The sequence below is a fragment of the Peromyscus californicus genome, unplaced genomic scaffold (assembly GCF_007827085.1).
Source record: "Peromyscus californicus insignis strain IS unplaced genomic scaffold, ASM782708v3 Scaffold_1__1_contigs__length_55948999, whole genome shotgun sequence".
NCBI lineage: Eukaryota > Metazoa > Chordata > Mammalia > Rodentia > Cricetidae > Peromyscus > Peromyscus californicus.
This window is the reverse complement of record NW_026294492.1, coordinates 5,425,698-5,560,627: the sequence shown is the minus strand read 5'-3', so window position 1 is coordinate 5,560,627 and position 134,930 is coordinate 5,425,698. Positions and strand designations below refer to the sequence as shown.

The 134,930-nt window shown below is 50.3% G+C and overlaps 1 protein-coding gene and 3 long non-coding RNA genes across 4 annotated transcripts in view; 2 read left to right on the top strand and 2 right to left on the bottom strand.

Moving 5' to 3' along the window:
* The window catches only part of LOC128115277 (uncharacterized), a 7,189-nt gene extending 2,949 nt beyond the window's left edge, over positions 1-4,240 (top strand). Inside the window, exon 2 of the long non-coding RNA XR_008220100.1 lies at positions 681-4,240. This is a non-coding gene — a long non-coding RNA (uncharacterized LOC128115277). The remainder of the gene's footprint in view (positions 1-680) is intronic.
* Id2 (inhibitor of DNA binding 2) lies at positions 3,435-5,672 on the bottom strand. Its single transcript, XM_052745783.1, is given in 4 exon segments — positions 3,435-4,104; positions 4,944-5,007; positions 5,309-5,623; positions 5,625-5,672. Coding segments are annotated over 3 exon segments (405 nt in total). The 5' UTR covers positions 5,658-5,672; the 3' UTR covers positions 3,435-4,104; positions 4,944-4,950.
* Positions 5,673-13,424: 7,752 nt separating this feature from the next.
* LOC128115134 (uncharacterized) lies at positions 13,425-72,828 on the top strand. Its single transcript, XR_008220016.1, has 4 exons — positions 13,425-13,583; positions 14,946-15,016; positions 16,012-16,435; positions 72,748-72,828. It is a non-coding gene; the product is annotated as an uncharacterized LOC128115134 (long non-coding RNA).
* A 50,965-nt stretch (positions 72,829-123,793) lies between these two features.
* LOC128115275 (uncharacterized) lies at positions 123,794-133,586 on the bottom strand. Its single transcript, XR_008220099.1, has 2 exons — positions 133,472-133,586; positions 123,794-128,131 (listed from the first exon to the last, which is right to left on the bottom strand). It is a non-coding gene; the product is annotated as an uncharacterized LOC128115275 (long non-coding RNA).
* Between the last annotated feature and the right edge of the window lie 1,344 nt (positions 133,587-134,930).

The following is a 134,930-nucleotide window of genomic DNA, read 5'->3' as shown; positions in this document are numbered from 1 at the left end:
TGAGGTAAGAGGTGGCTGTGGCTTGCTCCTTTGTCTCTCTGATCTTTCAGCATTTACCCTATAAAACTAATTAATTGGAGGCTTTTTTCTGTCCTGCCTGGTCCCACAGCTATTTTCAAATAATCACTCAGAGGCTTATATTATTTATAAATATTTGGCCGATGGCTCAGGCTTATTACCAACTAGCTCTTACAACTTAAATTAACCCATTTCTATTAATCTATATTTTGCCACGTGGCTGTGGCATTACCAATCTGCTGGCATCTTGCTTTTTTAGTGGCTGGATGGTATCTTCTATGATTCTGCCCTTCTTCATCTCTGTTTTCAGGTTGAATGTACAGCCTAACATTATTCAGCCTCACCATTGGCCAGACAGCTTTATTTATCAACTAATAAGAGCAACATATATTCACAGTGTACAGAAAGACCTCCCACAGTCTACCATGTGCTGTGGGACTCTTCCTGGGGAGATGTAAAAAAATGTCTATGCGTGTGGATAGAGAAGGCACTCCCAGCTTAGAGGAAGGATGAACCAATGGGCTTATTGCAATTATTTACTCACGGGATCAGGGGTAATTAACAGGCAGGAGTCGTACCACCCGGAAGCCCCTGGGTGGCAGGAGGGAAGGTTGACTGGACTCTCGGGTCAGGGGTTTCTGACTCCTCCCCCTTCCTTGTAGGACAGTTCCCAGGCTCACTATTATTACTATAGACCTAGCTATCGGCCGGATCGTTCTGCTTGTTACACTTCAGGTCAAGGTCCTCTATAGGTCATTACCCCTCATTCTTTTTCAAGACAGCGTGGCCTTCAGCTAGCTCCCAGGAAGAGCTGTCCTATGTTCTACCATAAACTAGAGAGACACCCGAAGCCTGGAGCCCCCCCTTCTAACAGCAAGCGATGAGAACTCCAAAAGGTGCAGAAGAAGTCAGGCTAAGGAGGACTTGTGTGTTTGGGGCAAGGGATCGTTGAGTTTAAGGATTCCTGTAACAGTTTTTGACTGACAACACCCCTAAGCTCATTGCTGTTGGGTCGGCTCTACCTGGAAGCCCCCTACCGACAGGAAGCAATGACAGACCCAATCGGCTTGTCCACCGACTGGCCGTGGTGGCACATCCAGGACCACTTTCTGTACCACGGAAGGACTACATTCACATCTGCCCGTCTCTTCAGGATTTAACCACGGCATCGGCGCCGAGAACAAACCCACCAATCTCATCCTTTGAACTTAGCGTGACTGTTGTTCTAAAACCGAGTGTAGGATAGTGTGAGAAAAAGGCCAGTCCTTTATTTCTCACAAGTACAAATAAAATACTGGGTCACCAGAGTCTGTGGTGGACACAGCCACGAAACAAAAGAACAGCAACAAATCCGACATCACGTTCGAGTTATTTTAGAAACCACAGCTTGTTGAAGGACAGACAGCCTCCTGAATAATAACATCATGGTCTGAGGAGGTGGCTTGGCGGTAGGGGACTTGCCTCGGATTACTAAGGCTCTGCGTTTGATTCCGGCACCACAAATAAATCAATGAAAGGAAATTTAAAACTTATATAATGGGAAAAAAATTAACAAATGAAGTATGAGAATGTTACTAAATTTGCCACCGTGTTATGATTCAAAATTCTCAAAATCCCCCAAATTTAGAAGCTGCAAGAATTTTTCAAAAAACTGATAAAATGTACATGAACCATCTGGACCTACATCTTACACAGTGGAGGGGAAAATGGCGTTAAGATCTGGAGTAAGAAAATGTTGCTCACTCTCATCCTATCCTGATAAGGTAACATTTGGGGTTCTGAGGAAAAGGCATTAGGCAATTCCAGAAAAAAAAAAAAAAGAACGTTAAAGGCAAAAGTTAGACAGGAGAAGCACGCTGCTAAAGACCTCTGAGGTGGAACGGCTTTGTATACACGGCGCTAGAGGCGGAGTCTTTAGCGATGATGACAGCAATCATTTCCCTAGAAGGTTACATGGCCAGAGAGCGTGGTCAGGATAATGCTGAGGACCAAGTCACCTGCACCCAGCACCCACGCCCGGGAGCCGCAGAACCATAGGCCAGCAGCGATGCTCATGTTTGCCAGCAGGTGGCGCTCGGCCTCCATGGCGCGACCGGCCGCAGTTCCAAGTCCCCCTCCAAAGGTTCCACTTTGCCAGGACTGCCGCGGGTTAGGAGTCATTCAAGGGTTGCAAGCCGGCGTTGGTTGTCCAGAGACCCCACAGGCGCTCCGAAGGGCCCTGTCGTTCAGATAGCACGATTGCACTTCAGGGTCCAGATCCGCACTGCCACCCGAGCAGAGGATGAGAAGCGGCCGTCACCAGGCTGGGGATAGGGGTGGGGCAGCAACTTGTTCTCGTACTTCCCTCCCGCTTTTGGGGAGGGTGGGGGGACGCACTGCATGCTGGGTTGGTTGGCCGGGTGTGCATACAGGGGCTATAGTAGGCAACAGGTGACTAGTGTTTTGGGCGGCTGCCTTGGCCCCTCGGGGCAGCCTCCAACCCAGGTGTAAGGGCCAAAGCAGGCATCCCCTGGTGTGATCATTAAGGACGAACCCCACCCCGCAGCAGGAAAGAGGCGGGGGCCACCGGAACCGAAGCTGCCCCCCCCTCCACTCACCATGATGGATTTGGTGTCAGGGGCCAGGAAACACCTCAGCCAAGGCAGACTAGCAGGCGCCACCCCAAACACCTGCTTGGCCCAGAAAGTGGCACCAGGTGAGAGGTGCCCCGTGTCCCATCCTTTCCGTGAACTGCGCCTGTACTCCCAGGACCAGCTTCCAGAACCACCCCACCCCATGTCACTTCCAATCTGGGAGCAGAATCTAAGCACCCATAGAATGCATATTTAAATTGGCGGCCCAGTGTCCTCAAGGCTCTGAGAGCTAGTGGAAATACTGGCGATACCCTTTTTTTGGTGCGGGGGAGGGACTTCTCTTGCGCCTTCCCTCTCAGAGCGCAGTCAAGGGTAAAGAGCACTTAATAGCCATGGGGCTGGGAAAGCAGCTGGCCCAGGCAGGCTTGGGTAAGCCACAGGTGGAGGAAGAGAGGGAGGGGCAGGGCTGGGTGTTCCTGGCCAGGTTTGACAGCTAAATTCCCAGAGGCAAACTGTGCCGGTCAAGGCCCTTTTATTCCCTTCTAAATCTGGATCTTGCTCCAAGCGTCTCTGCACACCCAGACACTAGGCTCTCTAGACTGTACACTTTCTAGACTGTCCGTGACCTAACTCAAGGGAATGGCCTCCCTGTCCCAATGCACAGGCACCGCTGCTAGGTGTGTGAGTTCTCAGTCCCCACCATCCCTACCAGCAGCAACAATGTTTTGGTTTGCTGAGCTGGCATGGAACACATACGTGATAAAGACGGGGAGAGAGAGAGGGAACAGAAGATGGGGCCCAGGCAAGCACAAGCCATCTCAAAAATCATTCAGAATCCTGGTATTGACGTCAGACACATTTTATTATAATCTTAATACAGTCTACATAAATTTGAACTGGTATTTATTTGGGTTCAGTTATAACATAGCATCATAAAAAAAATCAAAGCACTGGTTGTCTGAAATAAAGCAAGCGATTGACATTCAATAAACACACTTGATTTATTTTTGTATAAAAGGGTTAAGTTTACAACTAAACTTTTATAAAAAGTTTAGCATAAGTACGTCATTACATTTTTATGCAGAAATAGGTATTTCTGCCACTATACAAGAAAACTCTAATTAGAGAGTTCACAAGGCTTCACTCAATATATATATATATATTTATATATAAATATATACACAGCATTCAGTAGGCTCGCGTCAAAAAAGGCCATTTCTGACCAAAGACTTCATTTAAGTAACCGAATACTGGGTCCTTCGGGTAGTCACGCTCCACCTTTGGAAAAAGGCAAAGTCTGCTTAGATTGGGCAATTCCTTGTGATTTTTAACGTTTTTCGCTCCCCATGGTGGGAATAGTATATAAAGAAAACCTTCCAACTGTAGAAAGGGCATTGAAAGTCTCTCATAAATAACGGTATCACAGTCCAGGCTGGAGAGCTCCTGGGGAAGATGATCACTCTCAGTTTTCCTTCCGTCGCTCTTTTTAAAAAGGTCCATTCAACTTGTTCTCCTGGTGAAATGGTTGAAAATAAACAAAAAAAGTTCAGCGACTTAAAAAGATCCTGTAGACTTCTTGTTGTGCAAAAGAAAAAGAGAAAGTAAAAAAAAAAAAGTCCCCAGACGTCTGCAAAGACTGGGGGAGAAAAGCAGCTTGGAGAGTAACCTAAGGGCAGAGGCGGGCAGCCTGGCGCCGGGCAAGCCACAGTGTGAGCATTTAAACCAAACCCTGGCGTCCAGATGCGGCACACATACCCGGCCTCCCCAGCACAAATTAAACATGAAAATAGCAGAGACTCGAGGGGAAAACTTCCCAAACCCAGTCTCCTATTTGGACCTCTAACAGCCTGCTCACAGGCGCCAGGGTGCTTCTTGTAACAATTATTTGATTGAAAACAGCCCTTTAGTTAACAGATAGGGAAAATCTGGATCCCAGAGCACAGGGGGTAAAGGCTCAGGGTAGCAGCAATCCTCGGCTAGCTCAAGAAATCTCAGACGCTTGCCGTTTGGGGGGAATCACTATAGAATTTGTGGAGATAAGATTAATTACAGCCGAGGTTCGTACCTCACAGTACCACCTCTGGGCTCAGAAAGCCAGTATAACACTTTACCTGCCATAACTTCCTGGCATTTTTCTTTCTTTTCTTTTCTTTCTTTTTTTTTTAAAGGCAAATGTTCTGTAATCCCGGGTAACCACACAGCTACAAGCCCCTTCATGCCTATCTGGTAAGACAGGAGGCACCCATAACAGAGCGAGGGAAGCATGCATTTACCAAATCAAACACTGTACAGACACACACAAGCACATTACCAAAACGCGCACACAGGAGGTGGCTCCCCGCAAACACTCACCATGTATTCAGCCACAGAGTACTTTGCTATCATTCGACATAAGCTCAGAAGGGAATTCAGATGCCTGGAGAGAAAGAAGATAAAAGGCAGGGATATTAGACAATCTTAGAAGAGGCTAGCCTCCCTCCTCCTTTTACGAAAGTGCCAACAAGTCCCATTAAACAGGTTCACGCTACCATGCAGAGACGCAACCCACACAGAAGAACTTAAGTAGCGATTCCGCAGGAGGCTCAATGTACAGTTTTCTTAAAAAAATAAAGTTAATGAGCCCGTCTCCACAATGGGCTTTTAAAAAGAGTGACAGGTCGGGCGACCGGGAGTTTACGGGCAGGGAGGGGAGTACTGGGCGGGCGAGCGAGTCTCACCTGCAAGGACAGAATGCTGATGTCCGTGTTGAGGGTGGTCAGCGGCGTCCTGGACGCCTGGTTCTGCCCAGGTCTCTGGTGGTGCAGGCTGACAATCGTGGGGTGAGAGTCCAGGGCGATCTGCAGGTCCAGGATGTAATCGATGACGTGCTGCAGGATTTCCATCTTGGTCACCTTCTTGTTCTGCGGGATGCTGGGCACCAGTTCCTTGAGCTTGGAGTAGCAGTCGTTCATGTTGTAGAGCAGACTCATCGGGTCGTCTACCGGGGTCTTGCTCCGGGAGATGCCCAAGCCGTGGTCCGACAGGCTGTTTTTTCCTAACGGACCTCACCGGACTGAAGGCTTTCATGCTGCTCGGAGGAGGAGAGGCCGGGGAAAAGGGAGCCGCCGCAGGGGGTTGGGGGGGCTGAGCTGGCTGCGCGGCACCTGGCTCGGCTCAGAATGAAGCGGGAGCCGGGGCGGGGCGGCTTTTATGCGCGCTCGCCCGGGCCACTCGATCGGGCATCGCTCAGCCGCCATTGGTGGAAGCGGCCCCGTCCATCATGCCGAGGGAGTGCTCCCATTGGTGAGCGCGAGCGCTCGGTCCTTCCGCGTTTGCAGCCAATGCCCGTGGGGTGGGAGGAGCGGGCGCGAGCCCAGCTGGGGTGGTAAATCGAGTACAGTGTGCGCAGGGAGCCCCGGGGGGCCCGGGTGTGCAAGTGTGCCCGCTTGATTCCAATCCCCGGAGTGGTTAGGACCCTCCACCCCTGGAGGTGTCCCCGGTGCGAGCCATCCCCCGGCCCCGGGGCTGCCAGCAGCCCTAAGGTCTCCGCTCCGCCGAGGGGAACTCATAGGTCGCTAGCGTCAGGGAAGACGGCGACCTTTGCAGAGAGGAAAAGAAGCGCGCCGTTAGGGAGTCACGTTTGTAGAGTGAGTTCCTTCTTTTAAGATGAAGAAAGCTGTGTTTGGGGGGGGAACTACCCACGTCCACATTCAGGACAGGTTTAGCCTGGGGTTTTGCAACTTGGAGCAACGCGGGAGGCCTGCTCGGAAACTCCAGTGACAGAGGAGTTGGAGCGAACACCGTGCGGTCTCCCTCAGACCGCAGAGGAGCCCCCGGGGGACCCGGCACGTTCAGGATTCTCCCCCTCTCCGCCCCTCCAAGAATGAGGCCAGGGTTTAGTATAATGACTCCATTAGTCAGAGGTCATTAGTAGGGTTTGCACACTGGAACTACATTTACATACACTGCCCTTGGTCTGTGCCCTTCAGTGTAGGTGGCAAAGTGATGCGATTAATTATGCACAAATTGTGATTTCTGGTGTCACATTCCAGCACTTACAGCTCTTGGGAAGCTCTTTGTCAGGTAGGTGGTCCCAGCTATTGACTGACAGCTTATCGCTGTTTTTTAAAGGAAATTCTGTTACGTCTGAGGTTAGGAATCTGTCGGCACCCTTTTCTGGATGCAGCTACGTTTTAGAAAGTTTGGAGCCCTTGACTCAAGTACTTCAGTTCAGACTGAATTCTCGCTTTGCAGAAGACTACCGTGTATTAGAGGAAAAATATTTCTGTAAACAAAAAAATTAAAAAACCCAGAAAGGGTAAACTGGTAGTATCATGTTGACTTCTTTTTTTCTCTTTTTTGTCTCCATCCACCACATCCTCTGAATACGAGAAAGAGGAAGAAGGCAGAATCCGGGCAGAGCTCCGTAGTCGGGGGGGGGGGGGGACGGGACGGGACGGGACAGTATTTTCCCTTCAATTAATGATTAATTCCTCAGCTGGTGGGCCAGGCAATCTCTGACCTCCACGTGACAGCCATGTGCCCCCAGGGCTTCTCTCGAGGGAGGCAGAGTCCCGTGGTGGCTTGGAGGTGGTCAGATCCGGCCACCTCAGTGTGGAGGCTGCAGAGGGGACGCTGCCCTGCAGGGAAATCTGCGCAAGTCCTGCAGCAGTGCCTGCCCGCAGCTCCGCGACAGCGTTCGCTTGACGGGCGGCTCGCCTGCCTCGGTTATTAAGCCTGGAAGGGATTTGCTATCTGAGCCCCCCACCCCCCCCCACACACACAGTTCGAGCCTCTTGATGTACTCTGTGTGCATGTGTTTCAGTCACATACGTGCCACCGCGGAACAGATTTTGTTTTGACACTTTTGGTTCATGATGTTATACTCTGAGTATTTTACAATAATAGCCAATGTAAACAAACATCTCTGGGATTCTCAAATTATTACTTATGATTCTTGGACATTGCATCTCCTGCGGTACTGACGCATTCTTAGCTTTTTCCAAGGACACCGTATGTTAGCGCCCGTGCCAGCCTCATTATCCCCACAGAAAAGGCCCTGGGCTGGATGATAATGAGCGCTGTGCAGCTTCGCTCGACACACTGGCAGCTACAACGCATGAGCGCCTTCTCCCAAGACCATTCTTGTACCCTGATATAGTAAAATTGCTAAATATGGTGAAAGTTCTCTGGCGTTTCTTTCTCTGGCTGCCATGCCAGAGTCCAGTCTGCCGGGCTGCGCTGAATCCGATTCTGTTGGCACACTACCCAGTTTTTTTTTTGCATTCATTTAAAGATCATTTTTAAGGGGATTGTGAAACTGTATAAGTCAATGACTGAGAAAAGGCCGGAGTTACTAGTTTAAGTCTGTCACAGCAAGCCCGGGCTGACATTTCTTAAAATTATGTTTGGAGGCCAGGAATGGGATGGGAGCCTTTTTTTTTTTTTGCGGGGGGGGGGGGAGGGCGGCTTATAATGGCATATAAAAATGTGCCAATTGGTATGGATGTGGATTTTCATCTGAGAGCCCCGAAGTTCAAATGGTCCCAGCTGCAGGACGCGCCCAGCTGCAGCAAGGGCGGGATCCGTGGGTGGTGGGAAGGTGTGAAGGGCTTCCGCCGGCGGGGCGCTGGGGAGGGGGTGGAAATATTGGCCACCCCAGCTACCCACTGGGTCGCCCCCCACTTAAAGCGACAGACCCGCTCTGGAGTTCCCTGAGCCCTGCTACCAGGCACACCCCCCTTCCCGGATCCCCCACCGTGTCCAGGCCACGCGCGGTAATCAGAAGCAGGTCCCGGCGCAGCCCCCTTTGGCTACCATCCCCGCGTGATGCCACGGGGAGGCGAAGGTGGAGGGGGGGCGCGCGCGCGGGAGGAGCCGGCGCGGCGGGGGCGAGCCTCGAGGTCCCCTCTCTTGCACATCTGGCGCAATTGGGAGCTCTCGCCTTTCTTCCCCTCGGTTTTGTTCTCACAGCTGTGTCCATTCCGCCCGTGACCCCCCGAGTGATCCCTGACAGGTGATGAATTGGCAGCGGCGGCGGCGGCGGCGGCGGCGCGCGGGCCAGGCCGCGGCGGGGCCGGAGCCGCAGCCCCGGAGCAGACTCTCTGGCGCCAGGCGCGTGACGCCGCCCATTCACGCCGCCCTGCAGCCTTGTCCTCGCGGCGCCGCTCAGGCGGCTGCCATGGCAACCGCGCCGTCACTCAGCGCGCGCGCCCCAGCTGATCAATGCCTGCAAGGCCCGGCGGTCCCAGGCTCGCCCTGACCGGGCCGTCAGCCTGCGCGCACCTGCAGCCTCTGCACGTCTTAAGTTTCGAGTGATTTTTTTTTTTTTTTTGGGGGGGGGGGGAGGAGGAAGGAGGACCGAGAAGAAAAGAACAGGAGAAAGAGGGTGGGTGGATGTGTGTGTGTGTGTGTGTGGGGGGGGGTAGAAGATCGAGGGAAAAAAAAAATAAAGCCAGCAGAGGGAGAAGAAAGAAATCTTCCTTCGCAAGAGGGGGCGTTAATGTGGCTTAGACGTTGCCAAAGCAAAAAAGGTTTTGCTTTATTTCATTTGTTTTTGCAACAGAGGCGTGGGGCTCTGGCGGGAGGGTAGGAGTGGATGCGAAGGAGGTCGCTGTCTGATCTCGGGGCAAGATTTATTTATTCCTCTGAATCTCCTTGGTCCTTGCCTAGATAGATGGCTTTGACTGGGAAAAAAAAATTGAAGGACCCCTATCCGCGATCCCACACCCCCCCCCCCCCCCATCACACACACACATGCACCTCGTTCTACTGACATTCTCTTAGGAATCCTTAGTGGTTATGCAAAAGGCATCAGGCTTTTCCAGGACAGCCCCACCCCCACCCTGAGATGGTAGGATGCCCCGCGCTGCCTGCGGTCCTGGGCTCCTCGGAGCCTCAGCGTGCGGCTCCCGCATCTGCGTGCTCATTTCCGCTACAAAAGCCGGGGCGGGCGGGGGCGGGGGAGCCTCTTCCTAGTGCTGAGTTTTCGCCTGACACCACCAAGAGTCCAGAAACTTGTAAGTCAGCCTGGAGACTCAGACACCTCCCCCCGGGTTTATCTCCAGGGAAAGATCCCTTTTAGGAACCAGATGCCAACGTTTCCGGATAGTTTATGGCACCCGGATCCCTCAAGGGTGCTCATCCACGGCTGAGAGTGTTAGCGGCAGTTACTAATCCCCTGTCCTGCAGAAAAGATCCCAAATACAATCGTCCTCTGCTGGCCCTAAAACCCAAGGGTGAGGGCGGGAGTGCTGGGGATTTGGGGGAGGGGGTTGGGGCGCGCAACCCGCCGGGGCTGTTATCTGGCTTATCCGGGTTTGTAGTGGTTTTCGAGGAAACAGCATCTGGGTTGCATAAGGATTCGAGTTTTTGCTTTACGTGTTTATTTAATACCTTGGCAAGAGGGAGCCCTTATCCTGCAACCAGATAAACCTAATTTGGGTTTAAAAAGGCCTTAGATGAGGGGCGCTAGGACTGAAGGAAAATGAGCAAGACTACGAAAAGCAAACAAGAGGATGTTTATTTTTCTCTTTGAGTTTTTTTTTTTTTTTTTTTTTTTTTTTGAAAACTCGCCTAACCTCTTACACTTCGTGTCTCACACAGCTAATAAATGGCATTAGCGAAGCGCCACTGCTACTACAATGGCTTAGCCTTAAATCGGCCCGCCCTCGCCCGGCCACAATTCCGGCCATAACTCCTTCTAGGATTCCGGCACGGTCCTGTTTACCTGCCTATCTCGAGCCTCAGGTTTAAAAAATAAAATAAAATAAAAAGTAAAGTGCCAAATCCAATTGCTTGCCACCTTCTGATCCCCTTTTAGAGGATCACTTTCCAGCCAGGTTCAAAGAAAGCTTGGGAAGTTTGGTGGGGAGGGTCCGATTTAACTACGGAGCGCCACAAATATTTTGTTACCAATACTGTGAAGTGCTCCGATTTGCGGTCACATTTGGCATTCACAAAGGATTTTCCTGGGACTTTTTTATTCCGGTCACCAAATTAAAAAAAAAAAAAAAGAAAAAGAAAATTAACTGGACCGAGCGATACGGTCTTGGAAAACAATCTCTGGCCGCCTGCGAACTGGCGAGAGCTGGGGGCTGGCGTCGCCGAGTCTGCGCGCCACCGGGAGGCGCGAGCCGCGGGTCGGGCCACCACGGGAGCCGGGGTCACCGCGGGGACCCCAGGCCGCAGCCCGCTGGGCGCACCCCCCCCCCCCGCCCCCAGCCCGCCGCGCCAAGACGAGCGCAGCGCCCCGGCCACCCGCGTCTGCCCACTGGCGTCCGTGGGAACCCGCAAGCAGCCTGCAACAAGGGCGGGCTTGTCCGGAATCAAACTGCTTCTTAATATTATAATACCGCACCAAAAGCAAAACCTGGCCCGGCCTGGGAGTCCCTAACAAGAAACACATTGTGCGCGCTTCCCCCCCCGCCCCTCCCCCGCCCTCCCCTCCCCGCCTCGGTTGGCTCCAGCCTCGTTTGCACGCCGGCCAGCCTCAGTCAGCCAAGTCCACCACTGCAGTCTACCCGAGCCCGCAGCCCGCACCACGTGCGCCTGGGGCACCCCTGCCGCGCCCCCGGCGGGGTGGGGCCCCGAGAGCTCCGTGGGCGCGCCCGCAGCTCGGGTGCGCTTGCCTTTTGCGAGCTCTGCGGGCCACTGGGCTCATCATCCCTCTAGGCGGTCATTGGTGGGGCGAATCCAGGTGGGAAAACTTTGTTTTAAAAAAGAGTTTGACGCCCCCCTCCCGCCTCCCCTCAATTTTTAGGCATTCTTTCCAGAGACTCCCCCCTCCTCCCGTGGTCATTCACAGACTTCTCTACAGTTAAAGGGAAAACACCCTTGGAGGGTCTTGCGACCCCTCCCCTCACCACGTGCCAATCATTGCCCCCCCCCCGCTCCCCCCCCCCCCCCGCACGTGTCTCTGTGCCTTGCTCTGTGAGAAAAGGGCAGGACCTGGGGCCACATCCTCAGAAGGTGACTGCGGTGGACTAAGAAAGCCGGGACCTCTCAGGGCTTGTCAGCTGGACCCAGGGATTTGGGTGGGTCCGACTGCTGGAGTCCCTAAGTCAATCCTGTTGTCATCTTGGCACCGTGGCACTGGGCGTGGCCTGTTGATATGTGGACATTGCCCTTCAGCAGAAGCCTGGAGGAAAGGCGCCTGAATTAGGCCATACGTGCGTTTTTTATTTTTATTATTTGTATTTTATATTTTAATTTTCTTTTGAGAACTTCTTAAATGGAGCATGGTATCTGCGTTACTCTCACCCTTCCCTCCGTGGAGGAACACTGCTCAAACTCCAGTGTTCCTCTCCAAGTACATGGTCTCTTTGTTAATTAGTGCGCACGCGCACACACACACACACACACACACACACACACACACACACACACACACACACACACATACACGAACACACACACACAGCCCACTGAGTCCATGTAGCTTTGCTCATATGTACATGCATCCAGGGTTGACCGTTTGGGATTGGACACCCGATGGGCGAGCTTGTCCCTGGGGAAACCAACTCATTCTCACTCAGCAGCCATTGACCACCTGCAGCTTTTCATCTAGGGGTGGGATCATGTAGCATTTCCTCTGTCCATGCGACATGTGCTTGTGTCACCATGCCAGTCTTATTCCGGGAACCATATTGAAGAGCTTTCATGGGTGCGTTTTCCATGTCGCGCCTAGGGGACAGTGTTAAGCAACATCAGCCGAGGACGCCTGTTAAAACCTTCCCTCTTCCACGGTTTTCGGAGCATTGGGTATAGATAGGGTTGCCTTGCAGAGATGTATAGTGGGTTTCAGCATTCTGCAGTTGTTTATTCTCTGTGTTTGGACCGGCTGTGGATCTCAGTCACAGTGTCCATCTGTTGCAAAAAGAGGCTTTTTTGATGAGGTAAGAACTACACTCACCCGTGTAAGTACTTGTTAGAAAGCTTCTTGTCTTAGCAAAATGAGAGCGATAGGTTCTTCTCTAGAGTCTATGACTTCTCCGGCCATGGGTCCTTGGCTAGGTTTTCAGTACCAGATGTGAATTCCCTCCTATTAAATAGATGTTAAGTCTGATTAGATGGCTGTTGGTGACCTCCATGATAAAAGTGCCATTATTTCACTGTTGGGGATATATGGCTAGCTCAATCATGGTGTAGTTCATGGGCTGCTCTTCCTTGGTAACTTGCGTGGTACCTTCCAATACCCTAAGAGCCAATCCTCATGAAGGAGGCTTCCAGGTCAGTTCTGGCTCAAGTCCTTCAAGTCCTATGTCCAAACTGTGTGTTTTCTTCAGCCGTAGTCTTGCCTGGGAGGAAGCCAAGGGCAGTGGCAATAGCCCATTGCTTTAGGAGACGACCTCTTTATTCTTCTGACCGGCAACTCACGCCTGGCACTGGGGTTTTGTTAGATAGTGCTTGGCTCTTGGGGGACAACCTCACCCCCTGTGGTGTAACTCCATTAAAAGCACGCATTAAAATAGGCATATGCATATTATATATATATTATATATATTTAAGTGAGCTCGAGGGAGACCAGATGCCTGATGGCTGGCACTCAAGAGCCTTGAGTTCCCAGAGAGTGGGTGTGGGCACCCTTAGGTGGTAGCTGTTGGCAGCTGCCACAAGATGTCTTTGGTGATGCCGCCAGGCTGCTCCTGAGAAAACAAGCAGTATTGCGGGAGGGCAAACCCCTCACAGTGAAGCATGGCTGGCTGGTCCTTTTAGTTGATGCTGTCATTGATTGCACCCGCAGCCAGGGAAGAGCGACCTAGCTGAGGCTGCGGCCCACCCCTCCCTCCCCAGTTCACACTTCTCTCTTTCCTTTCCCTCCCTCTCTCCCTCTTCCCTTCCCTTGAGGTCTCAACAGGTTTCATGGCCTTGAGCGATCCCCCTGCCGCAGCCTCCTGAGCAGCTTGGACAGTGGGTATGGCCATCTCTCCGTTTGGCCCTGGGCTTCTCTACTCTGGTTTCACGTCCACATGTCTACCACCCAGCACGTACCCTGTGGCAGTGTATGCTCAGGTGAGTCGTGTTGGGTCCCAGGGTTCTCTCTTAGAGTGCCAGGCCTCTCCACGTGTTGCTCCATTGAACCTTCCTGCTCAGAGGCATGGCCAAGGGCCAGTGCCAGCTCTCCTGTCCCAGGCAGTATAGACTGGAGGGAAGTCCAGTTTCCCAGGAGTCCCAGGCCATGCCTTTCTGACTTCAAAGAATGGGAACTAAGCCTTTCTACTGAGTGGCCCAAACTTCCTGGAAATGCTCCACATCTACTTAATTCTTTGAGAGAAGTGCTAGCTTTAACAAAGGACGACGTATTTACCACAAATGCTTCACGATCCCTCAGAAATGCCACATGCTTAACCATCCTCACTGTGTCTTGAGGAGTTCTCCAATGCTGTGTCCTGGTGATTGCCCATGGGCAGTGGTTTTTAACTTTGGGAGTGGGGGGTGCCTTGAACAACCCTTTCACAGAATCGCCTATCAGATACCCTACATATGAGATATTTACATTATGATTCATAACAGAAGCAAAATTACTGTCATGGAATAGCAATGAAATAATTTTATGGTGGAGGGGGGTCAGTCACCACAACATGAGAAGCTATATTAAAGGGTCACAGCGTAAGGAAGCTTGAGAACCTCTGCCCTTGGGGAGGAAAGGCCAGACTCTCTGTGAGGTTTAGAGGAAAGATGGCCTGCTGTGCCCTGAATCCTGGCTACAGAGAGGGGAGCCCAGACTGTTAATGTCAGCAGTCTGGTCACCCAGTGCAGCACCATGGCAGGTGGATGTGACCCTGGGAAGGTACACTCTTCTGACTGCTTTACATTCTTTTGTCGTATTTGAGACGGAAGATTGTAGCAGTTTCCTGTGATTTTGAATGTTCTATGCACCTTGCATACAATGCCTGAGAGGGCGTATTACTCAGTTGCACGGGACTGCCACCGAGAGCTTTAAGTTTGAGATGGACATGGAATAATTGTTTTTAGAGTGAGTGTGCTTCCACACTTACCTGTAAAATCTAATGGACTCAGCGATTGAACATATGATTGAAAGCAGAGGTTCTTATAGGAGTTGGAGGGATGGCTCAGCCCTGAAGAGCACTTAAAAGTCTTTCCGCAACCCCTCCTGGCTTCTGTGGGCACCATATACACATATACACCCTCGCTCTCTTTTAAAAAGAAGTCCTTGGGAGAGATCTTGCCTTTATTTAAACTAAGCTCTGACCTGTGAATAGAAATTCTACTTTGGAGTTCTCTAAGACCAAAAAGGCCAGAAATGAACTCTGGGGAACTTAGTGTAAAAATCCTGAATTCTCAAGTCCTTCATAGACTTATTCACAGTGTTCTCATCCCTTTGCCTAAACTAGCTCACTCTATCTATTACAGGTTGGTTTCTGGATGCTCCCCGATGGAGGTCTCTATTTTGCTTGGAACAGGGGACTCCAGATGCCTCCCAGGTAACGTCTGCTGATGTGTGTGGCTGGCTCAGGCATTGCTGAACATGCAGGAGACTCTGTTGAAAGGGAGTAAAATAGCTGGGCTGTTGTGGGAGCCCATTTTTAGGTTTCCAAGTGGCTTTACCCAGCAGGTCTGCATAAAGAGGATGATTGGACCACGGGCCTGAGTGCAGGTGTCTGAGATGGTCTGCACTTGGCTGTGCTGGGGGAGGTCTTTTGCGCCACTTTGGCATTCCTTTAAATACCTTAGGGCAGAGACAATCAGGGCTGATGGATTAGGATCTAGGCCCTCTCGTATCCTGTATTTTTTATCTTTTTCTCTCCCTTCTATATCCTTCTAACTAGTATTTCCTGCTGCTTCTACTCAAGAGTACTCTGGGGAAATGTGGGGGTGAGGGATGGCCCCCCACAGGCTGTGGTGGTACACGACTTTAATCCCAGCACTCAGGAGGCAGAGGCAGGCAAAGCTCTATGAGTTCCAGGACAGCTGGGTCTACAAGGTGAGTTCCAGGACAGCCAGGGCTCCATAGAGAAACCCCGTCTCAAGAAACAGAGAGAGAGAGAGAGAGAGAGAGAGAGAGAGAGAGAGAGAGAGAGAGAGAGAGAACTTACCAGCATCCAAGTTAGCTAAGACAATGCCAGCTGCTGTACCGAGTCAGCCCAGAATTCCCCACATACCGGAGTTTCCCTAAGATGAATGCTACCGAATGGCATATAGCCATATTGGAGCCATGACTTAGGGGCTGCAGCATTGCTTTATAAGGTGTCTACCATATTCTCTATAGGGCTCCTGGGGTGTTTGCATCTGATTTCATAGACCTGAAGACAGAGCAGGGCTTGGGGACCCACACTGGGGAAGTGAGATGGAGAAGGCTCCTAATCCTGGGCACCGTTAATCCTGAGCAGTTAGTTCTTCACTGTGCCTCCCGGGTGGTCAGGTGGATGTCCCCCGGCCTCCCCTCACTAGGTTCCCAAAGAACTCTCCCTTCTTCCAGTGTGGCAACCAGAGATGTCTCCTCACGTGACCAGAAGCCATTGGTGCAGTTGAGAACCAGAACTCAGTCTTATGGCCACACTCGATTGCAGTGGAGGCTGAGAAACCTTGACTCCAGTCTCCTAGGAAAGAGAAAAAGTACCTGAGGGGCTGCTGGCCAGTCTCGTTCACAATGACCTGCTGCTGCTGCTGCTGCTGCTGCGATACCCATGCCTGTTACAGAGCCAGAGAGAGAGAGAGAGAGAGGAAGTGAGAATATGATTGATGGGATGTTAGATCTCGGTACAGTGACAAGGACAGAGAACCGCATTCCTGTTCTGTGGCATCTACTGTCCGTGAGTGGATAAATGGCGGAGACGATGTCACAGCAAAGGAGGAGACAGCCATGTTTAGAGTCTACTTTGGAGTCTACAACCCTTTTAAAGGTAAGGCTGTTCTTCTGCCAGCCTCAGTGGGAATGCATAAGGTCAGTGGCAGTGTCAAGGGAGGGGGGCTTTTATGTCTTTGTCTTCCCTGAGGACCCTTGCATCACGCTGCCAGCCTAATGGTGCTGGAGAGAACGGGAAAGGTAAACATGTGGTATGTGGGTGTGTTCCCAGAGAGGAGCTGTCACCTGGAAGCACAATGAAAGGATAACCCCGTTGGCATTGGCAGCCTGTTGGGTGATCATGTAATTAGTCCTGGGTGAAGGCAAGAGGAAACATGTCAGAAGCTGTTGTCATAGTCCTTTTATGAACGTTTACATGAGTTAATGAATACTCAAACATCTGTTGAGAACACATCAGTAGTAAAACAACAAAGTAGAGCACAAAGATGGAAGTCAGTGGGCTTAAGAGGCGTCAGTTCTCACCTCAGGGTGAGAAGAGGGCTTTTTGAACATAGAAATTGCAGCTAGTGTGACTGATGGCACTAGGGAAATGGAGCTCAGAGATGCTCACTCATCCACCCACTCATCTATCCATTCACTCATCCATCTACCCATCGGCCCCTACCCTTCTCTCATCCCCATCCATCCATTCATTCAGCCACCATCCGTTAATTTATCCATTTACCTACCCACCCACCTGTGGTGGTATTGTGTTCCCCGAAATATTGTGCAACCCTAATAAACTTATCTGGGCTCAGAGACAGAACAGCCACAATATGAAACATAGAGGATAGGCAGTGGTAGCACACGCCTTTAATCCTAGCATTCCAGAGGCAGAAATCCATGTGTTCAAGGATACAGCCAAGCATGGTGACTCACGCCTTTAATCCCAGAAAGCCTTTAATCCCAGGGAGTGGTGGTAGAAAGCAGAAAGGTATATAAGGCGTGAGGACCAGAAACTCGAAGTATTTTGGCTGGTTAAGCATTCAGGCTTTTGAGCAGCAGTTCAGCTGAGATCCATTCTGAATGAGGACTCAGAGGTTTCCAGTCTGAGGAAACAGGATCAGCTGAAGAACTGGCAAGGTGAGGTAGCTGTGGCTTGTTCTGCTTCTCTGATCTTCCAGCATTCACCCCAATAACTGGCCTCAGGTTTGATTTTATTAATAAGACCTTCTAAGATTCCTGCTACACCCACCCATTCACTCATCTATTCATTCACCCATCCATCTATCTATTCATTTGTTCCTCTCTCTCACGTTCTCTTCCTCCCTCTCTCAACCTCCCCATCCATCCATTCATCATCCATCCATTCTTCCCATCCATTCACTCATCCATCCATTCATCATCCATCCATCCATCATCCATCTACCTAACCATCTATTCATCCATCCATCTATCCATCCATCCAACCATTCATCATCTATCCATCTATCATCCATCCATCCACCATCCATCTATCCATCCAAAAATCTATCCATCCATCATCCATCTATCCAACCATCCATCCACCCACCCACCCACCCACCCACCCACCCATGTATTCAGTAAGCACTGAATACCTACTATATGCCAGGAAACTTTCCTAGCTTATGAAATATCAGTGAACAGAACTGACAAAAATCTGTCACCATCCAGGTCTTCCATTCCTGTGAGGTGGGAGAAAGTAAGCACACTGGAGAATAAATGAGCAGTTTACTGCGAGATAGATGGAGCTATGACAACCAGGCAGGGACTGGGAATGAAAAGCATTTTGGATAAAGTGGCCCTGGGAGACTCCATTGAGAAGGTGACACTTGAGCAGAGGTTTGAAGAAAGCAAGGTGTAAGTATGACAGGATCTGAGGAATAGCATTCTGGGAGAGAGAACAGCCAACATAGAAGGTCCAAGGTATTTGTGCACAGACACTCGTGGTATATGGAGGTGGCTACTGTGTCAGGGATACAGTGAGTCCTAGAGGGGTTTAAGTAAAATTTATTGTAAGCACTATTTATTTTAAATGTAATTCTCAAAGTACAGAGGGGTGGAAGTAGAATTTGTGGTCCTCCTGCCTCAGCTGCCTGTGTGTTGAGAATATAGTTGTGTACAACTATGCCCAGCTTCATTTTAGTTATTTTAAACCACGTATTTCAATGGCATCATGTGTAGTCACACCCCTCTACCACCATCGCCACAACCACCTCTCACAGCTTTCTGCCTTTTCCAAGTGAAACTCTGAACTCAGTAGGCAAACATCCTGTTTTCCCCCACACTGGCCTTGGTGGCTGCTGCCCTTCTTGGTCTCCATGGATCTGACCATTCTAGCTACTTAAGTAGAGTCCTACCATTTTTGCCCTTTTGTGGCAGACCTGGGGTTCCGCCTAAGCTGAGTGTGAGTGTGGGCAGGATCCAGATCTTGAGTCATGGCAGTAGGTCCTTAACTTCCTAGAGCCAGCAGGGCGGTGGTGGCGCACACCTTTAATCCCAGCACTCAGGAGGCAGAGGTAGGCAGATCTCTGTGAGTTCGAGGCCAGCCTGGTCTACAGAGCGAGATCCAGGAAAGGCGCAAAGCTACACAGAGAAACCCTGTCTCGAAAAACCAAAAAAACAAAACAAAACAAAAAAAACCAAAACAACAACAACAAAAAACTTCCTGGAGCCATGTGAGGATAGATGGGCTCACACCTCGAAACTCAGAAGTCTTGACATGGTGAGATGGCAAATACGTATTTCCTCAGAACCCTCTAAACACCGTGCTCAGGCAGCCAGGCCTGCTCCATTGGCTGTGAGGAAACCAGAACACTTGCTGCCCTCTGTGGAATGTACGTGTAATCTCCCAGTAACAAGGCTAAGAAATTTAGATGACTTCTCTTTATGCAATCAGCAGGTATGTGACATTAATGTTCAAAGTGCCTGGAGTTGCCCAGATGCCTCCCTAGACAAGTTTTGGGTTCTTTCCCTGCCTGCCTTTCAGGCATATCACCCCAGTCTCATTGGAGGGGGAGGCACGAGTCTATTTTTCTTGGCTGTTGGAGTCCATACCCGCCAAGGGCTGGTCTCAGTGATCTGGTTGCTTTTGGATGGTTAAAGCAGGGCTTACTCTGCACTTGGAGGGCATACCTGTTATCAGACATTCTCTCCTGTCTTCCTGTTCCCAAATACCTAGCAGCTGCTTCCCAAATAATTGACTCAAAGGCTTAATATTGCTTATAAATGCTCAGCCAATAGCTCAGGCTTATTACTAACCAGCTCTTACATATTAAGTTAACCCATATCCCTTATTTACAGTCTGCCATGTGGTAGTACTTTTATTAGAATGGCATGTTCATCTCTGGCTCCTTCTGTGTCTGGTTGGTGACCCTGACTCCACCCTTTTCTTTCCCAGCATTCTCAATTTGGCTTTCCCGCTGCCTAACTTTATCCTGTTCAGCTATTGGGCAGTCAGCTTGTTTATTAAACCAATCACAGTGACAGATCTTCACAGTGTACAAAAGGATTATTCCACAGCATTTCTTCCTTTTTGTCTAATTAAAAATGAAGGCTTTAACTTTAACGTAGTAAAATTGTATACAATAAAAAGAGTTATTAAGTAAGAATTACAGTGACAATATCTAGTCTATTTGTATCTGACAAAATTAGAGAAAGTATTTTATCTATCTTCTCTTGGTGAGTCTAAAGTCTCACATCTAATTTACCTTTTTCATTATAACTAAGAAAAACTGTAAGTTTATCTAGTCTTTAACTCTATCAAAGACTCCAGAAGGATGAAATATTACCTAACAACAGGGTCATCATGTTGCTTGGACAGTCACCCAAAGTTCTCTGCAACGTTGGGGCATCCATCTTTGGTCTACAGGCCTAGCACATCTGACAGACTTTCCTGTGAAGCAAGAAATTTTGAAGGACTGTCCTACCTTGTCTTGACAAAGTTCAGCAGTTGCCTTCTTCGTGTCCTGCTGGTCCAATTTAGACGGCATACTGTCAGCAATTGAGGCAAGGGCAGTTTCTCTGTCCACATGGCTAGCTTTTGCCATAAAGAAAACCAACTCCATATGGAGTTTCTTTGATGTCCATCATCTTCTCTGAAGTAGATTGGTGGTGCCAGAAGCAGACATGTCTCACTGTCAAGAAAAGTCTGAGTTATTAAAACATTTAAATGACATATTCTGTAGGTCTTTGAAGTGTTTGAAGATGACCCATCTATTTGAAATATATCTCTGTATACCTAGAAAACCTAACTAACATGACTATAAGTTTGACTATTATAGATGACTACTAATCTGCATTTCTTAAGTATACATTACATTTTTAAATGAGCTGCATAAACAAAATATCTTAAAAAGAGTAGAAATATACATATAACAAAATTAACTTTAAATTTGTATCAATAAACTAAAATCCATACTAATATAAAATGTGTAAGATTAATAGTTGTTTTCTGATTAAAGTAGATTTAATAATCTACCTTTTATCCTATCATTTCTATATCCCCCCCTTTATCTTTTCAGAACATGATTCATGACTCTAATCTGTTTTGTTTAGCTTTTTTCCTGACCATTATCCATAACAACTTGCCTTTTTTTTTTGAGACAGGGTTTCTCTGTGTAGTTTTGGTGCCTGTCCTGGATCTTGCTCTGTCAACCAGGATGGCCATGAACTCACAGCTATACCCCCTGAGTGCTGGGATTAAAGGCATGTGCCACCACTGCCCGGCCCATAACAACTTATAACCAGCCTCCCTAAAATGATAATAAATATCTATAACCCATTTTTTTTTTGGAATGTGGGTGTAGTTTTCTAGACTACTTCCTGCTGATTGGGGGTGCTGGTAATCTTTGAGGGACCCTGAGAAAGTTCAAGATTATGGTCAAGTTCTGACTGGAGTAGTCTCTGAGGCTGGATCATCTCAGCCAGCAGCCTTAAGACCGTTCTGGATGCAGAACTCAGAGGAATCTGCAACAGAGACATTCTGAAATACTGCACTAAAAAAATCTGTTCCCATTGGAGATTTTTCAGGAGGTCTTCCTTGATCAAATCTGATTTTTCTTAACCTAGAATAAAATATCATTTCCTCTGGAAATAAAAGCATAACCTCTCCCCCAAAGTAACATATCTTTTGACTTAAATTTTGAAGTCAAGATAATTTTAAAATATATAGGTTGGTTTAATATAGTAGTTTTCATAATTCTAGGTCTCTTAGCAGCCAAAAATTTGAAAGACAACACAATATTATACATAATCCAGACTCTATATTTTTCATCTTTATGTGGCTTATTACATGTTTTATTACTCTATTCCTTTTTTTAAGGACTTTCTCTACCCTTTTTCTTTTCTCTTCCAAGCCTACATATTTTTAAACACACTGTAACCTGTTTAGAGGTTTTTTGTTTGTTTGTTTTGTCTGAATTTGTCTTTATTGCATATCTCTATCTTTTGCTGACCACGAGTCTTTAAACTTCTAAGCAGCGTGACTAGGACTAAAGCAGCAGCTTTGGCGGCTGGCTCTTCCCTATTCCTTGGTTCCCTAGTCTTATGGCGGGGGGTACATTTACTGCCAGCTCTGGGAACCATGTTTACCACCCCAACTCTGGGAAGTTTCTGAATTTACACTTCCACCAAGTAGTATGCCACCCGCTGCTCATAAACTCCATTCAAGTGTTCGGTAGCAGGGCCTCTTAAAAGAGCAGCACAATTTTTGCAGTTAACAAGCCATTTCTTAAAGGAGCTGCACCTTGCTTGCCTCCAGCAAATAGAGCCTACCAGAGAAAAGACGGTTACCAAGAAGCTGTGCTTGACTCCATTCTTGTGTGTCTAGAATTCTTTTTAAAGCTTTGTCAGGTTTTATGTGGAAATTTCTGCCCCCACATTGGAACACCGTATGTAGTCAGGTATTTCTTTCCCATCTGCCTGGTCCCAAATACCTGATAGCCGCTTCCTAAATACTTGACTCGGAAGCGTAATATAAATACATGTTGGGCCAATAGCTCAGGCTTATTACTAACTAAGCTCTTACATTTTAAGTTAACCCATATTCTTTATTTATGCTCTGCCATGTGGCAGTACCTTTATTGGCATGGCACATTCATCTCCTGCTCCCTCTGCATCTGGCTGGTGACTCCAGACTCTGCCCTTCTTCTTCCCATCAATTTCAGTTGGCTTTCCCGCCTAACTTTATTCTGTTCAGCTGTTGGTCAGTCAGCTTCTTTATTAAGCCAATCACAGTGACAAGTCTTCACAGTGTACGAAAGGATTATTCCACAGCACATACCCACCCCTTCCTGAAATTCCACTGTTTGGAGGAGGAATGCTTATTTTCTCTGCTCACAGCACTTGAACTTGGCTGCAGTAGAGATAGGGTCAGACAACCAAGGGAAGCAGCCCAGCCTTGGGGGATCCATCCTAAGGGTTGAGTGAAGAACCAAGGCTCAGAGAGGCCAAGCAACAGTTCTGAGGTCACAGAGCTGCCAAGAGACCAGGGAGCAAAGTCCCTAATTAACCCATCCTGTCACCTTTCCTTTCTCCCCATCCTTTCTCTTCAGTCAAATATGGGTAACTAGTGAGGTTTGCTCTGGAGCGGAGCACAGCAGTGCCACCCACAGGTGACGGTCCCGTGTCTGCTCTGCTCAGGGTGACAAGTGGTCAGAAGGACCTTCAGACTTCAAGAAGCGGTGCACTGTGTAGTTCAGTCCTGCCCAGCCCTGGCAGGCCTGTGAGACTGGGGTCACCTGTGCAGCCGTGGAAGGAATTCACACTTCTAAGTGAGACTCCTGGCCACCTCTGGCTCATGCAGAAGTGAACTGTGACCTTGGAGCTAGGCTTCCAGGAGTCCCTAGCTGGCCCTGCACATGCCCTCCTTGAGAGCCTGGGTCCACTGGCTGGTGTGGGCAGCAGCTCAGCTTTGTCTAGAGTTTTATGCGTATTGCTGGTCATGGTCAGTGATGCTGGAAAGGGGCTTCTGGAGGACAACATGGAGGTTCTGTGGGAACTTCAAAGGAACTATAGCAATTAACCTTATAGCACTGAAATTATCACTATTCATCAATGGGATTAATCAATTCATTTTTTTTGTTGTTGTTGTTGTTTTGTGTGGTTATTTTCAGAGACAGGGTTTCTCTGTGTAACAGTCCTGGCTGTCCTGGAACTCGCTCTGTAGACCAGGCTGGCCTCGAACTCAGAGATCCATCTGCCTCTGCTTCTCCAGTGCTGGGATTTAAGATGTGTGCCACCACGCCTAGCTTTTTGTTTGCTTGTTTCATTTTGTGAAGATAATTTAATATCAGAAGGAATGATGCAGTTCTAAAATTTTCATTCATTTATTTGAGACGAAGTATCATTATGTTGCCCAGGCTGGGTTTATTCAGTCCTCTTGACTCAGCCCTCTGGGTAATCTTGCCCTATCTGCCCAGCCTACAGGTTAAAAAAAAATTCACATATATGGTTGTTGTTGTGTATATGTGTGTGTGTGCACATGTGTGAGTGTGTGTGTGTGGTGTGTGCATGCATGCACTCAAGCCAGTGTGCCTGTGGAGGTCAGAGGACAACTTGCAGGGAACCAGTTCTCTCCTTCCATCACGTGGCTACTGAACTCACATCGTCAGCCTTAACAGCCAGTCTATTTACTTACTGAGCCACTTCATTGCCCTCCCCACCCCCAGTGGACAGTTTGAAAAATACTGACCTGGGCCAGGTCTGCTGGTACTTTCCCATCATCCCAATAGCTGGGAGGTGGAGGACGGATGATCGAAGTTCAGGGCCGGCCTGGCCATAGGAGACCTCTTGCAAACAAGCAAGCACCAGCGAACACTCAGTCAAAGACATCTTTCTGTTTTGATGCTAACGGGCCCACTGTTTGTTATTGGAGGGAGCATTTCTCCCTGTGAGTCTCTGCGTCATGTTCACTGGCTCCACCTCTGTGCATTCTGTTGGCAACCAGTTCTTGGAGCTCAGACAGGGCCACCTCCAGTCCTGGGAGAGAGACCTGCCGTGCACCGGCCCATGGGCACCCTTTCTTGGACTTACTCCAAGCTCTGCCTTTGTGGGCATGGAGGGCAAGGAGGACACTGCCAGCCCCAGCCTGCCCCAACCTGCTGGTGACCTCCCCAGTCACTGGAAGCCCAGTGACTCAGCATGACTTAACAACCTAGCTTTCCATGGGAGCCAAGGTAATTTGCCACATACCCAGTACAGGATAGAAGTTGACACTGTTTGGAAGAACAATTCTCATTTAATCATGAGAGAAAGGAAGCAATCCAGCTGTCTTCCCACTCTAGGGATAGGTTCTAGGACAGACAGATACTGGGAGGTCCAGTCTGGGGCTTGCTGCTGTGGGCTTTTCTTTCTTTGCCAGAAGAGGTAGGTTTTATTCCAAACTCTAAGCTGATGTGATGTGTTGATCTCTTTTCTCTGTGAGCTGTGTAGATGGATGACCGCTTGACTAGGTTGTATAAACACTGGCACTTGGCTAGCTCTGAAGTTGGAGTTTTTATGCTGTGACTCTCAAGGTGATTGGGGCAAGGACCTTCTTGATGCTCTCCTCTTGAAGGCTGACTGGTTGGGACAGTCCCCTTCGGTTTTCAGGTCCTTCTGCTCAGCCTGTTTGAGCTGGCCTCCTGTCTCCCAAGGGATCTTGCTATTTGGAGCTCATGTGACCACCCAAGCCCATTCACTGGATTCCTTCTTTTCAGACCTGGGAGTTTTCTTCAGTGGGATTGGCTTGTTATGTTTTAAGAAGAATCTGCTGCTTAGGTCAGTCAAGGGGAAGGAGAGATTGGAAGGGTTTTCTTGTTATTTTGTTTTTTGTTTGTTTGTGATGCTAGGGACTGAACTAAGGGCCTTGCACATGGTAGGCAAGCACTCTCTACCCCTAAGTGACACCCTTAGCTTTTTATATTCCACTTTGAACTGTTCTGGAGCCTGTGTTTAATGTTTTAAGGGCAGGGAGTCAAGGGTGAGCAATCTAGATTTGGAGATGTGCTTGTCTGAGGATTCTAACTTTGGAATCAGAGTTTGACACCAAGGCAGGCGGCTTCATTTTGTCTTCCTCCAGCTTTAGATTTTCTAGAGTGTCTGGCATGGAGTTTATGGGGGAATGAAAAATGAACATGTACTTGGGAAACTCTCCCTCTACTGTATCACCCACTGGCTCCATGGACTATTGTTTTTTAAAATAAGATATGTAGTGCTGCAAATCAGCACACACGGTGCACTGTGTTGTGGGATATTTGTACACTGTGTGAGGCTGTATTGCTGTGATTGGTGTAATAAAAAGACGAGTGGCCAATAGCTAGGCAAGAAAGTATAGGCGGGACTTCCGGGCAGAGAGAAAACTCTGGGAGAAAGAAAGGTGGAGTTGCCAGCCAGATGTGGAGGAAGGAGGATGGGCAGTATGGAGATGAGGTAATAAGCCAGGTACCAGAATACAGATGTAGCTGGAGAGTTTTCTCTCTGGGTCCCGCCTAGCCCCGGTAGTCCGACAGTCCACTTATAAAATAAACACACAGTTGCTTATATTATTTACAAACTGTATGGCCTAATGGCTCAGGCTTCTAGCTAACTAGTTCTTACATCTTAAGTTAATCTATTTCTATAAATCTATACCTTGCCACATGGCTTATGGCTTACCGGCATCTTCACATGCTGCTTGTCATGGTGGCAGCTGACAGTGTCTCCTTCCACCTTCCTGTTCTCTCAATTCTCCTCTCTGTTAGTCCCGCCTATACTTCCTGCCTGGCCACTGGCCAATCAGTGTTTTATTTATTGACCAATCAGAGCAACACATTTGATATACAGACCATCCCACAGCACATAGATTAAAAAATATGGGTTAATTTAAGTTAGAAGAACTAGTTAAGAACAAGCCTAAGCTAAGGCCAAGTTTTAATAATTCATAGTAAGTCTCCATGTCATTATCTGTGAGCTGGCAGTCCTGAAAAGTACCATTACAGCACTGAGCATGTCTATGTGTTACAACATGGTCATGCAGGGAACCCCAAGTCTAAGAAACCAAAGGATGTGGTGGAATCCATGCAGAAGCAGTAGACGTGAGAGTCAGGTCCACACACCAGGTCCCACTAGATGATCTACAGCATCAGTAGGAAATTAGCCACTGAGGTGTCTTTGCTGTTTTTCAGCACTGGGCATCCTAGCCAGGTCCTTGTGTATGTTAGGCAAGTGATCTGCCACTGAGCTATGCCCCAACCCAGAAAGACCATTTAAACCCACACAGTCACAGTTTCTTTTAATTTAGTTTTTTTTTTCCTTGGCTTTGAGACTAAAGACATTCCCATCATCCCTGATCCTGACTTTACAACCTGTTTCCTGGGGCCATCACTTCTGTCAGCCCTGTCAGTTTCTACTGCTGACGGTGGACACCCAAGACTCTTGGCTCTGTCATGTGCATGATGTCCAGACTTGCTTGGTTCTCTCTGATTCTTCCTCTCTGTGACCAGAATGCTGTTGTTTTCTAAGGAACTGCGGTGATCGACTGAGAATGGCCCCCATAGGCTCATACATTTGAATGCTTAGTCCTCAGGGAGTGGCACTATTTGAGAAGGATTAAAAGGATTAAAAGGCGTGGCCTGGTTGGAGGAAGTGTGTCATTAGGGGTGGTCTTTGAGGTTTTAAAAGCCAACGCCAAGCCCAGAGTCTCTCTTTCTCTCTGGCTACAGATCAGGATCAGGATGTAGCTCTCAGCTGCTGCTCCAGTGTCTGTATGCATGCCTGCCATGCTCCCTGTCATGATGACAATGGACCAAATCTCTGAAACTGAAAGCCAGCCCCCAGTTAAATGCTTTCCTCTTATAATAGTTGCCTTGGTTATGGTGTCTCTTCACAGCAACAGGACACTGACTAAGACAGGAACCTGCAGTGAGTATCTATGAAGACCCATCCATTCTTCCCCCTTGATCACTCTCCAAGCTCTACCTCACTGCAAGCCTGACCCTTCCTTGCCTTTCAGGTCTCATTGGCCAGTTCCTTTGACCACCCCTCTGGTCCTCTGTAATGGATCTGCTTGTAGCTAGAGTTTTCCTGCCTGGCCCACAGTCAGGACAAATCTCTATCACCCGCCAGTCCCACAGCCACTCAGACCCGACCAAGTAAACACAGAAATTTATATTGGTTACAAACTGTATGGCCGTGGCAGGCTTCTTGCTAACTGTTCTTACAGCTTAAATTAATCCATTTCTATAAATCTGTACCTTTCCACGTGGCTCGTGGCTTACTGGCATCTTCACATGCTGTTTGTCATCGTGGCGGCTGGCAGAGTCTCTCTGACTCAGCCTTCCACTTCCCAGCTTTATTCTCCTCCTTGTCCCGCCTATACTTCCTGCCTAGCCAATGGCCAATCAGTGTTTTATTTATTGACCAATCAGAGCAACACATTTGCCATACAGAACATCCCACAGCATCTGTTCCCTGCCTACTTTTACAGAGCCAGCCTAGGTGGTGCTGGCTACTGTTTAGAGCATCCTTTGAGCTCCTTCTACAGGGGGACTTGTGGCCCAGGTCAGTGGGCTTCTGTCACATGTGTGGCAAAGGACCAGTTTTCTGTACTCTTCTGGATACAAGTGGACAGCAGTTCTCTGTGGCCTAGAACGCCAGCATCACCCAAGGGCTCCTCAGAAATGCCCATTCTCAGGCCCAGTCACTGAGTCACTGCCACTGGGATGGCCTAATGAGACCCGGTGACACCATCTGGCAGCTGCTGGGCCCTGTGGGGACAGAAATGGGAAAACAAAAACAAAACCCCCAAACAAAGCGTGTCTTTCTGCTCCTCTGACAGCTTCCTGCTTCACATTCGCCCTGTGTTCTGGTTATGACCTTGTGTCCGAAGGTACACTCAGAGGAGAAAAGGGATGTTAGTATAGCTTCAAGTCACGTCAACAAACCTACCGAGGACAAGGCTTCGTCCAGCCTGCAGGAGAGGGAGCCCTGAGCCTCAGGCCTGGAGTTGGTACAAGGTAGGATTAGGAGATACCAGGGGACCCTACTGGCACTAGCCATGGGCAGATAGAAGTCCAGAGCCCAAGTGGAGAAGTGCCTCACTGTTTGGAGGTGGCACTTGTTTTTATCAGACCAGACCCTAACATAAACATAAAATATCGCCAAAAAAGAACCCTAAGGTCATTTTACGTTCCTTCTAAAATCAGTTGAGAAACAAAGTTCTGGAGTGCTGAAAGGTTAGATTGAGGTCACATACTGCTGGTGATGGTGGCGCTCTGCCTGGAGGTGGTTCCGGTTGGCTTTCTCTGTCCTTCTCCTGTACCTTGGACACTCTGATTCCCAGGAGAGATGCCTGCCCCTAGGAGAAATGGAGGGAGAGAAGGACTCCCCCAGTACAGATGTGACATTTCAGGTGACAGTAAAAGAGTCACGGAAACTAAGTGATTCTCCAAAGCAGGACATTTGTGAAGGTAAAGAATACCATGGGGTCTGGAGAGGTTGCTCAGTGGTTAGGAGCACTGGCTGCTCTTCCAGAGGACCGACTTTCAGTTCCCAGCACCCACATGTCTGCTCACAACCATCTGTAACTCCAGTTCCAGGGGATCTGGTACCCTTTTTCTGGCTTCCTTGGGCACTGAGCAGACATGTGATACATATACATGCAAGCAGATGAAACACCCATACACATAAAATAAAAATAGGGACTAGAGAGAGATGGTTCAGTGGTTAAGAGCATGGGTTGCTCTTGCAGAGAACCCGGGCTTGATTCCCAGCGCCCACATGGTAGCTTGCAACCATTTATAACTCCAGTTCTAGGATATCCAATGCCCTCTTCTGGACTTGTTGGGCACCAAGCATGCATGCACGTGTTACCCGACATGTTTCTGAGGTTTGGGATCTACCCGAGGCCAGGTGCTTGCTGTTTTCTTGGTCTGTAGTTATTAGAATGTGAATGGCCCACAAGCTCGTGTGTTTGAATGCTTGGTCCCTAGTTAGTAGAACTGTTTGGGAAGGATTAGGAGGTGTGGCCTTGTTGGAGGAGGCATGTCACAAGGGGCAGACTTGGAGGTTTCAAAACACCAAGTTGCTCCCAGGTTCCCAGTTGCCTTTTTCTCTGCCTTCTGCTTATGGTTCAAGATAAGAACTCTCAGCGACTGCTCCAGCACCATGCCCACCTGCCCACTGCCATCTTCCCTGCCATAACAGTCTTGGACTCACCCCTTAGAACAGTTCTCCATAGACCTGGGCTGCTACCCCTGTGGCCTGGAAGTTTTTTCTCATTTTATAGGCCATAGTCATTAACTCATGGCATTTGCCCTGCCTTAGTCCATGGAGTGCTCAGATTACAGCCATGCACTGCCTTGCTGAGCTACACCCAGAGCCCTCTGTGGTCCGGCCCTGTGGTTAGGGCGGGCCAGTTTCTCCTTTGTGCCTAGGTGACCCTGCGCTGTGAGGATTTCCAGAAAGGTATCAGGGATGTTCCTGGTGAGTATCTGGTACTCATCTGCTGGTTATTTCTGTTTTCCTTCTACACACTGAACTCCTTAGGGTGTCTGCCAATGGTGTCTCTCATCCTCTGTCAGTTCCCAGCGTCTAGCGCAGGAAACCAGTGCAGAGAAATTCTAAGTGATATTCTGAGCAGACACAGAATCAGTCTGTAGGGAAGACACAAAGGATACGCGTGTAGATGCCTCTTTCTCTGGAGCGAGCGGTGTCATGTGTTGGTAGATTTATTTGACAGTTTTCCACCTCAGGAACGCCAGGGCCTGAGGAGGCCCAAGTTTTGCTGTCAGGTTTGCTGGTGAACTGTGCATGACTTTGGACAGTAAAGCTGCGTCAGGAGAGGCACACAGCCATCAGATTGGATCTGTGACAGAGCCTGGAGGAGCACAGAGAAATGAGCAGAGATGGAGGCTTGGGTCTTGCTGCCTGGGCTGGCTGACTTGAGCAGACTGAGGGATGGAGCCTTCAGCCTTGCATTCCAGCTCTCCCCTCCCTCATCTCCCCGAGGCCTGGCCAGGGCAGGGGGGCAGGGTGTGGGCTCTGGACCTGCTGGAGCTGGAGATCTGCTCAGTGGAGCTTTTACTGTTGTGTTGCCGAAAGGCGCAGCACCATGAGAAGCGCTACCTCTTCAAGAGAAGGGCCTTTCACAACTTTTTTCTTTGGGTTGTGTGTGTGTGTTTGTGTATGTGATGGGTAGAAGCCAGAGGACAATCTTAGGTCTCACTTCTCATTTCCACCTTGTTTGAGACAGTCTCTCTCATTCACGGTTGCTTAAACAGGCTAGCTGGTCCTTCCAACTTCTTGGGGTGGCGGGGAGGTTCTCCCATCTCCACCTCCTCTTTTCCGTTAGGGACATGCTTCAGTTACATACATGGTGTTTAGGATCCGAGCTCTGGTCTTCAGTCTGCTATAGCTAGTGCTTTCTCCACTGAGGTGGTCGCCAGCCCTATCCTTTTTTTTTTTTTTTTCCTTCGGTTTTTCAAGACAGGGTTTCTCTGTGTAGCTTTGGTGCCTGTCCTGGATCTCGCTCTGTAGCCCAGGCTGGCCTCGAACTCACAGAGCTCTGCCTGTGTCTGCCTCCCGAGTCTTGGGATTAAAGGCATGCGCCGCCGCCGCCGCCGCCGCCGCCGCTGCCACCACCACCACCACCACCACCACCACCACCACCACCCGGCAACCAGCCCCATCCTATTGCCTTGGTTTTACTGACATTTCTTGAGATGCCTTTCCCCAGAGAACACTGTATGATGATCGGAAGTTCCCAGCCTCTGGTTAGCAGAGACCTACATTTTCCAAGGCAGGTCGGGAAGTGGAGAGCTGGCCCTAGTGGGAGGTACTAACTGCAAGATCCAACAGTGTAGACATGTCCCAGGGTGACTCCTCTCTCTACCTGTAAGCAGCCACACCACAAAGCCTGCCGGCCCTCTCCTCTTGGCTTTGGAGGGAGATGTGACCCCTCCAGCCCTTGCTTTCTCCAGACTGCAGTCACTTCTTTCCACTGAGCTACCGATTCCTTTGAAGGAATTGAGGAAACAGAGGTTGTTTCACTGAGGAAAGGGTCAGAGTATGAGATGGACACCACATCACTGTTAAGTCTTAAGGGGGTTTAGGGCGGGGCTTAGCCTCTGCATGTCCCCTTGACGTAGGCTGCTCAGTGCTTCTTAAACTTGGGAATGAGGCGCCGGGCAGTGGTGACGCACACCTTTAATCCCAGCACTTGGGAGGCAGAGGCAGGGGGATCTCTGTAAGTTCAAGGCCAGGACATTATTTATGGAGAATATCAAGTCTCTCTGTTCTCTGTACTAGCTAGTTACTTTGGTCAAGACCAGACTGCAGAGAACCAGGTGGTGTTCTGGGTGGACAGAGAATCCTGGCATCTGTGTGCAATATCAGAGGGGATGACAATACCTTCAGCTTTATTTATTTTTGGTTGAAGGTAGAGAAAGCAGGAGCTGGAACAAGTGGACATCAGTGGTACTCGATGGCTAGGGCCCCTGAGCCTAGAGGACAGGCCATACGGATAGTGTTAATGTCACCGCTTGAAGAACTCTTTGTGAGATGGCTCCACCTCTAAGAGCCTGTACTTCTCTTGCAAAAGAATGGAGTTTGGGTCCAGCACCTGTGTCCAGTAATGACCGTCTGTGACTGCAGCTCCAGGGGACCCAGCGTTCTCTTCTGACCTCCACTGATATGCACATACCGCACCACAGACACACACATACACACAGACACACCCACACCTACACACAGACACACACACACATAGACACACCCACACACACCCCACATAGACACACATACAGAGACACACTCACCCCCCACCCCCACACACATACATAGACACACATCCCCACATACATGTGCACACACACAGATACACATAAACATGCACAGATACAGACACACATACACAGACACACACCCCCACACCCCACACAGACACACACATACACACAGACACACTCACATCCACACACAGACACCCCCCCAGACACACAGACACACAGATACATACACACACAGAGATACATACAAACATGCAGAGACACACACACCTCTCTCTCTTTCTCTTATACACACACACAGTCTCTCTCTTACACACCCACATACACAGTCTCTCTCTTTCTCTCTCACATACACATAGCCTCTCTCTCTCTCTCTCTCTCTCTCACACACACACACACACACACACACACACACACACCCTTCCATATAATTAATAATAAAATAAATCTTTAAAACAGACGAAGAGGCTTGGTAATAAACAGCCGAGCATGTACCACGGGATGGACGTACACATCCACTCACTCACTTCATTCATTGATATGATTTGAACATTAGTGCTGTGGCAACTGCCCAGATGGCAGCATAGGAACCTTTTTTTTATCAGTGAGGCAGATAACACAAAAATACATCGTAATACAGGGGGGTGAATTTCAAGAGACAGGAGGCCAGATCAGGGGCTCAGCCCAGCTTGGGAAGCATGAGACCAGGCACTAAGACTTCTGGGTCTCAGGAGCTGGTGTCAGGGGCAGTTACGGTCATGGTGGTTGAGTGTGTCGGGGACTATGCTGGTGCGTCCCCGTGCGTTCCTTCCTCACGATGGCCTTTGGAGGTTGGCACCGTTGACCATCTGAATGTCAAGTGGTAGTTCAAGGGGGCAGGGAGGTCGAGGGTGTGCATAGGAAGCTGTGGCAAGCCTCGCCTTCCTGGTCTAACTGTTGGTGTAGATATTAAGGTAGGGGCTTCAGACCAGGCCACGTCCTGAGGGGCTGGAGCTGTGCTCTCCTGCACCCTGGGGAGGGGTGTTTCCCGTGGGTGTTCAGTGGCTGACTTGGGACAGGTTAGTGACAACGTCAGATTCGCTGTGGCTCCCTGTTTGGAGGGCTCCCTAGAGCCTCTGGATGGAGCACCTGAGAGGGAGTGAAGAAAGGCCGTGGCGAGGGACCCCAGCATCACGGTATGTGGGAGATAGGAGGGTCAGGTCAGGGCACCCTATGAGCTCCAACCTGTGTTTCAGGGGAGACACTGGGGTTCGACGTGGACTTTGGGAAGGTGGCGAACTGGTCCCTGTCCACTGTTACTTTATGACCCCCGGGTTAGCTGGCTTTCTGCTGTACCGTAGAAACAGTAACCATCTGCTTCACACTTCTGTGGTTTTGTCTGAGTCTTGGACTGTAGCCTGCCGGGCTACAGTCGGGTCCATTTCAGGGTCAGGGAAGGGAGAAACCCTTCCGCCCAAGCCTCTCTGTTCTCTGCTGCTTGGGCGGGCATCTGTGAGCTTTGAATGGATGCCCCCCGGGGTTCCTGGCTTGCTTGGGTTAGTGGCTGACTCTGAGAGCAAATCAGCCTGTCTGTGTGGCCAGTCACAGTGGCTGCTGCAGGGTCCCCAGATAACACAGCAAATGACAGACCAGGGCCCTCTCTCACCTCGCAGAAATTCTCCCTCTTTCAAGTGGCTGCTGCTTCTTTTTTTTTTTTTTTTTTTTTTTTTTTTTTTTTTTTTTTGGATTTTTCGAGACAGGGTTTCTCTGTGTAGCTTTGCGCCTTTCCTGGAACTCACTTGGTAGTCCAGGCTGGCCTCGAACTCATAGAGATCCTCCTGGCTCTGCCTCCCGAGTGCTGGGATTAAAGGCGTGCGCCACCACCGCCCGGCTTCTTTTTTTTTTTTTTATGTTGTGGGATTGCCTGAGGCCTGCTAGACGGAGCTAGCTCACTTTTACAGAGCTTTGCAAATTGCTAGGAACATGTGGAAAGTCATGTTGGAGATCAGCGGATGTTTGGAAGCCTGCCTTCCACCCTGACAATAAGTTTGCAGCTTCTTTGATAAGACTGAAGAAACTTTATTTAAAATGGCTGAGAAGGCACCTTGATGCTGACCCAGGCCACTGTTGGGAGTTCAGTAAGGAGGACTGTGGAGAGTCTATAGCGGCCCTGCTGCTGGCACTGGCCCAGTGAGTAGCTACTCAGACCGTCCCTTTAATTAAATCCCTGGAGTATCCAAGTCACCGCCTCTCTTTCCTTAGAAATCCTCAATTGTGCCACTAACGACCAGATTGCTCTGCACACACCTTCCTTTCACAGCCCGGGTTACTCAGGCCAGTACTGTCCAGCCCCCCTAGCGCCTGACCCCTTCACAAGTGCCGCCTCCAGCCGAACACGGCAACTTCCTGCAGGATGCACAGGCATCCGCTCAGTCCAGACTGGCACTCAGTCAGGGGCCCAGGCTTTGGGCTGGACCCGAGGTCACAGAGGAAGCGGGGGTCATTGAGCAGGATTCCATGCAAGAGCGTTTCCAGCTCCTGAGTCGATGGGTTCAGCTGAGGTGTTTTCATTTTGCAGGAGGTGAAGGGAACAATTCCGTGGAGGAACACAGACAGGAACACGGGAGCTGGATCATGAATACTGTCTTTCATTTCTCCCAGAAACAAAATCGAGGAGATTACCATTAACAAAACAGCAAAGGGGGTAAAAAGCAAATTATCTCAAAATTCATACCTTGAAACACTCAAAGGTTGCATTTTTCAGGGGGAAAGTAAACCAGAAAGCAAAAATCTAGGAACATTGTTCCTATCTTTAAAAACTGTGTATAGAGGGTTGGAGAGATAGCCCTATGGTTAAGAGTGCTGGTTGCCCTTCCAGAGGACCTGGGTTCAATTCCCAGCACCCACTTGGAAGCTCATGACCATCTCTAATTCCAGTTCTAAGGGATCCAATGCCCTCTTCTGACTTCTGTGGGCACTGCGGGAATGTGGTGCACAGACATGCAGGTAGCCAAAACACCCATACACATACCAGTGAAAAGTATCGTTCAGCGTGGATTGGTTTCGATTTCTTACAATATTTCATTAAAATGTGGTTTATCGTAGTCACTCTGGGTGCCACCATAGCGTCTGCATTCAAGGCTTTGGCGCTCTCAAAGCTCACTCCGCTTCTGTGTGTAGCTGCCAGTGCGAACGTCAAAAAGGGCAGACTCCTTCGGAAAGTGCTCTCAATGGCTCAGCTGGCTTCCTGCGTGGCTTTGTTGGCTGTCTCCTGGGCTCACCCCCTCTCACTCTGCGTGGAAAATCTCCCCCTTCAAGGGCCTGCTCAAATGCTCTCCCTCACTGTAAAGCCTTTCTGACAGTTCCTCCCTGGGGCACCCCCATCTTCCTTCCCATTGTGCTTACTTTGACCCTGGCCCTGACCCCTGGCCTGGTACAGTCCTCACTTCAAACTCTTCAAAGTTGGCTGCTATACTTTGCCTAGTTCTCTTAGAATATGGTCCGAAGTCATCCATGTCGTGAGTGGAGTTATTAGTCTGGGGTAGAGTTGAGTATTAGAGCATTTGCCTAGCGTGTGTGAGACTCTTCATCGGATCCCCAGCACCGCAAACAGAACAAATGCAAAAAAACCAAAAACCAAACCAAAACAAAAGACAAAAAAAAAAAAAAACCCCAAACAACAAAACGCGGAAAATTGGAATTGGTTTTGATGGTATTCATGATTGTGAGTCTAGAAAAAGTCCCTGGCTGCAGGTGTGGCACGCCCTTGTCACGTGTGTCCTGGGGACTTCCATAGGTCCTTCTGTGGTTCTGAGGATTACGGGTCGGGTCTCTGTTGGCCTTGTGGGCCAGGGAAGAGTGTAAAGGTGACTACCCCAACAGGAAGTTTGGGAGACTGAGGAAGGGCCAGGCAGAGGAGCAGGGGCTGTAGGGAGGGGGAGAGAGGGTTCGGGGAAGACTGAAGACACCACACTGCCTGGTTCCTCCACCAAACACCTGTTAGCCAGCTGGGGCGTCTGGGTGAATAGGAGAGTAGTGGGTCTGCTGGGAAACACCTGTCCACAGGGAGGACCAGCAGGAAGGGCCAGAGGCCCTGAGGTGAGGATGCTGGGAGCATAAGGAGGTACTGGAGATCCTGAATGCCGGGGATGGAGTAGATACCAATGGAGAAAGAAAAGAAGACGCTGTGGAATGTTCTTCCGAAGTGACCTGTGTGTGTACATAATGTACACATACATACACACACAAACACACATATGTGTGCACAGACACACACAGACACAGACCCATGTGCAGTGCACACACAGGTATACGTACATATACAGACACACACACTCACTCTCTCTTACAGACAGATAGACACACGCGTGCGCGTGCGCACACACACACACACACACACACACACACACACACACACACACACACACATTTCAACATAAAGATAAAACATTTACAGGTCAAATGCTGTGAAGAGGTTAGTGGAAGCCACAGCCATGGTACCTGTGAACACTTTCAGTTCTTCTCGCCTCGGCCGTTAAGGAATAAATAGCTTTTTTGATGTGGCGATGGGCACGGACTGGCTATTGGAAACTGGGCTTCAGGAGAGGCATTCGTAAAAGAAGAGAACAATACCTTGATGGTTTCAGGAGAGAGTGCTTAGCCGAGGGCAGGCTGATGTGAGGAAAGACCATTTTAATGAAATAACAGGCCCGTGGAGACAGATTGTCAGGGAAACTGAGGAATGAAGGTACTGTTCTAGACACATTGCTTTCAACTCTCCTTGGGATGTGGGGTGTGATATTCATGAAGTTCCTGGGGACTCTGGTCCACATCCTTCCTCTTCCTACCTCTGGACCATTTGCCATCTCAAAGACTTTGTGAGCGGCCTGTGATACTCAGTCCTCAACTCGAAGTCATCTTCCCATGCCTCTGTAAAAGTGGCATCTTGGGTCCCAGATGTGCACAGCACTGAGGTCATGGCCTGCCAGTCTGCACCAAGGAGGAAGGCTGCTTAGGGCCTGGATGTGGAACCATGTCTTTGAATAGGGCTGTCTGGGTTACTATACAACTGGGATGGGGCCGAAAAGTTGGGGCCCAGGCCGGGTGGATAGACCCCTTTGCCCTACAGGCCTTGCATTTATATTACCTTTCTGGAGGTACTGCTGCAAAGTACCTCAAACTGTTGTAGGTTATATAACAGGAATGTATTGCCCTGTGGTTCTGGAGTCCTAAGTGGGAGGCCAAGTGTGTATATGGTTGCTGCTTTGAGGAACGTGAGGAAGGACTGGTCCTGGCCTCTCTCCTCAGCTGGTACATGGCTGTCTTCCCTCTCAGCTTTATACCTTTAGCCTATTTGTGTCAAAATTTCCCCCTTCTTACAAGGATATAGGTCAGGTGGATTGGGGCCACCCTGGGGAACCTCACTTTAACTCGACTGCCCCTGTGTAAACTCTATCTTCAAATCAGGTTATACTCTGAGGTACTGGGGGTTGGGACTTCAATTAAGAGAAGGAAATTACTCGCTTCATACCTGACCCGCAGCTCCATGGAGAAGTGCTCAGACAGATCGGGCTGGAGTGAGGCCACGGGACCTCAGAGTCTGTGATCCCAGGTCCTGTAGACAGGAGTGGACAGAGAGGAGCTGAGGCTGGTGGCCTGTCCATCCTGAGGGAGAAGGGCAGGCGAGCACAAGTGTGGCTGCAATCCAAGAAGTCTCTGAAATCACTCTGAGGACAGAAGAGGGAGTCTCCGGCAAAGCTGGCTTCTCTGTGGCCTTGTCTCTGTTCCCCTGCAGGGCACGTGTGACTTCTGTATTTTCTAGATGCTATATAAGAGACCTCGTAGAAACAGGTTCAGGGAGTAAGGGTATATTTGGCTCATGGTTGGAGGGATACATTAGGGGTGGGTGTGGTGGCCGGGGCTCAGTAGCAAGGACCGTGAGACAGCTTCTTGTCAAGAGAGGCTAACACGGAAGAGGAGAGAGACTGATCAGAACTGGGGCCAGGCTAGACCCAAGGTCTAGCCTCAGTGGCTAGCTTCCTTTGGGGAGGTTCTACTCCTCAAGGATCCTTTAAATTCCCCAAACAGTTTCATCAGCTAGGGACCAAGTGTGCAAACACAGGACCCTCCCTCTGGGAATGTCTCACATCGAACCATACCGGCTTCTTGGGCCCCTTTGGGCAGAACTGCCATATACATTCTATCGCCAGCTGAGAATGCCCAGGCAAGCACATTTTATACCCGCTTGCAAGCCTGCTAATCAGAGTTCAAGCCTTGAGTCTCATAGGGCAGGCGAGAACTTTCCTACTGCGTGTTGTCCTCTGACCTCCACACGTTTACCCTGGCATGTGCCACCCCCATACATGCACTCAAATAAAATAAGTAAATGCAATTCAAAAACACCAGCCAAACAAAATGCAGCTTGTCTCATTAATACACCCCAAAGTCCTGTCCTCAGGTATGCCCTGGGAATGCCCGGTGAAGGAGCCTGACTCATACCTCCCCACCCAAGCAGCGCTCTCCAGAGGAGGGCCAGCAGCTGTTTGCAACCAATGTGACATTTATTCTCCCCGCCCCCCTTCCCATGTGCAAAGTCAGGTGAAGTGATGGCAAATGGAACCCAGAAATCTCCATTTTCCCCTCCAACAAGAGTTTGTAAATGTCAAACTAAATTAAATGAAATCATTGTATCGGACGGAGCACATAGTCGACGCCAATAATGCTGGTCTAGAGACCCTGTCTGCCCTACTGCTTTCCCAAGAAGCATTTTTATTGACTTGGGCCATTTAAATTAAGTTCAAATACACTTACTTATTGGTTGAGCAAATGCTATTTGCTGGAGTCTGAAAAAAATTCATTAGCTACCCCCTACTTTTTTTTCCCCTTGGCTTGGCTTTCCCTGCTGGGGTAATTATAAGATTTTCTGTTAGCAAGTGTATAAGAAGTAAGTTAGCTCTGCCTTCCACCTTTAACATCTGAAAACGAGCAGGGAAAGGTCCCGAAGTAGCATCCAAGCATTGGGGTGCAGGGCAAGGATCCCACGGGAGGACACAAAGGATATGAGAAGGAACAGGAGGGAGGGGCCATGGGGCTAGTGGGCTACACCCCAGGAGTGCTGGGGCCTGGCCTCACTGTGTGAGCCGGTGTGGGAGGCACAGCCCAGGAATAGGCAAGCTCCGTTCCAGTGTCAGGGACCCTGCGCACAGATGTTGCCATGTTATGAGATAATTTCCAGGCCTCAATGGGGTGAAAGGGTGGATTTGTCAGAAAGGAGCATACCTCTGGGGGGCTTTTCAGGGAGCTGACCATGACTCCATTACCATGTCAATCCCCGAGTAGGCACTGATTTAACACAGCAGTGGGCTGAATGCATATGGAGTGGATGGGCCCCTCAATGAATAGTGAATGGGAAGCCGGCTGGAATCTGCCTTCAGCTTTGTTCAGGGATGACCAATGTAAGAGAGCCCTGAGCTTGGGCACAGATGGTGGGAGGCGCCCTGACATCCACGGGCCTACTCTTTTCTTTTACATTCTGCCGCTTGCCCGGCTCAGCAGTGTCGGTAGACATATTTCAGTGGCCTAACCGAATTGCTTTGATTTCCTTGTTCCTCGAAAGCAAAATTAGCTGGGGGTGCGGTGAAGTTGGGCTGGTGGGGCGGGGGGGGGGGGGGGGGGGGGGGGGGGGGGGGGGGGGGGGGGGGGGGGGGGGGGGGGAGGGTAGGAGGGAGAATTGGAGTGTAAGCGGTTAAAATTCTGTTGTTGAAGTTTAAAAGACCTGATTTTGTGAGGTCTAGACCTAATCAAAACCGTCGTTAAGAAATCATGAAAAAGACAATTAAAATTTAAACGACATGGTCAGAATCGTTTCTTGAGTTCTATGAAATTTTTGAATCCGCTCAGTGTTTGGAAAGGAGGAGACACTTACAGACTTACAGGTGTGGGCTGGGGGCCCTGTCCGAAGGGCCAGGAGTGTGTAAATCAAAGGGCACCCCGGCATTATTTAGACTTCTTTCTGTTTAGTTAGAACAGATGTCACGAGGGGGGCAAAGTAGATTTTTGCCCACTGAGAGGGGCTTTTCTGGCCACCCTTAAGAAGAGGCGCCTTGAATGTTAATAACACGGGGAGTGTTGCAGGGTTTGCATAGAGATGGTGGGAAACAGCCCTGATCCCAAGCAAACCTTTTGTTATGAATCGAGAAAATCTGGTCCACTGAAGCAGCAGCAAAGAGCTGGAACTGAGTGAGCCACCGGCTAGGAGGGCAGTGTACAGACATGCTGCGATGTTTCTCCAGGTCCCCTGCTTTCTGGGACCTCCCCAGCTCCCACGGTGAATGCAGCAAGGCCGTGTCTCCTGTATCTTAAGCTTTGAAAATACTGTTTTGTTTCCCTGTGATTTCGAGAACAGGTTTGGGGCTCATTGGTGGAGAGTCTGCCAGTGAGCTGGTTCTGAGGGAGAGAAGCTGATGGCTACTGCCTACGTGGGGCATTCTGCCTGGCTGACAGGCTCACGGAGGCATCACGACTGGAGGCATCACGGGTCCTTTAGACACTTGAGTTTTGTTTTGTGTCCAGGAAAAGGGAAACTCCCATTTGGTTTTAAACAGACATGCTCACACACCCACAAATTGTCCTAACTCAAAATCTGCAAGAACAGAAGGAGGTTTTTGTGTCCAATGGAGGAAGGAATGGAAACAGGCCCACTGAAACATGGACACGGATCAGTTCAGCCTTGAAGTCTGGTTTTGTTTCCGTTTATCTTTCTCATCTTTCCCCACGTGCGTATACGTGGTTTTGCATGTCTGTGAGTGCATGTGTGTGGAGATACATGTACAAGGGTCTGCACATACGTGTTTGCGCTTGCGGAGATCTGAGGCTGCTTTAGGGAGCTGGTCTCAACCATCCTTCAGTTTTATTCACGGAGCCAAGGACACTCCAGCAAACATTGAACTCACCAATTTGGATAATCTGGCTGGCCGGTTTGTTTTGGATCGCCCCTGTCCCTGCTTTCTGAGGCTGGAGTTACTGCCACTCCTGCCCAGCATTTACAGGGGTTCTAGGGCTCCGAACTCTGGTCACTATGCTTTGTGGCAAGGACTCTAACCATTGAGCCATCCCTCTAACTCCTATCCTCCTTATAAGGGGAAACAGAGGTCTAGAATTCAACCAAGTGCAGGTCTACAGCTGCCCTGGGTGTTTTCCCTGGTTCTCAGGATCGTCATTTGGTTGCACAGTACTACGTGGTACCCTGTGGGGATCGGGTGCTGAGATGTGGGCTTGGGAATTGGAGCTAAGGATCTGGTACCCCAGGAGACAGGGGCACAGAGATGTTGGGGGGAAGCGGGGACCCCTGTCTGACTCCCTCTTTCTCTTGGAACTGACCCCGGTTATTCGTGTGGGACGTGAGCAGCTCTTGGGACTGATCTTGTGGTCCAGCCTGGGGACCTATAGGGTGGTAGACATACTGCTTCAGAGAGACGGGAGGCTTTTGCACTGGATTCATTTAACTTGGCAGTTAACTTTCCGGAACACAGTGCTGGGGCAGGTAACAGAAGGCTATGGTACCCACCCTCCCCTCCGCCCCCCCACTTCTCAGTCTTGTCCTATGGGCTTGGGTAATGGCCTATCCAGTGCACAAAGGTGGCAGCTCTCTCCCCATTGATCTCTCTCCACCCCAAGTGCTACAAACAATCCTGTTTAAGGTAATGCGGTTCACTCCCAGGCCTTAGGAAAATAGTCCGGCAAAGTGTGGGACGCTGCAGCTCATTCTCCCAGGCGGAGAGCTCATCTGTTGAGACTGAACTTGGAACATAAAAAAAGACACTTTAAAAACAGACAACAGAGGAGACGTGGGGGCCCCAGGCTAGCTCAGGCGGTGGGGAGGGGGTTCTGTGTGGAGCTCACAGCCAACAGGAAAGCTTCGGGAGCCTTTGTGTTTGGACCAAAACTCAGGAACTTCCCAGGAGGAGCACAAAGCTCCTTTTGCCCTCTGCAGCTTTCATAGGCTCCTTTGGAGTCCTGCTGGGGGCCTCAGGAGTTGATTTCTGGGGTTCCCTTCTGGGGAGTTACCTGAGGTCATGTGGATGGCCCTTCTGAGATAGCATAGACAAGTCTACATCATCACAATGGATGGTTTCGGTATTGCCTAGAAGCATGTGTATCTTGGTTGGGGGGTGGGTCTGGGGTGGGGGTGGGAAGGTGTCGGAGAAGCTGGGATCCAGAAAAGTGTAGAGGAAACTGAGGGCTCACTGAGCCCTTTCCAGGTGGATCCAAGAGGACCCTATCCTACTGACCTTTGGAATCAGAAATACGGGGTTAAAAATCCACTCCTCTAATCACTATCTAATCATTATCTAGATGTGGCCCAGGGAGATGGCTCAGGGCTCAAAGCCCTAGATGTTCAAGCCTGAGTTCTACACCCAGAACCCACATAAAAAGCCAGATGTGGTGGTGTGCATCTGTAATCCAGCATCCCCAAAATGGAATGGGAGAGAGAGACGGGAGAACCATCAGGAAGCTCATGCATGGCCCGCGAGGCCGGAGGATGCTGTACAGCAGCAGAAACATGGAGAGAGCCCATGCAAAGAGCCCCTGCACACACAGGCTGTGGCATGTTTGTGCCCAAACACACATACGTAACTTACAAAATACTTTGTCCATATGTAATATTTTGCTGATAGGAACTCTTTCACATATACCCATAGAACACACACACACACACACACACACACACTGCTGTGGGATGGTCTGTATGTCAAATGTGTTGCTGATTAGTCAATAAATAAAATACTGATTGGCCATTGGCTAGGCAGGAAGTGTAGGCGGGACAAGGAGGAGAATAGAGCTGGGAAGTGGAAGGCTGGGTCAGAGGGGACACTGCCAGCCGCCATCAGGACAAGAAAGATGTAAAGTACTGGTAAGCCACAAGCCACGTGGCAAGGTATAGATTAATAAAAATGGATTAATTTAAGCTGTAAGAACAGTTAGCAAGAAGCCTGCCACGGCCATACAGTTTGAAACCAATATAAGTCTCTGTGTTTACTTGATCGGGTTTGAGCGGCTTGGGACTGGCGGTTGAGAGAGATTTGTCCTGACTGTGGGCCAGGCAGGAAAACTCTAGCAACACACACACACACATGGGCTAGGGAAATGACTTAGTGGTGAAGGGCACTTGTTGCTCTTTCAGAGGACCAGAGTTAGCTTTTCAGTATCCACATGCACCCCGCCTTCACAGTGGTCTATACCTCCAGCTCCGGGGGAGCTGAAGCCCTCTTCTGGCCTCTGTGACCGCCTGCACGCATGTGTGCATGCACTTGTGTATACACACGCATAGACATACATACTTAAATAAAAAATAAATCTTAAAGGTATACTATCTATAGTGTGTCATATCACATCATATTCGTATGCAAAGGGTATATTGTATAATGTATTATTAATACGTACACTGTGTAAAATGATGACATTTTCCCTGTTTTTGTCAGGGAGAATCAGGGGAGACTGGCTGAAGTGATGCTCTGGCCGTCATTGCTCATGGTATCCTAGTCTTCAGGAGATGTTCTCACAGGGCTGTGACCTCATGTGGTGAGGGTCACGTGTTCTGAGAGGCAAAGGCCCTTTCTGTGCATTGGGGTTGGGACAGATGGCCACTGAGGAATGTTCCCTGGTGGCTTCGAGGGAACGGACACACTGGCATCCTCCACGTGCTGTACCATGCCGGGAGGATGCCCGGGCTTCCACATCTCTGTCAGGTATCTCCCTAGCGGGCTCTAGGGCTAATCGGTCTCCTTTGATTTGGAGCTTTGACTTTTCTCCTTCTCCAGAATGAGAAGAACAGAGAGGAGGCTGGAAAACGCCATCATAACTTGCTTGCTTGGAAAAAAGGACCCGCTACTGTTAAAGTGACCTAGGGACAGGCAGGGAACGTCAAACCTTGAGGTACATTGAGTGAATTGTAGTGAACACCGTAGTGAAAAAAAATGGTGAAAAATTGAGGCTCTTTCCGGGGAGATCTGCTGAGCAGTGTGCTGTCTTTTCCCGTTAGCCAAGTGGCTACCGTCCTATGGAGATGCTGGGTCCTATTTCCGCAGAGTTTTCCCTTCTCATGGATTCTGACAAGATCCTCATTTGGGTCGTCGATGGGCCACAGGGCTGGGAGAGAGTGTATCTGTCAATGCAAGGGAGGAGGATGAAATGATCAATGAGGGGTTCATCGGCTGTGCTGCTCCTGTGCTTCAGGGTCAGGATGAGGTCAAGGCAAAGCTGTAGGCCTGGAGATACGCGGAGGGTGGGGTGGGAAGAGCGGCTGCAGACGCTGAGGGCAGGGGGGAGAGTCCACGAGCACAGAATGCACTGTCCATCTTCAAAGTTGCGGCCTCTGGTGGCGTTTTCACAGCTGTCCGACTTCACATTAGTGGGTCACGCGCTTGCTGTCAGCGGTCTGAGGAGGATTCATTGGGATTGAGTGTGGAGGGGTCTGGGGTCGGGGGACAGGATGGCAGGCACCGGCAGAGAGCCTGTTTTCTGTTTAACTCCGCCCTGCCTCTGTGAGCCCCTCTGTGTTCCAAGTAATTGATCCTCAAAGACCCTTGATCTCTGCCTTCTCAGGGTGGGGAGCTGAACTCTGGGCTTTATGGAGCCTCTGATAACACTCAGCAAATAGCCCCTTGTTGACGGAGCCAAACCCCCCAGCTCGGAAGAGAACGCTTCTGGCCTTGACGTCTCCCACCATGCCGACTCGAAAGGCCTTCAGTTTTGAACAATGCAAACAAGTTGGGCTCAGATTGCCTCTGTTACCTCTGTTTACACTGCAGGGAACAGGGGAAGTTAGGAGAGTTGATGGGCCCTGCACACAATAGCCCTGCATCTGCTGTGGCCTTTCTCTAGGGGCTTCCGCCCAGAACTGTGTGTCCTTACCTCACAGAGGAGACATTGAGGCACAGAGGGCGGCATGGCCCGCTCAGAGCTGTGTGTGATTGGGCTGGGCACTCTGTTGTCCTGGGCTCCACAAAAGGTTCCCATTGAGGCGCTTCATGGCTTTAGAACAATTGATAAGGTTCATGAGAATTGGTATATGTTATATATTCTATATATTGGTATATGTTATAAAGGAGCATGTTTGCAGTGATTCCCTTAGTGGCTGGGGAGATGTCTCCATGAGTAAAATGTTGGCTGGGCAAGCCTGAGGGCCTGAGTGTGGATCCCAGTCCCAGCACTGGGGAGGCAGAGACAGGGTTCTGGCCAGTCAACACTCAGTCAGTGCCTGGTTCCTGAACAGAGAGCCCCTGTCTCAAAATAGGTGGGAAGAGCTATAGGAAGACATCAAACGTTTGCCGCTGTCCCCCTCCTCCAAAGAAACACTAGAACTTAGCACAGTCCAGGGTTGGGCCCCATATCGTCACCTCAGTGTGGTAGGTTCTCAGGATTGGGGTGGGGAGGAAGTGGGGGGAAGGGAGGGAGAGAGGGAGAGAAAGGAAAAAAGGGAAAGAGGGAGAGAGGGAGACAGCAGCTACCAGGCTTCACGTACTGCCTTGCAAGAGTGCATCATGGGAAAGAACCTGTAGTGGGCGTTGTCCCAGTTCCAACCTGCTGATTGCATGGCCTCTTCAGAGCCTCTGGGTTGAGGTCAGAGAACCCAGACCCAGTGGGTGCAGCTGTGTGTCCAAGGCGCACAGCTGGTGACATGGGTACAATCGTGTTCCTGTGATGCCACATTTGAGTCTTAATCTCCTGCCTTTGAAAACATGGCTTTATTTGGATACAGTTTTTTTTTTTTCTTTTTCTGGATATAATCAAGATAGGATGAGATCTCATGTCTGGGCCCTAACCCGGTGACTAGTGTCCTTATAGGAAGGAGTGACACATACCACACAAAGATGGCAGTGGCGTTTGGAACGTTGCTTCTACAAGCCAGAGTATTGGCCCACTTCGAGCTGAGCAGGGGTAAGGAAGGGCCCTCTCCTAAGCTTTTGGAGCATAGCTCCAGGACATCCTGACCACACAGTTCTAGCACAGAACTATGAAGAGATAGATTCCTGTTGTTACAGCCACCATTACAGCAGCCCAGGGTCCAAAGAGGCCCAGGCTTGCCTTTCCTGTGTGTGGAAGGCTGCAGAGGAGACAGGAAGGTGCTGGGTCCATTCAGTCACAGGGCCACGTAGGGAGTGCAGCCTGTTCTCTGGACTTGAAAGGAGATCATGGGGCCAAGGGGATCTTCAGGAGGGAGGAGTGATTCTCACAGCCAAGGCAGAACCAGAGAAGCGGGTACCACAGATGGAGGGGGCATCCGCGATCAGGGGTAGGGGCAACGCCCCTTTTGCTCGTTGGGACCTTCAGAAGGACCAGAATGGGGCAGATACTGGAGCCAGAGGTCACCGGTGTTATAAACAAAGAGGGACTTGAACTTCGGTGTCCCTTGCGGGATAGGGAGCTTTGGAAATAAAACAGCGAAGGCCCAGGAGTGGTAAGATGTTCGCTCATCTTAAGATGTGAGGATGAAGGACATGGTTATTCCTGTGGCACCCTGGTACCCAAAGCAGGGAAGAGAACCATCAATTTCCTTAAGCACTCCAGGGAAGGGAGTAATTTAGGGATGGTCAAGGGGTTGGGAGCCCAACACTGCTGTTCAGGGTAGTGATACAGAGAAGGCCCCAGGGGTGCCGGAGGGAGGAGGCCGGAGAAGGAAGGGGGATCAAAGGGGAACCGGAGAGGTTGGAGACGCAGCCTCCAAAGGGAGCCATTGACATACAAAGCAAGTGTGATTCCCCTGAGGTGGTAAGGAAGCCTCGGAAGGATTGAAAATCCCCCCATGAAGTTGTGATTCAGAACCCAAGCATGCTGGCCCTCTCACCCTGTGGGCGGCTGAGTTATGCTGGATGAGATGAAGAGGTTAGGAACTCACGCGTGTGTGTGGGAGGCTGGCTGCAACCGGGGAAAGAATTAATAATTAAACTGTTTGTGCTACTGTGGCCGGCCCGGGCTGGTGCAGGGTCCCTGGAGTTGACCTGACTCTGTGCCCGGCCCATTGGTATGTGGCCCACAGGGAAAAGTGACAGGAAGTCCCAAACAGCCTGAGTTTCAGAAACTGCCAGGACCGGAAACTAGTGAGGCTGATTAGGAAAAGCCATTTGGCCTCACTTTAAATGAGGAGGGTGTGAGCTTAGGCGGGGCGGGGACCAGTCTCTGGTGAGGTGGGAAGGATTTGTTCTTCTCTAGTGGGGGAAACTGAGGCTCACAGAAATTGGACAGTGGGAAAAGGTGGCTCTGTCATGAAGTATGCCTGTGCCTCCCAGTCCCGTTTGCGCCCCCACAGCTGCTCTGGTTTCCTGGGCCCCCAGGAGCTGTAAGGAAGATACAGTCTTCTGGACAGGGAGTACGGGTTGGTTCCCATCTTGGCTCTGTCTCAGAGGATTCTCTGAATCCAGCTGGCCACCAGGACCTATTTGACAGCATGTGGGTTCTGTTAAAAATGTTAGCTAATAGTCCTTTCCCTATAGGTAGTGAGACCAGCTGAAGTTTTTTTTCTTTTGGGGGGGAGATGTCCTGTTTAAGGGTGGCACGAGTCTGTGCTGTCTGTGATTTGAAGTCCGTTCTTCAAAGCCTTTATGACGGGAGCAGCTGGGCTCTGGGGTGGGAAGTTTCTCCTTGTGAGATGCAGAGCTGCCGTATCTCCAGGGCCCAGTGGGCTCCATTCCTCTGGGCTGCAGGGAGTCAAAGGGCACCATTTCCCCATTCTATCCCTTCCCCACATATCCTGAGATGGCAGAGTCCCTGGCCTGGCCCCAGGCTCCAGCCACCATTTTGTAACTTTACCCAACGGCCCTGCCATCTTCCCTCTGTGTCTGTGCCTAAGTGATGCCACTTGATCAGAGGAAGGTGCTTGAGTTTTGGAGGTCCTTGGGTACCCCTCAGGACCCCCATCCACACTGTCTTTTTCCTGCTTCTGACTACCGCAGTGGAGTCCTCAGGATATCCTTGTGGCCTGGGTTGCAATGAAATTTAGTGCCCTTTCCCGTAGGGTCTAGGGGCTGTGGCCCCGCCCCTCTAGCTGCTTTCTGCCTGTGACATACACTGTGGAAGAAATGGTACCTTTCCAGGACTGCGGGGGCCTGGGAGAGCCCTTCCCTGTTGTGGAATGTTTCTTTACACTGTGTGAAGATGTGTCACTGTGATTGGTCTAGTAAAGAGCCGAATGGCCAATAGCTAGGCAGGAGAGGATAGGCGAGATTTCCAGGGGGAGAGAGAACTCTGGGAAGAAGAGAGATTGAGAGATGCCGGGGCCTCGGAACAAGTTGTGTGTACAGAAACAGAGAAGAGGTTAAAAAAAAAAAGCTTCTTGGTAGAATGTAGATTAATAGAAGCAGAGTAATTTAAGTTATAAGAGCAAGTTGGGGGCAAGCCTATGCTAAAGGCCAAGCTTTCATAATTAATAAGAAACCTCTGTGTCATTATTTGCGGGCTCGTGGTCCCGATGAGAAAGTACATGGTCTTCTGGACTATGAGCTGTGTTGAGGTGTGAGTCCTGTTCTCTTCTTCCATGACCATGAGGAGGGGGTCTACCATGCTGACACCATCATGTACTCAGTGTCCTGGTTGGCCTGTGCTTGCTGGGCCTGGAGACTCCAAGGAAGCTTGTCACCTCTGCACAATTGGCATGTGTAAAGGATTCACGGGGCTCAGGAAGGGTCCTGTGATATCGCGCCTCCCCCCCCACAACCCCCAAGGCGCCTTTGTGAGTCAGCACAGTGAGTTAATGAGTGTTCTGGGAAGTCTCAGGGAGACCACAGGGCACAAGGTCAGTGCCAGAGGCAGAGGACAAAGGCCACCTGGGAGACATCTTTACCTTCTTCCCACTTCCCAGCCAGAGGGTGCTAGTTCCAAGGCGCCTCCGAAGTCTCTCTCTGCTCCAGCTGGGAGTCCTTCAGTCTTTTTGGGGACCTTAGTCTGGACCTGCAAGCATTGAAAGTGCTAGAATATCTTACTCATGGGACGAAGGCAGCCATGTGTGGGCTAGCCAAGAGCAGGAGCTCTTAAATGTCAGGGTGTTCAGAAAAACAAAACTGGAGACTCAATTTTGAAATCAGTAGAACTGCACGCAAATCCCATTTATTTGAGTGGATTCTGTTATTTTATGTAAAAATTCTGTTTTCTGAGCCCCTAAAGTTATAAGTCTGAGCCACACACAGTGACGTACAGCTTTAATCCCGGTGCCCAGGAGGCAGAGGCAGGCGGATCTCTGTGGGTTTGAGGTCAGCCTGGTCTACATCATGGGTTCCAGGACAGTCAGAGCTACATAATAAGACCCTGACAACAACCAAAAAAACAAACAAACAACCTCCCCCACCGAAAAAATTAAATCTGTTATACTTAGTAACAGCAGCCCAAGCCCTTTAAAGTAGATTTTAAGTGAAGGTGAAGGTGTAGAGTATGGTATGTTCTTGAAGGCATTTGCTAATTATAAGCACATCACTCAGGGGATGAGTTCACCCACTGTTTTGGACTCCTGTAGTGGGTACAATAAGCAAAGTCTAAAAATTATATAGGTGTCATACTGGCTAGTATATCAACTGGACATAGGCTAGACCCACCTGAGAGGAGGGGACCTCCTCCCACCCCCTCACCCCCATCCTCACTGAGAAAGTGTCTCCATTAAGGTCGGTTTACAGGCAAGCCTGTAGGGTATTTTCTTAATTAGCGATTGATGAAGAAGGGTCCAGCCCATGGTGGGCAGTGTCATCCCTGGTGGTCCTGGGTTCTGCAAGAAAGCAGTTTGAACAAGCCATGGGGAGCAAGCCAGTAAGCAGCACCCCTCCATGGCTTCTGCATCATCTCCTGCCTCCAGGTCCCTGCTGTGTTTGAGTTCCTGTCCTGACTTCCTTCGGCGATGAAAAGTGATGTGGAAGCATAAGCCCATTAAACCCTTTTCTCTCCAAGTTGCTTTTTGGTCATAATGTTTCATCACAGCAGTAGAAACCCTGACAAGACAGGTGCCAGGACTCTTGTTAATAAAGTTTTCTGTAAGTAATCTGATCAATACCTGATCATCGATTGGAAATGTTTTTAGGATGTTTTAGATATGACCATAGTCACAGATCATGGAATGCTCCCTGGCAGATAGTAGGGTGTTCCTTGATAGATTGTGGAGTGCTCCCTGACAGATTGTGGAGTGCTCCCTGACAGATAGTAGAGTGCTTCCTGACAGATTGTGGAGTTCTCCCTGGGTTCTGGCCACCTGCCATGGTTCACAAGCATTCCTTTACTGACTTACCACAATCTATCACATATTATCACAAATGTTTGTTTTGATGGTTTCTATAATAACCCTTAATCCAGAGGCAGGAAGGCATGTAAGAATGGGTAGTTGGTTAGAATTCATACAGTGGATGATGAGACTCACAGCTAGAGCCAGACTGTCCACGGGGTTGGGTTCCTCTGCTGTCTGGGAGGTAGAGGGAGACAGTCTTCCCACTCGTGATGGGTGGCCAGGAGGCACTAGGCAGTGAAAGTGCCCCTGTGTAGTGAGGAGGGCCACACTAGCCACTAGCCAGATTCTCCCTGGGCAGCGGGGAGGCAGCCCTAGGAGGTAGGGAGGAGCCTGGGGGTTATTAGAACAGGTCTTCTAGGCATACTGATGGCTTGGCTCCCTGACCCAGGCAGGAGCTACAGGCACAGGGTCCTCTGGCTGAAACAGGGACCAGGGGCAGTACCTGCCAAGCTTTCACACCCCCAGACAGAGCAGACCTCCAGGGGCTTTTGTGCCAGTACTTAAGGCACTGGGGAGGGAGGGAGACCCGGAGTTGACACATTTCTCATTTTAAAATTCATTGTAGCAACCGCCAAGTAGAAATTAGAACCATGCTGACTTCTGGATGTTCACACACCTAAAAAAAAACCCAGAGGTGACAGGCAACACTTTGCAATCTCCTGATGCACATTCGCCAGCGGGGTGTCTTAAAGGTACCCGAGCCAGGGTTCTGAGTCCCGCTTCATGTAGGAGCCTCTGGGATAGCTTTTCCTTGTATGCCAAGAAAACAGTCCCGGACCCAGAGTTTTAAAAAGAAGCCCTGAAACCTTATTTTTACACCAAACATCCGTTCTCCAGGGATAACAGCTGGGGGATGGAGTGGGCCAACTCATCCCGCCTGTGTGGCTATGGGCATTGTCATCTTCAACCTGGGCTTTGTCCGTGGTCCAAAGGGACATGGAGCTGAGGTACACGCCTAAGTAGGGACATTATCCTGGTGCTTTGGAAGCCGGGAATACAAAGGGTGTTAGCCTCAGTGGGCCTCCCAGAGCTTTTACCTCCCAGCCACACCGGCCACAGGCTGAGGCTGAGCTGGCTCAGACATAGACGTGTTTGGCAAGACCTGTCACTAGGACACGGTCACAGCTCTGTGAAGATATGAATGTGGAGGTGTGACGGTCAGCTCTAATTATCAACTCCACACAGCCTAGAATCATGAGAGAAGGGGAGACTCGATGAGGGGTTGTCTACATCAGGTTGGCCTGTGGGTATCTCTGGGGTGATTATCTTGCTTGCTAATTGAGGTAGAAAGACCCACTGGAATTTGAGTGGCACCATTCCATGGTCTCGGCCCTGAATCAAGAGTCAAGAAAGCTACCTGGGCTTAAGTACCATGGAAGCAAGGACACCTTTATTCTCTCTTTGCTTTTGACTGTGGGTGTGACGTGGCAGCTGCTTGAGTGTCTGCCTTGATGTCCCTGAAATGATGACCATCAACCTGGAACCGTGGGCCAAACCGGCCCCTCCACCCCAGCTGCTCTTTCTTTGTTAGGGTGTTTGCCACAGCGACCCAAATGAAACCAGACCACAGGGTTAAGTCCACGAAGCCCCGTGTCCACCCGAAGGAACGGTGACTCCGTCATCTAGCTGTGGCTTGGGATCCTCTGTTGGAGGCTCTATGCAGCTCCCCAAAGTATTAAGCTCCTCTGTTCCGAGCGGCCAGGGCACCTGCCCCTCAGACATCCTGTCCCAGCATGGCAGTTCTCCTGTCCCGCTTGCCACTGATGACCAGTCATAGTTGGTGTCCTGGCTTTGGTTTTTGTACCTTTCTGAGATGTGCTTGAGTTAGTGGAATTGTGGGAAGTTCGTATCTCAGAGTAAGATTTAATTAGAGGTTCATGTTTACAAAATTAAAGCAGGAAAATCGGGTAACTCTGATCCTCCGATGGACAGAATGTTATCAAGGCAAAGTCGCCATGATGGCCGCGGGCTGGGCAGGGCCTGTGAAGCTGGGCAGGCGCCTCTGGGATAGCCGTTCTCAACCTGTGGGTCATGATGACCCCTTTTGGGGTCGAATGACTCTTTCACAGGGGTAGCATATCAGATATCCTGCATATCAGATATTTACATTATGATTCATAACAGTAGCAAAATTACAGTTATAAAGTAGCAACAAAAATAATTTTATGGTTGGGGGTCACCATGACTGTATAAAAGAGTCACAGCATTAGGAAGGATAAGAACCAGTGCTCTGGGAACTCCTGACCCCACATACCCTGTGATCTCAGACAGGCTTTGGATCAGACAGATCTCCCTCTGCTGTGTTCTCAGAGGGAGATGAATGGAGAAGCCCCCGGGAGAGCCTTACTCTACTATGCAGGGACACAGTACAGGATTTCTCTCCGGGATCTCCCTACCCACAGCTGGCCCCATGATTCCTGCCTCCCTCTCTCACCGTGGTTTCCGCCACCCCCTGGCTTCTGTCAGTCAGCTTCCGCCCCTGTGAAACAGGGAAGGCGATTGATCGTACACCGGAAGGTTCATGAGAAGGTGCCGGCCAGCACACACAGGCCTGGCATTTAATTAACAAATGCAGGCGCCTAAGAGCCTGTCACGGTTTACTCGGTTTACTCGCGCTCCTGCTGGCCCTCCTACCCTCTTTCCTGCTATTGACAAGCTAGACGTGGTGGCTCTCTGAGCTTCTCTGTTGCACCTGAGGGTTCTTCACAACTCTCCTCGATTGTGGCCACTCGTACACCACCCCCAGGCTAGGGTGGGGGCAGCTCTGGAGACTCACAGGGAGGGACCCAGAGGATTCTTCGGATGAAACTGTGGGATTCCCGATGACATGGCCACATTGCCTGACTTGGGTGTCCTCCAGACCTTTGGGTGGTGTCTGGGCTAGGGGGTGCCTGGTTGGGCCAGGATGAAGTCTTTGATTCTGGCTGTGCTAGGAGCACCTACATTCTGGCAGCAATAAGCATTCTCCGGAGTCTGAGGCTTCTTGTCAATAAAAATGTGAAGAAGAAAATGGTCTGTGTTTGGCTATTTGATGGCAACTGCTAGTTCAGTGGGACCCCAGGGGCTCACAGTCAGGAATGGGAGTTTCATGAGGTGGAAAAGATGCCAGGCTGTGACTTACCTGCCCAGCAGGGCACAGCAAACCTCTGAGTGGTCTTTGGAAAATGGGTATCATGGTGAGGGAACACACTCCTGTTTATCGCTTATACCCAGTGAAAAGCTGTCCCATGTCCTGGCTGACTGACCCTCGCCAGTGTGGCTCAGCCATCAGATGTGGCCACTGTAATGGCCACATGGCCAGGACTGGTCTTTTCTTTGCTGACAAGGCAATTGGGGGGGGGGTGTCAAGGGCATTTTTCTGGGCTTGATAATGAAATTGCCATGAGAGTAGCCTTTGGTGAATCTGGTGTCACAGAATCTCTTGGGGTGGGATAAGGCCAAGCAATCAAGGCCCTACAATGAGAGCTGGAATTCATTTTATGGTCTCCCCATCCCGTGCCGGGTCATCCAGGAAGTCATGCAAACTCTCTTTGCTTGTCTGTGAGGCAGATCCCCAAAGTCTGGAGTTTTCAGGGTAGCTGAAGCCTGGGCTTCACCTTTTCTAGTTACTGGGACTGAGGGTGAAATCCTTGTATGGTGGTGAGGTGTGAAACCCTCCATCATGAATTGAGGACCACTCCCGGCCATAGAGATCAATGCCAAGCATGGGGACCTGGCCCTGACCTGCGCCTTGGGGACCTGATTTTATGGGGCAGCTGAGGGGCATGGGGTCTGCTCTCTGTTTGCCCACCTGCCTGGGTTGCTGTGAGCCTGACTCAGGTCACCAGCCATCGCTCTTATCACCACTCCCTGCTCAGAAAAATCCTTGTCATCTGGGGCTATCCTTTTTATCTTCTTGTTTTATGGCCATTTGGTGAAATGACGATGGCCATGGCCTTGTAGAGTTAAATTACACCTGGACTGACATTTCTTTCTTACACATACACGCACCTTCTCATGCTCTTTCACAGACAGACGACAGACAGACAGACAGACAGACTCATAGTTCATCTACTCTGGTTCTAGCAGCTTCTTTCCAGGGCATCGTAGTCACCCTCCACGGTAGAGGCCCCAGACCCAGCAGAGCTGTACTCTCCTAGTACTATTTCTGGTGGGTCCTTCGGCCCTGGCTGAGGGACAGCCGTGGCCTGGGCTGGGCTGGGTGAAAGCTGGTGTATTCTAGTGGGTTCTGTATTTTCTCTTCAGTCTAGCTCCACTTCTCTGTTTTGTCTTCTGTAGCTCTTCAAGAGACTTTATGTATGTATGGAAATAATTTTATAATCGGCAAGGATTGAAAAGTACTAGCCCTACCCGGCACAGGGTTAAGGTCCCTGGGGAGTGTGCATTTGGCTCCCACAGTCCTCCTTGGGATGCAGGAGGCAGGTGAGGGACTGCGCATGAGCAGGGCTGGAGCCCTGAGGCTGGGGCTTGTGGGTAAGGAGGGTGAGAGACAGTGCTGGGGTAGAGTGTGGTCCTCTTTAGAGTAGGTTGTTTGTTTTGGTGGAAGGAATGCTATTTTCTATCCTGGCGTGTATGTCCACCAAGCTGTCCACTCCCAATTCCTGTCCATCCACCAGACAATGCCACTGCATTTTCCTGGGCTGTCTACAATCCCACTAACTGTTCCTGGTAGCATTAGAAAACACAGCAGCCTGAGGAACGGTGAGGAACGGTGAGGAACGATGGTTGTGAGAGGAGTGATGGTTGGGCTGAGGGGACTGTGTGTGTGATTAACTGCCAAGGAGAAGCTGGCCGTGGACTCGGACCACTGATGGTCTGGGAATGAGAAGGAGGGACCCTGTTTCGGGAGGAATTCGGGCCTGCAGGTTGAACAGGATGTGAGCCAAGCTGGGCAGTGGTATAAATAGAGCCCCCAGGGTAGAATTGGCTCTGAGGGCATCTCCCTATAGAGATCAAGTGCCCTTGAAGGATGGGGTTGCTCTCAGTGTCTGGGAAGCTTGGGGAGACAGACTCTCTGTTTCTAGCCTGGGCCAGACTGGACTCCCAGGGGGCAGACTTGGACCCATCTGCAATGCCGTTAGATGCCCAGGTCAGAATCTGCAACTAAGGCACAGGAATGAAGTCTGGGCTGCTGAGACATCTGCAGACATTCCAGCACACGCCCAGCCATCTCTTCCCCTGGGATGGGCTTGCCTCCAACATCCTCTTTAGCTACCATCCCTCAGTGAGGTCCATATTGACAATCCATTTAATGTTCAACCCGCCTCTGCCCTCTCCACCCATTTCAGCTTCCCTCAGGCCCCTTCTCCGTGTGATCTTTAACCCTACTGTGTAACTTATTTATGTACCAAGCCTGACACTGATGGTCTGTCTCCCCATCTGGAGTGTGGGTCCTCAAAAGTGCTTAGTGGATAAATGAGGAAACTTGTGAGCTCTAAGTCTGGCTCTTGAGGACAGAGATGTTCCCTTTCCTACCTCCTGTAAGGAAGGGGGGAAAAATGTGTGACTGTTGGAAATACGGTGAGTCTGCCAAGTCACATAGAATCAGCCCCATGAGCGGGAAATATTTCAGTCAAATTCTGGTGTTCCGGGGTGATGGGAAATGACTGATTTGCCAACGGAGGTGATGATGAAGGCAGGCGTCATGTGTGTCCCTACCTCTGTCTTGTTCCTGGTTTACCTGTGGGGTTGACACCCTCGCTCTCCACATGGCTTACCCACCAGGGATCAGTAGCTTTCAGGTGAGATGGCTGCTCATCCTGCTTTGACTCTAGAAGTTTCTGATTGTGCCCTTTGCCCTAGTCCAAGCTTCTTTCCCAACCCAGTCAGAGAGCCAAGTCTTCAGAAAACCGACATGGTCTCCCTGGATGCACCAAGGTGTTTTCTGTTGTTTAATGGCCTGGGGTGGGGGGAGGGAGAGAGAAAGAGAGAGACAGGGACAAAGAGATTGAGAGAGAGATAGATTTGAGTTATATATACATATAATGTCTGAGGCTGGTACACAACAAAGCCTGTTCCAGGCACTCAAGGCAAGCGCTCACACTTGGCCTCAGCCTGCAGGAAGCTCAGAAACTCACTTGCTCCCAGAGTTTTGCTGCTGCCCTCCTCACAGTCCCTTGAGGCTCTGTGCTGCCTTTACGCGGTAGGATTCTCTGTGATAGCAGAGTTACTCCGTCCACACACCAGCCCCCACTGGTAGCCAGTCAGACTGTGATCCAGAAACTGCGGTTTCAATAAAAAAGGTACATGGAGCCCCTTGGAGCTGGAGGCTGCCTTATCAGAGTGCATGGATCCACCTTGCAAAGCAAGAGAATGCTTTTGCCCTCCATGGACTTGGGCAGTGGAAGAATGTGGCTCATCTTTATTGCTGTCTCTAGCGTGCCTCAACTTTGATTTCAAAGGGATTATTCTAGAATTAAACTAGCAGTCACAGTTGGCTCAGTTTAAATGAGCCTGGCACTATGGGAGAAGCTTTTGTGATGGTCCCTCCTATCATAGGCGAGGGAACGGACTGCCAACGATCTCTAATGGGCCATTAAAGGGGCTTTGGAGTGCCAGCCTCATGGGCTCCGTGTCTCCCTCCAGGTACCTCACAATCTCCAAAGCTCAGCAGGTTCACCTGTGTGACTGTCTTGTCATCTAAGTTGGCTCCCAGACCCTGCAGCCACCAGCTGCCATAAAACAGATTGGGTTGGTAAAAATATGTGTGTTTGTTCTCACAGAACCTGAGAGAATCGCACCTCCACTTTGACAAAAAAAAAAAAAAAAAAAAATCTGTTTGCTCTGTTCCAATAATCACTTCCTAACTGGTGGGATAGCGAGCCATATGTCTGTGAAGTGGCTAGCTGGAGAGGTACACCACCTCCATCACACCTTAGAAAGGGCTCTCCTTAGTGGACAGTATCTATCATAAATCATTGTAGGAACACCAGGCTGTGTTCTGAGAAACACCCATGAGGTGAGTCGTTGCTGGAGCTATGGAGGAAAGGCCAGAGGGTTGACCTTGTAGACTTTGTAGGCCTGGTGTGTCCAAGAAGCAAGTAGCCGTCAAGATTAGGCTTAGGACTGGAGAGATGGCTCAGAGGTTAAGAGCACCGACTGCTCTTCCAGAGGTCCTGAGTTCAATTCCCAGCACCCACATGGTGACTCACAACCATCTGTAATGAGATCTGGCTCCCTCTTTTGTATATATAATAAACAAATCTTAAAAAAAAAAAAAGATTAGGCTTAGGGGTTGCTTTGCATCTCTACCTGAAGGTTTGAAGCAGGCTTCCACTGGAATGAGGAAGGTTCCATTTGCAGAAAGCAGAACTTGTTCAGGAGTTTTATTTCTTGGGGAGACACCAGGCTCCCCTGGAGACTGGTGTTTCAACTCTGCAAGCTGCCACCTTTGAGTCTCTTGATTGGCAAGATTTTGTGACATTCTACCGAGCTCACAGGACAAGGAGAGCCACTGTCTCCCCACCGTGGCAGGGAGCCCGTTTCCAGGGGACTGTTGGCTTGTTCTGAGCATGGCTTGGGAGTTCAACTTTGGAGCTGTTGTCCCATGGGAGCCAGTGCACACACAGAAAAATGACAGTCCCCTAGAAGAGTCTAAGGATGGTCCCTTCGCTCTGGATCCCTTCCCTGGAGTCAGCTTAGATGGTTTGAAGACACAGACCTTCCCATAGCTGTTTCCAGAACACATCTCTCTGACCATCTCCCACTCTGTAGTCTCACATGACCCAAATTCGGCCTGCCAGATCGGTGACTTTTCTCCGTACTGTGGAATACCTGGCTACATCAACTGAAGGAGTGAAGAGTTTTTTTTTAATCTGGAGCCCGGATGCAAGTCCAGAGCTTCACCAGCTACGTCTCCACTTTCCTTTCTTACCTTTTCCTTTTAGACAGGGCCTCATTAAGTCGCCCTGCCTGGCCAGGAGCTCAGGCTGGCACTGAACTTGGGATCTCTCTGCCTCAGCTTCCAGACGAGTTTGGACAACAGGCCTGCCTGCACACTGGACCAGGCTTGAGGGCTAAGGCCTCTTAGTATTTCTCAGAAAGCTTTATGATCCCCGTTGACTGGCCGGTGCAGCAGGATGCAGGCTCAGCTTGGACGCACAGGGAGGGAACAGAGCCCATCTATCCCAGCATTTCCTCCGGAGGCCACAGCTCTAGCACTCCAGGAAGGTGTCTGGAGTTTTTCGAGAGGCACAAAGGCATTTTCTGTTCTGGGTAATTCTATATCCAGATACTGTTAACGATCAAAGCCAAAATAAACCAGCTAGGGGAGAGGTGTGTCAGTGAGGACCGAAAACCCCTCCTGTGGCCTGTGAAAAGGAAGCTGGTCTGGCGACAGCATGACTTTGGCCTGTGTGCGACTTCAGGATCCCCAGGGTTACACAGCCAGCCAGCTCTAAAACAAAAACAAAAACAAAACCAGCCGCAGGGTGGTTGCTACACCCCTCACTTTATGAGCCATGAGGAGGAGAGGTTTGGAAAATGCCCTGGGCTTTATAATCTGTCCTTCCGAGTCAAGCTCTTCAATGGAAGAGCCAAGCTAAGCTGCCTCTGTTTGGTGCCCATTGGGAAGGGCTTCCTTCATCAGGGCAAGCACTGGCGTCTCAGCAGGACCCAAGCTCTTAGGGGGGTTGTTCATTTCCACTTCTGGAAGTGGGTCTTCAAACCTATCACCAATGCATTTATTCATGTAATTGAACTTTTCAGATCCTTGGTCTGTCTTCTTACCTAGAAAACAGTAAGAATGACACCCAAAGGGAGTCTGGGAACTAATGGGGTCTTAGCAGTTCCCGGGGTGCTCAGTGTAGGGCTCCTCCTGTACTGTTTACCTTGCTGGAGCATCCACTGATTTGGGTTGGATTGGCAATGCCTAGCTGCTCGAGGAGATTTTTCAGTTGTGAATATTATGTTTAACTCTTTCTGAGAGATGCATGATTATTTTTTCCAGGTTTTTTAAGAAACTTAAAAATTTATAATCAACGTATCATCATTATACACACTTAGAGGATACGGTGTGACAGTTCGACATACATACTGTCTGTAATGACCAAATCAGAAACATTAATATTCCTGAGTCCTTAAACAGCTATCATGTCCTTGTATTTGGAATCCCCCAACTCTCTAGTCTGGTTCTTTATAAAATCTGTAACAAGTCATTGTAAACCCCAGTTGCCGGTTGTGCTGGAGAACTGTGGAATCCGGTCCTACTTTCTCTCTGCATGTGGTCCTTTCTGATCAGCACACAGCTCTGCAGGCATGGGGACATTTGTTCTCACCTCTCTTGCTCTGCCTCGCATGGTGAGGTCTGCACCAAGTTTCTCTTTTATTCATACAGGAGAGATGGGGCTCCCAGGGATTCCCTGCCCAATGTCATTCAGGGTGTAAGAGGATAATAAAAAAAATCTAGGAACTCAAACAGACCTCCAGTTTGAGTTCCATCAGTGTTCTGTTTTCCCCAGACAGGTTCTCTCTTCATAACCGGGCTGTCCTGGATTCATTACACCAACTAAACTGGCCTGGAACTCACAGAGATCCACCTGCCTCTGCCTCCTGAGTTCTGAGATTAAAAGTGTGTGACACCACATCCAGCTAAGTGTTTTGTTTTTAGGTTAAGCTGGAAGCCAACAGATGTTCCTGTGGTGTGCTGGAACTTTTCACAGTCCCGTCCCCGCCCCCCCCCAGTAGCCCACTGAGTGCCCTTCAGTTTATCTGAGTGTGCGGGTTTATGGTCACTGTGCAAGCAGGTCTGGTTGGAGTGACTGCTTGTCTTTACCGAGGCGTCATCCACTCCTCCACATTGTAAAACCATTCACGTGTAATCTACTTAAACATGCATTCAAGGTTGAGATCGGCGATAGCCCAAGGAAGACAAATGACTTGATGTGTTTATTGTCAGTGTTTGCAAAGGATCAGTAATGGCTGGTCATGGGACACAGAGCCCTGACTGAGGCTGTCCAGGGCTGGAATTCCACAGGGCATGGAGTTTGGGTCTGTGTGGAGTTAACTCAGGGACATCCACAGAGGTGAACTCGTGCTTCTCACCTGGAATTCTCCTAATCTCAGGTCAGCACCTGTCATCTTTATGGCTTCTGCATGGGCCCGGCTGGGGAGGAGGCGTCTCCTTCTGCAACACTTTCCTCTCTGCAATTGCATACCAAAGCTGTCCTTTCAGGAGGGAATTCTGGGTGGTTTTGCCTCCAGGAGAGACTATCAAGGGGATGTTTTACCTTAGTCTTTCCTGCAGAGATGTCCATTTGCCTAGGTCAAAGGGCAGCTAAACAGAAACAATACAGACCCATGCAGCCTTGTGATAATCGGTTTCGACTGCGGCTTGAGAGGTACCCAAATTAGTAGGACAGTAACCTCATCAGTAGGCAGGGGCTGGGCCGGTGGTGTCTGCCGGGCCTGAAATGTTGGCATCATCCAAAGAGCTGGCGGTGGCATTTAGTTCATGGGGCGGGGGAGGGGGCTAAGAACGTCCCTTGGATTCTTTTGGAGCTGGTAAAGTGTCAGATTCTCTAACTTGCAGCTGGTAAAGTGTCGGAGGGCGCACAGAAGATCCGCTTTGGGTTCCGACATCCTCGTTCTGAAGCCAAAAACAGCAAGGGGCTGAAATGTATCTCTTCATTCATCTGTCCAAGTCCTGACCCTCATTAACATGTAGTTATTCAGAAATGGGGTTGTGGATGGTAACGGAGCATAAATGAGGTCATGAGGAAGAATTCCTATCTAATCTGATGGCATTGGTGGCATTATGAGATGAGGGGGGGAACACATACACACTACACACACATACACTACACACACATACACTATACACACACACACCACACACACATACACTACACACACACTACACACATTACACACACAATACACACACACTACACACACACACACACACACACACACACACACACACACACACACACACACACACAGTAGTAGGCAGCATGAGCATGTGTGAAAGCAAGTGCTTGGAATGTGAAGACGGTCCAGAGGTCAGGGATGGCTGTGCCCCTATGGAGACCAGCCCCAGCCTCACTAGACTCTCAAGAGCAAGCTTGCCCTAAATGCGATCAAGAACAGACCTATAAGGGTGCGTAGGTGTTGTATTTGTCCTGGGTGTTGTTTGAGGTGACTGGACCCACTTCTTCCCACCCACAGTGGACAAGGAAGAGGGGGAGGGGAGTGAGAGCCACTTTGGAAGCCCGTAGAGCTGGGAGCTTCTCTTTGGCCTCCAGCTCACTGGGTAGGCTGGACACATGTTGATCCACTTGCCTCAGCCTCAGTTTCTTCATCTGGAAGTGGGGGGTAACAATCCCGACCTTGCAGGGGTTCTCTGAGACTGATGGGCTATAGTGCTTGTGTGAAATATAAAAGGCCACGGAGGACTGGGGATATAGCTCACTTGGTAGAGCACCTACCTAGCTTGCACCAAACCTTAAATTCAATCCTCCCCAGAACTGCCTAAACAGGTCACGTGGGACATAGCTGTTTTCAAACGTGCAAAATAAAACACAATGGCCGCTGAGCCTGGAGGTTATTTCTGGGAGCTCTGAGGATAGGAGGAGCAGGGGGTAAGGATTTGGGAGACGTGCCTGCAGGACAATGAGAAAGACCAGGAGGAGAGCAATGGAAGCCATGAGGGAAAGGAGGCCTCGTGGCCTATGTGACCTGGAGCTGGCTCCTGCTCTGCAAATGCTGTGGCTCCCTCACTCACACACTCTGCTCTCTGTAGCAGGAACTTGCTCAGTGTGGTCCAGCCTTGGGTCATCTCTACATCTCCACTGGAGGCTGGCCTGTGGGTACATCCTGGGGTAGGAGATCACCCTGTATCTACTCCTGCAGTCTGTCCGTTATCTGGGCTGCTCACACACCCCTCCAACCCTTAGCCCCACCTTGGGAGCTTGTCTGTCCACTATTTTTGCCTTCTCTGCCTGCCTGCCTGCCTGCCTGCCTGCCTGCCCGGGGTCCCAGTGCCTCAAAGGCTGCCCCGAGGGCCTGCCCTATGGTTTTACTGCTCGCTGGCATGTTTTCTCCTATAACTCTGTCAGGCCCTCGGGTCCAGGATCATATCTCTATTGTTCCCAAAGACAGAACTCTGGACCAAGCTTGCAGGAAGACGCCTTTGGAGGGACATGATTAGTTTCAGTCGGTGCCAATTGGCTTCAGGTTTCTTTTGAAATAGGGTCAAGGCATGGTGGAGCTTTTGGGCTGGCGACCCCTGTGCTCCTGGAAGCAGTCCCCTATGCCTGGGTATGGCGCTCATCATGGAAGATTTGGCTTGGAGACTGGGTCTGTGTTGTGGCGGTAAGGTAATCCTAGATCCTGGGCCATCATGCCAGCCCCAGGCCCCAGCTCCACAGCCACACGACATCACATACGACAGGGACAGGTGGCTTCTCTGTCATCTACAGTGTTCTTCTCACCTCCAAAGTTCTATGAGTTTAGAGCAGCGGTTCTCAACCTCCCCAATGCTGCGACCCTTTAATACAGTTCCTCATGTTGTGGTGACCCCCCAACCATAAGATTATTTTCGTTGGTACTTCCTAACTGTAGTTTTGCTACTCTTATGAATCAGAATGTAAATATCTGATATGCAGGGTATCTGATAGGTGACCCCTGTGGGGGTTGGGACCCACAGTTTGGGAACCACTGCTTTAGACTATCAATGAGTAGTTAATTCCTCAAGGAGTGAGCTTTGGCCAGCACATCTAATTTACAATGACCCTTTTCTTTCTCTATGAAAAATAAAAGAATAGATCGTCTTGCTAAATTGGCAAACTCTTGAGCTCCCCATGTGTTGGGCTAGGCAACTCCTCATGATTGAGTGGGCTTTGGCTCTGCCAGATCCTTTTTCCAGAACATCAGGATCTCTTACGAGTTAATACCTTCAGCATTTCCCAGGCCTGGTGGAGGAACAGGCAAACAGTTGCTGAGGTGGGGGCAGAGAGAACCCAAGGGTCACAGGGCTGTGGCCCTTTCCTGTTGTACAAGGCTGAGGGATTTGTGTGTCATGACTGCCCATGGTGTCTGGGGTAGGGTCAGGACTCCTGTTCCATTTGTCTGTGATTTTGCAAACACCTCTGATGTAGGTGCAATGGCTGGTGGGTATGGGTTGGTCCTCTCTGAGAAAACATGTAGCTGAACCAATTAGGGAGGAACCTTGGCTTACATATCTTCCAGGATGGAGAAACCCAGAGACAAATTCCACTCTCCTTTGTCCCAACATAGGCAAAATCTCTACATAGACATGTAGGGGTTTCTCTGAAAGCAAGATGAGAGGCATTCTCTGTGTTCCCTGGGCATTTTTAAGGAAGTAGAATTTGGTGTTTGGTGGGTGGCCTCAGTGACACAGCTCTGAGTGCAGACTCAGGATAGTTGGATGCCATTTTGTCCCCACACCTTGGCTTCCTCATCCTCAGGTAATGGAACCAAAGCTTGGGTCTGGTGGTAATGTCCTTGTGTCTGGGCGGCCTGGCCATAGTGTGGATGAGCTTCTGGCTGGCTTCCCTGGTGCTTCAGGACAGAGAGCTCAGACCTGTGGCTGAAATCAGAGTCACAGATCCCAGCCCTGCCCAGCGGGAACAGGTGTCTCTGCTGCCCCTGAGCTGAGAGCTACCTGACCCAGTGGTAGTGTCCCAGGGCTAAGGGTCCCTCTACTAATACACTCCTCGGATGAAGTTTCTGACATCGTGGGGGTTGGACTTCTCCCCTTTTTCTTCCTCCTCCTCTTCATTCTCCTATCCTTCCTCTTATTTATGTCCCTCCTCCTCCCCCTCCTCTTTCTCTCTCCCATCTTCTTCCTCTCTCATTCTCTCCTCCTCTTTTTCCTCTTCTTCTTTTCCTCCTTTTAAAACAATATTCATTATATTAATAAATATATTTCTATATAGATACATAAACATACCTTTACATTAGCATATATTACACACAATTATATATGAATATATTTATAATATTATAAAATATGTATATATGAAATGTATTATTATATTAATTTATAACAATAATTTTTAAAAAATAAATTCTAGATCCTAAGCCCTTATCAGATAAATGATTTGAAATTTTTTTTCCATTTCCTAAGCCGCCTTCAGTTTCCTTAATTTTGGTGAAGTTCAGTTTGTTACGGTCCCTGCCCACTGGCTGTTGTGTGTTTGATGTCGTGTTTTAGGAATATCACCTAATGCCGGCTCTTGAACATTTATAGGCAGACTATGCAGTCTAGGGTCTTAAGGTTTACACACACATCCTTTTAAGAGGCATTTAGTTTTAGCATTTAACCCTCTGATTTTTTATCTTTAAATTATCAGGCTTTCCTCTAGGAACACTTTTTTGTGTTCAAAGAATTTTTTTATTATATGAAATAAAAAATTAAGGACTTATAATTAAAGGAAAATTAAACTTTAAAATGAATTTAGCGAATTGCTTTCTTCATTTAATATTTCAGACCATTCTTCTCTGCCATTGAGCAACATGTCATAGATTTGAGTCATGTAACATAATCTGCATTGTAACTTTGATCTGGCAGTACATCCATCGGGTGGCTGTTGGCTGTGTGACACATCCCTTGTTATTGGGCACCTATGTTGTTCCTGTGAAAAATGGGAAGAGCAGAGCAGCAAGTGTGTGACGCTTCCTTAGGATAAATTCTCAAAGCACAGCCCCTGCTCCCGGCATCCCAATTAAACAAGTGCACAATGTTTCCTCGAGACTAAAGAGGTTAGTTAGAGAGTCAGGTAAGTGAATGAGTTTAAGAACAGCCTTCATCTGGGAGAAATGCCTTCTTACCTGACCCAGTGTTCAGTTATTTTCTAGGGATTATCATGTCACATGACATCGTTTCCTTATGCTGTCCAGATGTTGAAGATTGATGTTGCATTCTCGTTTTAATTTATAAAGACCACCGCCACAGTGAAAGCGGATCATGCACACAGCATTCTTGTTCTTCTGCATAGTTTCCTTAGGGCAGGGTCCCAGCGAGGGGATTTCCGGGTCAAGCAGTTGGAATGTTCTGGAAAGTGTCTAAGCTGCAGCATTCCAATAGATAGTGCAGGAGGGTCCAGAGTCCAAGCACCGCCTCCTCTGTCAGACACTTGAACTGTTTCAGTGACGATTTCAGGGGGATGGTGGCTGAATTACGTAAGGGAGGGTAAAGTCAGCCCCGACCTTATTAGTGTTTTTAATGTAAAAGCCACACTAGTGGGGGATTCTCTGCTCTTCACAACATCTGTGGATTTCATAGTCATCCAATCTCTTTCACAGTGGCAGTCTGCAGACGATTTTTTAGAAAGCAAGGTGTGTGTGTCTGGGTTAGAAGTATCCATGTCCATGGATCTCTGAACTGTGAAATATTTGGTGTTCCCAGAGAGCTACAACATAGAGTTCAAGTTTAAAACTTGGGTTTCTCTATCCAGGACAGGGTCCTCCATCTTCATATGTACACACACACACACACACACACACACACACACACACACACACACATATTTATATGTGTATATATGTTTGAGATGGGGTCTTGCTGTGTAGCCTTCAGACCTGATAATGGCTGTGTAGCTCAAGCTGGTCTTGAATTTGCAGCCATCCTCCTGCCTCAGACTCTACTGGGATTACAGATGCCTGTCCCCATTCCTGGTTCTCTGTCTTATTTTTCTGACTTCAGTGTTGGCAACTTCCTCTAAAAGAAGACGGTGTAGCCATGTAGACTGTGCCCTTGGCTCAGGGGACTCGCCATCTAAAGCAATTGATGAGAATCCTCTGCTATGGTGAAAGCAGAGGTCTAGAATGTTCTGTCAGTAACTTCCAGTCATCCAGACCCGAGGTGGGTCTGTACTGAAAGAGTATTGATTACAGAGCCTCAGAAGAGAAGGAAACTACCCCTTCTGTTGACTGCCATGTGAGGCGAGAGCCCATAGAGGTATATATCAATTTATTAAGGGGTGTGATGGGGAAACACTCACTAGAGTAAAGCAAGGTAGATGTGCTGCAGATCCACTGCTGATCCAGCTGCCCTTCTCCTCGAGGCCAGTGGGGACCAACTGCAAGCCACTTTTCACCACCTGACCTGGTCTCCTTACCCCAAGAGAGAGAGCGCCACCCTCTCTCTCCTCTTAAGGGGCCACATATGCAGACAAGAGGCCACGCCCCATGGCTTGTACCCCAAAGCTATTGGAGGAAACAAATTCCCACAACACCTCCCCTTTTTGTTTAAATAAGAAGGTTCTGAGCCTAATATAAAACTATGTACAGTAAGAACAATGATCAAGTATTACCAAGGAGAAAGAAAGGGTAATAACATAAACAAAAAATGGAAAAAAAAAAAAAAAAAAAAAAAAGGGCTGGAGAGATGGCTCAGAGGTTAAGAGCACTGACTGCTCTTCCAGAGGTCCTGAGTTCAATTCCCAGCAACCACATGGTGGCTCACGGCCATCTGTAATGAGATCTGGTGCCCTCTTCTGGCCTGCAGGCACACATGCTGTATACCTAATAAATAAATAAATCTTTAAAAAAAAAAAAAAAAAAAAAAAAAAAAAAATGGAACTACAACTAACAAGAACCACATCAAGTAAGAAACACATACTAAATGTCCAGGCCAAGGGTAATTGGCAAGTTACTGGGGGGCTGGAGAGATGACTCAGAGGTTAAGAGCACTGGCTGTTCTTCCAGAGGTACTGAGTTCAATTCCCAGCACCCACATGATGGCTCACAACCATCTGTAATGAGAACCATGGGACCCCCAAAACTCAAGAGAATGGGAAACTGGTCTCTGAGAGGCTAGGGTCAGGGGGCACAGAGAACAATAAGGCAGAAAGAGTTCAGTCTGAGGGGGGCTTCCTCTCCGAAAACAAGGAGCTCCTTCCCACCCCAGTTGATCGAACACAGCCTGCCCCGTTTCCTGGGGAAGGCTGTGAAGGTGTAAACGGTGCTCTTGTGGTCACTGGTGCTGTCCCGTGGGCTGGTGACAGCCAGCTCTGGGTATGTGTGGTCCTTGAGAAGGCTGGACTGGAATTCGGGTTCTGATTGATACGCATTTCAAGTGGAATTCATGAGGCTGAGGGAGGAAACCCACTCTGTGTCTGGGAAGCCGGCAGCTAACCCTGGCTCTCGGCCCGGGTCTGAGTGTGGCATCACCTGAAAGGGGTCCCTTTTGGGGCAAGTGAACCCGACCCTCTGCTTTCTCCCTGATCCACCTGCTGGTCCTGTGCCTCCCTTCTGTGGCACTCCCTCTTTCTTCTGGCCTTGTGTCTCTGAGTCCTCACGGCTGCTGGTGGACATGAACTATGGCTTCTCCTCATGTAGGCTTGGGAGCGTCTGGGGCCAGTGCTGGACCCTGGGGGCCCAGCCCTCTTCCTTAACATATGATCATTGCTTGCTCTGTGTTGTGTGTTTCCTGTCTATCTGTAGCACTGTATATTGCATGTTGTGTATTGCACAATTATCACACACTCGCTCACATCAGGGCCCTGTTGTGGTACCCCTGTGCCTGTTCTCTCCAGTTCTGAGTGTCCTTCCATGCCCCGACCTCTACTTGGGGATCCACAGTGCAATGCTTTTCTCTGCAGCCTTTCTCCAATGCATAATTTGCACACATGCTTAGTTTTGCACATGCATGCTTGTAGATATGACATATGGATTTACACACAAAGAACGATGCGGGAGAGCATGCTCATGAAGTCACACTCTGCCAGCATGCACATGTGTACCCTCGAATCACACAACATACAGCGCACATATACATCCCACACATACCACATCTCATACACTATAGGCTCCACGACACCTATCAACTATATACCATATATACATATTACATCTTCAAGACATACACAAACACGTACATGCATGTGAACACAGTCCCCACTTGTGTCCTGGTCACAAACAGGCCTGGAAAGCGAGGGATCCTGCAACAGGCTACCAAGATAGCCTCAGTCACCCAGGTGTCCAGACAGTCTTTGACCCTTTGTCATGGTGCCCTATTAGTAGAGTCTGGCTGTGTCTGTGGACGATCCGGACAAGTTCTCTGTAGATTGATAAGTATGTCCTTTGTGAGAGAGGGCACTGGGACAGAAACACGTTTGGGTGGTGTTCGTGGCAGTGTAGGGCTGTGCCAGGCCCAGCAGGTTCAGTAGGAGCTGGAGTCCATTGTCCCAACAGTGGCCCCACACCCTCTGCTTCCTCTGCAAAGCCAAACGTTGAGTTTCTATAGATTTTCTGGGTGTCTCAACATCTGGACACACAGCCATGTGTCACTCAATGAAGGTGGGTGTGGAACAGCAAAGAAAAAAGGGGGAGCGGGGAGAAGAGCAGCCAATCTTGCCGTAGTGAGACTGTGTGTAAACTACACAGCTCATGTCAGCTTGCTTCCAGCAGATAGGTCAGCTGACGTGAAACTGCGGAGGGCATCCCTGCATAGGGCTGGCATGCTGAGTCTGCGTTTTGCAGGGTTAGCCAGGTACCACCATTATTCTGAATTAAAGGAAAGATTTTCAGAGCAATTAATGAGAAGTTACTGAATATTCTGGAACATGCAGAGGTTCACTGGATGACCGTCTAACTTTTCACATAGCTTGATGGAGTTGGCCATGGGTATACCCTTAGGGAACAGCCTTTTCTCCTCCTCCCTAGAGGAGCCCAGGCTGTAGCATCTCAGAGGTAACAAGTCAAGCCAGCTGGAGATTTGGTGGAGAGGAGAGCCACAGATGTGTGGCCACGAAACTTAGATGTGGGTTTGAGAGGATCTGACATTTGTGCAAAAGTCCTGGGCAGGAGTTTGGCTTGGGAGCCCATGGTGTGCTGGGGCTCTGTCTCATGCCAGAGTGGGCAGGAGGGTACAGTCTTCTCACTGTGTACTCAGAAGAGGGCCCAAGGGATCCCCAAAGGCTGTCAGACAGGGGGCTTAAAGGGGCAAGGGTTGGGCCTTGTGTTCTTGGGAGGGCTTCCCAGCCCCACTCTCGGATTGGTTGGAACAAAGAACATCTTGGAACGACTTGCTTGGGAAAGGACCTTTTGTGCTATTGAACTGGCTTGATGGCCCAGGGGTGGGAGGGAAGAGAATTCCCTTATAGGCAAGAAATTCTCCCCCCTGACAAGTTTAAAATGAGCATGTAACCGAGGGGTGCTGCTCCCCACTCTTGTTGGAGCATAGAGTGCATACCAAATCTCTGACAGGGCATTTGGATTTGGGGAGGGAGGAGAGAGAAGAGTATCATGTCTCGCCAGGGGCCAAATGGACAGGGTTGGACGCTTGCTTTCTCAGGCCCTGGGTGACCATCGATAGCCCACAATTCCCCTTCTCAGCTTTTGCTCATTTTATATTCTTACCCTCACATCTGTCCCAGAAAAGCACATGTCTCAGAAAGAGAAAGTCCAAAGCCCGTGGTATCTGTTTGATTTGAAGAGTCGTTCAGTGAAAAGGGCATTGGCCTACAGACAAGGATAATTTTTAAAAAATTGTGTGTGCATGCATGCGTGTGTGCTTGTGGGGTGTGTGTGTGTGCGTGCACACACACACATGCACTATGGCCTGGGTGTGGAGGCCAGAGGACAGCATCGTGTGTAATGGTGTTCTTTCACCTTTATGTGGGATCCAGAGATCAAAGTCATGGTGCCAGCTTGTGCAGCAAGTGTCTTTACCTGTTGAGACATTTGGCCAGCCTCAGGAGCAATTTTAATAAAGATGAACACGAAGTTTGATTAGGGGATGGGCTGGAGGGCTTCTACACAGAGAAATCCCATCTTAAACAAACAAACAACCCCCCACCCCTGAAAAAACTGGGGTTGTCATAATTTTTTTCATGGATTTTTCACTGAATGGAGAGGTAGTTTACCTTAGGTCGATCTTTCCAGAAAGGAAGAGAGACTTCACTATTGCTTGTGCACATTGGACTGAATATTAAGAGTTCAAGAAGCAGAAGCCACTGACACATGGATCATGGAATGTGTGTAGGGGGATACGTTTGTGGCTAAGCTCGGAGTCTGTTTCCAGAATAGCTGCACCCTGGGAAAAGACCATTGTGCAACCTTAAACACCAAGGACTTATGAATCCCCAGGGATACCAGAGCACTGAGAAGCTGTGCTGGCTAGTGTTATATCAACTTGACACAAACTAGAGTCATCAGAGAGGAGGGAGCCTTGGTTGAAAAAAAATCCCTCCACAAGACTGGGCTGTAGGCAAGCCTGTACGGCATTTTCTTAATTAGTGATTAATGGGGGAAAGGCAAGCCCATGGTGGGTGGTGCCACCCCTGGGCTGGTGGTCCTGGGTTCTATCAGAAAGCAGGCTGAGCAAGGCATGATGAGCAAGCCAGTAAGCAGCACCCCTCCATGGCCTTTGCATCAGCTCCTGCTTCCAGGTTCCTGCCCTGCTTGAGTTCCTGCCCTGCTTGAGTGAGTTCTTGCCCTCGCTGCTTCTGATGATGAGCTGTGATGTGGCACCGTGAGAGAAATCAACCCTCTCATCCCTACGTTGCTTTGGTCACGGTGTTTCTTCACATCAATAGTCACCCTCACTAAGGCAGAAGCTGAGTTGTCTGTTTCAGGAAGGACCTTCGGCCATCTTGGGACACTTCCCAGCCTGCTCAAGCCCTGCTGAGCTACCACAGAAGCCTCAGCGACTTGTCTGTTGCTGTGATAAAACACCATGACCAAGGCAACTTATAGAATGAAGAGTTTGTCTGAAGGTACAGTTCTAGAGGTAGAGTCCATGATGGCAGGGGACGGGGCAGCAGACAGCAGACTCAGTAGCAGGAGCAAGGAGAGCAAACTGCAAGTGGGACCAGAGGCTATGGACCCTCAAACCCCACTCAGAGAGATGTACCTCCCCAGGTGAGGCACCATCATCTCCCCAAATACCACCAACCGGGGTCAGGTGTTCAAATGTGTGAGCCTATGAGGGACATATCTCAAATGCTCACTCGTGGGTAGCAGGCATGTGCCCTTCAGGTAGCCTTTAGTGCTGCTCAAGGAACTATTCTGGTGAGGAGATAAATCTCTTTTTGAAATGTACCTGCACCGTTATTTATGGAAAGGGAAAGGAAGGTCTATTTTCTACTTTGGATACACAACTGGAAATTCTGGGCAGCGCTACAGTAGCCTGAGGAAATCTTACCCGTGAGACGACGAAGCAGCTATGTGCAGGGGGATGTGTGAGGCACAGGTGTGGAAGGCTAGAAGGCTCATTTGTTAGAGTGTTTGCTAGGCAATGACGGGGCCTCGGCCTGGGTATCTAGGACACAGGAAGGAGCCAGGAGCCTCAGCATGTGTCTGTAACCCCAGCACTGGAGCTTCGGTATCAGGAGGAAGAGAACAGCTAGTGTCGACCTTTGGCCTCTACACACACATTTCCATATGTGCATGTACGCGTGAACATGCCCACATAAACCACACACATAATGCCACATGCATAATACCCCCTCGTCTCTCTCTCTCTCTCCACACACACACACACACACACACAGACACACACACACACACACACACACACACACACACACACACACACTGATTTATTTTAATAGATTAAATAAAGGCTGAGGTCTGGGTAGTCCAACAGTGGCTGTCTCATGATTGAAAGGCTGGTCACTTATTGAGACTGGATGCCCCAGCAGTCCTAATGTGGTGCCGGAGTCCTGGAGGAGTTCTGGAGCGCTGCTCCTCTTCAGTCCATGTTGGAATCTCCAAGAAGTTGATTCTCATACGGACCAAGGAATGCCTCAGCAGCAGGGTACACAAACTTGTCAGAGAGTGAGGGCAAAAGGAGGGCATTCTTCCATCTGCTTTTATGGGGGCTGTCTGTCACCGGAAGGTATAGCCCAGATTTAGGATGGGACTTCCCACCTGAGATAATCTGATGAAGAAACTCAGAGACCTGCCCAGGAGCTTGAGTTTTAGATGGTTCCCGATGTAGTCAAGTTGACATCCAAGATCAGTCATCACACCGTGTGGATTCATGAGAAGGTGCTCAGCATCTTAGCTTCATGAGTGTCAAACAGAAGGAAGTGTCCTGTTTCTGTCATCCCTGGGTCACTTGCTGTGAAGACTGTGGCAGGAAGGAACAGTGTTCTCGAGCACCGAGGCAAACTTGCTCTGTGCTCCAGTCTAGATCCTATGTTACTTGCAACACAAGAGCATGCCTGTGCAGGCTGGCAATCCTTCTAGGAATTCGCCCTCGGGGTGTACTGTGGGGTACAGGCAACACTAAGGCGGTGATGAGCCTCCCTGCAGCGAGATTTGTTATAGCCGTGGACTAGAAGGGTGGCGGATGAACCCCAACATGAAATCTTACACTGCCCTTTAAAGGGATGAGGCGGGGTTTGTTTGGAAGTGCCAAGGTACGTTACCAAGTTAAAACAAAAAGGCAAAGACTCATTGCGATGATATATGGCAAGGTCTGCAGGAAGACATTTGTCTTTATCTGTGTAGACAGGAGATTTCCGGACAGGCAACGGAGAGCTGTGGATGGAGTCTCTTCTGGAAGGTCTGTGGAGGTGTGAAGGCACAGGTAAGGGATTTGAGATCTTATAAACACTTGTGGTTAAACTTGGTCATGAAGAGCGTGTCAAACTTTGGTGCTCAAAGGCAACCTCCCCCTGCCTACCCTCTACCCCTCAGCCTGAGTCAAAACCCAACCCCTTACAGGCTGTTGGGCTAAACAGGGTGGACACCTCAATTTGGTCCATTTTGTTCATTACTTACATTATATTCCAACCATCGGCTAAAGGATGTGAAAACGCTTCCACAAACTGTTAGCCACCATAAAAACAGAGCAGAAGGTGTTGATTCAGAAAGGACAGCTGATCAACCAAAAATATTTGTGAGAATTAGCCTCAGTCTGCAAGAAAGGACACTCCTGAACAGCAAGATGCATTGTAAGTAACAGCCATTATTACTTTATTGAGGTAAGGTCCTCCTAGGCTTGCCACCTTGGAGAGCACACACGGCAGCTCCCTCCGGAACTTTCCAAAAAGGGGGTGTGAAGACAGCTCGAGACTTAGGCTAGATTGTTGTAATTGTCACAAGACAGGGTGGGGAAGGAGGAGGGGGAGGGTTGTAAATGTTAAATGCTATCAGAGGGCCTCTGTAAGGGCACCTGCTCTTGCTCAGTGCTCGGTTACGTGACTTCAATCCCCTGGTTCCCCGTTGCTGGGACTTCTTGGCAATATTTGGATACTCCATTGCATGGAGTCTGCTCTTGGTGCCCAGCACCTTCCTGCTGTGCCCTTCCAGGCTGTTGATACGTCTGTGTCCTCTGAGGCCCACTGGCGTCAGTGGGCGGGAACACACCCGTGGAGATGTCTCTTCTGCTCACTTATCACCGGCTTCTTGTGGGGTCATGAGTCCTAGTGACCCAGGAGGCCATGAGAGGGCTGTATTTCAAAATCATCTCCCAGAGTCTATGAATCAGGAGGTGACGAGTTCATCTCTGCCTCAAGGATGTTCTTCCTGACTGTCTTTAAGGAAGAAAGAGGTCAGGCTGTTTTCATGCCACGCCTCTGTTGCTGATTTCTTTTGCCTGGGGCTCCCAGAGGCAGCATGGCCCAGCGCGGTGTGCAGTGTGGAGGGAAGAGGGTGAGTAGGGTCTGTGGGGATCCAGATGGTGACTGAGATCTGTTGCACCAGGTGACAAATGTCTTGGTGGAGTAGACCTTGGAGCTACATGCATGGCCTGGGCTCAGATCCCGACATCGCTTCTCAGTGCTGGATGACAGCTCGTGAGTTCTCTGTGCCTTCGTGTATCCTGTGGAGAGGGACCACCGAGAAGTGGCCCTGCAGGTCACCCTGGACAGCCGGAACACAGAGCCACAGGTTGTTCAGTTAAAGAACCAGGGACCTGGCTTTGAGAGAAAGGGATCCAGCCAGCCTGGCGGCAACTTCCAGTCCTATTCTGGAACAGTGCTTGCTTGTAAGAGTCTTTGCTGGGAGCCCTTCCTCAATCCTCCCGCAGTCCTCCCGCAGAAGCAGAAGTGTCTATTCTCAGCGGCGCTTGAGCAGAGAAGGGCTGTGTGGGCTGCTTTGGGTGGGCTCTGGGGCAAGGCACAGTCCAGCAGACTTGCTCCCTAATTGGACTCTGTTGCTTACTTAGTAGCTTTCCCCTGCTGTGACCCCTCTCACCCCCTACTCCTCCCAACCCCTCAGCCCCCTCCAACTCCCCAGGCCTAGCTTCCAGATCTGCAGGATCTGACTTGATGGTTTGCCAAACCATACTGGGCACTGCAGGGGGCGGGGGAGGGGGCAGGGCATTCAGGGCAGAGTACTTGGCCCATATTTATTTTTGGTTTTAATTCCTTTATAGTTCAGCAGACAAAATAATGGGTTTCACAGTGATATTTGCATACCTGCCGATATTGCACACAGCTTACTCCGCTCATCATTGAATTGGTATTTATTACTGGTGCTTTTAATGCAAGGACGGGGTCACTATTAGAGAAAGAGAAAGAAAAGAGAAACCATGGCTCAGGATGGACGCCCTGTCTAGATGGGAACAGAGGGTACAGGGGCTCCACCTGGCTGTACCTAGTCCCCGAGGGACTGGGCACAGAGCTATAGTCCTCATAGTCAAAGGCCTGTCCACTGCAGTCAGGAGGCCTCTTCAGGTGGCTTAAGGGAGACGTGTCGGAGAGGGAGTGGTATCACGGCCGGGTACTCACTTGGACGTCCAGGACTTGAGGTAGAATGCTGGCCCTGGTTGGGGCTGTAGTTTGCACTATGAGGTTCCCTGTGCACAGTCCTGCCCTCTTGGCTGGGGAGGTGACTGTTCTGTGGGGACATGAGTCCTAGGGAGGCCAAGGGCCTTCAAACTCCCACGCAAAGCCCTCCCTTAACCTCATGAAGTTCCCACAGCAGGTCCTAAACTCAAGACTTACTCTCAGATCTCATTTTTTTCCTGTGTAGACTTGGAAGGTTTCTGAGTCTCCGAACTCCAGCTTTTGGGCTCAGTAGCAAGCCTGTCCCACACAGGGTTGCCTCATAGTTTGAATTCACATGTTGCCTATACCCAGATTAATCTAAACTGTTCCGGCTTCTGGCATGGGAATGCACCAAGCTACCTCCCAGCTGGGCCCTCCCAGGACTCATCTTTCTGTTCAGAGGGCCACATACGCTCTTCCTCCCTCCTCATCCACTCAACCAGGGTCCTGCTGGACACTAGGCTCTTCAGTCCCTTCTCCACCATGGCCTCCACAGCCCTCAGCCCCTCAGGCAGCTGTGAGCATGCAAGGAGCCAACTGGAGGCCTCTGTGCTGCGTGCTCAGGCTCTGGCTTCCGGTTCCAGGTCTAGGGCCCATTCCTAGATATGTACTTGTGGTTCTTCGGCACCGTGGGCCCCAGGCTCCCTTTGCTCAAGGTCAAGTGTGAGTTTGTCCTTAGGAAGAGATAGTGGGACTCATCTGAGCAGGGCCTTCTCCTATGGTGAGCTGAAGGTGAGATTTGGTGCTGGTGATGCCTGGGACTGTGTCCAAGGAGGGGTGTGGCTACGTGACAGACATCTGTGAGTAGTAATTCAAGCTGGTGGGCATTGTTGTGAGTGTTATTCCACGCACACTCAGGAGCCGGGCCGTTAATGGCTCATAGGGCACCCTTCACACAGTGACCTTTTCTTCAGTGTCAGAACAGGATGACTCCTCAAATGTCAAGATCTCTTCATTCACTCATGGCTGCATCACCATGAGGTGACTTACAGGCAACTTTGAGGTGGGAAGTTCAGACGTTGTTAGTGGTTTGAATAATGATATTAAAAAAGGATCTTAAAGCAAAACGTAAAAGGCCCCAGAAAACCCAAGCTTTCACAGGTCTGCAACGCCACCACACTTCTCCTTCCTCCCAGCACGCTCCTGCTTCTGCTCCAGAGACCCGTTCAGTCTCTCAGGTCCCAAACAGATCAGGGGAGTTACAATTCCCAAGTCTACCTGGACACTCATCTACCTCCCACAGGGCGGTCCCCTGCCTGCAGGTGTGGCTGTAGGTGTCTCTCGCTGCCCCCTAACTATCACGGTGAAACACAGAGTTCTCAGTTTTGGTGTCCTTTTGCTTTTTTTTGTACAGCTTGTTGCCCCTCGATGAGTTCATGATCTGTCATACCATCGAGGGGTTGACTTCGGCCTTGGCAAAAGATTCCATGAGAAAGTGACTTTGCTTTTCTGGCCACCCTGCTTCTTACGAAGCGAACAAAGATATAGACGCGTGTATTAACCTGGCAGGGTTGTTGTAAAGGGCAGGTGCAGCCACGCGTCACCTCTGGGTGCGGTAAGCTCTTCACAGCCCTTCGGAGGACTCACGGCCTCCTCCTAGCCCAGCAATCAGGCCTTCCCATGGTCTCCATTTAGGAAATTCATGGGGCTGGGGATGGAGCTCGGTTGGTAGAGTGCTTGCCTAGCATGTATGAAGCTCTGGGCTCCATGTAGCAGCGCGTAAAACCAGGTGTGGTACAGAACAGACCTGTTACCTTAGCGCTTGGGAGGTGGAGCCAACAGGGTTAGAAACCCAAGACCCCTCAATGACATCAAATTAAAGACCAACATAGACTACATGAAACTGTACACAAAACAAAACAAAACAAAACCAAAACAAACCAAAACAAACCAAACCAAAACAAAACAAAACAAAACAAAACACAAAAGCAGTTTAGTGAGAACCATTCATTGTGGCTGGAGAGTTTCTCTCCAGCTCCCACCAAGCCCCGGCAGTCCAGCAGCCCACTTATAAAATAAACACACAGATACTTATATTATTTAAACTGTTTGGCCTGATGGTTCAGGCTTCTTGCTATCTAGTTCCTATATCTCAAATTAACCCATATCTATTAGTCTATAAGTTGCCACGTGGCTCGTGGCTTACTGGTACCTTACATCTCGCTTTTCATAGCGGGTGGCTGGCAGCGTCTCTCTGCCTCAGCCTTCCACCTCCCAGAATTTTCCTCCTCCTTGTCCCGCCTACATTATCTTTCCTGCCTGGCTACTGGCCAATCAGTGTTTTATTTATCCATTAATCATAGCAACATATATTTACAGCATACAGGACATCCCACAGCAATTCATTGTTTGTTCATGTAAAGTGTACAGCCCATCACCTCTTGGCGTGTTACGTTATTGGTATACCTGAAGGCTCTGGAGCTGTTGAAATCTCTCTTTGGTGGCTACAGAGGGAGGGTGGGGGCTGGGCTTCTGGAGGTTGGGTGGCGCTAGGAGAGAAAACTTGTATCAAGGCCCAAGAGTGATGAAAAGCCTTAAGCAAGGATGTAGACTTGAACAAAAAAGGAGGAATTTAGGCTTAGGGGTGTAGCCCATTGGTCAAGTATTTTCTCAGTGTGCCCCAGTCCCAGTGTTCCAGCCCTAGGACCAAAACAAAATGGAAGTGGTGTGGTTGCTCACTAGAGGACAGGTGCTTCTTCACACGTGGAAAGCTTGGGAGTGGAAGGGTGTGTCCGGAGAGTAGTGGTTTTTGGAGGAAGGGTAAGCCAGGGACACATGACAGGTGCTGAGGGGCTAGGGGAAATGGAGAAAGCCACAGAGGCATTAATGAGGGCCATGTGTGGGGTGCACCCTGAAATCCACCCTGTAAGGAGTCTCTGCACCCTCCCTGAGTCTTCGTGCAGAGGCCCAGAAGAGGAACCCTGTGTGCGGCCAACTAGGACAACCTGTTTCTGGAGCCCAGCCCGGAAGTGCTGGTGCAGGTGGCCCGTGAATAAGGGTTCCTCTTTGCCTACAGTGTCTGGAAGGGGAATTCAGCAAGAAGGACTTCCTTCTGGAGCTCTGACCCCAACTTCCTCATACAGACGCTTCAGGAGGGCTGCCTGTGTAAGCTGGGTGCCTGTTTCCACGAGGACACCCAGGGCAGGGTGACACATTCACACCTGGAACCCCCTGTGCCTGACTGTGGGGAGACCTGCAAATGGCCACCCCCTCCCCGTCTTCTCTTCCTCTAGACCTGTGCCAGTGCCTCAGGATGCTGCCAGGCCCCTGCTGTGCCTTCCCCGGACATGCAGGAACCATGGCTCTAGGTCCTAGCCATCACGGGGGACTACCTTCCTTGAGTCCTACCCTGACAAAGTCACTTGTCACTTGTGAGCGCCTGTGTCCCACACTCCTAGCAGGGCCCAGGGGCTTAGTTGGTGTTTAGGAAGTCGGATTGTAACTGTCTAAGATACTTGTCCCTTCCTCAGAGCGGGTGATTGGCAGAACCTGACCTCTCCTGGCTAGGCTGTCTTGTGGCTTCTCTCCTGTAGGAATGAGGGTACCAGCTCCCAACTGGGGAAGGTGGTGGGGGGGGGCAGTGGCTTCCTTTCTCTTAGACCTTGGGCTGCAAAATGCTCGTTCCCCAGGGATGGTGACCTTTGTGTGTTCTCAGGGCTGGATATGACCTCAAAGCCTGTTTATTTCTGTCATCTGCTGTCCCTCAAGAAACCCAGGGCACCCGCCTCTGAGCCTGAACATCTCTGGCCAAACTTCTCCGAGAATCTGTGCCCGTGTGTCTGCCCCTGTCCTCAGATCAAGGTCCCGGGGACTGTTGGGATCTGTGATGGCCACTGGCCTGTTCCCAAATCTCAGTGCTGTGAGGAGCAGCTGGCCCTTGCTCAGTCTCCCACATACTCAGTGTCCTGGGAAGTGGTCTCAGTTTGCTGGAAGGAGGAAGGAGGACCCAGCTCTTAGCATGCAGCTCTTAGAATTCAGTGTTACTCTGGAAGCCTGCAAGTCACTCCCTGTCTGAGCCCCTGTGGTCCTGGTTAGGGCCTGGACTGCACCAGAATTACCTGTTCCCAGCTGGATACCTGCAGCACTCACTGCTGGGAGGCCAGTCCCAGGGACAGGAAGGCACAGTGCCAGGAACCCTGCCCTGGCTTGAGTCTCTTAGCTGGAGCTTGCCAGTCCCTTCTCTGTGAGGCCATTATCACTTCTGTCTTCCCACCACTCGGGGTTGACCCTAAAGCAAGTCACAAAGGCCCCATGAGTGACTCTGGGAGGACTTCCTTAAGGAACTCTGGAGTGGAGCCTTTGTTGGGGCTAAAAGTGGAGTTGCCGGGTTGCCGTGACCTGGGCCAGCGTCTTGCAGCTGCCTGTGGTGTCTCTGACCTTGCCTGTTCCTCCTCCACCCATGCTGCCATGCCTTAGGCTTTGCCACCTCCCAGAAGTGGCCTTAGCTTAGTAGGGAGGCATCTGGATGTTGGGGGTGAGGGAAACAGGCCTTGGCATTTAGGGTAGCTGCCCGCTCACTGGGTTCTGCAATTCGTATGCCCAACGAGACCGAGCCAAGCAAATGAATGTGGAATCAGAAGAATAAGAGACTTTGGGACGCCTTTGCTGAAGGAGGTAGAATTTGAGAACCATGGGGGCCTTGATCTGGGCAGTTTGGTGTCCCTACTTAAAAGCAAGACGTGAAATGTTTAAAGAAACCATTGCAGAGTCACGGTGCATCAGATCTTCCATCTCGGTCCCCTCCATGGACTGGTGTGAGAGGCTTAATTTCTGTGAAACTCAAAGATTCCCTAGAGGGCCACCTCTCTGGGTCTGGAACCTTCTGTGGGGTTCTAGTCACGTGATGGCCGCAACGGGGAAAGGTCTTCAGCCTGATGCACAGTTGCTGCCAAGCACCCAAGGGGTTGAGGCCCTGGGGCCTGGGCCGGCTGTGAAAATGCAAGGACCCCCCCCTGCTGCCCCACACCACATACTTGTTAAGTCTTGAATCAGCCCCAGAGCCAAGTGCCCTGCCCCAGTTCTGTGGCTGCTCTCTGGCTGCCAAGGTACTCCAACCCTTTCCTCCCTCCGCCGTCCCTTCCCACGGTGCCCATGGCCTTGGTGTTATCCAGGCTTCCTGTCAGGCTGTCCTTACCACAGAGGGCAATCTGATAAAAACGGTTCTGTAGGACTGGATTGGAAGGTGCCTCAGGGACATTCCCTCTGAGGAGGCCACTGTTAAGGGGTCCAGGAAAAAGGATCAAGCTCTGTCTCCCACAAACTGGTTGGCCCGGGTTTCTGCGCAGTGTTCACTGAAGCCACTATTCATGGGTCTGTTCTCCCTGTAAGCCGCGTGATCCTCAAGGGTGAAGCCTGGGAAGTTTTAATTTGTTTTTGAGATGGGGTCTTAGTGCTTTGGATTTCTGGACTCAAGGGATTCTTGGGTCCTAGCCTCCCAAGTACCTGCGACTCTAATGTGTCCCTGCACTCAGCTTCCAACTTTTCCATGTCCACATCCAGCCCCTAGATGAGTGTTGGCTCTGCTGGACACCGGGGAGGCAGATGGCTGCTGCCAGACGACTACCTCATCAGCATGGGTGGTGAGGGCAATGGGCTTCTGGTGCTCTGCCAGGCTGTGTCCAGGAACTATGTCTGAGCGGCACCCTTTGCTTAGGAGCTACTGGATTCCCTGGATGCCTCTCAGTAGCCCCCCCCCCCCCCCCCGCCCCAGCCCTCTTGTCTTCCAGGTCACGGAGCATTGACTTGGCTGTAGGGTCATCCACCAGAGTTCTCAGAAGAATCCATTCATCTAGGCTGGGCCCTGTCTTCCTAGAAGCTGGCTTGGGCCTGGGAGCGGGGGTGGGTACTCTGCTCTTCCTCCAGAGGGGACCTTTGTGACCTGCAAGCTTGTCTTCCATGAAGGGATAGAAAGGTTCTCTTGTGTGACTAATTCTCAGACTTTAAGGGCAGAGAGGGTCACAGGACCTCTGCTCACGGTCAGGGTGAGATTTGGTATGGTCACTAAGGGCTTCGCTAGGGAGCGTTGTAGAATGTATCTGATTTTTCCCGGTGTCTCAGAATCAAATCAACCATAATTGTTTCATGACGCATGTCACCGGTCATCGTCTGTCTTGTGGAAAGTGTTTGACAAGGTCTCTAAGGGGAAAACTATGAGGCCATGGGCTGGGGGTGGTGCTGATAACGGTCTGATGTACGCAAAGGGCACGCCTGTTCCTCCCCGACCTACCTCCTTGCTTAGGAGCTACTGGATGCTGGTTTGTAGAGTTTGACCTCCCAAGCACGGATGATTGATTCGGGTGTTCGTTCATTCATTCACACACTAGTGCTGGTCATGATGCTCGGTGGCTCGTGAGTAAGTTTGCCACCCTGAGCAAACTTACCATCCTGGCACTTACGGACTTGGGGGAACAATTGGTTGGGAACCCGATTCTGACGTTTCCTGTGTCACAGTGGGCAAGTCATTTAAAGCTTTGGGCTCTCAACTTTTACTACAAAATGAAGATAAGAATTCCTGCTTCCCGGAGGAGGATGTGGCAGGCTCTGGACTAGGGCAGATGCCATCGTTGCTGCTTTCTCGACTATCTGCTGTCCTCCGTCCCTCTGAGTGGGAGAACTAGGAAGTTCTGAATCGCTGGCCTTCCAAACTCCTAATCTCTGGTTATCTTGAGTCTTAAAAGTCCCTGGAAGAGGCTCAAAGAACTGCTTCGCTGCCCCCTGGGATTCCAGGCTGCAGACAGTGTAGCCACCAGAATCCAAGCGGTAGCTGCACCCTGTTCTAAATTCTGTTTCCCCGTGTGCTCTGTAACTGGGCCGCTCCTGAATCGTTAATGACCTTGAGAAGCAGTCCCAGCTCTGAATGTGGGATTCTGCTCTTTGAAGTCACCCACTTTCTTTGTGGGTCTGTTTCTCCCCTCTCGGGCACGCCCCCTTCCAGCTTTGATGGTGCCATTGTAACAACTGGGTTTGCAGTTATTAATTTCTGTGCACAGCAAGGTGCAGTTTTAATATACAGAAAATATAATTGCTATCTTGTGTAATCATTTTCTGAGGGCTGAAAGTGTAACCTTTAATTAATATTTCATCTGCAGGCGGGGCGGGTTACTTGAATAGGGCCTAAAAATATTGCTGTCCCTGTGTGTAGAGAATGTGAGTCGTGAGATGCACAGCCAGTGTCTGCTCCGCCATTGTTTGAGGTTGCTTCTAAAATTAAAGCGGTTAACCCGTTCACCTGGAATCATACGGGCTGCGGCTCCTGGAGGTGCAGGGCTTGGAGCAGTGGGACAGGGGCATGCGTCTAGGCTGCAGTTCTCAGCTGCCACCTGCCTGCCACAGCAGAGCCATTGCACCTACCTGAGACGCGAACATGGGGCAGGGGGCTGGAGGGCCAGTGCGTCTCCTATCAAAGCCAGCTTCGTGGAGTGTGTCCTGCCGAGCCTGGACCTCCTCCACTGTCCACAGGCAGGACAGATGCTGTCTTTGATGTGCCAGAGGGGACACCTCAAATTTCCAAGTACAGCCTGGGGAAGACAAAGAGTGTTCCCTAGTTAGTCTGGGAAGCCCAGATAGGGAAGGAGGGCAGATGGGGGCTGGCTAAGAGGCCTGGAGGGCAAGGTCAAGGCTTCCATTGACCATTGCGGTTCTGAACAACTTCTTTTCCATTTTGGGGGTTCTGGCTGATTAGGATCATAGGGCTCATTCTGACCTTAGTGACATCCCCCTGAGACCTGGGGCAACCTGTGGACAGTGTCAGCCACTCCATCCTTTCACGACCGGATCTCTGACTGCACTTGGCCCTGCTCCCCACCCCCACAGCCATGGGGAAGGAGCCGCTTCCTGTGACTGAGGACACTGAGCCAAGTGTGGCCGATGTCACTAATCTGTAAGTCTATGGAAGTCAGCTGTGGGGTGCTGGGGCCATGTGCAGTGGTTAGTGTTTGGGCACTACTGCGGTTGGATGTATGAGGTCCACTGCCCTGTGTACCCTTGGACCAACCCTTCAGAGTCCTCCTGTGATCCATCTGAGTTCTGATCCCTTAAGCAAAGGGGTTCATCACTTGACTTCACAAACCCCATGGGGGATCATTTAAGATCACCCCAAGGAGGCTGTCTCCTAGTTCTGGGCTTATTGAATTCTTTTGTAACTACCAGTCAGATGTTGAGACGCCGACAGATGCCGTGGGGTCATTAGAAGCTTCTTCGAGAGGCTGGCCGCCCCTTCCTCTGGCAGCATGCCTCAAGGGACCAGTGTGGGGAGGTGGGAAAGGGTGAGGACCTGATTCCATTTTGCTTCTGGGAGGAAGTGTTCTGTGCCACCTACAAGGAAAAGGGGATGGAATGTGGACAATGGCCCTTGTGTAATCCTACAAGCCCCATCTCACCAGCTTTCGGGGCCAATGCTACAGCGTTTGTTCTTCCCATCTGGCGTATGAAGATCTCTCTAGAGGAGGAGATACCCAGCTGTGGGGGCTGAGGATACACAGTCAACGGTCCTCCTAAGGGACCTGGCCCTGGAGGGAAGGGCTGTGGGCCTTGCGGCAGGACACAGCCATCTTCTTCTCCAACTCTATGTTTCTCCGGCTCAGCTTCTTCTGGCTGTTACCCAGCTCTCAAAATCACTCCCAGGAGGCCTCGAGGGGTCATTTTGGGTGTTTCCTCTCTACTCTGTCCCTTTTCAAACACTCCGGAGCAATACTGGGTTGGGGAAAGTTGTTTTTTTTTTTTTCCTCTAGTCATGTCTCAGAGGTCACCTAGTCAGTAACTGGCACATTTCAGATTTTGTTTTGATGCAGACAAGATCCTTGAGTGCAGTGTATCAGTATTAACGCATATAGGGTCAGGTTTATACAACATGCACATGTTTTGGCTCATTTCTACCAGCCGTGTCTGGGGAAGCCCAGACAAAGCACACAAGACACAGTCCTCCTGGGGAGTTCAGTGTGACACGTGAGGATTCAGATGTTTGGGGAAATTATTCCTCTGTCACTGCAGAAGTGCCAAGCAGCCCTCTGCACAGGTGGGGAGGCCCATTCTCTGTCAGAGTCTCGGCAGGGGCAGTCGCTACATGGGCGGCGCATCTGGACACAGCTCCGGGGTTTCCTCCGTGGGGTTGATGGTCATTTCAGTAGTTGAATTTCTCTGGGCCAAGCTGCCGATAACCTTGGATGCCTCCAGAGAGCTGCAGCCAGCGGCGGTTACTCAGGCTGCCCTGTGGGGGTGGGAGTGCTGGTGTCCTGCTGCAAAGGAGTCCTTGGCATTCATTGAAGTGAGTGAGTGTTGGGAGGATGGAAGCAGGGCCAGCTAGGCAGGGTGGTGGCGGCGGCGGCGGCGGCCACGGATTCAAACTGAAACCTCTTAAAGGACGTGGCCTCAGAATTGTTCAAATGGCCACCCTGAACAACCCAACCATTTGTGTTTGCACGTGTCGGGCTCAGAGAAGCCTCGCGGCTGGTCTCAGGTCACACAGCAAGTCAATGGCTGGGCTGGGGCTTAGGAAATTTCTGGGGACGCTTTGAAGTCCTTGGGCCCCGGGTGGGCAGGGCAGAGATTGGGTGTCTTTCCTAGTCTTCCTGTGCCCATCTTCTTCCTTTTCAGTTTACTTTCTTTCCCGCCCTTTCTGGAAAATCTTTAATGGCTTTGTGGAAATCCTGGGTGAGCATTATTCTCCTTGGAACGTGTGTGTGTGTGGTATGTGTGATGTTTGTGGTGTGTGGTGTGTGTATGTGTGTGTGGTATATATGCGTGTGTGTGGTGTGTATGTGTGTGTGTGTGGGATGTTTGTGGTGTGTGTATGTGTGTGGTATGTATGTATGTGTGTTATGTGTGATGTTTGTGGTGTGTGTGTGTGTTATGTGTGATGTTTGTGGTGTGTGTGTGTGTGTGTGGTAGGTATGTATGTGTGTTATGTGTGATGTTTGTGGTATGTGTGTTTGAGCCGTAACTATGTAAGTGAGTTAGGTGGGTGACTGTGCATGTGTGACGTGCATGTATGGCGTACACAAACTTACCCGTGTGGTGTGTGCGCATGTGTGAGCTATGCGCACAGATGCATTGGTACGTGGTGTGCATGAATATACACACGCAAGTGTGTGTACATGCTTGTGCACGTGTGTATACTTGTGTACCAAAGGAGATGAAAAGTGACTCTAGGGCAGAGGGTTTGACCCCGGTGAGGTGTGGGACTGCCCCAGGGTGTCCTGCTCCTCAGTTTCACTGGCCACCAGTGGGGGAGGGGGGACCTGCCACCCACCTCCAGTACAACCAGAAATGCATGGTTGGGGGCGGTGTGAGCTCTCAGGAACGGCCCGCTGCTGTTTTCTTACTGCTGTTTGCCTTTGTTAACCCAGGTAGCAATTACCCATTTGGAGTATTTGGTGACTAATTAGTTTGCCCCGTGGAGACGGCAGGATGATGTGTCCATTCGGCCTGATCTACTTTCTCAGCTCCCTGGGGACGGCTGGGGAGGTCAGGGATGACAGGGTACAGGACTGGAGAGAGATGAGTTCCCAGCTCAGGATGCCCTGTGGCTGCTGGGGTCCCAGCTGCAGATCCCTGGGAAGATAAAAATAGCCTCCTGCCTCGGTTCGGCCCTTGCTGTTGTGTTACGGGCCACTTCCTCTGTGGGTGAAGCTCTTGGCTGTCTGCCCAAGAATGTAGGGTGGGGTCAGAGCCCCAGTCGGACCTGCCCTCTGAGTGCAGCGTCACTGTTGGCGGGGGAGCTGTGTCCTCCGCATCCCAGGATGATTTGAACCAGGACTGCAGAGGCGGGATGCTCACAGTAGAGGTGTCCCAAGACCCCAAGAGGAGCGGGGGAAGGTGGGGAGTTGGCTCTGATGCTTGCCTGAGCTGAACTGTGAGTTCAGTCACACATTGGTTCTCATGGGCCACAGGTTGAGCCTCGAAGAGTTGGTGATGCATTATTGCTCTCCCAAAGGTATCAGTCAAGGAGGATTCAGACAGACAAGCAAGTGAACTGTCAGTCTAGGCGAACACATTGTCGGTGTGAGAACCATGCCCAAGTAGAGCTCTGTTTTGGAGAATGACTCTGCCTTTCCTGATGTTAGGGATATGGTTTGGCACTCAAGCCCTGCAGACTACTGGCCCATCCATGGGAGGGTGCCTCAGGTACCTTCCTCTAGACAGACAGAGAGGCTTTACTCAGGCTGTTTTGGTGTACATCTTCCAAAATGTGCCCAAGTCAGACGAGAAGGCTCCAGGCACCATCCCTTATGGGTTCTAGGATCTCTCTGGGTGTGGGCCAGACTGGCCACCTTATAACACTTGCTGTACATCGACACAAGTCATCTCCTGGTAGCTCACGCTGGCATCAGGTGGGGTCCTTGACATTCAGCGGTCTGTCTATGCAGCTGGGGCCAGCTCCGCCGAGATGAGGCTTTGACCAGGGTCATTGGCACACGGTTGTGTCAGCTCTGCCTCTCTGCTATAATTCAAGGCCAAGGACCTCGCCTTCTGAATGCTTGGGGTTTCCCCAGGGCTCGGGCTTGTGCCTTGCCCTAGAGGACAGCCAGTGCCTGGTCACATGGTCAGGTTGCTTTCTCCGAAGCTGCAGCTGCAGTTCGTATGCAGTAAGACTTGGACAGACTGAGGAGGCTTGGACTTGGGACAACCCTGAGTCCTGTTCTTCTAGTTCCCTGTGACCTTGCACAAGGCCCTGGAATCTTTGAGTCACGCCTTCAGAAGTTGTGATGTGTGTGTCTGGGGCTGTACTCCTTACGTGTTGGTCATAGGACGAACCAGATGCTCAGGCTCCCGGTAAGACGAACAGGGGTTTCTGGAGAAGAGCCTGTGGGCAATGACCTTGTGGTCCAGAGCCTGGACAAGTAGCCTTGAGTCTCCCTTTCGGTCCCAGGAGCCGTGGGGAGAGCACCCTGACTCTGGCAGGAGATACAGGGTACAAGGAGACCCCTGGGGAGAATGGGCGGTGCCATATGGCTCTGAACTGAGGTCAAGGGTGACCCCAGGTGCTTTCCAAGGCACCCCAGGAACAGATTTAAATAGTGCTCTCACAGAAGACCTAGGCTGGGACAAGAGTGGCCATTCCTGGAGGTGCGCGGCAGCTCCTCCAGGCCACCCATGACCATGGCTGGGGAACCAGTGCTGATAAAGCCTCGCACACAATTCCCTTCAACAAAAACACCAGGTGCAGCCTGTGGGTTAGAATTTCCATTTACATCACCTGGGGCTTTTCTGTCCAGCCTCCCCCTCCCCCACCTCCAAGGAGGCCGTCATTCCCAAACCCAGTGGACCGAGTCCCTTTCCAGGGCTGCCCTCTTGTTACGTGTTGGTACCTGGCAGGGCTGCTACTTACCGGAGACAGAATGCCCAGCTTGTGCACGAGACATGGGATCCCCCAAAAACTAACCTGCAAAGGCAGAGCCGCGTGCCAGCGGTGGGGTCAGGAGTCCTGGGTCTAAAGCCAGTCATGACCAGAATGGCCTTGGGAAAGCCACGCTAGTTCCTTTGTGTCGTCTGAACACAAGGGCAAAAATGCTTCCTCAGAGTCTGGGGACGGGGTTCAAATAAGCAAGGAGGATGAAGGGTCTGGGATGGGGCCTTCCAGGTTGCAGTTAAGAATTCAACAGGGCATCTGTATCACTTCCACCGCCTGGAGGTTCAGGAAACATGGCTGAAGAGCGGGTAGTGAGGATTGAAGAGCCGGAGGATGGAGAAGGTGGTCATGAAACGCTGCCATTGCGACCCTCAACACACAGTAGCTATGGATCCCTTCATAAGATTCCACCGTGGGTAAAGGATGTGCCCAGGGGGTCCATCCCTACCCAAAGAGCTGATGACTATTAATGGTTACTGGGGGGTGTGTGGGGTCTTTTTCTCTAATGGTGTAGCCACTGGGGAGTGAGATGAGAAGAAAGGGTTCCAAGGGAAAGAAAGGGAGGTGCCAGATGGTGACGAGGGGCAGGGGCTAGTGTAATCACAACACATTATATACATATGTGTGTGTGAGTGTGTGTGTGTGTATGTGTATGTAACTGTCAAAAATTAAAAAAAAAAAAAAGGAACAGATCAATGAGAATGGAAGAATTATAGTGACCCAGTTCAGGCAGTCTTGTGCTCCTTGCTCAGCACATCCCCCAGGAGGCAGCCCACTGAACGAGCACAGAATTCTCGAAACACAGAAAGCATGCTTATCATTCTTTTAACTGACGAGGAACCAGGAGCCAGATGGTAAGGACACAGATGACCACCACATCCGTCTTGTTCTCTGCTTGTGCCTGGGCCACCAAATACCAGAGCCATGGCAGACACTCAGGATACGTGTTCTGAATGAGTAGTGCATCCTTACAGGCGGCCTAGAGGAAGGGACGTGGAAGCGGAGACTCACATCATGGGTTCTGTTTGGATTAGGGAAGAGGAGGGCACGGTGGGAGTCAGGATGAGAAACATGACAGTACCTAACCAGAAGCAGATGGCTGCCAATCTGCAAGCTTGCCACAGTCCTGGGGGCTTTGCCTTGCCACAGGCTGTGCGCTTGGGTGAGCTGAGGGCTTCAGAGGAAAGAAATCAAGACGGTATGTTTGTTCATCAAACATTTGCTTACCTTGTGTCTGTCCTGTTTGTACCTCCAGGAAGGCCATTAGGAGGCTGTGGAGAGTGCTGCCTGGCTAGCATGGATCTCCAGGAGGGCCTCAGGCTAGAGTGGAAAGACTTGGGCGGGGCACAGGGCGGGGAGGGGCTGCATGTGGCATAGGGCAGATGTCAGAGAGTCGGTCTCACGCAGCTGAGGCTGCAGGTGGCACAGGAGCCGCCTGGGGAGACGAGGGAGGCTGTGCATGGACACTGTGGGGAAGCTGCCCTAGGGATGTGAGAGTCTGTCATCACGGGACAGCCGCTGTCACAGGACTGGCGGTCCAGGCTCCACATGCACTCATGACTTCTTCACTTGGTGAAGTTTCCAAGAAAGTGCATGGTTTCTGAGTCTCCTCCATCCAGGACTAGCCCCAGTGGGACTTTGAAAGGTGCCCTTTGATTTTATGGGCAAGTTTGAGGTTCCTAGGAAATGCTGCTGTGGGTTCTCTAGAAGTACTTCTAAACACCCAGGATGGAAACCCTGTGAAGTCCACTACAAGGTTGTGTAAGCGGCACCACGAAGTATGTTCCCACACTGCTCATTCTCTTCCAGTCCTGCTTGGAGCCACGAGGAACACTTCAGAGATAGGCAGAAGACTCTCTCTGGACCCCGGTCCTCTCCTTTGTCAGGGATGACTGGCAACTCTTCGTTTGCTTCTGTCGTTTCATTTCAGTTTTCTTACATCCTCTTGTTGGAGACAGAAATTCAGAGACATTATCTTACTATTGTTATTATTTGGAGACAGGGTCTCACTGCATAGCCCCGCTGGTCTGGAACTCACAGAGCCGTGCACCACCACACCTGGAGAGATGGGTTATACAAGTATAAAAATATATCATGAATTAAAAGTGGGGTGAGTAATATAGCAAAGGAGACACAAAAGGGGAGAATAGGAATACTTTTCTTCAATGGCCACTTCATTCAAACTTGCTGTTTACGGCTGCCCTGTGGACCTCTGAGGGTCCAGGTCTCAGTCACCAGCAAGTGCCCCTCGGGTCTGTCTGAATCTAGAGCTGCCAATCCAGGGCTTGTGTAGCTTAATGGCGTGTGCTTTTGAGCTGGGGGTGTGGCTCAGTGGGTAGAACGCATGGAACCCTGAATTCCATCTCCAGCAGTGAGGACCTCAGCTGTGGTGAAAAATGCTTATAATTCTACTGCTTGGGAGTTAAGAGGCAGGAGGATCAGGAGTTCAAGGTCATCCTTGGCTACATAGCCTGGGCTATGTGAGACCTTTTCTCAACAAAACCAAATTTAAAAAAGAAAGAAAAAAAGAAAATAAAAATGTGCTTCTGAGCAGGTGCCAAGGCACTGTTTGGTGATGAGGAGACATTTGTACCAGTCTCGTGGTGTGCCTGCTGGCAGCCGATGTCCATGGCCATGTGTGCAAGTTGTCACGGTGTTGAACAGAACCAGACCTGAAGTGTCCTGCAGCTAGTTGGCAGGTTAATCTGGCCTTTGTACCTGATGCAAAGTTCCCAAGCCCTGAAGGCTACCATGACCTAGCTCTTACAGGCTAGGGTAGGTTCAGGGTCCTCACGAGGACCCCCATGTTGTCGGCTTTCGGGGTGTGAAGTGAGGAAGCAGCTGTGGTTTACTCTGGGGGTGCTGACGAGGGAGAAGTCTATGGTAGAAGCACTTACGAAGGGGACTCAAGATGGGGGACGGATCGTGCCTCCGCTGGACAATGTTTGGATGCCGCCTGCACCTCACCCCCCAGGTCAGGCCTGTGCACGGCGCTGTTCTCTACACAGCATGTCATTCATTCCTGCACGTGGCCCTGCTCTCCTCCACCTGCAGGTCAGGTCTGTCTCACTGCCGTTCCCCAGGTCGCATGCCGTTCATTCCTATGTGAGATCTGCTCTCCTCCATCACACCTGAACACTGTGTGTCCCAGCTAGGGTGAATCACCTTAGGTGTGAATGGAACTTCGCACTCAGATCTTGTTGTGTGAAATTGAACCCTGTCTGCTGTCCACCCTGGGCTCTACTCTGTTACCAGTGCCCTCTTAGGGAGTGACGCTGAGGAGGCTCGTCATGAGATCTGTGGTCATTTAAACCCAGCGTGCAGAACATTGCAGTTGGTTCTCATCCTGGGATCTTTCTGGTCTGGCTTTGAATTTCCTTGGGAAATATTCAAATGTAGCTTCTGGGTGTGTGCTTTTATTTATTTACTTGTTTCTGTTGTGACTTTCTCTAAATAGTAATCCATCTTCTAGGATGCTCTTTGCAAGTAGCTGCCTCGTGGACTCTCTCAAGTTGAGATTGTTGGTTTTTAGCGGCACTCTTACCCTGTGAGGAAAAGTCACGCAACATGACAGAATCCACTAACAAGAGTTTTCTTAAGATGAGAGAAGAGGGATAGATGTGCACAGGCCTGTGGAAAGACACATGTGTGAAGGGGGCCGGGGAATCATGCGCTGGCTTATAAAGGCTGAGCTGCGCCTGTGCACACAGGCCCATGTGGCTATTCCACGCATGCGCATAGATCGCATGGTTACGCTGCATGCTTTACGCAACCACATGGCCATGGGGTCATGGGTCATGCAGGATGTTTGACCCGGAAATGACTAGGTGGAAATGACTAAATGTCTCCGCCAGGCATGTGCGACCATGCCCAACCATGGGGGCGTGTTGGGAATTTCTATCAGAGATGTCAAAGGGCTAGACTCTGTCTCTCTGGAGGACTCAAGAAGAATGAGTTCACAACTGAAGGGACTCTCTTGCCTGGCACTTGCTTGGCCAGAGGAGGGTAGTTTTCACTGGGCACATTCTGTAGTACCATCTCTACCTTTTCTTCTTTCATCCAGGAAGATGCCAGCTGATCTCATCTTGTCCTCCTCATACTCCCTAGGATGAGCGAAGACACCACAGAGGCCAGGCCCCGCTCTGCATCCAAAGGGTTCACTCTTGCCTTGAGCCTCCACTGCGAAGCGATGGCCCAGGGTGTGCAGTGGACTGTCTCACATCTGCAGGAGGGACATAGGCCATGGTGTGCGGCACCCAGAAAGACTTTAGAAGGCTAGGTAACAGAGGCCGAGATGTTTCCTGGGCTCCTCTGTGCATCTTGGCTGAATCAGAGGCAGACAGCTTTAGAAAAGCCAGGGCATGACAACATGGCCCCAGGGTGACAGTAGATAGGGGACACCCATAGGCAAAGCCGGAGCTGGGTTGGTGGTAAGAGCCATGGGAGCAGCGATGTGGAAGGGGTGAAGGGGTGCACTGGTCTGAGGCTCCTCGGTGGGATAAAGCAGCCGCTACAGGGAGCCTGGCTTGGGGTAGATAGCTAGGGCATGGGCCAGCTAGTGCAGTTTCCCAGAGGCCTGGTGAGTCTCACCTCCCCATTCTTGTCTTCCCTCCAAGCCTTCCTTACCTCTCTTTCTCTTTCCCTTCCCTTGTTCTTGGCTCTCTTTGTATCTCCTTCCTCTTCCTCCTCCTCCCCCTCCTCCTCCAAAACGTGATGTATGATATATGGATGGTGTGTGTGAGACTCATTTGAGGCAGGCAGTGGAGGGTTAGATGTGGATCCAGTGAACTTTCGGAACCCGTCTTTAGATGGAGACCTGGGGGACGCAGTTCTAACAAGTGTTTATATACACTGTAGTTTGATGGTCGCTCTGGATGGGTGTCTGGGAGATCAAGTTCCAGCAGTGTTGAAGCATGCGGTAGTTTGATAGAGTTTGTAGGCGTAGTGTATTTTTTCCTGGGCAGACATATTTTTACTCCACTACTCATCTGCCTGTTGTGTGTTCATCCTCTGCTGGAGTCCATGTCCTATGCTCTGGTTAAACCCTGGTATGCATGGCGTCATCTTCTCCAGTATATGATGCCTCATTGTTCTTGTGGTAGTCAGGATTCTGTGTGTGTGTTTGTGTGTGTGTGTGTGTGTGTGTGTGTGTGTGTGTGTATATGTGTGTGTGTGTGTGTGTGTGTGTGTGTGTATGTGTGTGTGTAGACTGGTACATCCCAAGTGATGGAGACCAGAGCAGGTCGAGGCCACAGTTCCAGCCCTGAGGTTCAGGGACTCTGGGCTGCTCTGTCTTGTCTTCAGCTGGCTGGAAGAGATCCACCCTTGTGATAGGACAATCTGCTCTATGCGGGCTCTACTCACTTACATTCGTTTCTCACTCCGAAACACTCGCAAAACACCCAGAATAACGTCTGACCAAATATCTGGGTACCTTGGGCAAGCTACGTTGGCACATTAAACTGACTTTCACAGCCTCTAAAATATCATGTTTCCAATTTTCATAAGCATGTCTAGTCCTATGAAGAAGCATGTGCGGCTGTGGACAGGCACAGAGCTTCACAAACAAGCCTGAGTTCTCTCTGTCAATTAACTAGCTGGTGTGGAGTTTCCCTTTTGTTACCTGCCTTAGACAAGAGTGCGCTTTGTGTCATTTTATAAACATAGATCCTGTCTGTCTTCCTTGACGAAAGTGCGTTTTATAAGTTAAACTTCTCCTTTCCCTCTTTCCCTTCCTCTCTCTCCTCTTCTCTGCTCAACAGTATTTATTTGGCACTTAGCAATTTTCTCAGGCACAGGGCAATATGAAATTATGAAGACATTTCTGCAACCAGCTATGACATGGGTATGGATGTGTCCGTCAGATTTGAGGCCACTGGCTGGCTCCCCCGGCCTGAGCTTCCCTCAGCACACCGGGCACTAACCCGCAGCCTGCAATAACATTGGGGTGTCTCAAGAAACACCTACCACATGGCTGTTCTACACAGAAGCATCTGGTCTCTCCCTCCTGAAGTCAGGACCGCGGACCAAGAAGGCATAGTGTTCAGCCGCTGGCCCAGACCTCGGTCCAATCAGTCTCTTCACGGCATGTGTGGGTGATCCGTGCACAGGGCAGTCAGAGAATACTTCTGACAGATGGATCAGGAAGGTTTCCCCCTAGGATTCAGGAGAAATTGACAGCCTGGCTGCTGGGCTGCTTTCTTGGGACAGTGTTGACGCTAGGTAGTTGGGAGAGAGAGAGGGATTGGACTCTTTCTGGGTCAGCCCTCCAGAGAGGCCCCGAGTGGCCCTCCTGGGGCTCAGGGGCAAGGTTCAAAGGCACATGAAGTGAGAGCACCAGCCAAGGGTGCTGGCAAGAGGGGCAGCTCCAGTTCACACCCCCACCCATTTCTGGAGGTGTCCTGGGCAGAGCCCTTCACCTCTCCAGGGCAGCTTTCTCTCTAGCATCTGAAGTTGATGAAAATCATCCCACTTTGGGGCAGACTCTCAGTGTGGGGCTAGCCTGGTACAAGCTGAGTGTGGCTGCATGTGTCCTTTCACTTGGTGGCAGGCTGCAGTGGAAGGAGCTGAAACTGGGGCGGGAGCTGCTTCAGGACAGCTCTTGGCTCCTTGTGGGTACTGTAGGAGCAGCCTGTCATAGTGGGCTGTCCTGGGGATTATGGGAGCTTGTGCATGAGAAACACCATAGCAGCAGCTAGTCATCATTTTAAAGGCAACAATTGACATTTGTAACTGCCCTGCAACATACAAGCTTTGGGGTAGCCCCAGCGCCTGGACTCTTACCCAGAGCCAAATGGGTGCAGGTGGAAGGAGGAGCCATGTTTGACCATGGCAATAACTTCTAGATGGTTCTGATCAGACCCTAGAGTCTCAAGAAGATTGTTAGGAAGTGCAGAAGTTAATGTGGCATGTTGCTAAGTCGATTTCTTTGAAAAGGTGTTCTCTCTTTCTGAGGTATGGCAGCTGAGGCGGTTGCCATGGTGACAGGTTGTCTGGTTAGCATATAGAGCAGTAGCAAAGATGACTGGCCTGCAATTGACGGCCGTGGAAGGTAAGCATCCACATCCCCCTCTGGAATGTTCTACTGTTGCATCTTCCTCCTTTGGGGCTCGCGTTTCCCAAGCTGATGTTATTTTGTGCCTTGGGTGGTTAGGCAAGGTGGGGAAGCCACTGTGTGCATTCAGGACAGACTGCACAGCACCCAGTCATGTCTGCGGTAAAACAGAGAGTCCCCAGGTTCCTGTGAACATTGACTGAAGATCACGTGCTGGGAGGGCGTGGAGGGGAGGGGATAGTTAGGAGTGCAAGCATCAGAAAGGGAAGAGAGTATCCTGAGAAGATGCTGGAAAGAGCGACCCGTGTTCATGGGGGCCGCTGGAAGCTCTATAGTAACTCACCAGAACCTCTGTGATGTGACCAGACGCCAGCTAACATCCCATAATGTGCTCAATTCTGGGGGTCCCCAAACCTGTGGGGGACCATATTGTGGGGGTACATGGAGGAGTTGGTTCCCCTTTTCATCCTGGAGTCATTTGCCTTTCTTCTCACCTGCACTTGGCTCCTCACATGGAGAGAGAGAGAGAGAGAGGGGGGGGGGGGGGGAGAGAGAGAGAGAGAGAGAGAGAGAGAGAGAGAGAGAGAGAGAGAGAGAAACACTTACCTGCTATGGCGCCACCTGGGTATAAATATTGTTCATTTATTTGTGTGTGTTTATGTGTTTGTGTATGTGCAGGTGTACATGTATGGTTGTGTACATGGGCTAGTATAGCGGTCAGAGGTTGACACTGGGTACCTTCTTCAGTCACTTTCAACCTTATTATTGTTTTTCAAAGATTCTTTCATTTTTATGTATGTGTGTGTGTGTGGTTTTTTTGTGAATGTGTATGTAGATGCCCAACAGACTGGAAGAGGGCATCAGATCCCCCAGAGCTGCAGTTAGAGGCTGTTGTGAACCGCTCAATGTGGGTGCTGGGAACAGAATTTTTGGGTCATCTCCAGCCCTTGACCTTGTTTTGGGCGCAGGATCTCTCACTGAAGCTAGACTCACTAATTCGGCTGAGTCTGCCCCACAACATGGGGATTATAGCTGCATGCTGCCATGCCCAGATTTCCCACATGGGTTCCAGGAGAATGAACTTAGGTCTTCATGCTTGTGAGGCAAGCAAGCACCTTACCAACCGGGCCGCCTCCCCAGCTCCATGGCTCTTACCTTGTAGTATAAACTACCATTCTTTTCTCCGAGCCTATACATCCATCTGTGGTTTCTGTTTCCTTTGGCCCATACTGAATCATATTCTATGCACAGGTTTGAAAACCTTCCCTACCTCATTTAGCAATCTCTTACAGCATTTCCTGTTAGCTGGGACTCTGATCCAGCATCGTTTACAGCTCCTGTGACCTCATCCTCCAGCACCTACACTCTGCAGAGTGGTCTTCTCCTCCATCCACACTTACACAGCGGTCTCCTCCTCCATCCACACGTACACAGCGGTCTCCTCCTCCATCCACACTTACACATTGATCTCCTCCCCTGTCTACACTTACACATCAGTCTCCTCCCCTATCTACACTTACACATCGGTCTCCTCCTCCATCCACACTCTGCAGAGTGGTCTCCTCCTCCATCCACACTCTGCAGAGCGGTGTCCTCTTTCATCCAAACTTACACATCGATCTCCTCCCCCATCCACACTTACACAGCAGTCTCCTCCATCCACACTTACACAGCGGTCTCCTCCCCCATCCACACTTACACAGCGGTCTCCTCCATCCACACTTACACATCAATCTCCTCCCCTATCCACATTTACACAGCGGTCTCCTCCATCCACACTTAGACAGTGGTCTCCTCCCCCATCCACACTTACACAGCAGTCTCCTCCATCCACACTTACACAGCGGTCTCCTCCCCCATCCACACTTACACAGCGGTCTCCTCCTCAGTGCTGGGCAGGTTTCTGCCACACTTTGCAGACTCCCACAGTACTGCTGTGGCTGGTGTTCTGAGAGCCCTGCCTTCTAAACTGGGCCGTTAAGAGGATCCATGTAGACAAGGGTGGAGTCCACTTTAAAGAAATGTGTTCCTAGGTCTTCCTTTTGGCTGTCCATGGCTCCTGGTGAATTTTTTTTTTTAATAGGCCCTGTCACTGTCTGGTAGACTATTTTAGTTTGCTTTTCTGTTGATGTGATAAAACACCAGGACTAAAAGCCAGTTGAGGAGGAAAGAGTTTATTCTATCTCACAGCTCACGTTCCACCATTCAGGGAAGTCGGGGCAGGAACTGAAGGCAGGACCTGAAACAGAGGTCATGGAAGAGTGCTGATAACTATCTCGCTCATCTTGGTTCCCTCTACTTGTCTTTTTACACCATCCAGGACCATGGGTTCCAGGAGCATCACCACCCCCAGTGGGTTTGATCCTTCCTTATCAATCATCAACTAAACAAGAAAATGCTCCACATGCGCTTGTCCACAGATCAATTTAGTGAGGACATTTTTCTCAACTTAAGTTTCCTCTTTTTAAATAACAACTCTAGCCTGTGTCAAGTTGACAAGGACTTTCTTCTCCGATATCAGCCTGGACTCCCCTGGGCTGTCCGCCCCATCCCTGCAGCATGCACGGTGAGTCTACTTTTCTCTAGGTCCCGGGGCAGAGCTGCGCTTGTTTTCCTTTGAGTCACTGAGTTCCTGGTTCTAGGTGTAAAGGACCTCCCTGAAGAACCCCTGCTCTCTGGTGACAGAGCTCCTGATCTCTTCAGGACACTTGCTGCAGAGCTGTAAGGAGTAAGCTGATGCCTTAGCGGGAGCTGCCAGCCGTAGAGAACCTGTTAGGACTTGGTCTTTGGCCTCAGAACCTATGCCTTTACTACCAGCTGGCTGTTCACCGTAGAGTTGGGCTGCCTGCTACGCCGTACCCTTGCCAGCTGGCCCTTGCCCGGTAGGAGGGCAGAAAGTGAGTGATTTACAACAAACAGAAACTCACCTCACAGTTCATGTGATTGGAAAGTTCAAGGTCAAAGGTTTGCAGAGAGCCTTGCGCTGTCACGACATGGTGGAGGATCACCGGACATTGTGTCTGTCAAAGGTAGCTGGATGGGATGGATAAATACATAACAATAGATAAGAGACAGACAAACCTAACGCTGGCTCACTGAACCATTCCATGCTCTTGACCGGCTGACTTCTCAAAGCTTCCTCTGAACACAGTGGTATTGGGAATTGAGTTTGCAACACAGTAATGTTGGGATGCATCCAAGTCGTTACAGTCTGTGTGAGGTTGCACCATCCGTTCTAACTCAGCAGGTCACAGAGCACACAACTCTACCTGGACACACTTGGTTTGCATGATAGTGCATGAAAGGTCACACCGGGCTACCTGTGGCCAGAAAGTAAGTTCTCACGGTTCAGAGGCTTGCACCTGCTCTGCAGGTTTAGCAGATTCCCTAATCCCAGGAACGACCCACAGTAACCATACGCACAGTGCTGATGTGTATATTGATCAGGTACTTGCTTAATATTATTACCATAATAGTAATTCTTGTTATTTTACCTTATGGCTGAGCCATGTTGAGATGTCAAAGCTGTGCATGTTTAACGTATGCAATTTGACCTTTGAAGAGAAGTATTAATCTGTGATTAATTATATACATACGTATATATATCTCATATATATATAAATGAAATGTTTCTTGACTGTATCTACCCCAATTTCCCCATCCTATCCCCTTGACACCTCTCCGCCAACACATCCCCTTCTCATTTTCATGTTTCCGACCCTTTGTAACCCCTCAAGTCTAGTCCATGCTGCCTGCTAGACTATTGACTTGTCATGTTGACTTGATATTTCCCAGGGCTCGTGCAGGTAAATGTAGCTACAGCGAGTGAGTTCCAGGAGGGCAATGGTCGTGCTGGCGATTGTTGTTTTTGGTTTGTTTTCTCTTTTCCTCTGTCCTCTTGACACAAGCCAGAACTGTCTGGAAAGAAGGAACAGTCTATGGGATGTTTTCTTGATTAATGGTTGATGTGGGCATTGCCATTCCTGGGCCGGTGGTCCTGGGTTCTATAAGAAAGCAGACTGAGCAAGCCAGTAAGCAGCACCCCTCCACGGCCTCTGCATCAGCTCCTGCCTCCAGGTTCCTGCTTGAGTTTCTGCCGTGACTTTCCTCAATGATAGATCATGATGGAGAAGTGTAAGCCAAATAAACCCTTTCCCCCTCAAGCTGCTTTTGGTCATGATCTTTATCGCAGCAACAGAGAGCAGAGTAGGGCAGTGGCCACGTTGGGGTTTGGAAGAGCAAAATTTACACTACCGTTATTCGCCTCCAGGCGCTTTAGTAAAGCTGGGGAAGTGGATGATGTGGTCCAACTCGGAGGAGAGTAGAGTGGTGGGTGCCTGGGGCTGAGAAGAGAGGGAACCAGTGTGGGGGAGGGGTGTGGCGAGTGATGGGTGGGAGGGGTAGAGGGAGGGGAGGGTCAGGGGGTCAGGAGAGGGGCCGGCAGGTGGTGGTGGGGGGTAGTGCTTGTCAAAGTTTTAGCCATAAAAGGTGAATAGGTCCTAGATGTCTATGGCACCTGTAATCATCGGAACCCTGCTGCATACTTAAAACTTGACTAACAGTAGTTTGACACTAGATGCCTTTATATCAAAAGATTATAATAAAATACGCTGTGCCATATGTTAATAGTGAATTAATTGCTCATTTCAGTGCTGTGACAAAATTTCCGAGAGCACGTTAAGAAAGACTTATACTGGCCCCCACAGTCTGAGGCTGTCGTCCATTGTGGCGGGAAAAGAGAGGAAGCAGGACCATGACGCCCTCCAGGTTCCTCAGTATCGTCTCGAGGGACAACAGGCTTTCTCTCTTTCCAAAGCTTTAAAAAAACAATCCTTTTATTGTGTGTGCATGTGCACGTGCATGTGTGGCTGTGTGTTTGTGTCTGTGTATGTGTGTATGTGTATGTGTGTGCAATCATTGGAACTGAAGAGTTTTTCGGTCAACACAGGAAAATGGATGGCTGGCGTCTCATTATATCTGCCCTTAGGGGATTTCAGAAACTCTGCCCTCCTCTCACCCTGTTATAGGGCAAGGGAGCTCATGAAGAGACGGGCATGGCTTGACCGTGGCTCCTACCGTGCTGGAGGCGGGGCTGACCCCTGCGTAGTTGCCTGTGCTGTCCGGCTGGACTCTTGGCCACACCAACCTTTGCTACCTTCTGTTCTCTACAACGGCCATCAGTAGCGGTTGGCAAATGCTTTGGTTGCCTGTGCATATAATTCGGACATTGTCCTGTTGAGCAAACACAGTCTCCCAGTGTCTTTGTCCAGGAGCTTCTTATTGTCTTTCCTGTCCCTTAATCTCATCAGGGAGCTTTGTGCAGAGGGAAGAGGAAGGCCGCTAGAGCCTCACGCCACCTGCTCTTGTGACTTAGCCCAAATCCCTTTGGATAACCCGTCTGTGAAAGGCCTGAGGCTCCTTCTGGCTTCAGGTTTCTGGGGATAACATGAGATGGTGTGTGTGCAGTTCCGGACACATGCTGAACTCTGCACCATCAGGACCCATGCCTTCTTCTTCCTCCTTTCTCACCCATTCTCGCCTCTGAACTGCTTTCTCCTTTCCTCCCCTGCCACCTCTGACCAATGTGTCCTCCATTCCCCTGACCTACACTCGTCTCCTTGGCTCCCAACCTTGGAAATAAGAGTGGGCCATATCGACGCAGGTCATGTGATGTAAAAGGAGTCTGGGATGGAGCTAGGTTCACTACAATTTGAAAATGACTCTGCCTCCCGAGATCCGGGACAGGCACCCAAACTACACAGAGAAACCCTGTCTTGAAAAAAAAAAAAAAAAAGAAAGAAAGAGAAAGAAAAGAAAATGACCAGTGTCACTGATGATGATGTGTGGGATGGACAGAACCCATTTGAATAAACCTGACTGGAGTTCTCCCTTGGAAAGGGCTTGCTGGGGAGAGGGTGTGGCTGTCTGGCCACGCCGCATCCATGGTATGTGCTCAGGCTCTGGAAGACACTGCCTGGTTTTCGCTCACACTTCCGTGTGAGTCACCCGCGTCCACCCTGTCACTCTTTGTAAAAGTTCCTCTCGGAGGCTTAGGTTGAAACAGCTGGCACTGCTCTTTCATGTGACGCCTGCCTCCGACGTCCTCTATCTCTCGGTTCAGGGTGTGTCTCTACAGGTGTCTTTCCACCTGGGGAGAGTCCCTTCCAAGCTCTTTGCAAGGAGCCCCAGTGCCCATTTGTGTGGGGCATGCTGGTGTGGCCCTGGCTGGCAGTCCGGAAGATCTCCACTTTGTGCCACGGACACCAGGATGCCTGTGGTGTGAGCTGTCTTGTTCCACAGCACCCACAACTGGGGAGTGTCTGGGCTTAGAGCCCAGCTGAGCTGTGGCTAGGAATCTGTGACTGTGGCCTCAGCACCTTGCCCAGCACCCGTGATAATGTTGAAGGTGACAGCTGTAGACGACCATCTGGGGCCGCTCCAGGGGAAACACAGGTGCTGGGAGACCACACGCCCCCATGCTCTCCCAGTCTGCAAGTCTATTGCAGTGGTCTCCTTTTGCTCATCAGACCTCACTCAGGGAGCAGCAGCCAGGAGGAGCTGCCTGTTTAAGCTTTTCTGGTTTCCTGGGCATGGTGTCCTCTGAGGGCAGGGGCCGTGTGATGTTGGGTGGCTGAAGATCCAGACGGTCATGGATGGTCTGTGAGATGGTGGGTGACAGCCTCCTCCTGCAGAGATGAACGCATTAGGACATGGCTGTAACACGGCCTGCCTGCAATAGTGTTTTGTTGCCGGCTTGGTCCTGACACTGAACTGCAAAGGCCATATCATTGTCTATTCATAACTGCGGAAATGGGGGCGCAGAGCTGCTCCTAGGTGAGAAAGCCGGCACCTAAACTGTCGGCTCTGGGATCTGACCTTATCCACCGTGTTGTCCGTCTGTGTACCAAACACACATAGCAAGGGTAGGCCCGGGGTGTGTAGAGTGCTTGCTTGCATGCATGAAGCCCTGGGTTCTAGGCCCAGTGCTGCATAAACTGGGTGTGGTGGTGCATGCCCCGAATCTCAGTACACAGGAAGTTGAGGCAGGAGAATTGCCAAGAGTTTGAGTTTATTCTGGGCTATAGAATAAGACATTCATACAGAAAAAGAAAAAGAAAGAAAGAAAGAAAATAAAAAAAAGAATGAAACCTGCTTATCTTTCAGATGTCATTAAATGAAGAGGGAAAATGATTAAAAATGTTTTTTTTTTTTTTTTTGTGTGTGTGTGTGTGTGTGTGTGTGTGTGTGTGTGTGTGTCTGTGTGTGTCTGTGTGTGTGTATGTATGTGTATGTGTGTGTGTCTGCTCTGGATCCTCCAAAAGACTGATCCTAATGTGGACGCATTAACATCATAAAGAGCGTGGCTTTTCATGGCCCAAGAAGAACGGCTCCTGAGGCATGAATTTAATCTCATGTGTCTGGATCTCACTGGTCCTCTCAAAAGGACAGGGTTCCTGTACCTAGAATTTTCCATGTGGTGTTGGAACTGGAGCTCAGGGCTGAGTGTGGCCTGTGGTCCTGAAGGCTGCCCCGGCCTCCATCTCTCCATCCCAACCTGTGTCTTGGCGTTTGTTGTGACTGCTCCGGTCTTCATGAGCCCCGGGCTGCACTAGCTACCAGAAGAGTGAGCACATGGTCCTCTGTCTGTGTCTGTCCCTCTGCTATGAGGATTCTGCAGGTGAACTCTGATTTCCTAGGAGTGATTTTCAAGCATCCTCCATGGAGATCCGCCCTCTGCCTTGCTCTGATAGTTAGGACTCTAAGAGTTTTCCATAGAGAGCAGTCATTTTAGAGTTGAGATGACCTTCCCAGCTCAGGAGACTCCTTCATTTTATAGAAATGTTTTCAACGAGTGTCTTGTGGGCATCTGAGGCTCCCCCATGTGCCATCAGGGAGCCCAGAGGTAGAACTATTGTAAAAATACCAGCCCGAGGGGCTGTCCTGCTTATGGTGCTACTTGGTCCTGGTGTTGTGGGACATGACAGGTTGGCAGCAGGCACCCAGGCCAGGAGCCAAGTACTGTCCCACAGTCATCATGGGTGCTCACTGTACACTTTGTGGTCACGCAGCCATGATGAGTGGTGACATTTTCCTTAGAATGTTGATAAGAGACAATTGTTTAGATCTCTACCCCAACAGTAGTCTGTGTGTCTTGGCGACAGAGGTCTCCAGTGGTGAGATCTTCAGCTGTGACCAAGTGAGTGTGGCCCTTTCATGGGCCACTGATTTTACTCAAAAATTGTACTCAAAGAAGGGAGTGGAGGGACTGGAGAAATGGCTCAGAGGTTAAGAGCACTGTCTGCTCTTCCTAAGGACCAGGGTTCAAAACCCAGCACCCACACGGCAGCTCACAAACTGCATATAACTCCAGTCTCAGGAGATCCAGTGGCCTGTTCTAGCTTCCTCGTGCCCTGCATACATGTGGTGCCCATATGTACATGCATACAAAATACCTATGCTCATAAAATAAAAATAAATCCTAAAAAAAACCCCCAAACACCAAAACAACAAAATCAAGCTAGATTATTCAAACCCTGTGTTCTCCTTCCGCTCTTCTTTCTCCTTCTTGTCCTTCCTTTCCTCTCTCCCTCCTCCCCTTCCCTCCAGCCTTCTCTCCCTCCTCCTCCTCCTTTCCCTCCTCCTCCTCCTCCTCTTCCTCCTCTCCCTCTTCCCTGTCTCTCAGAGCCTTCTGCATGTTAGGCAAGTACACTATCACAGGACTAGATTCATAGCCTTTTAAGAATGTTATTTTGGATTTAATTTTAAAAGTGTGTGTGTGTGTGTGTGTGTGTGTGTGTGTGTGTGTGTGTGCATGGAAGTGCAGTTGCTCACAGAGGCCAGAAGAGGGCATTGGATTCCCCTGGATCTGGAGTTACAGTCATTTGTGAGCTGCCAGAGGTAGGTGCTGGGTTCTCTCCAAGAGCAGTCCATCCTCTTAACTGAACTCTCTCTCTAGTGCCCGTCCTTAAATTTTGACACAGGGTTTCACAAAGTTGCCCAGCTGGTTTCCAGCCACGGCTTTCCAGGTTGCTGGAAATTTAAGTCTATGTCACTAGGCCTGGCTTGGGCATTTTCTTGAAAAGAAAGTGACCCTGACGCTTCCAGATAAACAGCTAACAGTTCCCGCTGCCAATCATAAAAGTGAAGCTTTCAAATGGAAATCTGAGTTTTAGAAAACCCCTTTTCACTCCCGTGAATTTAAGAGATTTCTAGCACACAGAGACTTCCCCCCATAAACCAGTGGCTGTGTTAGCGCTATGGCTGAGCAGTGAAATGCGTCAACATTCCCCTAGATCTGCATAACTCAGTGAATCAATATTTGCCTAATGACTAACTCACAATGTGGCAAAATCATGAATGGATAAAACCAATCTATTCACAGTGCATAATGGCTAATGGATTTTAATGTCACCATGTATAAAAATATCAGGGCTGGGTTGTGACTCAGGCTGGTATGCAGGAGGCCCCAAGTTGGGACCCCCTAACACTGCATAAAAACGGGTGTGGTTGTGCATGTCTGTCATCTTGGCACCTGAGAGGCAGAGGCTGGAAGACCAGAAGTTCAGGGTTATTTTTGGCAACAGAGTGAGTTCAAGGCTAGCCTGGGCTATGTGAAGTCCTGTTTTAACAATGGGAACAGCAGATGAATGGATTCTGGATTGCCATTGACCTCTAAGAGACTACCACTTGCCCGGTGTTGGAGTAGTGATAAAAAAAGTAAATCTACAAATAATTAAAAAGGCCCATTGCCTTTTCTCAACTTGTTTGGGGCTCGGTTTTCTTCACACACTGTAGCTAAACAGCAGAATTCTGCAGCTTGACCTGAGCTGGAACCAGGGGTTTGCTAGTGAGTCAGATGATTAGGAGCTCTGGACAAGCATGAGCCTTTGTCCTTCTGAACAGTTACTCTTGAAACACGAAATTCGTTTAAATGTGTAATGGAGTTAGTTATGGCTATGATTGACTGTTTTGGGGTGCTGGAAATTGAAGCCAGGGTCTTGTACATGCTAGGTGAGTAAGCTACCACTTGGCTATACCCTTTCTCCTGGAACTCATTAAAACAAACAAACAAACAAACAAAAAACCTGTTCATTTGAGATAAAGTACGTTGCTCAGGCTGGCCTTGAACTTGGGAACTTGTGGTCCCGCTGTGTAGAGCTCCCAAGTATCTGGGATTACAGACCTGTGCCCCCTGGCCCAGCTCTAGTTATTGTTATTGTTGTTGTTATTGTTGCATTTTGAATCAGGGTCTCATGTACCCCAGGCCAGCCTGGAACTTATCTTGTAGATGGGGGTACTTTTGAACGTCTGAACCTCTGCACTCCACTTCCCGTATGCTGAGATTACAGCCGTGCAGCGCCACACCTATCATATACAGTACTGGAGATGTCCCAGGGTTTCACACACTCTAGACAAGCACTCTACTAAATGAGTCACACCCCCAGCTCTTCTAATTATTATTCTGACCCAAATTGATACATATCTATTTATTTTTCTCAGCAAACACCACGAGCTACATTCCATCCGAACAAAACCCCTTTGGGCTGTTCAGTCCTTTAAAGAACTTTATCAAGTAGTCCTGAGACCAAAACCATGGGGGAGAAGCTGCCGGCCTCAGTTTGAACACTTAGGGGACTTCCAGAAAGGCACCTGGCTACTGAGGACTTTCCAGGAGCTAAGGCAGGCCCCATCTGCTCTTAGCTGAGAGCTTTCCCAGGCCCAACTTCTGCCTTTTCTGTAAACGGCCTAGGTCTGCTGGGATTTGACTCGGGGACCACTGGACCTGTCTACTCCTTGACAAAATACAGAGAAGAAAGTGCAATGTGGGTTCCGGCGTTTATTGCTGAACAGTGTGGATCTGAGGTTCAAAGGCATCCTGGCAGTGAGGAACACTGGTGTTATCGAACAGAGCCCTGTAGGCAGGAGGCTCATTACGCTGGTGACAGGAGGAGCTGTGTTGACAGGGCCACCTTGGATCTGCTCAACCCCTACCCTGCTTACCTGCACCTGCCCTCAATACAGAGCCGTCTCTCCTCTGCATGAGGCGAGGGACTCACCGGCACTCAGTGACATTGCTCTTCAATGCTCCTCCAACGGCCCATTACGGTTCTCAGGACACTCTGTGAACACTCTGGGGATTATAGTCGTGGTTGGCAAGTGGAAAGATGTCTTTGTGCCTGGTGTCAGTGATGAGTGAGAACGTGTCTGGGCAGAAGGGATAGGGTATCGAGAAATCTGTCTGTCCAGCCCCGTGCTACAGACAAGCAGGTGTTCACAGAGAAGGACACTGAGAGCTGCATGAGGGAGGGCTGGGCGTCCATGCACAGGTGACTCAGACGGACAGCCAGGTTAGGGCGGTGCAGGCGTAGGGAAGGGCACGCACACCGCCCCTTCTGTGTCCGCGTGCCGTGCCGTGCCGTGCCATGCCATGCCATGCCATGCCGTGCTGAGGCTTAACTGACACTGTTGGTCTCACCTCGGGTCTTGTGAAGTCCAGTGCTCTGCAGAGACTCAGAGAAGCTGGGGCATGAACTTGGCATTCAAGGAAGACCAGGACCCAGGAGAGAAGAGAGGGTCAGGGCGAGCACTGGGAGTTCAGGAGCAGTGGGTGATGGCAGGGAAACAGGAAGTTGGGAGACACGCGCAACTGTTTAAAGGCAGCAAGGTGTCTTAGGGTGAGGCTCGGGCTGCAGGGTGGGTGGATGGTCTTGAATGCCAGTTTCCAGTTCGGGTCCTGTGCTTTTGGCCTTGGGGAGCCACAGATTGTCTCTGAGCAAGTGACTGTCTGAGTTCTTGACTCACACGAGGCTCTGAGAGTGACCCCAAGCAGTGGCTGATGGGAAACTGTAGCCCAGGAGCCTTTGGGTGCGTCTTCATGACAGACAGCAGGGGATGAAAGGTGAAGGAGAAATGCATCTGTTGTGTAGAGGAGTGAGGGGCAAACGGAGTGGAGGAATGGATATGGCGCCAAGCCTCCGGCCCGATGCCACAGCAACAAAATATGCTGGTTTTGTTTGTTTGTTTGTTTGTGTGTGGATGGCCTTTATGAAGGATGTGTCTTTAAAGACAAAATCCAGGCATGGTGTTGCACACCTGTAATCTCAGCACAGAGGAGGCTGAGGCAGGAGGATCATGGTGAGTGTGAGGTCAGACATAGCAAGATCCTGCATCAAAACAAGACTCAATCAAAGGAAACAAACAAACAAAAGCAAATAGAAAACCAAGAACACAAGCCTGCCTCTTCTTCAGCACTTAGCATGTGGGAAGGGCGGGAGGGGGAGGGGAGGGGCTGTCTGAATTAGCTCACCCTGAGGCCCCTGATCCTTACCTAAGACTTGAGGGAGGTTGAGGAGACACCAAGGTGGTGAGGTAGCATGGGAGCTGAATTCAATCCCTAGCACACAAGTCAAGTGTGGTGGTGTGTGCTTGTCATCCCAGGCCCAGGGAGGGAGGTGGAGACAGGGAAATCCCCTGGGGTTCACTCACCAGCCAGACTACCCTAATGGGTGAGCCTCAAGTCCCAGCGAGGGACCTTGTCTTGAGAAACAGGGTGAACAGCTCCCGATAAATGATACCGCAGGTTGATACATGTGCACACAGGAGCATGTGTGCATGTACACACACACACACACACACACACACACACACACACACACACAGAAGTCGGGGAGGGCTGGGATTCCTGGGGTGGATGGTAGAGCGTCCAACTAAAGACTCAGCTTCCACCTGTTCTCCGTAGACTTCTATCTCTGCTTCAGGTCCGAGGTGGGCAGTGTCTCTTGGTCCCCTCTCAGGGATGCCGCATCTGGCACTCATCCTGTATCCCCCTCCTCTGATTACGGCCAGACTCAGGCTCACCTCTCATGAGCAGACCTCGGTGGGAGCAGTGGCCCTTGGCCTCTAGGATGAGACTGCGGGATGACCAGGACCTCTGGCTCACTTGTTCATGCTGCTTAAGTTGGCTGCTACGTTGTGAGCTGTGCTGTGGAGATGTCCACACGGTAAGGATCTCAGGTGTCTAGTCAAGAGCCACACGAATGAGCTGAATGTTCCCTCCTCTGGTTCTGAGATGACCTCATGTTGTCTTGACCACAGTTTATGAACATCCTGTGTGAGAGACACTAGCGGGCTACTTCCAGACTGGAGACCATACACACACGTTGTATCTGGCTGTTGAGTCTGGGGATGTTTGTTACACAGCTGCCCATAACTGACACACCTGAGTTGTCCTTGCTATTTCCGTGTATCGACCTTGAAATTGGACTGCGTGGGTCTAAATGTTGGCTTTGCCATTTGCAAGCCACATGATCTCAAGCAGGTTTAATTCTGTGTGCCTCGGTCCTTTCCTCTGTAAAGTGGAACTTAGAGCAGTAGCTATGTCATGGGGTCATTGTGCAGATTCAATGAGACAGTCTGTATAAATTGTTTGGGACACTGTAGCACCGAGGAAACGCTGACCATTGTTACCACCCCTACATCTAACACAGCCTAATGCAAGGCTCTTTTGGACTCCAACCCATGTTGGCCTCTCCTCTTCACTTGGTACCCATGTTCTCAATGCAGAACACCAACTTGTTCTCAGAAGGTCTCTTTGGATGCATGGACTTCTTGACTCTGTAGGATGGTTAGAAGACCTTGCAGAACCCCCAACACAGGCTAAGGGGTACAGTTAAATAAAACCAGCTCGTGGCAAGAGAGAGCATCTGCTGTGAGCTCATCAGGGTCAGGGTTGGATATGGGGGACCTGTTGGATACTGTGGGACCAGGGTCTAGCACTGTCAAGTGCAAAGCCATCCTGCCGAGTTGGGCAGAATAACTAGACAGGGATCCAGTAAGGCCGGTGGTGGGGAGGACGGATGTCAATTCTGGAGCGAATGGCATGATGCGTGGGAGTGCTGGCTGTGTGCTTGTTGACTAAGTGGAACACAAAGCCAGATGCTCCTAGTGGACCCCTGAAGTGGCTCTGGCTGGCATTTGGATGATGGGAGAGAAACTCAACAGTGTGATGGACAGAGAGAGCTGGAAGCCAGAGGAGAGGGTCTGAACGGAGAATTTGGGCACTTCCCTGGAGCGTCTAGAGGCTTCCACGGCCCCACAGCTGTGCTCACTGCTTGTCTATGCATAGCTCTGCTTTCCAGCTCGCTTCTCACTGGACAGTAGCTCCCTGGGCAGGCCTTCAAGGAGATTGGCAGCAGCCAGGCAGAACAAGGACCCTGGCTGCCAGCGAGGGACGCCAGCAGCTCCACCTCCTGCCACAGGGCAGAGGAAGCAGTCATATCATCTCCTGTGCTTTGGGATGCTGGAGAAGGTGAAGGGACAGGGAGGCTGGCTTGGGTCCTGCCCAATTGAGCACCTTGGGCAGATAACAATATTTTTAGGGTCTTGGGTTCCTAAGACCCCAACTGTCAAAGTCTTTGCAGCCCCAGAATTGCCTACTTAGCAGCCTGTGAGTGGGAGCTGCAGATCCATCTACCAGCATGCATTTCCTGAGCATCTACTTTGTTCGGAGATCCCACAGGACACCGAGGGGCTGAACAAACCAAGACAGAGAGACTGTGCTCATGGCTCCCAGGATCTAAGATGATGGGTCTCTGTACAGGCAGTCCCAGCTCTTAGAATGAATGGAATTGACCAAGGACATGTATTCCTGGCTCAATGACTTGGGGGTGCTCCTAGCAATTAGTTGGTGAAAGCTGGGGATGTTCTTCTATAGTTCACAGTGTCTCATGGCAGAGAGTGACCTTGTTCAAAATACTGGTCAACTGTGCCTTTGTGAACTCCTAGCCCAGTGGGAGAGCCAGGTGTTAATTTGCTACACAAATGAGTAGTCACACAGTCCCAGGGCTGTGAAGGAAGCTCAGAGAATCAGCAGGATGATGCTAGACTCCCCCACTTTCACGCCAGCTGGGCCTGGTGAATGATGCTACCCACGTTCAGGGAAGGCTTTCTACTTGTAGTTAATCTTCTCTAGAAATTTTGGAAATGCCCTCCTAGACACACCCAGAAGGGTAATTTCCCAGGCATTTCTCAACCCAATCAATTGATAGTTGTGGTTAACCATCATCTTTATCCATATGGTAAACTAGATTCTAGTCTTCTCTAGTTCTGTAGAGACCAAGGGTGGCTCAGTGCCCAAAGCCATACAGCTCAATGACTGGAGATCTACCCAGGCCCAGCTAACTAGTGCCCAGCCCAAGAGCCTTTGCCTTAACCTTGTATTCATTTCCAGGCTGTAGTTATCTGATTTTCATAATTTTCTGGTTATCATAACCAAATACCTGATGAGAGGTTAAGGGAGAAAGGATTAATTTGGGCTGATAATTTGAAGGTAGACTTTGTCACGGTAGAGGAAGCATGGTGGCAGAAACACATAACTATTTGCTCATATCTCTGTGGACCAGGGCACTGAGAGGGGACAGGAACTTGAGCAGGACTGTAAACCTCAAGGCCCGCCTCCCCAGTGACCCACTTCCTCCACCTAGGCCCTTGTCTCAGTTACGTTACAATTGCTGTGATAAAACACCATGACCAAGGCAACTTATAGAAGAAAGTGTTTATTTTGGCTTGTGGTTTCAAAGGGCTAGAGACCATGATGATGGAGAGAAGGAACAGCTGAGTGCTCATATTTTGATTCATAACCATGAAACAGAGAAAGTACACTGGGAGCCTTTGGAAACCTCAAAGCCCAGCCCCAGTGACACACCTCCCCCAATAAGGCCACACCCCCAATCCTTCCCAAACTGTTCGGTCAACTGTGAACCCAGTATTCAAATATATGAGCCCATGAGGGCCATTCTCATTCAAACCACCACAGCCTCACCTTTTAAAGGTCCCAGAAACTTCTCAGTGAGTACCACCAGCTGGTGACCAAGTGTTTTAACACATGAGCCTGTGGGGGACTTCTCACATCTAACCTGTAATGCAGCAACCTTTCTGCTCCTCTTGCCTCTGACTGAGACTGGTCACTGCCTGCTCTTGGTCCCCTGAGCAGGTAGTAAGCCTGTAAGTAGGAAAAGCCATCTGCTCTGATACGCTCTGAGTATGAGACTTGGGTGCTCAGGGCAGTTGACTCTGCTATTCCTACATTTGCCCTCAGTGATGAAATCGGCCAAGGCAGGAGTGTTTACACCATGTAAATTGGTACAAACTAGAACCAGAGCTACTTTTAATTCTACTACTCCCTGGAGCTGATTGCTGAACATCTACTACCATGCCACACCCCCAAGACCGAGGCTTCCGCAGTGGACACCTCTACCTCAGACAAGCCCCCGTCTGGATTGGATGTCAAGAGGCCTCTGGCTTCCTTGAAGGTTTCTCTTCTTTGCTGTGTATCTGGAAGTCTTCTGTCTTCCAAAGACCATGGTGGCCTGAGCTCCTATTTGCTGGGCTCTCAGGGTCTAGGCAGCAGGAAGGAATCAGGCCTGCCTACCACAGCCTTTCTTAGTGTGGAGTAAACCATAGCAACGTCTGCCTCTTCCCCTCCATATTGACGTAGCAGGGGCCCAGGGAGGGTGGGGTGGGCCTCTCAGAGCTGACATTTCTTCTTGCTAACACGTAGTGTGAATTAAGTATGGACAGAGGCATTGTTTAAAGTGACAGGGGTAGCAGGGGGCTCTCTCCTCACTGAGAGACAGACAGGCCATGTTCCCTCTGTAGAGCACCTGCGTGTGCTGGGGTTCCCCCAATGGCAGGTCCCCCTGTTTGCTCCATCTGACAGATAAGGAAACTGAGGTGCAAAGAGGAAGTAACCTGTCACAGACAGACACTGCGAGGGGTGGTCGGGAGAGCTTCCCTGGGGGCAGAACCTGGGCCTGACTTCCACATTCTTCCAGGCTCGACACAGACAGAGATCAATTCCGGACCAACATTGCGTTGGGGCCCCTTGTGGGTGTCTCCATCCTCCCGACTCTCTGGAAGAAGGGGGTTTCTCCAGCTGCCTATGAGAGGGCAGCAGGAAGTGCTGCTGTCTCCATGTCTTGCCTCCCAGGTGTCTGTCAGGTCCCTGGCTTCTCTGAGGCTCACTGAGGCAATTGGAAGGGTCCTGAGGCCTGGGAATTGCTGTGTTTGTAAGCCAAACAAAGTGAGGCCAAGCACGGGGTGGGCACCAAGGTTTCTCTTGGCCACAGATGATGCCTAGGTCTCTCATTCCTTCATAGAAGCTCTCGATGCCCACTCCCATGTGAACTAGCTCATATATTTCCCCATTCAGCTGATGGTGAACAGTGTGCTATTTTAAGCTCACATGGAAGTATGTCTTTTTTTTTTTTTTTTTTTTTTTTTTAAGGACCATCTGCTATGGGCCCCAGCCCAGATGATACAGTTGGAGCCTACCCACAGCATCCTCTCCCGCCTTCAGACGGTTCCAGGAACGAGAGTGAGTCAGACCCAGCTGAAGCCCATCTTGTTAACCCAAGCAATAGCCCAGGGGCCCAGCACGGGGGACCACCTGCTCACGGGGGGTGGGGGGGGGGGCAGGTGTTTTTCTGCGACTTCTCCACACAGGAAGGGAATCTCACCCTGAGCCTCATGGGCACTCAGATCCGCCCTTCCAGATGTGCCCCTTCCCTTGCCAAGGGACTGCAGACAGTCACAAGTTCAAGCGCAGCTGCTGCAGCTCCTGACAAGCCATGGCAGCTTGTCACCGTCACCGTGAAGCTGGGTGGCTCACAGCTTGGTCACTTCCTGCCGGGGAGGCTCTCGGAAGCCCTGCTGGATCTGCTCTGGGTGCAAAAAGGGTGGAGGCCACCAGGGAAGGGGCTGCCAAGGGCAGCGTCGTCCTGGGCCGCTGTCGATCTGGGCCGCTGGGAAGGTGCTTTTCAACAACACCGGTGCCTCCCTGCGCTATTCAGCTGCAGAGCCAGGCACGGCTGTCGCTCTCCAGCGGGCTGCCCTCTCCCTTAGCGACTGATGGCTCCCCGTGAAGAGAGGCCTTTGGCACCCAGTGCGCAGGGAGGGCACGGCTTACACATCTGGCTTACAGGCCGCGCTGTGCAGAGCTCCACGGCCCAATCCTTGGCCCGCGTCTGCTCTTCTGTAAATACGGGATAATCTGACCCGTCTCCTGTGGTGCACATGAATGTTGAGGAGAATCACACATGGGAAGGGTCTGTCCTGCTGCCCGGTGATCATGTCTCGCATAAACCTGAGCTGTGAGGGTGCTCTCAGAGTCTTCCGAGAAGCTGGAGGGAGCTGGGGATCAGAGCCTCTGGACTTGTCCCCATCCGCATGTACTTCTTCAGCCTGGTCCCTTCCTTGCCTTAGAAAAGGCCTTTTTTTTTTTTTCCCTGCAGGGACCCTCATTAAAGAGCTCATGGGTTGTTATGGTTAATTTGATTCCATGAGTGTTTGCCCCGGCTTGGCTATGACATCACGTCCAAATTGTAGCTTTTGCCTTTGTCCGTGACCAGAGGCCAGGACTTGGCTTGGTGTGTCTCTTTTCTACAGTCCCTTTCCCCTCCGGTGGATATGGCTCTGCCTGGATGTGCTTGTGGTGGGTGGAGCCCAGCCTCCTCTTGCAGTCACGGCAGCAGTCCCCACCACGGGTCCTGGAGTCCCGTTGGGGCCTGAGTCCTTTTGGCCCTGAGTCCTGCTAGCATAACTTCCTGCTCTGGAGTCTATCTGCTGCTCCTGTAGAGCCTTGCAATTTATCTGTGGTCAGTTTTCTCACCCATTTCCTGCCAGCTGCTACTGGTTTTTCAGTCAGCTCCGAGAGCTATGGTAATTGGGAAAGTGCACAGACTACTGTCCGAGTCATTCACCAGCTGTGGTAGGCGGGACGTGGAGACTGGGGCATACCCTGTGTCGAACGGAGCGGGGCACCTCCACCCAGCCTGGGTCTGTCCCCTGGACCTCTGTGAGCAACACCGAAAAGGCCACACACTCATTGTGAACCAAAAGCTGGTGTGTGTATATGTGTGTATACGTGTGTATGTGTGTAGCATAAGGAAATTTTTTTTTTAAATTAAAAAACTGAAGCCAGAATAAATGGTTTCATGTTTGAGAAGTCTGAGGATTCAAGGGGAACCGTAAGCTTTCTCTCTGGGGTATTAATGGATGAGTGTACCATGCTCTGACTAGGCTCTCTGATCACACTTAAATTTTTGTTTCTTGGCATTTCCAAAAAATGAAGAGAAGGAAATTCCCTCACTGGAGCAAATTACTCCTCCAGATTGAACACTTTGAATGTATCTGCTCATTATTCTGTTTTTACGTTGTGAAGCAGGGTTTTGGAGTTGCCCACATGCTGGCAATCACTACTCAAGGGCATCTGTCTATCCAGAGACTTCTCTGCCGGGCCAGGGCCCTGTGTGGACAGCAGAGTCCCCCGAGGGTGGACCAAGGACTAGAGGGAGCAGTCACTTGGGAACTTGTGTAAATGGTGGGGTGTGGGAGGTGAGAGGCCAGGCCTGGCTCCCAGCATCAGGCCCAGGGTCTGGGGGATTGGGCCAGCCATCTGTCTTCTACCTACCTCTCAGCTGGCCCTCCCTATTACATCATTAGTAGATTTGATTAATCTGTTAGAAGATGAGGATTGTGAGGAATGAAAATGAGTTACACAATGGAGTCCACACATTTCCCGCCTCTTCTTGGGTACCAAGCTCTGGGCAAGACCTAGCCAAGGATTTCCTGGCACCTGTTGTTCAAGTCCTTTGTATCAGGGTCTCTTAGCCAGCAGCAGGCAGATCAAGTAAAGAGGAGGTTCCCTAAAAGAAGTGCCCCAGTCGACCATGCCTATCTGCCCCGGTGGGGTCTGATGGAGGAAGGGGGCCATGAGGGGCTCGTTGGCATGGTTAGATGATGGGAGGAGAGACTGGAGTGGAGGGTGTGTGCTGGTTAGTTTTAACTGTCTCTTGGACACAGCCTAGAATCCGGTGAGGGGGTCTTCAATGAGAAACCATGTGGATTGGATTGCGGGCCGGAATCTGCATTCTGGGCTCTTGGTTCTACAGAGTCAGACAGGGTTGTCCTAAGTCCCAGGGCTCCGTAGCAGGCTTCTTTCTGGCCCCAGGTTTTACACAACCTGTTTTCTTATTGAGCAGCTCATCCCCTGCTGGCTTTGGAAGGGCAGTGTGCCAGATCACCTGGAAGCTCACGGAAGCCCATGTGGAGTTGATGTGGGCCACCGGGTGCATGCCCAGAGACACCTGTGGAGCTGTCCCCACATCAGACGGTGTGGGCCAGGTGGAAGGTCTGGAAAGTTAGACTATTCCTGGTGTGAGCACGAATTCTCTGTGATAAGACGCTTGCCTCTGGACTCATCCTCTTCACCATGTGCTAAGATCTATCTTTTCTGGTTCCACAAAATCCCTTGGGCCACTTCACTGGCCAGGATGTCATATGCCCACTGGGTTCCAGATGGTACCTTCCAGTTTCCTCTCTGAGGTTGTCCAGGAAATCACCTGCCAATGCCTGCAATTTCTCTCCAATCACTGTTGTGTGTGTGTGTGTGTGTGTGTGTGTGTGTGTGTGTGTGTGTGTATGCTTGTGTGGGCACATGTGTGAGTGTACATGTACTTGTGTGCATAAGATGCCACAGTACAACCTCATCTGTTGTTCCCCAGGTGCTATTTATCTTTTTAAAAATTGCTTTTCTTTCTTTCTTTCTTTCTTTCTTTCTTTCTTTCTTTCTTTCTTTCTTTCTTTCTTTCTTTCTTTCTTTCTTTCTTCCTTCCTTCCTTCCTTCCTTCCTTCCTTCCTTCCTTCCTTCCTTCCTTTCTCTCTCTTTCTTTCTTTCTTTTTCTTTTCTTTTTTTTTGAGACAGGGTTTCATGTTGTAGCCCTGGTTAGCCTGGAACTCACTGTATAAATGTAGACCAGGCTGGCCTCAAACTCACAGAGATCCACTCATCTCTGCTTCTTAAGTGTTGGGATTAAAGGCCTTAGCCATTTTTTTTTTCTTTTGTTTTTTTGAGATAGAATCTCCTACTGGCCTGGTCCTCACCGATCAGCCTAGACCAAGTTGACAGTGAGCCCCAGGTATCCCTCAGTCTTAGACTAAGGGGACGGTGAGCCCCTGGTATCCCTCAGTCTTAGACTAAGGGGACGGTGAGCCCCCGGTATCCCTCTGTCTTAGACTAAGGGGACGGTGAGCCCCAGGTATCGCTGTGTCTTAGACTAAGGGGACGGTGAGCCCCCGGTATCCCTCTGTCTTAGACTAAGGGGACGGTGAGCCCCAGGTATCACTGTGTCTTAGACAAAGGGGACGGTGAGCCCCCGGTATCCCTCCGTCTTAGACTAAGGGGACGGTGAGCCCCCATATCCCTCCGTCTTAGACTAAGGGGACGGTGAGCCCCCGTATCCCTCCGTCTTAGACTAAGGGGACGGTGAGCCCCCGTATCCCTCCGTCTTAGACTAAGGGGACGGTGAGCCCCGGTATCCCTCCGTCTTAGACTAAGGGGACGGTGAGCCCCCGGTATCCCTCTGTCTTAGACTAAGGGGACGGTGAGCCCCAGGTATCCCTCCGTCTTAGACTAAGGGGACGGTGAGCCCCAGGTATCGCTGTGTCTTAGACTAAGGGGACGGTGAGCCCCCGGTATCCCTCCGTCTTAGACTAAGGGGACGGTGAGCCCCAGGTATCCCTCCGTCTTAGACTAAGGGGACGGTGAGCCCCGGTATCCCTCCGTCTTAGACTAAGGGGACGGTGAGCCCCAGGTATCGCTGTGTCTTAGACTAAGGGGACGGTGAGCCCCAGGTATCCCTCCGTCTTAGACTAAGGGGACGGTGAGCCCCTGGTATCGCTGTGTCTTAGACTAAGGGGACGGTGAGCCCCCGGTATCCCTCCGTCTTAGACTAAGGGGACGGTGAGCCCCCGGTATCCCTCCGTCTTAGACTAAGGGGACGGTGAGCTCCGGTATCCCTCCGTCTTAGACTAAGGGGACGGTGAGCCCCCGTATCGCTCCTCTTCACTCCCCCAGCACTGGGATTGTATGAGCGCTTCACTGCTGGGCTTTACAATTTTTAAATGTGAGTGTTCTGTGGAATCGAACTTAGGTCCTTGGGCTTGCTCGGTAAGCACTTTGCAGACCGAGCAGCTTCTCAGGCCCTGCGCTCCCTTCTCTAGGAAACAGTTAACTAGAAGGCCTCTGGTTGCTGGTCTTCCTGACTGTCCAGTGAGGCACCCCTGTGGCTCTGACAGCACTGGGTGAGCTTCTGCACGGCCTCCAGATCCCTCTCACTTCGAGTTTGATTCTGCCACTGCCCTGTACCCACGGGCACTTCCCTCATCAGTCTCCCATTTCAGATGCCCAGAGGGCTATGGGGAGCAGTGCAGGAAATCCAGAACTGGACCAGTCCCAGGGCTGCTGGGAATTCTGGTCCTCGTCATACACTGCCTCTTTGATTGGTATGGCATACTTCTCTTCATGAACCCATCTTCATGATGGGGCCTCCAGGAAGCCTTCTCTAGCTCCCTTTAGTCTCTGAGTGTGGGCCATTTCTTCCATCCATAGGCTATGTTAAGGTGCGGTGATGCTGTGAGGCTCATTCCTGGTCACAGCGGGTAGGGAAGCAGGGCGCTTCCCACTTTGGGGGAGCAGGAACAACTTGGTTGTCACTGGCAACCCCTTGTCTCTCTACGGTGTAGCATCTACGCCGAATTTGGAGTTCCTGGTCCAGAGACCGCACAGGAGGCTGATGGCAGTAACACCGTCACGGAGCCCGGAAACATGCAGGTGCCCTTTGGGGGCTTAAAGCAGAGCAGGGCTGAGTGGCAAGGGTTGGCGGGAAGGGATGGGCACAGTTCCCTTTAAATGGAAGTCTGGCATTCCTGCTTGGAGGGGGGTGGGCATTGGGGAAGGGAAGGTCCTGGAGGACACTCTAGGCAATCAGGGAAGGCCAGGGAAGGCCACACTGATCTGGTGTCACTCAGGGGTTCTGGTGCTTCTGACATGGGAACTGGGATCCCCCAGAACGTCAAGTATGGCACAAAGCATCGGGTTCTCTAGAAGCTCACTGATGACAAGGAGTCTCGGTTTCTCAGAAGGTCAGGGATAGTGTGGGGACTTAGATCTCCTGAAGGTTGGTCATGACACAAAGATTTGGGTTTCTCCAAAAGGCTAGGGATCACACAGAAGTCTGAGATTACTTAGGGAGGTTTGGGATGACACACAGGCCTGGAGTCTCCCATGGAGATCACAGATACCATGGGGAATGCCCAGAGAGGTCAGGCTTTGATCTGGACTTTGTCCCTGGTGGTGACCCATGGCAGTCTTCTGACCTAGTGGGTTTCTGTTTCCTTTTCTGAGAGAACGGGGCAGTGGCATGTGCCTGCTGGGAGGGGTCTGGGGTGGGGACAAATGGGAACATTTGTACATTTTGCTTCTTGAATGTTTTCATTATCTCTGTCTTGGCTGGAATGTACCTGAAGGACGTCTCTGGAAGAGGAGAACAGGAGGGGCTGAGGAAGCCATGACTCCCATGTCTGGGCAGTCCTTGGGGTCGGGGATTGGGTCTGTGGACAACCATTCCCTCTATAGTCTGGTAAACAGGCCTAGAGAAGCTGAGTCATGGCCCAAGAACCCAACCCTGATGCCCCTTCATGGGTGATCTTTTTTGTAGGTGACCCGACGTGTCTCCACTTTGAGCACCAGGGCTGGGAGAAACTGCCTCTTCTCACGCGAGCCTAGACATCCTTGGGAGTCAGTCATCTTGGACCGCTGACCTCTGACTTGGGTGCCCCTGGCTCCTGGGTGGGGTGAGTGCTGGGAGGTGATCCCGGCAGAGCTTCATTGCACTGTTCAAATCCCCCTCTACTGGCTCCCCGTCTCGACTTGTTCCACTTTCCAAAATAGCTAATGAGGAAATTAATTTTGTCACCCAGATGAGTGTAGTAAAAGCATGTCAGGGAAAGACAATTAACCTCCGTACTGATAGATCTCTCCCAAATTAATGAAATTCGTTTGTAGATGCTGAGAGATTCTGTTGAGGTGAGGACCGCTCAACCCCGGTTTCCTCCAGGCTGCGAGCAGAGGTTGGAAACAGAAAAGAAAGGGGCTGGAAGAGGTGGGATGCGGGAGGGGGTGGGGAGGGGAGGACAGAGATGCACACACCTTGGCTTTGATATTTACATTGTCCAGAATGTTCTCTAACAAGCTCCATAAATGAAACCAGACAATAAACATCAGGCTACTTTAAAAATACAGGCTCTTCAGCCTTACCTCGACTAAGCTGCCTCCAAGCTGAACCCTGCTGGATTCCTTTTTCCTGGGGACTCCAGGCGAAAGGAGCTGCCTGGAGACCGGGGATGTGAGGTCAATCCCCAGCACCCACGTCAAGTGGCTGACTGCAGAGGTGAGAGCCCGTAGTCCTTGCTGGAGGAACGGAAGTCGGGAGAATGACTGCGGGCTGCTGGTTAGCCGGCAGTGAACACTAGGTTCCTCTCTCCAAGAAAGAGGTGGAGGTTGAGGAAGACACACAGCCTCGGTCTCTGGCCTCCCCAGAGGCCTTCACACATTTACACATGTTCCCTCCACCCCTGCCTCCTGACACACACACACACACACACACACACACACACACACACACACACACACACACACACACGGAGTCATCTGGCTGAGTCTCTGATCACTGAGGGTCCTGTCAATCAACCCATGCATCTCCCTCAGGTCTTCCTGCCTTGTGGAGACCATGTAGGGTTTACAGCAGCATCTAGAAGAGGCTGGACTGATTAGACAGGACAGGACAACTGATCGGAGAGCCAAGTTCTGGGCACACGGGCAGGCAGGGCTGATGTTGGAGGTGTCAGCAGGAAGAGAATGGAGGCCTAGTCAGGATCCCGCCCTTTTGGTCCTCAGAGCATCAGCTTCCACCTAGAGAGCATCCATTTAGGAAGCAGGTCCAAAGGACACCTCTCCTGAGTCTTCCAGCTTTGGAGGCATGGGTAGACAGACTGGCTGGGAGACCTCTCAAGGGTATGTCTCCTCTATAGTATGAGTCTGGGCCCTGCTTCCTGTTAGGTGTCAAACCCAGGACAAAAGGCTGAGGTGTCAATCTAACATATCAAAGAGGATGCTGGCCACCAGGTTCTCCCAGCATCCCTCATTCTTTCCCTGTTACAGGGCCCCCCTGGCTGGCACACCACCACCCCCTACCCCAAACTTCTCCAGCCCAGGGGCTGGGATGTGCTTCCTACAGATGCCCTTCCCTGCATTTTAGTTACCTGGCCTGTTTTGTCTAGTCTCCTGGCCAGTCTCTTAGCCCAGGCTGCCCCTCTTGGTCGGCAGTGGCTCTCTGCCCCATCTCCTCACATGGCTCAGGGTCGTGTCCACTCTGGACTCTCCCAGATGTTCCTGCCTCTGACTGCGTTCTGCCTTTATCTACAGTAAACCTTCTCCTCCACCATACCTAGGAGCAGTTATGTCCTTCCTTTTTTTATTTAGTTTTTTTTTTTTTTCCATTCACTTCTCAGATGCTCACAAGGAAGGCCTCCCCTGTGAAACCTGGCTGGCAAACTTTGTCCACAGGGTATACAGCTGTGCCACCAGCCAGAGGCGTTCCCATCAGACTTTCCATGCTTAAGTTAAATCTTCCACCTCTGTGCACACTGGGCCGGAAGTAGACGTCATTTGACCCTCACTCGAGTACCAGTTCCAGGAAGTACATATTGGGATGCATGGGGCAGGACAGATGATATTGTCATTCTCAGTGAACAGCTTGGTGGCAACCAGGAAATGCGGGGAAAGGCTCTTTAGCCATCCAGGGCTTCTCTCTAAAAAACACAAGGCACTGACAAGGAGCCAGCTAACAAGAGGGAAAAAACAGGAACTGGAGCATTCAAGAACTAAGATAGAGGGAGTTAAGCCTGGGCCACCATATTGTCAGCTTGCCTGGTGGAGGTCAGTTGGCAGGACTGAGAACGTGCCAGCCATTTGCCTCACAAACACTGCTCACACATCATGAGCACAGGCAAGCGGGGAAGGAGATATTAGGTATCTGGAGTCCGATGACCAAGCTCTCACTATCTAATCTTCGTAGACAGAGTGGCAAGTGTGCAGATTGGAGACATCGATAGATATCACCTATCTTGAGATCCGTTAGGCCGTTGTTCACGCTTCGTGAGAAACCTCCCCCACCCTCAAGCCAGGAAATGGAAGAGATTTGTCCAAGTCTGGCCTAGGCAACCACCTCAAGGGCCACCCAAATGGGAGGATCTCAGAGTGGCGACCTGGAGCTCAGGCTAGTTGATGGGGGTCAGAGGATGGGGAACCATCAGCCTTTCAAAGGTCAACCAGGGTGGGGATAGGGCTCAGCGAAGACAGGGTTGGAATCCGTGTTGCCCAAGGAGACCATAGAAGGGATGGGAGATGGGAACCAATGAGGCTAGAGAGGGCTTGTCTGCCTTCCTTCCTTCCTTCCTTCCTTCCTTCCTTCCTTCCTTCCTTCCTCCCTCCCTCCCTCCCTCCCTCCCTCCCTCCCTCCCTTCCTTCTGCCCAGAACTAAACTGGGTTGTAGATAATCTCATCCCATCTACTAAAGGTGGAGGTCAGACTGGTACGGGCCGGGCAAGCATAAACCCAAAGACAACCTCAACAGCAGCACTGAGCTCTGCCCGCCATGTTCTGCCCAGCCCCCCAGGGTTTAATCCCAGAGATGATAAGGCTGAAAACTTGCAAGGCAGAGGAGAGTTCGGGGGAGAGGAGATGAGAATGAGTCTTAGGTCTGAATGTGTTCTTGGATTAGGGCTGTTCCAGATCCACATTTACCAGCTGCCTTTCTCTGTGCTCTGAACAATGATTAGGCAGGCTGCGGCTCAGTCCACAGCTTGAAGCCTGCAAGTCAGGGAGCAGAAAGATGGTTTAGGCATTGGGGGGTGGGGGTTAAGCATGCAAACTAGCTACCTGGTGGATACTACTGTCAAACTCTTGGAGCTGGGTGGGTGCTGCCTTGGAATAGTGGTCCATCTTACAGGACACATGACGTCTGGAGGAGATCCTTGGATCCCCACGGGCTGGTGCGAGAGTCGTGTCTAGGTCTTGAGCCGGTCTGAGCCTCAGTTTCTCTATCTGCTTATTGACACAGGGCTTCTACTTCATCGGAGAGAATAATGTGCATCAACAAAACAAAATGTGTTTTCAGTTCAACACATGGCGTATGTTTCGCACCTCCCAGGCAGGCGCATACAGGGCTTGATATTCTGACCCTGGAGGAGCCTTACGATGTTCTCAGGAGCAGCATACCCTTCCCTGAGCCCACTGATTCTCCCTGACGCCTCCCACAGCGTCAGCCCTGGTCTCCTCGTCTTTCTCATACTCACTTGGACACGATGAAGGAGGAAAAGCAAGGACTTTTACAGAGAAGGCAGAGCATGATTCAGCACAGCAGAAGTCTTGGTCCAAAGCCACACCTCCCTTCCTTTCCTGCTGTGACACACTCCCAATAGATCCTTGCTGTGCAGGGCCACTGGGTTCTCAGGGGCCTGCCCAGAGGGTGTCTAGGAGTCAGGAGTCTAGCCTGCCCTATGGCTCCAGAGCCTTCCGTAGGGAATCCTCTGGCTTGGTCTCTCTGGAGATGATCTAGCCTGGGGAGGGCTTTCCCCTTGCTGGTGTCTTGGCTGATCCCACAGGCCACCTTACTGAAAGGGTTAGTCAGCTGCCATGCAGGGAGTGGTGACAGAGAAAAGTGGGGAAGTAACCCAAGATGAAGAAGTCTCACAGCTGGGGACCTAGTTCCTAATTCCCTTATTGAAATGGTGCCTGAGAGCTCTTGGCCTCTGGCTCCCCTTCCACTCTGTTCTGAGAGACATAGGTTTCCCCTCCAGACCCTTCTTCCCCACTGCTGACTCAGCTCCTTCAACAGCATGCAAGTGCTGCTGGGGGTGGCCATGCACTGAGTCTGGTCAGGGGTCAATTGCTTTCACCGACTGCCTTGGCTGCTTCCTATTTAGGGACCAAGGCTTCTGGAGGTCAAGCGACAAAGGGACATGCCTGCGTTTATGATCAGTGGTATGATGGTGGCGCATCCAGGAGCTTTGCTGTCTGTGAGGGGCTCGAGGGTAGATAAGGACAGTCCTACCTGGGAAGGACTATTAATGCTCCATGGTGCTTAGATCCCATCCATTGGTGGTAGAATGCAGCAAAGAGTTTTCCCTGGGGACAGAAGTGGTTCCTTAGGAGGCCTGTCCCTCTGCATGGATTCTCCAGGAGCACTTGGAGGGACTTGCAGGGACCCTGACTGCACGTGAAAGACGCCTCTGTTTGTGTCTCTTCTTCGTTCCTTGCATGTAGACTTGGGCGCAGGGCTTCATTCTCCTGGTCGTGGCCTTCATTCTGGGTCCCCTTTTCTGGCTCACTTATTCCTCCAGCTCGGCCACAATCACTAGAGCCTTGAGTTTACAGAACATGGTCCTATTTTCAGATAGGGAATGCTAAGAAGGAAGCCCCCTAAATGGACAGGAGGGCGGGCTAGTTTCTAGGCTCTGTCCTCTGGAAAGGACTGTCTTCCCACCCTCATTATCACCAAGGTCCTCTGCTGTGGATATCTGTATGTTGTGAATGTGTTGCTCTGATTGGTTAATAAATAAAGTGCTGATTGGCCAGTAGCCAAGCAAGACGTATAGGTGGGACAAAGAGAGAGGAGAATTCTGGGAAGTGGAAGGCTGAGTCAGGAGACACTGTCAGCCGCTGCCACCATGAGAAGTAAGATGTAAAGTACCGGTAAGCCACAAGCCACGTGGCAACTTATAGATTAATAGAAATGGGTTAATTTAAGATATAAGAACTAGATAACAAGAAGCCTGAGCCATTAAGCCAAACAGTTTAAATAATATAAGTATCTATGTGTTTATTTGGGTCTGAGTGGCTGCGGGCCCAGGGCGGGACTGGAGATAACTCCAGCTCCAGTCCTCTGTAGAGAAGGGAAGTGCTTCTGGGAATCTGGAACTGGTAGGGGCTTTGAGTGTACTTATCTTTTGTACTAGTAGAGAACTAGTACAAACTTGAATTTGGGGCTTCAAGCGTCCTAGGCAAGTACTCTACACCTGAACTACATCCCCAGTCCTCTTTTTTTATCTTGAGATAAGAGTCTCGCTACATTACTTAGTCTGTCATTGAGCATATTGAGTAGTCCAGGCAGGCCTTGAACTTTTGATCTTCCCACCCTAGCCTCCCAAGAGGAAAGGAGAGGTGGAGGAGATGCTGTGAGCCGCGGCCAGGAGAAGCAAGATGTGAAAATACCGGTAAGCCACGACCACCTGGTAACTTACAGATAAATAGAAATGGATCAAGTTATAAGAGCTAGCTAGCAAGAAGCCTGCCGTAGGCCATGCAATTGGTAATTAACGATTAAGCCTCTGAATGATTATTTTATAAGCGGCTGTGGGACCTTGGGGCCGGGCAAGATTGGAGAAACCTTCCGGCTACAGAGATTACAGGCCTGAGCTCCATGCCTGGCTGAGTGTCACTTTATTATAAATACATTTGATACTGTCGAGAAGATGAACAGTCAGAACAGCCGTGGTGTCGCTTACGGGACCTGGCCATGCCCCAGTCTCCTCATCGTAACCATTAGCATCCTCATTTGACAGGTGAGGACACGGGAGTGTCGAGAAGTTCAAACACCTGTTGGAAGCCCCCAACACGGGAAAGAAGCTGATCCGGGATTCAGATTCGGGACTCTGAGCTGCACACTTGTCTGTAAAGCTGCTTAAGCTCAAAGGTGAGGCGCTCCCCTCTTCGTGAGAACATTGGGGCTTGCCAATGAGGATGTAGGATGATCAGCAAGGCTGGAAATGCCACCGTGAACCTTGGAGTTTATGGAGAATAAGTCACTACTCGCCCATTCGTGTGATGCAGAGGGGGGTGGTACAGGCAGGAACTGTTGAGTACGGTACCCAGCTCCAACTCCAGTGTGCATATGCTCTAGTCATGTGGCCCCTAGGCTCCCTGGAACTCCAGTTCACCCACCTGTTGAAAAGCTGTAGTAGGTCCGGGCAGTTATGCCATTATCCGGGGGCTGCTGTTGAAGCAGGACAGAGTGCTTTAAACACTGGGATCCATTGTCTTGTAGTTCTGGAGGCTAAAAGCTCAAGGTCAGAGAGTCACCAGTGGGCATCTGTGAGGAAGAATGTACCTCGGGCCCTGGTGTGGTCATCTTTGGTGTTCTTTCACTCACAGAAGCATCATCTTGATTTCTGCCCAAACATCCCTGCTTTGGAGGGTCAGGGTATTACAAAATTGCCTATTTCAACCTAGACTGTTGCCTCTGTAAGATGGAAATATGTCCTGTGGCTGTGTATCTATTTTCCAGACTTCAGAGACCGCAGCAAAAGGGTAGACGAACTCTGAGTTGTCTCTTTAGCTGAACCTAGTCAGGGCTGCTCCTTAATTTGGGTCAGATTGGGGTGCTCATCAAGGAGGCAGATTTGAGAAAGACATTGGGGTGGTTTCTCAGTATCTCTTTTGAGAGGAGTAAGTTGGTCAGGCTGCTGCACTCTACCAAGCTTTCTGCACTAAAAAAAAATTTAAATTGGCAAATCATCATTGTATATATTTATGGGGGTACTATGTAACATTTTGAGGTGTAGTTACATTATAGAATGGTTAGCTCAAGCTCATTAACAATCCATTATCTCATTCTTGTACTTACTTTTTGCCCAGACTGATGGCTATAATAAATGATACTTCATTGCAAACTTTAAAGTTGCTAACAGAGCAGATTTGAAAATCCAGTTTGGTTCCTTGTAGTCAGGCATACATATGGCCCCAACTCCTCAAATGTGACAAATGCATTTAGATATTCTACAAATGTAAGTGTTTGGGCATGTCGCTCGATCCTTGAAATGTCAGTGGCTTACTCAATCATGAGAGAGGATTCTTAGACAGTCAGCCATGTGCTATTGAAATCCTACTCGGAAATGGACTCCGGCAGTCAGCCAGACAGGCTTGGGATGATTCGGGGTAGTGTTTCTGCACATGTGTGTGCATTGGAATAAAGGTCTCTGCAGTATATTTGCTATCTGTACAATCTTAATAACAGACTTCCCCTGTAGTGTATCACTGTAGTACCGTGTGTGTGTGTGTGTGTGTGTGTGTGTGTGTGTGTGTGTGTGTATGTGTGTGTGTGTGAAGCATGCTGTTCTTCCTTCCAGAGAAATATCTAACCAAGGTATCCTTGATATCTCTTGGTCTAATGTCTCCTGGTTCTTAGGGTCTTTTACCCAAGCCTGGTTTTAGATTATCATTTGGAAAAATATTAATTTATTGAGCTATGGAGGTCTTCCAAATATTGACACATTTTACTGTGTGGCATCCAGGAACCATATTTATTAACACCACCATCAATCTCATTAGAAAAGCCTTGGAAAGCGCTCAGTCAAGCACATGGTGATAGGTAGAAGTTTTCCAAAATTTAGATTTTTTTTTTTTACTTGAAATCACAGATCTTTATCATTGGCAAGTTGTTTTCCTTAAACTACCAGGCTCACTTTGTTCATTTTTGAGAGGATTTCTGCCAAATGCCTAAGTCTGAAGAGCCATAGCTTGTAAGATACTGAGTAAAAATGGTCTGGCCTGAGAGGAAAATGGCTAGTTTAGCTGGTAACTCAAGCGGCTGCTTTCCCTCAGACAACTTCTTCTGTCGGAGAATGAGAGGAGGGCCCCGGGGCCTCTTCCACTTCCTAACACAGGCTCTTAACCTGTAATTAAGAATCAAACTGATACTTTTCTCTCTGTCATTAAGGACAGTCTGCATGGTGCTGGTGGGGCACTGGTGCGCACTGGTGCATGTGATGGGGAAGAGAGTGGAGTGACTGTCAGTGCTGTTCGGTGTGGGTGTCTGCTGCTTCAGTGAGTCAGGTTCAACCTGCGATTGCTTTTGTTACATGTATGCAAGGGTTGTTAAGGGGAAGAACAAACACTACTTCTACACCTCTCTCTCTCTCTCTCTCTCTCTCTCTCTCTCTCTCTCTCTCTCTCTCTCTGTATCTAGGTCTCTAGTTCAGCCCATTATTTAGTCTTGATCTGTTTCTTTGTTTCTCTGTCTGTCTGTCTGTCTGTCTCTCTCTCTCTCCTTCCCCAGTGACTCGGTCCCTAGAGGAGGCCCAGCACCACGTGGGTGTGCAGGGACGGCATGGCATTCAGGGCGGTAGAAGAAGCATGCTCCTAAGGATTCCCTGTGGGTAAATAAAGATGAATGAGGAGCCTTCCCACTGGAGAAAGCTGTTTCCTTTGGGTAACAACCTGAGATCCCTCAGTACTGGAAAGTGACTCAGTAGGTGCTGAGGTATTTGCAGGGCATCTCCTCCCCAGGGCGTGCTGTTCTGGGGTTCATTTTCCAATGATGGGGCTGTGGGAAAGGAAGAACACTACCTTTTTCCTCCTCATTCTGAGGCAGCTTGAATTTGGTGCTTGTTTTGAGCAAATAGGTTGGAAGAGTTTATTTTTGTTTCACGTGTGCTTGCTATGGAAACATTTACCTGATCATCAGAAGGAGAGTTAGTCTTAGGGAGACTTTATAGACTATTCTGCCTATGGCGATGGCTCCTCCTGGGGCTCTTTGGAATTCTTCTCCTGCCCCCCATCTGCCCCATCAATTTTTCTTCCCTTTATCTCGTCCTCTATCCTAGACTACAGGAAGAGCCCTCTCATGTTACATGTTACATGGCAAAGCCCTGGCTATTCTTTAAAGCTGTTATTTAGTTTTATTTAATATGCATGGGTGTTTTGCCTACATGATTTCTATGCACCTTGTACATACCCAGTGCCTGCAGAGATCAGAGGAGGGCATCAGATCCCCTGGAACTGGGGATTAAAGGTGACTGTGAGCCACCTTATAGGTGCTGGGGTTCCAACCTGGGTCCTCTGCAAGAGCAACAAGTGGTCTCAACCATTGAGCCATCTCTCCAGCCGATATCCCTGGCTGTTTTTTGAGGAAAGCAGGAAGTCTTTTTTTTAACAGACTCTTTGCATGTGCCAGGCGTCCCAAAGACTTCATACACAGTTTTTCTACTGAGACCTCATAGGTTCCCTAGGAGCAAACCAAGACCTGAAGGGCATGCGGTGGCATGTCTCAGAAGTGTCACCATCTGTCACTTTCCCCGGTTGTGGGGTAAAGATGCAGTTGTTAAAGATCAAAGTGATTGGCAGCCGATGGAAAGGCAGGGACAGGTTTCTCTCGTGCTCCTTCTCTCTTAGTATGTGTGTATGCAGGTAGCATTAAGGGGCAAGCAGGTATGTGCTAAAGGAGCTGGAGTCTGGGCCAAGTATGGCACACAGTAGCCTTGTTGGGCCCTGACCCTCGTTCCTTGGGTAGCTGTTGCCTTGCTTGCTGACCTTGATCAGATGTCCTCCCTATGCTAATTCCCTGCCAGTTTCCTTCCTCCTGAATGCTTACCAGAGGTTCCTGTTTGTGCGTCCTGTGTATTTGGTGTAAACAGCTAGGATGCAAGATTGTAAAACATCTGTAGTGAACTTCTGCCCTCCGGGGTTCTCCCATTGTGCTGTAAGCCTGTATTTAAGGTTTCCTCCCTCCTTCAATAAACGGCATTCGGTATTCTGCTGAGACGAATGACCCGCTGTCTTGACTCCGTTTTTAATCCTCAGCCCCTCGCTTGGACATGGTGAATGGGTGGTAGCGCGGGTGCTGCATGGCCTCATGCTAAGGCTCCTGGCCATTGTCTGGCAGGGCCGATGGGGCACGTGGCAATATGCAGTTGGCGTGAATGAGATGCTCAGAGCTTCCTGTGCAACGTGCGAAGTTAGATGTGCTTGTGGAGAGTTGTTTGGATCTGGAGGTGGAGGAGAGACGCATAGTAAGAGCACAGGTAGCCAGGCCATTGCAGAAAGCCAGAAGGAATTCACTGGTGGCAGGTGCTAACAGGTGGCTACGAGGGTGACAGAATCTTCAGGCCACGATAGACTAAATGTGAACGTGAGCGTGGAAAGGGGTCTGGCTTCTAGGTAGGATGCTTGTGTGCCCTGAGACCCTTCCCCCTGGGAGTGGGCCACAGGTTAGAGGCAAGGAGTGGGCGTGAGGACAAAGGGACTTGTAATGAAAGCTTTGGGGTGTTAACGTTTTAACCCTTTCCACTGTCCTGTAGTGAAAGGTATGGAAGTGAGCACCCATTGCTAGTGTGGGGGATACAACTCTAGTGAGATGGCATCTTAGCTCAGAGGAAGGAGAGAGAAACAGGAAAGGCCTGGGAACCTCTTGGCTCTGAACTTGACCAACCACAAGTCCTCAGAGCCCAACCAAAACTTGACCAGGCAATGACAATGTCCCTCTGAGCAGGCTCAGCACAGTCCGCAGGGCTGAGCATCTGTGCATCCTGTGGAAGTGACTTTGGAACCAACTTGTCACCAACTGCCTAGCGCCTCTGATTCAGCCTGCCTCCAGCTACTGAGTTATCCGTCCCTGGACTGAAGGATGGCTTCCCCTCAGTGCTTCCCCCTGGCAGAGCTAAGTACCAATTATCTCCCTCTATGTCATGATCATTCATGAACACTCATATTGTCGCTGAGTGAGAAGTCAGAGCAGGGAGATTCAGATAGCACCGAGTGGGAGACCTGCTGGGCAGCCCACCAGACTGTGCCTGAGAGCTGGGGCCGGTTTGCTATGGGTGGACGGCTGAGCCACAGCCAGTGCGTATGCAGCCATTTCAGGTGAAACTACAGGGCAGACGATGAGGAGCCAATCGTCTAGGCTGGGTACTCACGCAAAGGACATGTCGTTGGGATGAGAGTCATAGGCACTTTGGCCACACACTCTACCGCATTTCAGTTTTTACAGTTGAATCAATACACAGACAGAGACACATGGATCTATCTATCAATCATCCATCTATCTATCTATCTATCTATCTATCTATCTATCTATCTATCTATCTATCTATCATCTAGTTATCTATCATTTATCTATCATCTATCTATCTATCATATATTTATCTATCTATCATCTATCTATCATCTATCTATCATATATTTATCTATCTATCATCTATTTATCTATCATCTATATATCTATCTACCATCTATTTATCTATCATCTATCTATCTATCTATCTATCTATCTATCATCTATCTATCCATCATCTATCTATCTATCTATCTATCTATCTATCATCTATCTATCCATCATCTATCTATCTATCTATCTATCTACCTACCTACTATCTATCTATCTATCTATCTATCTGTCTGTCTGTCTGTCTGTCTATCTATCTCTAGGATATGTCAGGTGATACGTTGCGCTGGAGAGAGCCATGGGTGAGAAGCCTGGGCCTAACATGTTTGTGCAGATGCAGGTACTTAGAGTGGAGAAGGGATGTAGACACAGTGATTCCCCAGTACCCACATACAAGTGTGGAGCTCCACCTATAGTCCCAGAACACGGGAGGTGGAGGCAGGAGGATCCTGGGACAAGATAGCTAGACTAGTCAAATTGACAGGCTCCAGGTTCAGCAGGAGACCCTGCCTCAGTAAATGAAGTGCACAGCAGTGGAGAAAGACACCTGATACAAACTCTAGCCTCTCCACACATGCATGCACATATACACCAGCACATGTCTAAGCATACATGTACGTCTGTAACCCATACTCACGCCCCCCCAAAAAAACTGGACACAGGAGCCTTGTCATTGAATTGCTCTCTCTCTCTCTCTCTCTCTCTCTCTCTCTCTCTCTCTCTCTCTCTCTCTCTCTCTCTGTGTGTGTGTGTGTGTATACATGTGGATATTACTCTAGGGAAGACATTGAAAGGATGAAGGGCGCTGGTGGGTCGGCAGGCAGGGTGGAAAAGTTACGAGCCACGGCTATGATTACCAGAGTTAGAAAGAGCTTTATGAGAAAGAAACCAGGCCTGGAGAGACAGAAAGATAGCAGGAGCAGAGCAGAGAAGAAACAGAAAAGAGAGAGGGTGGAGGTCCGTGTGCGGCTTTTTAAGGCGGAGATTGCGTGACCCCGTGGCAGTACACAGTCGCCCGCGCCCCCCTCCCCATGATGTAAGACGTTAGACCCAGAAGAGTGAGAGCAGGATCCTAACAGACATGTTGCACACTGCTGCCTGTATTATTTTTTTCTCACCATCCTGATAAAATGCCTGATAGAAATTGAGGGAGAAATGGTTTACGTCGGCTCACAGTATCAGGGAAACAGTCCATCATGGCAGGGAAGGCATGGTGAGTGGTGGCGTGTTCGCGGGGTGATGGATAGAACACAGAGAGTTCGGGCTGGAACTGGGTAGGGGGACATTGTAATCCTCCAAGGCCTGTATCCCCAATCCCATGACCTACTTCTACCAACCAGGCCCTTCCTAACAAAAGGCCCTTTATACACACGTCCCACATTTTGCTCCTCACCGGGGAATAAGCATTCAAAACACAGGCTTGTGAAGCACATTTCGCTGGTGCCCTCTACATCCCATGGAAAGTCAAAGGGATTGCGTGCCTGGGGAAAAGATGCCCACCTAAGGGATGTGTGTGGAGCTGGTTTTCTCCTGCTCTGTCTTAACTCTGTATTGCACCCTCACTTCAGAAGACAAGTGGTGGGGGCAGGCCATGGAAGTGGATGGGGTTATCATGGAGCCTAGAGCTCCCAAACTAGCAGGCGGAGAGCGGAGCCGTTCAAATTACTTCCAAGGAAAGGTGCTGCTGTGCAATTACGACATGAGGTCATCTTCATTAGCAAGACGTGAGCACGTCTAATTAGACACCGTCCCCTCTTTTAGAGACTTGTCATAGTTCAAACAGAAAACCTTTCAGCTTCTCAGTAGTGCACTCTCCAATTTCTTTCTCCGTTGGTCCCTCCCCTCTCCTCCCCCTTCCTTCCCTTGTTCCTGTCCCTGCTGCTTAGCCCTGGAGTCCTTTATTGAGCAGAGGAGTCAGAAGTGGAGGTGAGGTGACCTCCTGGAAGAGATAGGAGGAATTTGGAGGGTAGCCAGGCTATTCCTTCCAGAAAAAAAGTGACCCTTCTTTTTCTGACAGTGCCATAGAGGAGGGAAAACCCGCTCCGGGAGCCGGTGTGCCTGTATTAAAACCCGGCGCAGCCTCCCAGTGATGGACACAGGTCGGAGAAAGAGAGATCCATCTTTCCAGCCTGTACGACTTGGAGTGGGTCATGCTGGTCTGTGAGAAGGAGGCTGGGCTGGAGCAAAGGTTCTCAGAGGAAGTTTCCAGAAAGCTTTATTATTCCTCCTCCCCTTGCACAGAGCGGCTTTCTCCCCAAATCTAGAAATGGTCTTTTCTCCTGGCTTGTGGGTGCCACTATGTCAAAACTGTCAACAATTAGGGTTTTTTCTTCACTGTCCCAGGGCACCTGCGGACACTGTGGCCCTCCCGGGCTTCTCTGAGGACACCTCCCAGCAGCATCCTGTTTCCTTTGTTCTTTCTGGCTAGCTTTCTCCAAGTAGGACAGAATCCCTCCCTGCATCTCAAGTTGCTGTGTTCCATGGCTTTATTGAGGAATGAGAGGAAGCTAGCCTGCCTCTTCTTGATGCTTCTGGATCGCCTGATGCTCCCTGCAGAGAGTCCGGGGCTGGGGGTGGGAATGTATCTCCTGCTGCACCGTCAGAGGCCTGCTTTCTCCCCTGTCGTGCTCCCCCCCCCCCCCCCCCCGCCCCATGGACTTGAATTAGAGACTCAACACATTGTGGCTGAATCTGCATTTGGGGCATTTCACCTTTCAGGCTGCCCCGTACAATGGGGGGAAACCCTTACACTGCCCCGCAGTCGTCCCTGAGGACTTTGCTGCTTCAGAATGTAACAAGTGGGGTGTTGACCACAACCCTCTAATTATGGCAGAAACAGCCAGCTTTATGTTGGGGCCATATCCAGAACAGAATGTTCTCAGTTTGATGTCTCCATTTCACTCTCTCCAGGATCTCACTATGTAGACCCTGCATGACCTGGACCTCACTATGTAGACCCTGCATGACCTGGACCTCACTATGTAGACCCTGCATGCCCTGGACCTTACTATATAGACCCTGCATGACCTGGACCTCACTATGTAGACCCTGCATGACCTGGACCTCACTATGTAGACCCTGCATGCCCTGGACCTCACTATATAGACCCTGCATGCCCTGGACCTCACTATGTAGACCCTGCATGCCCTGGACCTCACTATATAGACCCTGCATGCCCTGGACCTTACTATATAGACCCTGCATGACCTGGACCTTACTATATAGACCCTGCATGGCCTGGACCTCACTATGTAGACCCTGCATGACCTGGACCTTACTATATAGACCCTGCATGACCTGGACCTCACTATGTAGACCTATCTGCTTACTGCTCATCCCCAGCCTCTCTCTTCTGTGCGTTTTTTTTTTAATTAAAAGAATTAAAATAGCGATAAAACACACATAACAAAGTGTACCATTGTAACCATTTATGAGTGCGTGGTCTGTGCCTTTGTGCTCCTTTCCCATAGTTTTTAAGGCTTCGTCTCCCCCCAGGGTGAGTCCTTGTGCCGGCTTCACATCAAATACATCTGTGCTTTTGGGTGTCCCACCGAGAACACCACTGCTCCTGCGCGTCCCCTCAGGGACGCTGCTTCAGAACTCCCAGCAACTGAAGCTCTGGGTTGCACCTCCCTCCAGCTTTCTTCACTTACTCATGTTTCTGTGATTTTGGGATGAGTGTCCTCAGTCTCGGTCTACAACATGCAAATCTCTCCCCTCGGGGGACAGGAGACTCAGACCGTCATGCCCGGAGAGTGGCTGGCTCTTATCCCCCGGAAATGGGCCTCTGACTGCCACAGCCCCGGGGCTGGCAGAACAGCTGCCTTGGCCAAGCAGGAAGTGGTGAACAGGCTGGACCCTGTTCCAGCACGTTGGGGGGGGGGGTGGAGGGGAGGAGAGAAAGAAAGTCCTGCCAGAGAAGCGGCCACACTAGCTGATCACTGACTGTGTGGCACCATCGATCTGGGCCAGCCACTTCCCCCTTGTTCCTTCCCCGTATGGGAAAGTCGCTCGCTGCAGGTGTGCCGAGCCACACAAAGCAGCAGCTTGGAAGATAGCAGCCGGGGAAAAATAATTCCACCTGTAAACACCTGTGTTAACAAGCGCCGTATTTGTACAGCTATTTTCTTTTTCAAACACTGTTTACACACACCTATTCTCTTACCGCGTTCAGGTGTGTCTCGCATGGCATCTGGGGACCCGCTGGCAGGAGGCCAAGCTGCCTCGGGAGGAAATGCCTTGTGTCCTCTGCCCAGCAATGTCGTGCTGGGACTGCCAGGCCCTCAGCTGGAGCTCTGGGGCTGCTGGGTCAGCCTCTTGGAATGCGTTCAGCTTGAGGTTTGCAGGCCTCCTGTGACCAGAAGGGCCTGCCTGGGGCCTCTTAGGGGACAGTGACCCCAGCTGGATGAAAGAGGACACCTCCGGGCCCAGGTCATTTTGCATTTTCACACCCTGAGGACATTTGAACCCCTGGTCCACCTGATTACGCCAGTGGCTAGATGGAGCTGCCCGGGATCTAACAATGAAGGTTTCTTAGGAGGAGAGTGATCAGGGAATCAGTGGCTGTCCAGGCTCTCTGGCTTCCCACTGAAACTTCTAGAGTTCTTCCGGATTCCCTTTCACTCCACAGATATCCTTACTCAGGCTCCTGGCCTCGACTCTAGGTGCACACAGACTCATTCAGGATCCTTGCAGCATTCTGTACTCAGCCCCTGGCCCATGGCATCTCATAGCCTGGGCCTCCGGTCCAAGGAATTAGATAGCCGCTCCCCTGGTGAGAGTGAGACATTGTTGTTCTGAATGTTTATTTACTGCAGACCCCTTTCTCAAAATAGCTACATACACTCAACAGAACGAGTGTGTACAGAGTGCCCTCTCCACTCCAGTGCCGTTACTGAAGAGCATTAGACAGCTGGGAACACACCCACAGCTACGTTTGACTGTTGATTTCAACTTCCCTAATTTCCCCCAAGGGTTTCTTCTGTCCCAGAATCCCCTTTGAGGGCTGGGTCATCATCACCTGTCCTCTGGCCTGGGGATGATCGCGACAGTTGGGGAGAGCACTGGTCGGGCATTTTTCTTACAGTCTGAGTGGGAGGAGTGAACCGTCACCTTCTGTGTCCTGACGAGAGTACACATTGTCACTGTGACCTATCGCTGTTGATGCTGACCTCCATCTCCTCACGGAGGGTGGTGTTCGTCAGTTCCTTCACAGCCAAGAGCTCCCTTCTAGCCCAATTCTCCCTCCTCCTGTTCCACAGAGGCCAAGAAATGCCAAACCTGGGGGAAGGGCGGCCAGTCTCTACCCCTCGGAGGGACTGTCTCCTCTGGACGTCAGATGGCCTCTGCTCCCCATTATGTACTTACTCAACGGTTCACACCCGTGGGCATGGATTTATTTTACACCCAGGGCCAGCGTCCCCTCATTACCCTATGGCTTCATGGCTCTAATTGTCCCAGCTTTGGGTCCTGCGGGTGACTCAGTCCTTTCTCTTTCTGAGCACTTCCTCACTCAGGGGAAAGGAGCCTTTGCTGAACACCTGCTGGGGCCTTTGAATTTGCATTTTCAGTATTACCCATCCCTCCGCCAAACACCTCTCTCTTCCTCTGAGACCCACAGTTTT